Source organism: Mytilus californianus, unplaced genomic scaffold (genome assembly GCF_021869535.1).
Source record: "Mytilus californianus isolate M0D057914Y unplaced genomic scaffold, xbMytCali1.0.p SCAF_11, whole genome shotgun sequence".
Lineage (NCBI taxonomy): Eukaryota > Metazoa > Mollusca > Bivalvia > Mytilida > Mytilidae > Mytilus > Mytilus californianus.
This window is the reverse complement of record NW_026262593.1, coordinates 46,669,136-46,786,127: the sequence shown is the minus strand read 5'-3', so window position 1 is coordinate 46,786,127 and position 116,992 is coordinate 46,669,136. Positions and strand designations below refer to the sequence as shown.

General features: G+C 31.6%; 3 protein-coding genes and 2 long non-coding RNA genes across 7 annotated transcripts; 3 read left to right on the top strand and 2 right to left on the bottom strand.

Moving 5' to 3' along the window:
- The first annotated feature begins 5,513 nt into the window (after positions 1 to 5,513).
- Positions 5,514 to 19,843, top strand: LOC127720181 (sushi, von Willebrand factor type A, EGF and pentraxin domain-containing protein 1-like). Of its 2 annotated transcripts, XM_052226652.1 has the most exons (10): positions 5,514 to 5,669; positions 7,765 to 7,926; positions 8,771 to 8,938; positions 9,764 to 9,934; positions 10,843 to 11,010; positions 12,257 to 12,421; positions 13,521 to 13,685; positions 16,317 to 16,481; positions 17,099 to 17,263; positions 19,506 to 19,843. In XM_052226652.1, the coding sequence occupies exons 2-10, from the start codon at positions 7,809 to 7,811 to the stop codon at positions 19,676 to 19,678; spliced, it is 1,458 nt and encodes a 485-aa protein (XP_052082612.1). In that variant the 5' UTR covers positions 5,514 to 5,669; positions 7,765 to 7,808; the 3' UTR covers positions 19,679 to 19,843. The 2 variants fall into 2 exon arrangements, with proteins under 2 accessions (XP_052082612.1, XP_052082613.1); XM_052226653.1 differs by lacking the exon at positions 12,257 to 12,421.
- Positions 19,844 to 26,009: 6,166 nt separating this feature from the next.
- Positions 26,010 to 29,052, bottom strand: LOC127720195 (uncharacterized). The gene is made up of 3 exons (XR_007990660.1): positions 28,907 to 29,052; positions 28,444 to 28,532; positions 26,010 to 27,478 (listed from the first exon to the last, which is right to left on the bottom strand). It is a non-coding gene; the product is annotated as an uncharacterized LOC127720195 (long non-coding RNA).
- A 7,110-nt stretch (positions 29,053 to 36,162) lies between these two features.
- LOC127720182 (tumor necrosis factor receptor superfamily member 11A-like) lies at positions 36,163 to 60,342 on the top strand. Of its 2 annotated transcripts, none has more exons than XM_052226655.1 (8): positions 36,163 to 36,272; positions 51,350 to 51,623; positions 54,090 to 54,257; positions 54,445 to 54,598; positions 55,361 to 55,384; positions 56,187 to 56,236; positions 57,206 to 57,301; positions 58,285 to 60,342. In XM_052226655.1, exons 2-8 carry the CDS (start codon positions 51,566 to 51,568, stop codon positions 58,488 to 58,490), a joined length of 756 nt encoding a protein of 251 aa, XP_052082615.1. In that variant the 5' UTR covers positions 36,163 to 36,272; positions 51,350 to 51,565; the 3' UTR covers positions 58,491 to 60,342. The 2 variants fall into 2 exon arrangements, with proteins under 2 accessions (XP_052082615.1, XP_052082614.1); XM_052226654.1 differs by lacking the exon at positions 36,163 to 36,272 and adding an exon at positions 45,986 to 46,308.
- On the bottom strand, positions 48,080 to 49,658 carry LOC127720198 (uncharacterized). The gene is made up of 2 exons (XR_007990663.1): positions 49,391 to 49,658; positions 48,080 to 48,526 (listed from the first exon to the last, which is right to left on the bottom strand). It is a non-coding gene; the product is annotated as an uncharacterized LOC127720198 (long non-coding RNA).
- A 41,931-nt stretch (positions 60,343 to 102,273) lies between the features above and the next one.
- On the top strand, positions 102,274 to 115,586 carry LOC127720180 (uncharacterized). Its single transcript, XM_052226650.1, has 5 exons — positions 102,274 to 102,356; positions 105,372 to 105,569; positions 108,255 to 108,934; positions 113,602 to 113,957; positions 114,997 to 115,586. Exons 1-5 carry the CDS (start codon positions 102,345 to 102,347, stop codon positions 115,218 to 115,220), a joined length of 1,470 nt encoding a protein of 489 aa, XP_052082610.1. The 5' UTR covers positions 102,274 to 102,344; the 3' UTR covers positions 115,221 to 115,586.
- Positions 115,587 to 116,992: the final 1,406 nt, after the last annotated feature.

Genomic DNA, 116,992 nt, shown 5'->3' with positions numbered 1-116,992 from the left:
TTTTAAAGAAATCTATTTTGCAAATAAGAATTTTGACACTAAGGGCTAATGATTAAGATCTCAACTTTTAAAGAGGCAACACCTGTACATCAAAGTGAATTTCAATTATGCAATGTTATAATTCATAATTTTGACATAATGAAATACAAATTACATATTTATTCCTCACTTGAAACACTTTTAATTTAACGTATTACATGACTTCTGTTTGCAGAATGTGCAGACCCTCCAGAAATTGCTAATGCAATTTTTACATTTGAAACCACATTGAATATAACATATTTAAGCTATGAATGTGAACATGGACTAAATTTAGTTGGAAATGGTTCTATTAAATGCCAAAATGACAATATATGGAGCCAACAGAAATTCTTATGTACTTGTAAGTAACTAGATAAATATAGGAAAAAAGAATTAAAACTAACAACACAAATTTCGAAGTGACATCTAAAGGGCATTGTAGAGTATGCAACAAACAATATCCATACTGTATGTCAAGCCCTTTAATTTTTTCTTTAAGTCAATGAGGATTAAAATGGTTATTGAGGCTTATTTTACTGGGAATTTCACAGAATGAGTTCACAAAATATTGCAATAAAGAAAGTAGATTTGTTTCCGTAACCAAAGAAAAACATACATTATATTTTTGTTAATTCATGAAAAATGATGTCACAACCAAACAGCAATCGACTGAGTAAGAAATTGTTAGGTTTACAAGGTTTCTAAATTTTATTATTACCTTCGTTTCTCAGAAACACTGTTGCATGGGTTGATCTTAACTTTCGACCGTTGTCTTCAAATAACGCTTATTTACAGTGATCGATAGTTCTACAATATTGTTGTTAACAATTTCAAATAACTTTCCTATGTGAGTAAAGTAATTGCCTAAATATGATGGTTTTATTATAGAATTGACATGTGCAGAAACATCTCTGAAATGTTTTAAGACATGTGTTGCGAGTATGATTGATTACTTAGAATGCAACAGTACCACCATTATGAAAGAGTAATCAATATTATAGTTATGTGAATTTTGGGTCCTCAATGCTCTTCAAATTCGTTCTTTATTTGGCCTTTTTAACTTTTTTGATTCGAGCGTCACTGATAAGTTTTTTGTAGGCAAAACGCTCATCAGGCGTAAACAAATTAAGCCTGGTATATATGATGAATTAATGATATAACTTCATTAACAAGCCAGAAATATTTCACATCGGTTCAAAATAAAAGCGTATCGCTTTACTACTGGTTAGGGGAATTAGTCAAATATTGAAAATAGCAATTATGAAAACAAGAGAATACAATACTCGCTCCTTTAAAACCAATGATCATATTTTTCCAGCGTGTTCAGAACCTACTGATGTCATGAATGCAATGTACACAGTTGAAAAGTTAAACAGTACCTATACCGTTATTTATAAATGTAATGATGGATTTAATTTACTTGGAAATGGTGTTATAGAATGCCAGTCTGATGGCAGCTGGACAGATTTTCATTTTATTTGCACACGTTAGTATTCAATCAAATAATACATGTATTAATTTACACAATTAACACAAAACTAATATAGAACAAAATACACGTTTGAGTTACTTTGTAAAGTAAACCATTAATTCCTTAATGCTGCCTTGACGTATTAAGGACGTAGCTAAACTATCTTTTCAACGGAAATTGGAATTTATTAAAATAAAATTTGGAATTCGTTTGTCGCTTTTAAGAAGTTTTCTTCCTGGATAACTTTTAAAAAAGTATGATTTTACAATTGATTGTCAATTGAGAATGCCTCTTTTTTGTTTTTTTATCAGTTTATTGCTTGGTTTTATTTTCACATTTTTTAGTAGTCATCATGTGTAGTAGAAATATAGACTTTAGAAATAATCGATTGATTGATATAATTATGTGAATCATTTTTATTCGTAACTGCTTTATGATCTTCCAAACAAGTGAACAATTTGAGTTTGTTGCAGAAACGCTTGATGTTACTTATCACCAAGGTTAAAAGTATTTGGATTGTCAGATATGGCTGTCTATAGGACTTTCTGATACAAACAAAAGCTTTAAAATACAAATGTAAATCATTGTCATGAACAGGTACCTAACGGACTCTATTTAGAACAAGCGATGATATGCAATGCATATTGCATTTTCACAGTGGAAAGCACTGTCTTTTTCTTTCCTTGAAAGTTAATCGGGGCAAAATGTATTATATAAGAATGTGAAAATCTTTTGAAGAACTGCTATATTGCATTCGTAGTCTTATGTAGATTATTTTTTAATATATTTTTTTTTATATATTCTTAGAATGTACAGATCCACCTGAAATCCAAGATGCCACCTTTGAGGTAGTGCATGGTGATAATAACGTGGTGTATGAATGCAATGTAGGGTTACATTTAATTGGAAGAGAAAATATTGAGTGTCAGTCTGATGGAAACTGGACAGACCGTTCATTCATATGTATTGGTAAGATAAATATCAAGTATAACGCAATGAATTGTTTTTTTTAAACCAATTCAAGGTTAGAAATTTTGTAGAATCGGAATAAATCTATTTCAATATTAATTACCAGATTCATTTTAATTTGAAATTTATTTTTAATGACATTTTTAATTTTCATTTACTTTTGACTGATCCAGTGAAACTTAATCAAGTTGGTTATACTTCTTAAAATGTGTTGCTAATGTGAATTTTAAATTTTAATGCATAAGTGCAACCATTGTAAAAGAGTCATAAATATTGCTGAAAAAATCAAATAATTTCATGTACAACCAAGAAAGACATTTTTTTAACAATGAAAGCGTTGCGCTTTATTTCCTAGTTAGAGGTATTTCGTCAGGTATTGAAAATAGCAATTATAAAAACAAGAGAATATACAACTCACCCCTTAGAAATTATTGATCATATTTTTTTCAATATAGTATGTTTAGAACCAGCTGATGTCATGAATGCAATGTATACAGTTGAAAAGTTAGACAGTAACTATACCGTTATTTATAAATGTGATGATGAATTCAATTTACTTGGGAATGGTGTCATGGAATGTCAATCTGATGGCAACTGGACAGATTATAATTTTATTTGCACACGTTAGTATTTATTTCAAAACAAAACTGATACAGAAAAACACTACACATTTTATTCACTCTGTACATTGAAGCAATACATACTGAATGCAACCATGACTGATTAAGACCGTATATACGTATACACATACGGAGATGTGATATGATTTTCAATGAAAAAAACTATCCACCAAAGTTTAGATGAAGTGGATGTAATCAACTATAGTCAACAGTACGGCCGTCAACATTGAGAAAAACCAATACCATATAATCGCCTATAAAAGGCCCCCACATGAAAAGGATGAAACAATTGAGAAAACTAACGGCCTTATTTTAAAACAACACAATTTACAAATACAAATATGACAGACATGAACCAACGGCAACCACTGAACTACAGGTTTCTGACTTGGGACAGGCAAATAAAGAGTGTTGTGGGGTTAAACAAGTTTGTGATTGCTAAACCCACATCCTAGACTGTTGAAAAGGGCTTAACTCATCAGATCGATATAAAGCAGAAAAACATCTCAACAAAAACACAAACCGAACGTGGCAGGGATTTATACATCCCGAACAAGAAAGACACAAACCACAGATCTGAGAGTACTTGCAGTTACTGACAGCTAGTTCAAACCCATAAAACAACTAATAAAAATATCATATATCTCAGACTAAAATATTAATCAGTATACATCCAACATTGCTACAATACATTTTCAATTCACAGGGAAGTTTATTTGATAGAAACTTCTGAATTCTCATATGGCTTTAAATAGTTATTAGACCCTTTAGGTAGAATGTTACAAATAACTCCCGGTTAACAAATTGAATGTTTCTGTTTTTTGTTGTTATCAGTTCATTGCTTTTGTGTAATATTCAAAAATTCTTAGTAATTATCATGTGTATGAAAAAATACAGAATTTTAAAAATAAACGGTTGATTGATATATTCTACGAAAAAAGGTTAAGCAACACATCTGACTTTAAGTGAAACAGAATCGATTTATCTTTTAAATTTGCATTTTCTTAATCTTCAATCATTTGTGTATTCAGAAGTACTACAGTTTTGTTCGTCAACTTTCAGACAGCTACACTGTTCGCACACTTTGCGGTAAGGGTCAAAATTAAAGTTACAATGATCTAGTTAAAAAGTGCATACAACGCACAGATGGCATAACGGATTTCATATGAACTGAAACTTACATTTCCCTCGCTGGTAAAATGATAGAAAATGGTGATGGCTACGTCCCCCCACCCCAACCCGCCCCAAGACTTTTATCAGTTAAGTCTGCCGCATATCTTGACTTACATCTAGAAATTGACAATGGGGGTCGGATGAAAACAAAACATAACGACAAAAGAGATGACTTCAGCTTCCCAATTGTGAATTTTCCATTTCTATGTAGCAACATTCCAGCAGAGTATATATCTCCCAATTGATACGATATTCCCGGGCTTGTTTTTCCTATCATGATTTCCTTGATAGAGGATTGCTGCTCACAAGGAAGCTATTAAACCAAGAGTTACAAATGGTGAAGTTGAAGTCATCCCTTCGTAAATTTTACGGACGCCATCACGAGTTGGTTGGCCGTTATGGAATAACCGTTTCACAGATGATATCGGATATGTTCCTTATGTCGTAACTACAATACCCTTCCCTACCGAATTAGACTATTTACCGGATTTGTAATAACATAAGCAACACGACGGGTGCCACATGTGGAGCAGGATCTGCTTACCCTTCCGGAGCACCTGAGATCACCCCCAGTTTTTGGTGGGGTTCGTGTTGCTTAGTCTTTAGTTTTCTATGTTGTGTCATCTGTACTATTATTTGTCTGTTTGTCTTTTTATTTCTGGCCATGGCGTTGTCAGTTTGTTTTCGATCTATGAGTTTGACTGTCCCTCTGGTATCTTTCGTCCCTCTTTTATCATATTATTTTTTTAAATTTTTTTTTTATTATTTCAACGTCCTTTAAAACAGGAATGCTGTTAATTTCAGATTATTTTGAACATTCTCTATAAAGATATGTGGCCTCAAAGGTTGTCCTTAATTATTCGCAAAACTTTCTATGAGTAATATATGTGGAATTTATGCTATTCGTAACTGTTGTATGAACAAGTGAACGATGAGACTGGATGTTTAACGTTATTCATGATGTCACTTCATTCAAAGGTTTAAAAGTAGTTTTATTGTCAGTTATATCTATTTATTGAACTCTCTGATAAGGCTCAGAAACATCCAATTCCAAATTTCAACCATGGTCATCGACAGATACTTGACGATCTCAATTTATTACGTGCAATGTATTTTCACAACGAAAATCATTGTCCTTTTCCACGAGGCAAAATGTTTTACAAAAGAACGTGAAAATGTTTTATAAGACTGTTTTAACGCATTCGTAGTTTTGTATCGGTTCTTCATAGAAAAACACTATGTTTTATATTTAGAGTGTACTGATCTACCTATAGTTCAAAATGCCACCTCCAAGATAGTGCATGGTGATAATAATGTGGTTTATGAATGCAATGTAGAGCTAAATTTAATTGGAAATGAAAATATAGAGTGTGATCCTGACGGAAACTGGACAGACCGTTCATTCATTTGCATTGGTAGGTTTTATATAAAAGTTTACTCTGTGATTCCAGGGGAATAAGAGTCTTGAATCTCTATAGATTAATTTTAAGACTGATTACCAAATTCACATTTAACAAAGTACAAAGATTAAACTCTCATGGCTTAGACAAATTACATATTGTTTTATCTCTACTATCTCAATACAGGGTACATTACGACTAAATTCAAAAGGAAGCATTGTTGTTGTTTTTTTAAACTCAAATTGATGTCAATGCAATGCTTCTGAATTGAATTAGTACATTATTGTTTGTAGAAGTTGTATGTGAAAGTAAACGTGCCTGATACATATTCATCTATCCCACGATGTATGAAAAGGCAAACGTTTGATTTCAAATTTATTGTTCAATGAAATGTGTCTTAAAGAAATTAACAACTATAGGTCACCGTACGGCCTTCAACAATGAGCAAAACTCACACCGCATAGTCAGCTATGAAAAGCCCCCAAATGAAAATTTAAACAATTCAAACAAGAAAAAACCTGTCCTGATTTATGTCTAAAACAATGAACAAAAAACAAATATGTAGTAGAGCAATAAACGACAACAACTGAATTACAGGCTCCTGACTTGGGACAGGCATATTCACAATGTGACGGGGTTGCCCCTAATCTGGGAGAGTGATGTAACAGTACAACATAAGTACAAACTATAAAAATCAGTTGAAAATGGCTTAACTTATCAGATCGGTACAAAGCATAAATACATCTAACAAAACTCAGACAGAACGTGGCAGGGTATTTATACTTCCCCACAACAAAAAAGACACTAAGTACAGATCTGAGAGTACTCGCAGCTGCTGATAGCTAGTTTATAGGTTGGACTTTGAAAATACAGCTGTTTCACAAACCACGCCTCTTTTAGGGAGAAATTTAATATTCATAGATATTTTGTTTTGTTCGCCTTCTGGTTACCAGATATGATCTTTATGCTTCATCTCGAAGAGACATAACTTGAGATTATTACTAGTATAAATACCCAAGGATAGCGGATAAATTGAATTCTGATGAAGACCCAAAGTGAAGGGAGGGGTAGTAGACAATTTTAGTATAAGTTTAAACTCTTAGAAGTTTGAGGAATATAAATGAGGAAAACATGCCGCACAGTCCTATATTTTGACCTTTGAAAAAATAGTGCATACAAACTGTCAATTCTAGGATATAATTTTTTACGAAACCTCATAATTAAAGTGGAACAGTTTTAGCCGTAAAAGGAGTGCAACCTAAAGCCAAAACAACTAATAATACATCAAAGACTCAAATATCAATCAGTACACATCCAACATCCAATGGATTGCATTGTCTATATTTACAGAAGTGCAACCTAGAGCCAATAAAAACTAATAAAAAAAATCATACATCAAAGACTAAAATATCAATCAGTATACATCCAACATCCAATGGATTTAGGTGATTAATCATTTTAAAAGCCAAAACGACGGGGATTTAAGCATCGATGGGTCAACATACGGCCTTCAATAATGATCAAAACCCATGCCCACACATAATGAAATATGAAACAATTCAAACAAAATAACCGACGGCCTGATTTATGAAAAAACAATAAACGAGGAACAAATATAAAAGATAGCATTCGACGACAACCACCAAATTGCTGGTCCCTGACTAGGCACATAACTTCATTATATTGAATGAAACAACACAATTGTTTGCTTTTGTAATGTTTGCCTGAATTAGAACTGTTTGCTAGAACACATATTACTTTAAATACCATTTATACATTATTTCGTCTGTTAATGTACTGTTAAAAAATATTGTTTATTAGAACCAGCAATGCATTGCTACTGCCAGTCATAGATATCCTGATCCATATTGGTCAAATATTTCGGGAATCTCGGTTAGTTTTACTTTTTAACTTCGTATTTGATTTGGCCTTTCCACTGATTTGATTTGAGCGCCACTGACTGGTCTTGTATACATAAAAGGCACGTTTGAGGTACCAGATTTTAACCCTGGAGACTCTGAAGAGTTTGTATAATTAAAACATAAGGATAGAGAGAGATGTAGAATAGTGTTTATGGAACTTAAATTTATTAAATAAGGTTTATTTCCAGAATGTACAGAGCCACCCGCAGTTCAAAATGCCAGCTTTAAGGTTATGCCCGGTGAGAACATTGTAGTGTATGAATGCGATTCCGAATTGAATTTGATTGGAAATGAAAATATAGAATGCCAGTCTGATGGAAACTGGACATACCCATCGTTCATATGCATTGGTAAGATACATATCAGATATTACGCTATACAATTTAAACAATGACCAAATTCCTGGTATTGCAAACATATATTTTGGCAAACATGGCAAGCACAATGTGGTACAGTCTAAAAACTATAAGGTAATAATTATGTCTTCGTCTTTAATCTTTTTTTTGTTATTGTTTTTGGCTGCACTCTTTTCAAATAAATAAGAAAACATTGCACTTAAAACAACCTTTAAACATAATTTTACACCAAGGCTTCGTAAATCTTTCATTTTTCAACCATTGTTTCTACCGCTGCATAGGAAAAGAAGTTTTGATAAGATAAGTGTAACACTGATGTCAATATTTGTTGGAAATTATGCATACATTTATACATTGTAATACATTTTGGTGTGTGTACGATAGGCAATACAAATACTTTAATGTCAAACTCATTTTAGTGAAAATGTTTGCGAATCCTTATGAACTACAGGATAATAAGGGACTCCAAAATTAGAGGATTTTTTAAAAAGTTTTTGGAGTTTATTTTTCGTTTGTTCAAATTACATACATTTGTATTTCTTCATATGGAAAACAGATTTGTTTTTGTTTCATCTGGTAGCATCTTCAATTAAATTACACATCTGTTATTGAAATTTAAGGAAACCAGCACTGCAAAAACAATAACTACATACATATTTAAACATATTAAGTGCTTCATTTTGAAATTTAGTCGTACATCAGTACGATATTACGTTTATATCGTATTTAAATGCGCTTAGTTATAATAGTTCTATGATTTGACCGACATAGTAAACAAAGTTAGTCCTTCACACGTTTCATATAAATTTAATTCAATATATCTGTTGTTGTTTTAAAGCATGTGTTGAACCTCCTGTTGTTGAAAATGGTACCTACACATTCGAAATGTTTGACAACAATCATGTTGCCAGATATAGATGTGTTGATGGTTTCAACTTAATTGGAAACGATGTAATAGAATGTCAATTAAATGGTAGCTGGACAGATCTTAATTTAAAATGTACAGGTAAGTGATGCATGTAAAAAAATAAATTTTGGATGTCTACGTTTCAAAAATGTGTAAATCTTCTTCAAAGAAACCAGGTTTTTACTTAAAAAAATGGTCGAATCAATTCACTGTATATTTAAGATACGACAGTTATTTGATAATCTCAAAGATACATACCTGATAAATAATATCACATCTTAACAAATAGTAAATGTTAAAAAGCTATATTTTCACAAAGTCAAGATCATACAAATAAAAAATCAACAAATGTGTAAGGCTTTTAATATTGTACGCCAGAAGCGCGTTTTGTCTACAAAGGTCTCCTCAGTGACGCTCGAAAAAAAAAAACTAAGGGCCAAATAAAGTACGACGTGAAAGAGCATTTAGGTATTCTGTTCATGGGGGTAAAAATCATTTGTATTTCAAACATTTAAATATATATCGTTTATTCGATAATTATGAAACATACAAAATATAAAACTCTAAAAACACAATGTTACAATTAAAACTTTAAAGGCAAATATAGAAAATTATGTGGGTAATTCAATGGGATAATACACCAAAAAGGAGAGCTGAGTTAAAAGTATCTGCTTAAACTGAATGCATTGTGTAGTATGGTTACTTTTGACATGTGGATAATCTTGGCTTTTTGAGAATAACAAACTCATCTATTATCACGAATTTCTCAAGTTATGTGTATTGCATTATCATTGGTGATGAAAACCCTGAAAAACATTACACCGAACTATATATGAACGAAGTAATTTTAAACAAAGGTAATATATACCAAATGAACTCTATTTTTATAAACCATTTTCAAAGAATCGTTAATATCTTTTTCAGACTGTCCTGATCCACCAAATATAATGAATGCTGCTTTAAATATAAAGGATATTCGTCACGATGACGTAGATTTGACGTATATGTGTAACGATGGTTATTATTTACTTGGTTCGGAAACTATTTCATGTCAAGCAAATTTATCCTGGTCTTCACCCACGTTTGTTTGCACAGGTAGATATATCTATATGTATATACCAATAAAGTGTTATGGCATTTTGAATTATAAGATAGATTCAACTTATTTCATTTGATAGCAATGTTTAAACCTCAAAACAAAAGTATAACTTCAAATTAATTACATCAGTACAAATGTTCATTAAAAAGGAATCCGTAATGGTATCATAATTTCGTTCTTATATATAGTTTTAAAGAGAGATGAAAGATGACAATGAGACATTCAAACTCATTAGTCAAAAATAAATTGACAACGCCATGGCAATAAATGAAAAACATCAAAAGACAAACACCAGAATACAAAACACAACATAGAAAATTAGAGAATAAGCAACACAAACCAAAACAAAACCTGGGGGTGAGCTCGTGTGCTTCGGAAGGGTAAGCAGATCCTGCTCCATAATTGATCTGAGGAATATTATTTGTATTGGTGATTGTATTATTTGAATTGATAACTTTTAGAAAGAGGCAGTATATACTAAAAGGGACAATCACAAATGATAATTCAAGGAAATAAAAAAGACCGGTGAACCGAAAACCCACAAACACTGCATAGAAATTTTAAATTTACTGAGCAACACGAACCCTACCATAAACCGGATATGATCTGAGGTACTTAAGTAGGTTCAGCAGATTCAATTCCATGTGTGGAACCCGTCGTGTTGCTTGTGATAAGTACAAAATGGGCGTTAAAGACGACAATGGAAAAATATCTGATAAACGGAATAAAAGCTATATCTTTATGCAACGCAATATATTCAACTTCGAGTTCAAATACTTATACATCATAGGCTTGCAAATTATTCAGTCACACAATATCAATAAAATAAATGTTATAATGATTATATATATCGAAGCTTTTGTGTATAATCCCAAAAATATATACATATATTTCAAAATTTCAGGATGTTCCAATCCACCGAACGTATTAAATGCGACTTTAGAATTTTTGATTGATACAAACAATACAATATTCTATTATAATTGTGAAGAAGGATCACATTTAATTGGGAATAGCAGCATTATTTGCCTCTCTTCAAACAATTGGACGACACCTTTGTTCAAATGCAGTGGTATGATATTTTTTTTACTGATATGAGTAATAGTTATCGTTACTGTAATTAAGAGGAAAAACACGAAATAAAAGTCGTCAATATATAACATGTTAATAAAAAAAGGTACTGTTGTTATTTATTTTTTATATAATTGTGCAATTATACGCAATAATTTAATCAAAAACTCTTTAAGTTGGTACACACCACTAAAGGGAGATAATCAGCTGAACGTTTTAATCACGTTCTATTGTTAAGGAAATATTAAGCTTCTGAAAATTCTCAAAATTAGTGTTTGTCAAACTGCTATATATCCAATGAAGTTTTTCCGATAAAGTGTGTGGTTCAAGTTTTTTTAAATTAAATATTTGTCAAAGGGTCAAAGTTAATATTTTTGTCAAAATTTTATGAAAATTAAACGTGCCACATTAATTTTAGTCAAGGTGTTTGGTACCACCTTAAAGACTTGTATGTTTAACATTAGTCAAAATGTATACCAATTTCTAAAAATGCACACTTGAATAAATAAACATAGCGAGATTGGGCGAAGAAAGGATTTTTTGAAATGTGTTCAAAGTAAATGAGACACCGCAAATGATTCACTGCATTATTTTTTCAAAAGTATGTCGATAAAAAAATATAACAAAATTACTGAACTCTTAGGCAAATTCAATAAGGGGAAGTTGAAAACGGACAAAATCAAATGCTATTGATCAACGAAACAAGTAAAAAACAACTGCAAACGAGAAAACGATATGTATAAAATATGAACGTTATTATATTTTTTAATACATTTACTGAACGTAGCTATACTGCATTCTCATAATACTAAATTGTATCAATTGTGATGCCGAGAAAAAGGAAATCCATAACATACTAATTATTTGTATTTTTTACAGATGATACGTCGGACACATAAATTTTATAGAATGTTATAAAAAAACTTTTTGTATTCTATATTGCGTCTATTAAACAGTTTTCAAACTTAACTATTTAACTTTGGATGAAAATAAACATCTCAAAGATATACATTTGAACGACTCTCTTCCAATAATGTTAGATGCAGGTCTAAGAGTAAAATAGTCTTCAAAATAACATCCTCAATAATCAAAAAAAAAATTTATGAAGACAAGAACTTGGTTTCATTTTTCAAGAAAACGAGACAACAATATGTATTTTCTTCGTAAGTCCTACTTAAATTTGAATTGTAGAATTTTTAAGATAGGAGAGCGTATTTAATCTATAGTCATATTTCATTCGATTAAAGATTGTTCATATCCGCCATATATACAGAATACAACAATAGAAGTTGAAGTTGTTGCCGGCGATCCTGTTGTCAAATACAGTTGTTTATCTGGGCTAACACAGATTGGGATCGAATACACAGTATGTGAAAATGACACATGGACGTCACCAGCATTCGTTTGCTCTGGTATGTTGTCTGTTTGTATTAAAAAGTGGAAATACAAGGACTCAAATGTAGGCAAACAAAATTACCGACAAACCCCAAAAACACTACATATATCAAACGAAGCTGACGAGTTAATAGTTATAAAACATAGTTCTATCTGATGTATATCGATTAAAAATTATTTTGAACATCAACAATCAATTTTCCTATAGTGTCTTTTAAAATTCATCTAGTTCAATTGCAGATGACCATGTCGCCATCAGATGATAGATTTTATTCATTTCGGTATAACCTATACATGCAAAAATATTCAGTCATGCCATTTGGTTTCTTTTTATAAAGGTATTTTCGATTAAAAAAAAATAATTAAAAAAGACATATACAACGTGTTGAGCGAACTCGTGACTGATGACCAGGATTTTATTTTAACAAAAACAACAAAGTCTTTTGTAATATCTTTTAATCAAAAGCTATAATGATTTCTTTTAAAAAAAAAGAAATGTCCCATGCCTTTGCATATTAACGTATAATGTATAAACGTACCCTGGTTTTCGATTAAGTATACAATTGAAATAATAAAATTGCGTGAAAAAGGGAAATTCCAATGAAGAATGTTTTCAGAGTGAATACAGTCACATCAAATGTTTAACTTCATATTCTCTTCAAATGTATGTCGGAATAGGAATACACATTGTACGCGTAATTATATATCTTTACTTATAATACTGAATTATATCAATTTTGATGACAAGAAAAAGGAAATTTATACTCTGCGATGGAATTATGACAGTTCATACTAAATTTTCAAATATTTGTCCTAATTGTGTCAAATGAACTGTGTTTTAACAAAATTGATTAACACTGAGCACAGATGTACATCTCTATTATATATATCTCAACTACTTTCAGTACAAAATTCAGATGTGGGTCCAAGAGTAAAATTAACTTTAAAATAACTTCCCAAATTTGTTAAATCAAATTCTTGACAACTGTTGAACCGTTTGTCAATACAATTTATCAACAATGTATAATTTTGTCAACAGCCCTCATATAATAGGTGTTTTTGCATTTTCCTACATTGCATAGTGTCTAATATATATAGATATTTTATTAATTTAAGCTTGTCCATATCCACCACATACAGAGAATACAACAATAGAAGTTGAAGTTGTTGCCGGCGTTCCTGTTGTCAAATACAGTTGTTTATCTGGGTTTACACAGATTGGGATCGAATACACAATATGTGAAAATAATACATGGACCTTACCATCATTCATTTGCTCTGGTATGTTGTCAATACATATATATATATATAAAAAAGTCTAAATTGAAAACAACGTTCAAACCTATGAATGCGTTGGATAAAACCCGCAATTTTTATACGTGTGCATGCAAAACAAATTTCTTGTTAAAGGGGTCTTAATACAGCACAAACAACATTTTCCAAAAGACCAAAAAAGTGAAAAAGTATATTTTAACAAAACGCATTTGACTAACAGGTCGAACAACAAATGTTCTTAAACCCTGCTGACTGCCATTGGCGATTGCCAAATAAACGGATCACCGATGTAATAAATGGATCTTAATTATAAATTTAATACTAAACAGAAAACAATAAACTTGCGGAAAAGATGGTATACCGCATACAAAAGGTGCAAAATTAATGTTTTTGTACACCATATCCGGATTTCGATAATTAATGTCTCTTCAGTGATGTTAGGAATCGAATCGGTATTTGGAAAGCCATACAATTTACCTCAATTTAGGATAGACTCTTGAATTTTGAGGAGTCAAAATAGAATGAACGGATCATATAAACCCGAAGGCAAATATAATACAAGCCCAAACGAAAAAAATATAAACAAGTCTAAATTGAAAACAACGTTCAAACCTATGATTGTGTTGGATAAAAACTGCAATTTTTATACGTGTGCATGCAAAAGAAATTTCTTGTTAAAGGGGTCTAAATACAGCACAAACAACATTTTCCAAAAGACCAAAAAAGTGAAAAAAGTATATTTTAACAAAACGCATTTGACTAACAGGTCGAACAACAAATGTTCTTAAACAACCCTGCTGACTGCCATTGGCGATTGCCAAAAAAACGGATCACCGATGTAATAAATGGATCTTAATTATAAATTTAATACTAAACAGAAAACAATAAACTTGCGGAAAAGATGGTATACCGCAAACAAAAGGTGCAAATGTTTTGTACACCATATCCGGATTTCGACAATTAATGTCTCTTCAGTGATGTTAGGAATCGAAACGGTATTTGGAAAGCCATACAATTTACCTCAATTTAGGATAGACTCTTGAATTTTGAGGAGTCAAAATAGAATGAACGGATCATATAAACCCGAAGGCAAATATAATACAAGCCCAAACGAAAAATTATAAACAAGTCTAAATTGAAAACAACGTTCAAACCTATGATTGTGTTGGATAAAAACCGCAATTTTTATACGTGTGCATGCAAAAGAAATTTGTTGGTAAAGGGGTCTAAATACAGCACAAACAACGTTTTCCAAAAGACCAAATAAGTGACAAAGTATATTTTAACAAAACGCATTTGACTAGCAGGTCGAACAACGGATGTTCTTAAACCCTGCTGACTGCCTTTGGCGATTGCCAAATAAAATGATCACCAGCTGTAACAAAATGGATCTTAAATATTAATTTAATATCAAACAGAAAACAATAAACTTGCGGAAAAGATGGTATATATATATATATATTCAAAAGTGGAAAAAAAACAAGACTCATATACTGAATTGTAGATGTTCAGTATGCCGACATACCCGAAATATACTAAACATATCAAGCGAAGCTTAAACACTAATGATAAGTAAACACATTTTCTGTCCGAACTCTGTTTTAGCATCAAGATTCTAATTTCTTCAGCTGTCGTTTTGTTATTGCATTACATGGAAACTGAAAGATGATCATGTCGACATCAATTAAGAAATTGTTTTTAAATACTTAATCACATATTCAAAGAAATGTTCTCAGTGATGTCAGTTTGTTTGTTTTGATTAAGGTATAGATGTCGATAAAAAGATAATTAAACAACGCATTATGTAAACTCTTGACTGATGAATATGTGTTTACTTTAAACAATAGAAACGAAGTGCTTTGAAATAACTTTCAATCAAAAGAAATCATTATTATGGGGATTTAAATGTCCCATACTTTGGCATATTCACGTATAAATGTATGGTAATGTTTGATATAAAACACAATTGAATTCATTATATTTGTGAGATTAAGTAAAACAGGAATAATTAAAGTTTTCATGATAAATGCCGGCCATTGAAATAAACCTGATATTTTCGTCAACAGTATCCCGGCATAGAAATGCACATTATGAACGTATTTATATATCATTATAATTTATCAATTTAATACTAAATTTGTATTATTTTGCTGACTACTAAAGGAAACCAAAACCCTACTTACAAATTGTAACTATGGCAGATGATACTTAGATTTCAACTGTTCTTCTAAAATGTGTCGCTTGAACTCAGTTTTAAAAACAATTACTTACAGCGGGTCTAAAATAAACACCTAAAAAAATATATATTTAAACTCACCTTCAAAAATGGCAGATGCCCAGGTGTAAAATGAACTTTAACCGTACGATTGCTTATAATTGCTTACATCCACTTTATTTGAACTTCGGTGGATAGATGTCACATAGGTAATCATACCTCATCTCCTTATTTTTATATTTAAAATAACTTCCCCTACTTTGCGATTTGAAAGCAAATTCATGAATACGTTCGAACCTTTTTGTGTTCACAATGTTATAACAATGCTTTATGTTGTTAACAGTTTTTATTTAATTGGTATTTTAACATGTTTCGACATTGCCATAATATCCAATCTTTATAAATATTTCATTCAATTTAAGCTTGTACATATCCGCCATATATACAGAATACTACGATAGAAGTTGAAGTTATTGCCGGCGATTCCGTTGTCAAATACAGTTGTATCTCTGGACTAACACAGATTGGATTCCAATACACAGCATGTGATAATAACACATGGGCATTACCAACATTTATTTGCTCTGGTATGTTGTCTGAATCGTTTAAGAAAGTATAATTAGTTATAAAAGGTACCATAAACGTATAAATGTATATAATTATGTATTAGTACCCTGGTTTTTGATAAAATGCACAATTAAATTTGTTATATTAGCGAGATTGAGTAAACAAAAATAATTAATGTCTTTAGAGTATATACAGGCACTAAAAATTGTTAACCTCATATCTTCTTTTCTTTTAATACTTTATTGCACTGATCGTGATGAATAGAAAGAGAGAATAAACCCTACGAAGTGTTATGACTATCGCAGATGATACTACATTTTCACGTGTAGTTTTTAATTGTGTGACATGAATTGTGTTTTGACAATAGTAGTTTACATAGGACACAAATAAACATCTTTAATATATATATTTAAGGATTATTATTAAAGAATGTCAGATGTAGGTCTAGGAGTAAAATGAACTTTTAAAAAATTGCCCCCTATTTTCAAAGCAAATACATGAAAATGTTCGTACCGTTTGTCATTACAATATATCAAAAATGTATAATTTTGTCGACATGCATCTTTTGATTGGTATTTTGACATTTTTCTACATAGCGAGAGTATCTAATATATATCAATATTTTATTCAATTTAAGCTTGTACATATCCACCATATATACAGAATACTACAATAGAAGTTGAAGTTATTGCCGGCGATCCCGTTGTCAGATACAGTTGTATCTCTGGACTAACGCAGATTGGGTTCGAATATACAGCATGTGATAATAATAAATGGACCTTACCAACCTTCATTTGCTCAGGTATGTTGTCTGCATCGGTTAGAAAAATGAAAAAAGTAAGTCATCTATACTCAAAAGCAAAAGGACAAAATACAGACCAACGAAAAAAAACCCGCTATATATAAAGAAGCTTACAAGTTTATCATTAGTGCAACCATTTTCTATCGGAGGGTTGTCGATTAAAACAAAAATGGTTGGCACCAACCACTCTTTTTCTACATTTCATTCAGATGAAACCACAAGATGATAATGTCGACATCAATTTACTAGTTTTTTAAATACTTCTTCACATACATAAGTAAATTATTCAGTTATGTCGTTTTATCCGTTTTGATGAATGTATTATCGATTAAAAAAAATTAACAACGCGTTGTGCAAACTCTTGACTGATGAAAATAGGGTTTCTTCTTTAAAAAATGAAGTTTTGTGAGATATTTTTCATTCAAAATTATGATTAGTTCTTTTCTAAATTAAAATATTCCATTCTTTTACATATAAATGTATAACTGTAAATACTTTCTGGTTTTGATAAGATACACAATTGAATTAGTTATATTTGCGAGATTGAAATTTTTTTTTTATCTTTAGATTAAATGCAGGCACTATGAATTATAAACCTCATATTGTCTTTTGTTTTGATAAAGGTATTTTCTATTTTTTTTAAATCTATCAAAGCTCTATGCAAACTATACACTGATGAATACCATTTTTCCTTTTGAAAAAATGAAGTGTTGTGACATATCTGTCAATCAAAAGCTATGATTTGTTATTTTTTTTTAAAACATTAAAAAAGAAATGTCCCATACTTTGACATATAAACGTATAAATGTATATACGTACCTTGTTTTTCGATAGAATACACAATTAAATTAGTTATATTTGCGAGATTGAATGAAAACAATAATAATTAATGTCTTTCGAGTAAATGCAGGCCCTACAAATTATTAACATTATATTTCCTTTTCGTATAATATTTAATTGTACTTATTGTAATGACTAGAAAATGAAAACCAAAATCCTACAAAGGAGTTATAACTATGGCAGATTATACAACATTTTAAAATGGATTTCTTAATTACTTCACATGAAGTCTGTTTTGACAAACATAGACATATAAATATATATTTTAACGACTTTCCTTCAAAAATATCAGATGTTAGTGCAGGAGTAAAATGAACTTTAAAAAACTGCCCCCAATTTTCAAAGCGAATTCATGAAAACCTTTCGCACGGTTTGTCTTCACAAAGTATTAACAAATTGAATATCTAATTTTGCAAACAGTCCATATTTAATTGGTATTTGGCCATTTTCTGACATGGACATTGTATCCAATCTATATTTTTTTATGTTTTCTCTTTTTTATAAGATTAATTGTGTTTATATTTCAACGGTCGACAGGGTATATGTACTTGAATGTACATTTTACCTACCCCCGTTTTTTGCCGTTTCATTAGTCAAAACGTACCTTACAGTCACAGAGTCGCTTGATCATTTTAAATACGGCTGTTTTTTGCATAAGTCTTAAAGGGGCATTAGCTACAAGATATACAAAAATTAAAAAACATTTTTTTTCGAACATAAATGAAAGTGAAATAGTGAAAAAATAATTGACTTTTAGCAGCCAGTTTGGTTCAATTTTGTCAAAATAATCTAAAAAACATCGCTGATGAATGATTCGCTTGTAAGTGAATCCGTATTCATGTAACCTCCAATTTAACCCCTTAGCTGAAGATGGGTTACGCATGCACAAGGCGTGTTTAGCTATTAAAAGGAAAAGAATGTTCACATTGAAAGTGAAACTAGGTTTTACAATTTCGATCCACAAAAACTCATTCTTATACAAGTAAAAACGATGATTAACATATTTGTTAAACCTATGATATGAAATTAAACAGACCTTGACAAAATCCTAGTTGTACGTGTTCGCTATCTATTTATATTTATATTTATGTTAACATCGGGTTATATGACCGTCTGTAGTCTTTGGAGGTCACTTAGATGGTTAATTAGATGGCGTCTATGCTAAAATAAATACGAAATGCTAATACATATTATATAGTTCATGCATTGTAAATTTTATTTTATACTTTTTTATAATTTGGATATACGTTTTAGTATGTTATAAATCAAATATGAGAATTTGAGTCAAATCAGAGAACATGAATTTAACAGCTAATGCCCTTTTAAAAGCAAAAGAATATTCGAACTTCATTAGTTAATTATGGTTGTTTTTTTCAAACAGTTCTAATGTTTTCACTTGCAGAATGTGGATTTCCTCCTTCAAGACCTAATGCAACAGTTCTTGTAGAGAAGACGCAAAATGACATTATCGTAAATTATCGTTGTGACGATGGATTTAAAATTACTGGACTATCTACTTTGCAGTGCGAAATGGGCACTTGGATAATTGGCAATTTCACATGTGTATCCGAATGAAAAATATCACATTCGAGATATTTTAACAATTGTCAAGACTATATTGATTAGATAAACCATGATGACGACATTTCCATGTAACTAAAGGTTAAATGCATTTAGATTTAGCATGGTAGTTTAAAAGGTATCCATTAAAAAACAAAACGGATTTTGTATTTGACATCATTCGGAGTTGGGTTTTTTTGTGCATTAACAAAATCACAAAAGGAATTTATTTAAGTGTTTACAACACAACATCTGTTTTTTTTATATTACTTCAGTGATTATGTCATAAAGACAATAATATAGTAAAAGATATCGATATCAAGTTTTCATATTCGAAGAAGTACTGTCATGAATCAAAAGCGCCATTATGTTTTGTGTTTGCTTCAATTTTTTGTTATTCGTATTGTTAAAAGGATTTTAGTTACAAAGTAAAGTATATATATTAATAAAAACAGTATTAATAAATGTAGAACTAGTAAATTGAGACAACAGTAGTTTTCAATGTTCAAATCTCGTAAATCAATCAGAGAATAGTCAAGGCAACAAACAAAAGTTCAGGGAATCGTATAAAATCGCGAGACTGAGTAAACAAGTTTTAATGGACTAGAAGAAGGCAAAAAAACGCAATGTGTATATACGTCTATTGTGTTTCTTAATATATCGGAAAAAAATGTTACTTGAGTAACGATTGAATACTTGAATAACTAATTAATGTTTATTGTCAAGTATTGAATAATACATGTATATGCATGTATATTCAGTCAATAAAATTATTATGATATAAAAATATACCCTCCTTTGTACCAGTCAAACCAGAGTTTTAACTTGCTTGCTAACCAGATGACAGTCAACAGGAGTACATAGAACATGTAAACAATACCTTTACCAAAAGGGGTGGTTTAGGTACTAATATATAAATATGGTCATCATTGGTCTTCCTCTATGCAGTAGAAACCTCAGTGCTAATAAAAAAAAGAACGATAGTACTTAAGAAAAATTAAAAATTATAAGTCGAAAAAAACAGTTCACACCACGGCAAAAAACGAAAAACAACGAATTACAAATAAAGTATAGAAAAACACTACATACAAAAAAGTAAAATCACAAAAATACTGAACTCCGAGGAAAATTCAAAAAGGAAAGTCCCTAATCAAATGGCAAAATCAAAAGCTCAAACACATTGAACGAATTGATAACAACTGTCATATTCCTGACTTGGTACAGGCATTTTCTTATGTAGAATGTAAGACTGTGCAAGCGTTATAATTAATAAAGATCATCTAATAGACTATGCGGAATGCATAGATTTGTAGCCACGTATGGTAGGAATTAGAACTTTAAATCCGACATCACATATAAGGAGAGTGCCATGCTTTCTATACGTTAAAACCCTTGCTCACTTTCTACCGCTATCAAAATATTCCCGCATTTACCACTGTTACCTGAAATCTCCGCCTTTCATCTGGGTCAAACAGCATTGATGTTCCCGGTCAAAGATCTGAAGGTCAAGATTAGTCGTGTGATCTGTAAATAAACCGATTGTGTCCTTCCTATTCCCTATCGTGACATTTTGACTGAGTCTGGATGCGCATGACTAGAAATGAATGCATAGCAGGAGATATTTTTCCTGTCGACGCACCAATTCTCGGTCCGTTTTGTTTCATGCGATTTCATGCAATTCCCTTTGTCAATATATGTGTTAGTAAACAGTAATGATAATTTAACATTGGTTAATAATGTTGCAACTTATTTCTTTGTGTTAAGAATAATACAACTGTTTGCATCTTTCGTAAAAAAGTAAATTTAAGTTTGGGTTGACCTTTAATGTTTACATAAATGACGATCGATGTTTCCATTTAGAGTCGTTTGAACGACGATTGGACGTATATTCATTTCAATTGTAACGCAGAATGTATGTTCGTTGATAATTCTTTAAATAAACATCAATATTTTAATTACATTTAGTTTTTAAACTTTGTACAAATATAACGAAAAAGTTACTTGAATTCTTTTGAGATTTTGATTTTGCAATTTCTATTACAAGTTACAGTTTATGGTTTATGCGTTTGTTTAACGCATTACGTTTACCAACATTTAAATATCGACGTATCGGGGTTTTTTTTCATTATTTTGTAAAATGTTTCTTCACCCCCATTCATAGATATCCGAAGCTGCATTTGGAACAACTTTTCATTATAATTGGTTTTCAATGCACTTCCCACTGTTTAGGTTCGTTGCATAATTTGAAACACTTACGTTGTCTACCCATGGATAAAAATCGTTAACCGTTTGTAGCAGATCTTTTCGTTATATTTGGATAGCAATGTCCTACTTCGTATTTGAATTGGCATTCTAACTGTTTTGATTTGAGTGTCACTGATAAGTCTTCTGTTGTCAAAACACGCTTATGGCGTACCAAATTATTAGCTTGGCATCCCTGATGCGATTTTATAATTTGTTGGCGATTGTTCCAGATAAAAGAATCAAAATTCACAGATTGGTACATTGTATTTTGACTTATCTTCATTCATTAATGCTTCTTTTGCTTTACATTTCATCAATATTTTGTTTATCAACTCAGAATTCAATTTTGTGTAATTAAACAAAATGTTTTAAAAATATCATGATAAACTCTTAATATGCAATTAACTGTTATTTCTACGAAAACGACTATGACAACGCTCAGCAAAATAAGAAGAGACGATTTTTCATTTATTATGAAATAAGGAGATTTGGTAATACTGCCAATAAGACAGCTATTTTAAAGGATCCATATGAAGAGGATTTAAGCAACTAAAGGTCAATTTGCGGCCTTTAACAATGAGCAAAAGTCAGATATAAGGGCCCTAATATGACAAATGTTAAATAAAATCTAACAAACAAAACCAACGTCCAGATTTATGAGAAAAAGCAATAACCAAAAATCAAATATCCATGACAGCAACTAAAGACAACCAGTGAATTACAGGCACCTGACATGGGACAAGATCATAAAGAAAATGACAGGATAAGACATGTAAGCGAACTCTTAACATTGTTCCTGACCTGGGACAGTGTGTAACAGTACAACAGGAGTCCATATATTACTGGTGGAGGAAGCCACAGTTCTCGAAGAGAACCAACTACCTTCATTAGGAAAACTAGCAATCCTCGTCAATTAGGATAGGAGTCGAACGCATACATGATTTTTTATTGGTTGGTATTGGCTTTGAACAAGCTTCCAGTAACTGCGAGAACTCTCAGATCTCTAATCTGTGTCTTTTGAGCTTTTGTTAGGATTGTTCTGTGCTTTGTATCAATCTGATGAGTTAAAGCCTCTTCAACTGATTTTCATATTAGTAGTTTATTCTTCTGTTGAATTGTTTCACCATCTACCCAGGTTAGGGGGAGTTTTGGCGCTACAATCTGTGTGTGCCAGTCCCAAGTCAAGTCAGGAGCCTGTAATGCAGTGGTTATCGTTTGTTGCTGTATATCATATTTGTTTTTGCTTATTGTTTTGTACATAAATCAGGCTGTTAGTTTTCTCCTTTTTTTATTTTACATTTGTCATTTCGGGGCCTTTTATATCTTACTATGCTGAAAGGGTTTCGCTCATTGTTGAATGCCATACGGTGACCTATAGTTGTTAACTTCTTCGTCATTTGGTCTCTTGTGGAGAGTTGTTTCATTAGCAATTATACCACATCTTCGTATTTTTATAAAACCACTCGTCCGTCGTAGCGCCTAAGTACAAATCTAAAAGTTGTCACAGTTACTAATAGCTAGTTTAAAGCCCAATTTATTACAACTTATACATAAATTTTTTTTTTAAATTTTGTACATATTCATATCCTGCATGTTTTTGGAGTAAACTATTTATTTTCATTCTGTTTATGGCAAGGTTATTTATTTTAAATTTTTACCAGGCCAGGATAATTATTTTCAAAAAAATTCCTCCTGGCATTAAGTACAGGAACAAGACTTTTATTTAACATGTTAAAAGGATTCAAATGGTGCCCATATAAATGCCTACAACCTGTCGATCAACTTTACTCCCGAAAGGCCCTTTTGGTTATATCATATGTGATGTATTTATACATATTATTACCCCCTCCGTCAACTTTTGTTGTTGATTTTATATTCAAAGTAAATAAAAGGAATAGCAAATGCAGCAAAATCAATGCTTTTTATTTCGTCTTACACGTGAACATTACAATGATAATTGTACATCAATATGAAGCTGTACTCTTTTGAGTTTTCTTCGTGTTTTGTTTCATAGGTTTTTGAGTTTTCTTCGTGTTTTGTTTCATAGGTTTTTGAGTTTTCTTCGTGTTTTGTTTCATAGGTTTTTGAAATTTCTTCGTGTTTTGTTTCATAGGTTTTCTACAATTTATTTGCATAAATGTCAGCCTTTCCAAAAAAACCAGTGGCAAATGCTCTTAAACTAAATGATTAAGCGTTAATATGTTTGTTTCTATGTGGCTGTTTAACGCCAAGCTCAGCACTTTAGCTATATCATAGCGGTCAGAATCATTGGCGGAGGAACTATCGATCTCAGCAGGAAAACTGACAATCCTTGTTAATTTAAAATTTAAAAACGCGCCATGAACGAACGTTTACGGAGTTCGAATTCACCACCTCGACTATAAAGATGTAGTGAGAGATCAAGGAGGTATAGCCATCGCCCTGTGCCCTTTTACCTGAATTTTAGACGATTTGTAGCTGTAAAGTGACAATTTAAGCCCTCCGTAGATATCGAAGATGACATTATTCTGGGAAATCCTTTTGATACGATCTTTATTTATACATAGTCTAAAAGATCATTCAATTTATTATGGACATTAAAGACCAGGGGGTCTCGCCGTCATTTAAGCGGGGTAGATCTTGAAAATTATGGTCTGAAAATTGTTGATACAAATTTACAATCGTCTGGGTTAATGGTTTTCTTAAATATATCATTACAGAGGTCAAGACAAGTTCAAATAGTAGTCTGCATTATAGCTAATTGATAAATTGATTTTATTGATTTTGTATTTTAGATTTAATAGTAGCGTATATCTCAGACTGTAAAACTGCTAAATAATACGATTTTGTTATCTGAAAGAGAAACAACGAAATTGGGTTAAATACTGTGAACAGTTATACATGAAATAGTATGTATATACATATATTAGAGAATATTCGTTTTTGTAAGCAGTCATTAATGATTTGGGATAACAATTGTTGTCAAACACCATGCACATGATATGCAATAAAACAAAACAAAAGCAAAAACAAAAAAACAAAAATAACACAAAACAAAAACAAAGACAAAACAAAAACAAAAACAAAAACAAAAACAAAAACAAAAACAAACAAACAAAACAAAATGATACAGGATACCAGTTTTAATGCAGTATTGACGAATACTTGGGGCGTCTTAACTGCACTTCAGTTTAAAAAGTGTTTGTCTGGGTAACATGATTTATTTACTAGTTTTAATTGGCTGTGAACTAGCTTTCAGTAACTGCGAGTACTCTGAGATGGGTACTTGGTGTCTTTAGACTATTTGCTGGTTGTTTATTGTGATTTTTGTCGATCTGATGAGTCAAACATACCTCAACTTTGTTTTATTTTGTGTTGTTAACCCCTGTCTCCGGTTACGGGAGGGCTTAGTTCTCACAAACTTGGTGTTTGTCGCAGTCTTTTATATTTGTTTTACGTTTAAATTGATGTATACTTAAATATGGCCTTGTTTTTTTGTTTGGATTGTTTCCAGGGCCTTTTTATTGCTATTATACTGTATGGACTATGTTCAATGTTGAAGGCTGTACGGTTGCCTATAGTTGTTTACGTCCACGCCATTAAGTTTTAGTCGAATAGTTGCCTCATTGACATTCATGTCAGATCTTGTTGTTTTTATATTTTCTGATGGTAAAAGTCTAATTCAGTCATTAGTAATATAAAAAGTATTAACCATATATCAGATTACCAACATAACAGTTGGCAAGTCAAATATCTTTATCTGTTATCATACCAATTTTAATTATTTGTCTACACTGTAAATTGTCAATCTGAAACTGATTATTGATTGATTGTCAATTTAAGGTGGATCCCTACAGATATAGCAATTTTTTTTTCACCATTGAATTTTTCTTAAAATTTGCATACATATACTATGCAATGGCCTCTATAAAAATTTGAGTTAAAAATAGTATGTCACCAGACTCGTTTCCATGGTAACGGTCACCAAAGTTGGTACATCACGTGTATGCATAAATATATACCTGTTGTAGAAACTCTGGATTTTTTTCAAGCCTTTGAAAGTATTTTGAAAGGTTTGTTCTTCATTTATTACAAAATTAACATCAAAAATGTAAATAAAGCACAAATAATGGCAGTTTTATTTTTATTTATTAATTTCGGCTTAAATTTCATCAACACTGCTGCACACAAAAAACACAGATTTTGTTAAAAATTTCTATTTTTCTTAAATTTCAAACAAAAATGGTCCAATGAATATTTTTTAAAATTTGACATAAGATGGTCAAAACAATGAGCTTTGAAAAAATAAAAAGAAAAATATGGGTTACCTGACTATTTTTTGACCTAAAAACGTTTTTGTGACCCCTAACGACACAGTGATCAACAGCAGTTCTTTGTATATCTTTCAAAATTGTATGTACAAAGTGTGACACATGTTGTCATATCCTTTGTTAAACTTACACAGAATAATACAGTTTCACAAGACAATCAACTGAAAGCAATTTTTGTTTCTATGAACAATGGTTACCATGGCAACATGACAAGAAATTGGAAAATTCAAGTTTTTGCATTGTTCTGATGTGCAAGAGTAACTACCTAACAGGCAAAAAGAGATCAAATACCATGATTTCAGAGCTACAACACATTATGTAAATGTAAACAAATATTATGATAATGCAGCTTATATAATCATTACTGTGGTCTAAAACGAGCAAAACAAATTACTCAGCAGTTAGCGAAAATCACCATATATTTTTTTCTTTCAATTATCGATTGATAGATACCAGTCATGCAAGTAAATGGATTAAAAAAATGTCAAGACTTTGTCATCCTGTCCTCAATTAATGATTTAAGTTTGATGAAGCATAATAATAATACATTATATATTTTCAGTTGTCATAGTAACATAAGCAAAAAATGATGACATTATAACTTTTTCAAAGGTTTTTCAACTTTCTTTATTTTTAATGCCTCAATAATTAAGCAAAAATATAGACTGTTATATTTAAAAATATGTATATAGTTTACTCCTCTGATTCAGTCAAATACTGATTGATAGTCATATAAACATAATTAGAGTTCATTTTGTTCCCTGTCAAAATTGTCAATCCTTCGATCCATATTGAATAGTACAGGTTGCTCCCATTCAGATATATCATATTACTATTAGTGGCATAACGAAAAGAAAATACCAGTTATTTTGCTCCCTTCATTTAAAATGTCACATCTTGGCATATTACATCTCTGGAATAGGTTTGATCCACAGACAGCTGCTACCTGAGTGAATGTCATTATTTCTTAAAAAACTTCTTGTTTGAAAATCAAATTTTACACATTGATCTATATATATATATATATATATGTTATAAAGAATATGAGAAGGAATTTGCTGAATGTCACAAGCACTAAAGCATTGTCGTTTACTTCAGTTTCTATTTCATATGGGGCCGTCTTTCTATTCTTTTTATTTGAATTCTTCTCTTTTAAATTCTGTGTTTTCTGGTTATCTCTTTGCCTTTCCAATTTCTAATTCATACTTTCCCAAATTTTCAGAGTAAATTTGCCGGGGGAACGTTCTGATGCTGCATTTACCTGAAAGTTTAATTTATTTATTTGTAATGAAAAGGTGTAATATATAATATTATAGTGCAAAATCCAATCATGTATTAAAACATCAATTTAAAAAGATTATATACGTGACTAACCATGCTATCAAAGGTACTTATTAAGCTTTTAATATCATAATGTGATATATGGCCAGTTTTTGAAGTGATTGCAATAGTTAGGTCACCTGATGGGTATGCAATTTTATATTGCTTCTGCATATGATGTACATCCTTTTTAGTGTTTTTTTTTAATGTTCAATGGCAATTTGGAATGAAATATAAGTGACAATATAGGGAGCATTATAGTGTCCAATACAATTCAAATTCAAGGTATATATTTATTCGCTGTTACCTTGACCATTTACCTTCAATCAATACAGTTGAACTGTTCTTTTTGGTATATATTTACATATACAGCATGTGACCAAGTTTGTGATAAACATAAGTAATCTACATCACATAGTTAGCTTCATTGTGGCACATAGGAACCAGTGGCAGTCTTTATAATATACTTTATATTTATTAAATAATAAAATAAAGTACAAATCAATAGTGTAAAATGTAGATCACTGTGCCCTTCTTTTGCCTGGAAGCTGAGGTACTAACTGAGACTCTGAGAGTCATATATGTGTATATAGGTTTGCATGATCTGACACCTTTAAATATGGTTGCTGAGATATGAAACTGGATGTTTAACATAACCAAAGTCAGTGAAGTGGCAAATGTATGTCATCTATGTACAAGTTTACATGATCCTACAATTTATAGTTGGTGAGATATGAACTTGTGCATTTCAACTTGAGGCAAACTAAAATCTACTAAATCTATTGTCCAAAAAGAAATGTTTATGCCAGCAAAACACCATTTTCAGATTAAAAAGTATCAAATGAAACCTGAAGTTTTTTTCTCAAAAGTAACTACATGTAATTATCCTAAAATGTAAGTATTTACCATTGACAGCCATTTATATCCTTTATTTTTTTGTAAAACTGCTGCTAATAACCTGCTGTTTTTTAAAGGATGATGATCCACCATAAGACCTACAATTGATAAGAAATATAATAAAAATCGTATTGAGAGTAAATTTATATAATTATAGGATTCATAATGAGTGAGACTTTTATATTACTTGTTATCAACTTCGGTTGTTCAATAACAAAATAATAAAAATAATGATAAACGAGCCATTTTTTTTTTAAAACAAATTAACTATAAATTCACTCACAAACTGAAAAAAATCATATTCCATATAATAACATGAGCATTGCAAAGTATGGTATCCTCTCACCATAGAAGACTGTTGCTTCTTAAGATTTCACAAGGGTGTTTAGAATCTACAAGGTCCACTTTGACCTTGACATTTGGGCATTTTTTTTCTATTAATAAAGTTATAGCCTTAATTCTTTAAATTTACCTGTATTACTTTCATAGTTCCAACCAGTACCAAACATTTGCTATTTTGCAACAAAACTGGCTTCAACCTAATGAAAAAAAGTAGTACAACATATATTAATGAAAGTACATGCAGTGTTCAAATACTATAGCTAAAACATATTACATTTAAAATTAACTGGAAACTCAGGCTGTCAACAATGAAATTTGTAACAATAATGTATAAAGGCTTTCAAAACCAAATTGGGTTCATTAAATTTGTTGAAATTATCCATAAATATGGATTTCATTTTATAAATACCAATGTAACTAATTCTAGTTCAATATTTTTGTTGAAACAAATTCTGTTATGATCTATACTATATCAAAGTCTTCAAGTATACATAACACTGCTTGACCAAAAAAATATTTTGAAATATTGACCCTAAACTTGAAATTATTACCATGATCTGTTAATTCATTTTTATGACTGCTAGGGCAAATATGAATATAATTATGGTCCTTAATATCTATTTCGGTAAATTATCAAAAAAATACTTTGAAATTATTTAACTAAAGATTTAATTACCTTTCAATTATTCATTATATTAACCATGTTTAAAACTGTTTCTTCTCCTGATTTAATTTACAGGATTCTTTTGCAACTGCAAATATTTTCATTCCGGTTTCATTCTCCTTTTTCGTTATGGTGGATGAAGTCACAGAAAGTACATTCAATCCATTAAGAAAATTGTTAAAATGTGAGGCACTAATTCCTGCATGTATCATTCCTGAAAAATATGATATGAAATGTCAGTCTGCACATTGGTTAATTAGATAAACTATTTAGACTATTGAGTTCATAATTTTATTTGGAATATACAATTGTTTTTTTTTTTAATTTATATTTATATAGTATGATTGTAAATTCATATTTGCCTTTATTCTTATAGATCACAGACTCATATAAATTTCTAATAATGTGGAGTGAGGGTGGGTGTGGCTTGCATGCCCCTTCCTCATTTTCTTTTTTCCCATCATGCATTATTCTGCATTCTACACAGCATTCTATCTGTGTTTTTAAATGACTAAATCTCTAAGGTATCAGACCATTTGGTCTATGATCACATGCAAAAGATGATTAATATGAAAATTCTGATTATAAGATAAAGACAACTAATATTTCAAGTTTGTAAAACATTATTTCTGTGAATGAATCATTGTGACTGTATTTGTTTTCTTTTTCAATTCTAATTTCATTTATGATAAATTGCTACCAAATAATTATTTACAAAATAATCCTCCCCTTTTGAATGCAAAACTAAAAAGCCCCTTATGGTGTTGTCTTTCTGTTCATTGCAAAAATGATAAATAAAATAACTTCCAGGGGCGAAATTCCAGAAAAAATTACTAAGTCCAGCTTCCTAAAAAATTTGGGCAGAACTTCCTCTCAAAATTATGCTTTTTACCCTCAAACCACACAAACCCCAGACCATAATAGAGGGGAATTCAAGAAAGAAAAAAAGTGGTGCGGGGCAGGTTCATTTATACAAGACATGAAACCATACACCTTCTCCACCAAGTAAAATGTGTAAAGAGAATCTAGAGAGAAAATTTAAATCTCTTACCAAGTGCAGCTTTTGAATTGATAACAAATTCACCAGTTCCATTTCTTTTCCTCGTATCTACTCTTTTACATATGCATGATATGCAGGTTACATGCACTGCAGCTACTACAAGGTAGCATGGTATGGACAAAATGCTTCACTGCCTCCACCTCCAAGGTCGTATTTCCGTTTGCCGACAGTATCCGCAGGGGACAGTCACACATCTTCACGAACAGATTCTGCGCTAGGTGGTGAGCCAGAGCTAGCCGTCGACCTTCTTTCCAGGTTTCGTCAAACGAAAGGTCACTGTGATCGGACGCCGAAGTTCTCCAACTCACAAAAACTTGTATCATATGATCTTATAAGTTGAGAATCATTTAAGACTGTGTGAACTTTCAGGCTGAAGCTATTATATTCTTCATTTTAAACGAACGCATGAGTTTAATCTTTTTGATAAACGTTCCTCTCTTCCGTGCGATCAGCTGTAAGTTGTTTACATACGTTATCAACATACGACAACGGAACTGTACCCGTGACCCAGATATATAGGCGATATATCCTAAGATTAAAACAGGGAACCAGTTTTACATCAGTAAAACGTTGTTATCTCCCTTAGTATCGGAAGTTACCTTAAGATCTTTCATGTTTTCAAAAGCGGGCTTGGATAGTGGGGTTTTCAATCACAAAAAATGACTTAGTTCGTGCTTGGAAGTTTGTAGTTGCTTATGCTTGTGTTCTCTTATACATTTTCTTATCACAATCTGTTACAAGGTCAAAGTGTTATGAGGTACTGTAAGTAAACAGATAAACTAATTGTATGCTCATTTCTCGAAGAACCCCGCAATGTTAAGTAATCCACTAAAATGGACATGACATTGGACAAAGCGTTCTATACGATAGGACTTAACTTATAAGCGATATTGATTTTCTCCAAGATTTGTTACCTTAGTCAGATTTGCTTGGTCCTAATGTTACCAAGATTGGAAGACAAAAACAACATTCTTAATAATTATTGAACCAAAGTACAGTGAGAAGGAATAGTTTATTTGTCAGATATTAAAATTTATATATTTGTATACAAGTTACAATTTTAGTTATGCTATTATCAATTTTCACCACTTATTATCCAGTTATGCTATTATCAATTTGCATCCATTTATTGTCCATCAAATTTATGTCATTGGCTTCGGGAATCTGTTAGCTAGTAGTTACTGCGGTCAGATTCTTGTTATTACAGAATATTACAATCCGAGTTATATCGACTCTCAATTTATGGTACTGGTTGGCGGTATAACAAGTTCCAAAACATTCTTTATGAAATGAATGTTTTTTAACTTGTTAAGTGGCGGACTTTATAGGCTGCACCAGTACCGATGAACTTGATTTATCACTATATTATTATACAATTTAGAACATTATTCCATGTAATCTTCATTTCCACCTCAAACGTAGTTTCTCATGTTGATTTTTGGATATCTGTTGCCAGGGTTCATTAAGCACCCCATTATTTCAAAATTTCATTTCATTTTAGTTTTTATTTGAATTTGGAATTTTATTTATCTATTTTATTTTAATGATTTGATTTGCATTTTGAATTTTCATCTAATTTACGAGTGCGAGTGGGGCATCCGTGTACTGTGGACACATTCTTGATTTCATATGTTTTATTCAAAAATTCTTTCTTTGGGTCTGTTATTTTGTTTTTGTTATGTTATTTGTCGGGTTATTTATTTTTTTTTACTATTTTTTCTTAGTAATTTGTTTGTTTATTTTTGCTTTGTAGACATTATTCAGGATATGTATTCTTGAAGTATATATTGTGTTTGTTTTTGTTCGTTTTTTTTTGTTTTTTTTTAACATATTATACTTTATTTCATTACAGCTGTGTATAAATCTTTTAAGGATACAGCTTTCTCCTTAAAAGCTCTAAATACTATAAATAATAGGTTAAGGGTTACTTATTGATACTAATACTATAAACATATGATAATTATAAATTACAATTTAAAATTTTCCGGAAATATAACAGTGTTTTTCCGTATATTTTAATTTACTAATAAATCGTCCTATATAATACAAATACTACTGTAACAAAAACATGCAGTTGGGATTGAATTTTACAATTTGTGAGTATATAACCATGATAACTATTAGTTTTGACTTTTGATGTTTAGTGTCACTGAAACATGTGGTATTAAACAGCTAAGAAGTAAAAGGATTTGCTTTAGCGTAAAGCTTACTTCTTGTTTCATTGCTTTGTGGTGGTTTACTCTTGACAAAAATTGATACTTAAATATAGCGAACACATGTACTTCCTTTTCTTTTCTATTTGATAAGTAGTATGCTTTATTTATACTAAATATTACTATTGTTATAAAAAAATTAATTTCATAATACTTTTCATCATTTATTTTATATCCAAATATCAGGTTTTCTAAACTTATAATGTGATATCCAATTTTGAGTTTATTAAGAATTAATCTAATACTTTCCCAAAAAATTTTTAAATATTTGCAGGTGATAAAGATATGTTCATAATTCTCTTTAACATTGCATATATTACATAAAGGAGTATCTACTATTTTCCAAGTTTCTAATATTTGTTTACAGGGCAGTATCCAATGTAATAATTTCCACCTCAACATTTTCAATTTATTATCTTTTAAGTATTTAAAAATAAGCAGTATATTGTGTTTTATTTTCTATTGATATCTTCAACTTTGAATATTAAAATGGAACCCAACATTCACATATTCCGACATCCTTATGTAATTCATATCAAACGTTACTCCACCAGATTAAGGCATGAAAATACTTCATTCCTGAGGGTATTTTAATATATATATTCTGGAAAATCACTGGAACTGACTGGATAAATTTATATATTATTGCTTGCATGAATCCTATATTAATTTCGTGTTCCGGCGGCATTTTTATAGATTCTAAAATGGGTTTTAGATATAGGCCCGCCATCATCAGGGATTGTCCTATATTTCCTAATTTCTAATTTTAGTTGATGTTATCAGATCTGCTAAATTTTTGTGCCTTTTATATGCTATAATAGGTTTCTCTGTGAATATCTTATTGCAAATTACATCTTTTTGTAATATGTGCCAATGTTTGATGATATATTTTCCAAGTTTTCTTATGCATGGGTTGTATTTGGTAGATAAAACTAAAGGAATATCCTCTTTTTGTTCTTTAGAATTTTTCTCAATAGAAATTTTCTATGCCTTGTTCTTGCCTCATTTATACAGTTATCTATCTCTTTCTCCTTGTATTCCCTTTTAATCAAGTTCAATTTGAACTGTGAACGAATTTGTTCTAAATCATCTATATTATTTGTGTTTCTGATGTATCGTATAATCTCACCCTTGATAAAACCGAAAAACACATGTCTAATGTGACAACTGTTCCGATGTAGGTATAAAAATGAATTGGTGGGTTTAAAGTGTGTTTTCAAATTCAATACGTTTTCATTGAGAAATGTTCTCCCTTTAAATAAATGAACATCTAGAAATGTAGTTTCAGCATTTGAAATTTCATATGTGAATTTAAGGAACGTATGGTGGCTATTAGCAAACTCAAAAAAATCAATCAAATCTTGTTTGTTGCCATGGTATATTATAAAGCCATCATCCATGTATCTCACATAATACAATATATTATTTCTATTACGAAATTTAGAAAGAATTTCTTTTATGATATTGTACATTAAAATGTTACAACATTATGGGGAACAGCACACCCCAATAGCTGCACCAAGACATTGTTGATATAGAAGTCCATTAAATTCAAAGATATTATTGAGGAGGACAGATCTAAGGAGGTGTAGTAGATTCTCTGTGGGTGGGCGTTTAAATTTGTATTGTGATTTGTCAAAGTCATCATAGGCAATTCTCACTGCAGAGATAATATTTCATCAATTGGACAATTTGTAAGCATTTGGCTTATTTCAAAAACTGCATAGCAGACAATCAACATGTGGTTTAATTGTTTCTTATTTGTGTATAAAATCAGATGTGTCTTTTATGTATGTTTGTTGTTTTTGCACGATAGGCACAAAAAAATAATCAACATAACGGCTTATATATTCTGTATTCGTGCCGATTTGAGAGATGATTGGTCGACCAGGTGGAACTATGTTTTGAATATTAAACCCATTGCATTTTCTATCAGATATGTCAGATTGATTCAATTTATGAATTTTTGGTAGTATGTGCATATGTCCTGATCTATAATTCATTCTATTACCATTAAATAGATAATTAAAAGTTTCACTGTCAAGTATTCTCCTGTTGAACATACCTATTAGATATTCGTTCAGACTGTTTCTTAGACCCTTGAAATCAAAATGGTCAACACTTTTGTAATGATGTGAACCAAGCTGTCTTTTAGTTTGAGATAAGTAAATACTTTTATCTAGAATAACAGCATTGTTGCTTTTGTCAGCTTTCACAGATATCATTAAGATATTTTATTTTGTTTTCTAAATTTTTAACTTCTTCTCTCTTATCTTTTTGTCTAGCTTTACAATAGTTAATAGTTGCCTCCCTTGCTTGAATTTTAACCATGTCCCACATTATAGGTTTTTTATTTAGTGCTTCTTCTTTATATTGATCTATAAGTTTTAAAATAATGTTTTTATATTTACTTTCATTGAGTATACTATTGTTTAATTTTAAGTATCCTTTTCCTTGATCTTGTATTGTATGTTTTATTTTTAGTAAAATTGGTTGATGATCTGTGCAATTAATTACTTTTGGGCGAATATCTGTACTTAACACTCTATTTCTTATGTCAGAATTTATAAGAAAATAATCTATTCTACTTGCAATATTGCAATTATGTTTTCTTTTCCATGTAAATTGTTTTTTGTAGGATTTAATATTCTCCAAATATCTATTAGTTTATGTCTTTTTATCATATCTTTTAAGCTATTCACTGGTTTTCTTTTTTTATTATCTACAGTTTTACATTTTCTGTCCTTATCTGTTAGTGCTTCATTCATATCATCGCCAATTATTAAATTTCTAAGACAGTATGCTTCTATTATATTGTGTACTTTTTTTAGTAGGCATTTCTATCGCTTTCTAAATTAGGAGCATACAGATTTACTAATGTAAAAATATTGTTATCAATTTCTATGTTAAGTAGAATAATTCTGCCTTCTTTATCTTCAAAACTATTTATAAAAGAATGATTTAATTTTTCGTTAATAAAAATTAATACCCCTTTAGAATTTGAACTACCTAGGCTGTGGTGTGTTTTCCCCTCAAACTCATTTTCTATAGTATTGACTTTACTTTGTACAAAGTAAATTTCTTGTGAGAATAGTATATTGCACTTTTGTTGTTTACATCATTCATAAAGCCTTTGTCTTTTTTTTCAAGACCTTGACAGTTCAGTGAACATATATGTAGCATTTTATCCATTTTCATATATACACAAAACTGTAGAAATTTTACACAATATATTATACATTATATATACATCATTATTCACATATTTCACTAATTCCTATCTTATATTTATATCGAACATTTCATAAAGTATGCTTTATTATATCTGTTTATCTGGTTTAGCTATTGTGTTTACATTTTTTGCACAGGTTAAAATACATCTTTTTTGTAGGTTTCTCCCTGTTTCTAAAAATAGACATCTAACTGGTAAAAATGACCCTGACCGTAAAAACAGTAATCATTTTATACCGATACAAGGCCCAATACAGTCTATCATAAATATGTGTATTTGGATTAAAATATATTGAAACTGTGTCATTGTGGATATGTTGTTTCTGTTGTAAGTATAATTTTACATTCATAATATATTTTTTCTCGTACAATTAGCATCGTGTAAAGGTAAGTATAGTTAAATTCAACATGTGTATAAACCCGTTTTCTATAACCACAATAAAGAATACACGCATATTTATTTATTCGACGTTCTCTGCATTTGCTGAGTATTATTCAGGTGTTTTGTGATTTTGTAATTGAATGAATCGCTTTGTTACTTTTATCTCGTTGGTTTATAAGATATAATAGAGGATGTATATAGTTGGCGTTTATTTGTAGTAATAAAAATGATTTTGATGAATGTGGGTCAAATGCATATGTAGGTGGCGTTGCGATACACCTATTTTTTGACATTAGTCTTTCCACGTGCTTTTGACATTTCGCATAACACATACTGCATTTGTTATGAAATTTTCGTTGGTCTTGAAATTGATTTACTAGTTGTTTACTTGTAAGCGTATATACGGTATATTTAGAACACAAATGTTCGTATACCCTTAGGGATTTTGTCTCAACTATTAATTTTTCTTTTCTCTGATACAAATTAGCATATACACTTATATTAATTATTGATATGCCTGATATAAAAACAATTATCAGTATGTAAGTTAAGTATAGATTTTTACATCTTTTCATTATAATTAACATCGCTTTAATTAGATTTTTACCTATTTTTCAAAACGTACACCATTATTGAATATAGCATCACAAATTGACGTTTTTTTTTTCTGCCTAACATAACCTTGATATAATTAGGGATATATATCATATAATAAAAAATAAGCTTTATTTACAAGTTAATATTGTGTTTATTATGTTTTTTATTGAATTATGTTCCAGTCCTAGGTCTTGTTATGTATTTCTTTTTGATGTGCTGTGTTAGTTGGTGTAGAATTTTGTTTTGTATTTGGCTGCTTGTTGATCGAGAAATTGATCTATCGTACCCTTTGTACTGGTTTTGGTTTCACTTTTTCCATTACTTTTAGATTTTTCGCTTTGTCCAGTTGGGTGATTTCTATTTTTTTTAATGTAAGTTTTATTAGCAGCTTTGACATGTCTTCTACAAGGAGGTTGTTGCATGATAGACTGAGACTTAGAGCATTATTTTCATCATCTGTTTGATCTCCGTCTGACTCATCTACTTCCTTAGTTGTGTTGTTCGTTGGTTTTTGAAATTTGCTAAATACAAATTGTGTGTCGTTTTGTTCATTTTTATCTGTTTGACTATTCTCGTCCATCTGACTGAATTCTTCCTCACAATCAATTGATATGTGCCCTAATTTGCCACATTGCCTACAGCCAGTCACTTTCATATTGGTCTTGCTTGTGGCTCATCTCTAAGCATTTGTTGCATCTAATATTTGGGTTTACTACTTCTTGTCCTCTATATAGCAAAAGTGCTCTGTATTTTCCAATTTGAACATATCGGGGTAGATTCTCCTCTGGTTGATCACAACTAAAGAGTCTGTCTCCAGTTTTGCAATCTAATAAAAATCCATCCACTCTTACTCTTTCTCTGTTATAACTATGAATATTTAGACTCAAATTTTGAAGGAATCTAAAAATTTGTCCGTCATCAGCTGAGAGCGGGATGTTTTTTATTCTTATAATGCAGTAGTCATCATGTTCTCAATACTTTTTCAAAATATCTGTGATGTTAAAACACTTGTTGAAATGAATACTTATTAGCTTTTAAATCAATATGACTCTCTTATTACTTTTTTCAACTAAATTTACGATTTTGTAGGAGCACAAAGAACATTTTGATCATCCATTCAATGCCCCTTACGTCATTCTTTCTTTTTTTTCAAGTGTTTATTAGTATTGATTTTGAAATGTAAGAAGGTTACAGACGAACGACGGACGCAAAGTAATAACTTAAGCTAACATGACACCTTGTGCAAATTGAGCTAAACGACTTGTTGACACTTAAATACGGACTACTGGTGCAAAGTGACAAAGTCGTTAAAAGGAAAAACAAAACAAACCCTTCTACCATTTAATTTCAAACATAACTCATGACAAAATGTTGCATATATGATACCATATATTGGAAACTCAAACAAAGGTCAAGCATAATAGATCAAATAAACTATTTGTTTGCACAAGACAAGGAGACATGACATCTGGAATTAAACAATAAATTCAATCTTTTGCATTAACATTTACTGTCTTACATTAACCCCGACAGCTGCATTTATCGTGGTCTTGGCCATCACTTAGAGAAAGCAATTGTACTGCTTTTCTGACGTCAACATCAGTGTTCTCTTGTATGTCCAATATTGTCAAATCCTTTGTTTGAATCTTTTCGATTTGATTTCGACTCATTAAACAAATCATGATTGTTCCTATTTTGTATCAATTTTCTGCAATAACACCTCCTTCTACAGTCTATCGGACCTCGGTCGACTCTTTGCACTGGTATTATAACGTTGTCTCCAATTTCTTACTCTTTTCTGACATCTCATCGGCCTGTGTTTGTTGGTCTGTCAGGGTTCTTTTAAAGTCTGTAGAAGTGATTGGACGAACCACTAATTTGGTGGTTTCAAAGCGACTTTTTTTAAAATACACTGTTCACACATCTGATTGAAAAACCTGATAATTACTCTGATGATATTGGAATATTTGTTAAATAAAAAGGACTCACATATTAAAAGTGTATACCTTTAGTCTTAAAAATAAATTATTTGCTTAAAAGAAAAAGATTTGTTGTGAACATCAAATATGCCAAGGTAAAATAATGATTTGTACAAGTTATTATCCTTTTCTCAATAACAATTGTACAAGTAATTACTTGTATGATGGCATCGTACAAGTAATTAATTATACAAAATGGTTGTACAAGTAATAACCTGTACAAAATAATAACATGTACACGACATGTGTTATCTTCAATGTTAACCTATATTGCAAACCTATATATATATATAATGCTTTTCAATACCTTGTGTGCCTATTTTGCTGTTTGATCTTGATGAAATAATTGTTGTCAATACACAGCTTTCTAAATTTGCGTGGGAAAACGACCAACAATAATACATATGATACACAGAAGAAGAACAGGTTATATAGTTTATTGAAGAATTATGGGTCACACCTAATTCCATATATGTTTTTGAAATTTATGAATTTCCTGTGAAGTTGTATTTTACATCATTCTATTGACTAAATGGTTAATGATCTCTCATTATCTACATTTTGTCATGTCGGGGTCTTTTAAATTATTCTGAACTTTATAGTGGGTTTTGTTATGCATTGTTGAAGGTTGTATGCATGGGGACCTTTAGTTCCTTTCATCCAAGTGACTTTAAGTCATTTAGTCTCTGCATATACATTTATCCTGTTTTAATATTGTCTCTGGAAGATAGTCTCATTGGAAATCATACCACACACTTTATTTTTATATAGTGGACCCATGATCAATTAAATTATAATTCATTACATACAGTAAGGTACAAAAATGTATATGGGTCGATGACATTTTGGCATATTACCCATGTACTTTCTATTTTACATGGGACTATGTGAAGAATAAACATCATTCCCTAAATGATTTAGTAACAGCAAAAATGGACATGAAGTCTGCAAATATTAAGAAAAAAAAAGAATTACTAGTATACCATTACACCAACCTTTATGAGGGTATGGATGAGGTTTAGAGAATAGAGGATATTGAATGGGCAAAATTAGGAATAGAGAAAAATTTGCCAAAAAAAATAAAAAATTAAGAATAATGGGGTGCTAAAGTATAAAGAATAAGTGCAAAATTTAAAGAATTGGGTAAAATATACTGATTACAGAAAAGAACAGTGTTCAGAATATAGTTATCAAGTAGCCATTATTTTTTGAAGATAAAGAATAATGAGCGAAAAAAAATAAAGAATACAGAAATGAAGGTCCGTGCATCGATTCCCTCTTGCATTACACTCTAAGTAAAAAAAAAAGGAAAGATAAGAAATAGAATTTATTTTTTCTGTGTACTTTGTTATTGTAGCCTTAAAACTGGCAAATCCTATCAAATCGACTCACAGAAATTCGCAGATGTTTTTTCTCTTGCAAACCTTTACTTGAAAAAGACTGCAACTTTTAAGATTGAAAAAACCCACAACCAGTTGTGATTTTATGATATATTTTTTTAACAAGACAACTCCTATATTTCAATGGTGTATGTTGGTTCATTGCTCTCATATTTGTTTTTCCTAAATTGTGTTTAATAGATTTATAGGCCATTAGTTTTCTCATTTACAAAATGTACACAATGTAGGTTGTTTTACATTTTTCAGGAATTTTATAGTTGAGTATACATTTGATATGGGTTTCTCATTGTTGAAGGCCAAACAGTGACCTATTACTGCTTATATTTTTGTCATTTGAACTATTGTGATTAGTTCTATTATAGTCTCATTGGTAATCATACCACATCTCCTTATTTTCATTCAAGTTTATTAGAACATATATCATGGCATTGGTTTTCTCTTTTGAATATTCAGAATTAATCATGCTTGGCCTTTTATTCTCACTATACCCAATGGGTTCTGCTCATTGTTACTTAAAGTACAGTGTCCTATATAGTTGTTAACATCCTCGTCTTTTGGTCTCGGGTGAATAAATGCATCTTTATCTAGAAAATAATCTAGTTCGTATCTGTTTGAGAATTAATTTAAAAATAAATTTGCTCCTAAAAAATATTTTTATACCAATAATACAGGTACAAAATATATAATATATTTACTGAATATGAATTAATGACCATGAAATTTGAAATAAGAATATGTAATAATCAGGGAGTCAACATTGTATTTGTAATAATCAGAAATTAAAATGTACATACTATAGGTAATAAGCAGATGTCAACAAAACAGTTAATTGCCTGCAGGGGTGAATTTCTAACTGTCATGGGTATTGCAGATGACTTCAATGATTTTCAAAAATGTATAACTGCCTCCTTGTTTTTAACATGTTCAAGTGATTTTTTTGGGATATTCAAAACGATTTAAAACGGAAGAAATATGAAGCAACATGATGTACTTTTATTCTGGTATTTTATAAAAAGAATATAGTTTTATAAAGATTTTAAGGGTATTTATTTATACATTTAAACATTGGTAATAATTGCAAAGCATTAATTATTACAACTGTAATGAGTTAGATCAAACACAAATGTAAAAAGAAACTCAGGGTTTACTGCTGAATTTTACAAGGAGATGATAGCTATTTTAGTTGGCGGACTTGAGGCAAAGTTTTTTCTATAACCAGAGGCAGATTTAGGAAGGGGCAGAGTGCGTGTACCCCCTTTACGGAGCTACATTTATGGTTGATAGCAACTTTTTACCTGTTCCTGATATATATTACCTAGTTTGGGAGGCCTTAAGCCCCCTCTCTTTTTCGAAATCTGGATACGCATCTGATTACATGTATGAGAACTGAGATATGACACAGTTTGGTAAGAAGTCTAAGATAAGGACTATGACAATAAATTTACTATTTATTTATGTATATATATCAGGACATTTCATTTATTCTAGCACTTGACAAAGTCTAAAGCAGAAGAACAAGGAATGTTCTTTAAGTAATTTATTTACTATATAACATTAGACAAAAGGTCAATTTTAAGATGTAAAAAATTGTAAATTAAAATGGAAATCACCTGCTGGAAGATGGTCTTGATGTAGTTTACAGAAATGAGAATGGGCAAAATGTACAGAATAAAGTGCAAAAAAAATTAATAAGTGAAAAATGGGGTGCTGAAATATAAAAAAAAATAGAATAAAGTGAAATGATCTAAAAAATTAAAGAATACAGAAAAAAAGGACCGTTATCCAGACCCTTCCAGATTAATCAATAAAAAAAGGGATGGTGTAAGCCTCAATTAGAGAGTAACCTTAGAGTAATAGTAGACACTTCAAAAATCATGAATTTAGAAAGAAAGGCACGATCTTTTAAGGCAACTTTAAAAAGTAGGAGAGGTTGATTACAGGGAGGGTCTCGTCCAAATTTTAAGAAACTCATACACAATATATGCTGAGAACAAACACAGACAGAAATCAAATTTGGGTAGTGAGTCATTTATCGTTCAAGAGCTATGCCCCTTTTTGACTTGGAAAATTGCAAAGCTTTAAGAGCAGGGGCATCCATGTCCTCAGAAACATTCTTCTTTTATTTGGGTTAATATGTGCATTGCGAAACACTTACTTCTCCACGGTAGTGCTTAAACAAAATAAAGCTAAAAATTTATGTGTTGTTCTTGTTGCTACATGTATTAAGCAAATTATAAATGCAAGTTTCCTCAATACATTTGTGTACACAATAAACTAAGTTACAAGTTAGAAAATGAATCGGGTACATATGATAAAGATGCACTTTTGACGCAGAGGAAATATAGATGTCAATTACTTGGTAGTTGCCAGTGCATATATATGAGAGTGGGTGAATTCATAATTTTGTGTAATTTGTGTTTGGAAAAATGAAAAATGTCTACAGCATTCTACAGTACTATGAAATGATGTTGGGATTTATCTGGACAAGAAGCAAATTGTGCATTGAATAAATTGCAAACATGTAATTTGTTAGAAAGATCACACAAGTTGTAGGCTGTGAATAACTTGGATAATCATGATAATCATGAAAATTATTCATTTGAAATAATTACATGTATAGCAATTTAGAATAATAAGAATTCAAAGTATCAGTGAATATTTGTAGTGCATAATATCTGAATTTGATTAGTGCCTTGGATAAATATTATGGAATTCATAGATTCAGTGAATATTAGTTATATCTGAGTGCATCATCACATCTGAATTATATATATATATACACTTCGTGTATTGTGTTAGATGACCTTGTTTCATTCCTACGAGAAGGTAACACCTTCTGAAACGAAAGCTGATTTTTTATTAGCTATAGTTAGAGGGAGGGATAAGGCGTCCGCGCAATAAACATTCAGATACATGTAACTATATTTTAGTCTTTTAGTTTTAGTGAAGTAATTTAAGATAATGAGATGTGGTATAATTGCCAGTGAGACAACTATCACCCAAGACCAAATGAAGTAGATGTTACATGTAGCAACTAAAGGTAACTATACAGCATTCAGGGATGAGCAAAACCATTACTGCATAGCTAGCTATAAAAGGCCAGACATACCAAAACGTAAAACAATGCAAAACAGAAACCCAACAACCTGGTTTATGTACAAAACAAACGAATAGCAAATAGGATATACATGTATATTACAACAACCATTTAAAAGTTGCCTGCTTGTTTTAAGTATGAGTGATTGTTGGTTAGATTCTTATTCTAAACGTAAAAATTGGTATTTGCTGCTCCTTACTATACATGCTATACGTGGGAAATCTCATAGCATTTAGAAAAAGAGTTGAATGTCCCTCAGCAGACTGATGTATGTAGTATACTTAAAATCTGGTTAAAAGCTAATGGCCTACTACAAAGCAGGTTTTATACATATTAACATGTTGTCCTTAATATACATAGTGTTTGCCGTTTGATGTATAGCCACCTTTGTTCATTGAACCAGAAAGTTGATCTTGTAATTTGCTTATATTTATTTGCAAATTATGTTCAACAACATGGTTAAATTTGCAACAACTGGAAATTTGTATTCTAATAAAAATAATGAATTACTGAGAAAGAATTTTACATTCTTGCAAGATTTATTCTACTTCACTATTTTAAAATTGTTTACCAAAGTTTTGTTATACATTTTCTAATTGACTCATCAGTTGAAATCTACTCATCTGCATTTAACTGTTAAATTACAAACCTGGAATATTCACACCAAGATGGGTTTTCACACGGAAAACGCTTAGTTCTTTTATATACAATTTCTTTGATTTCAGTTGAAGCGTCGATCAACAATTTCGATAGATTTAAGAGAAATTTAAACCCGCCCACCCGTACCCTAAATATAATAGTGTGTTATATGACGATCTACTAGTTTAGGGTTATTTTTTTAGAATTTCTACCTTGATCATTCTTAGAATTGTTTATTGAATTGAAATATTGTTTTGTGTGATACCATATCATCAGCATAATAAAAAAAATTGTATGATACATGTAATTTCATGATTTCGAAAGTAATTTTGGAGTAATCATATAACCACATCGTAAATACCAATTCTTTACATCTTGTTCTGTCATGTCTATGTAACCAATTAGAAAACTTATAATTCGAATTAACATTATCTCTGTGCGGTAAATTTAGGCATTTAAGAGTTGTTCAGTTTAAAATGGCCGTTTCAGTAGTGAAAACAGTTTCTAGTGTATACATAGTCTAAAAGATCATCCAATTTTCTGGACATTGAAAGATCGGGGGTCTCACCGCCATTTAAGCGGTCTCAGGTCGGTAGTCATTATATATTTTGAATATCAAACTGACACTTTGAGCCCTCCGTAAACATAGAAGACAAGAAATTTACCCAAATTCCTTTTTGGTGTCATTTGAATCTTTATATAAACAAACTTTCTGCATAATATTATGAAGATTGTGAGATCAGGGAGGTCTAGCCATTGCTTTGTGTTCTTTCTAATCTTTGATAAAAATCTATATTTCATAAAGACAAATGTGCGATTTACATGAAGGTTTATATTTGAGGACAACGAGAATTTACGACAGCATGAAGGGGTCATAAAGCGATTTCCTACATATCTGTTTATTCCTAGTAACTATGACTGTCATGCTTTTTTAATGTTATAGAATATTTAGAATGTTTAATTATTTTCAACTAAGAAATTTGAATATCGAACCGAATGCTATCAGCCGGTTGGAGATTGAGAGTGCATTTCTTTCTAACACAAACGATGCAAACGGCTAAGAGCGCACATGTTTTGATCATTTGTTTCTAACATACGTTTGCAAAGTTTAAATAAACTTTGACAAACTATGCACTTGCTAAAAATGCGTCTACAGTTTGTCGTTCATCGTTTGTTTGTGCAAACGCTACATTTGTTTCTAACTTAGATTTATTAGGTATGTTGGTTGAAGGAACCGCATTTAATTATGACCAAAATAAGTCTGTTTAGTATTTACCAACAACATTTGCATGCATTATTGAAAGTTCAAACAGGGTTAGTAAACACTTATTAAACGATGTATTTGTTTCTACTTTTTTAGCGTTCAGCAAACGATAACAAATGCCACACAACGTTTACAAAATTTAGGTTAGAAAGAAATGCACCCTTAATATCGAATAACGAATAACGAACCGGTCGCTAACTTCACACCCATTAAAATATTTGGTTACTATCCTTAAAAAAAGTAAATAAAGGACCCTATGATTATTTTATCAATCAAACGAAAATTTATGTATCAGGAACATATACATTTTTAACATAAAAATGCATGCATTAGTAATTGGAGATTTAATGATTTAAGACACATTTAAGAAAATTTTGTCACCGATTTAATGTGCTTTCTACACAAAAGTGCATTTATGTTATTTTGAAAGAATTTATTCAGTATTATTTTAGAGAATAGAATAGATAGAAGCATTATTTTTCTATTTTCGGATATAGTTCAACGAGCCAAACGTTCATTCAAACTTTTACAACATTTGAACACCGGTATACTACTGTTGCCTTTATTTACAAAACATAGCCTTTTTTAATACCGTACCTTGACTTTAAAATATATATATTTCAATTGTTAGCATATCAAGTTTAAAATCGTTTGATTTAATGTTGAATACATTTAAATACCTAGTGATATCATTTTCATTGTTTGCTTTAAATTGCTAATGGCAGTACTCCAGCAATATCATATTATTTATAGTGCCGATGGAATTTCATGTTGCTTTCTCTTTCGATTACAATCTGGTCTTGTGTAGGAAGATATGAGCATAATATTTTTACAACTACTTCAAGATCATAAATTCTCGCCTGGAAATAATGTATTTGGAAGACTAGTTTTTCTTTCTCTGGTAGCCTACACTTTCTGCTACATTCATTCTTCCCCTTCGTATGAACGGGGCGGAAAAGTTTGCTATTACTGTTCGCCAGGATTCTACTGGAGCAGTGATTGTTGGGTAAGTCGAATAATACTTATCTTATAATTTTGAGTCGAGATGAAAAGAAATTGAAGAATATGCTTTGATTAGATATATAAAAATTACTTCTATCCTCTTGTGGATGGCGCTTCGGTCAGTTTTGATAGATAGATATAATAAAAGTGTTACCTTTCTTTGTCTAAGTTTAATTTAAATAAGTATTTAATCATTGAAATTAAAACAAAACAAAAAACATCAACAAACATCAACAAACGTACGTTGAGTGTAATTAAATATGAAAAGAATTACCTGTACAATAAATGAAAGTGTAATGTGAATTGATAATATATTATATTGAAATCCTTGAAAAATGTAAATTTGTTTTAAATATTAATGGTAAACGCATGTCTGTCCTCAAGCCAGGGGTTTTCGTGTATCAAATCCTAAGTTTTAATTCTATTGAATGAATCAGAAATTTGATTTATCAACGAATGTCTGTACACATTTATCCAAGTAACACAACTACTATAAATAGAAATGTAGCTATATGAACACGTGATCAAATTAGAATAGATTTCATTGAAATTTCAATTATATTATTTAAATCTGTTTTGGCTGTTGTAGACTATTTTTAAAATGCGAAAAGATGTATGACTAACATCAAATATATCAATATGTCCTTGAATAATTGTACAAAATTAGTACAGATTTAAAGTAAAAATTAATTAAACTAAATATAATGATATGTATTGTTACGGACCTAACTTTCTCAGTTGAATGTGTAGTACACTATCAAGCTGAATTACAATTTCCGTTTAAAACATAAATGAATAAATCGGAAGTGTGCATTATCAACAAGTCTCTATGAAGAATCTATAATGTACCTAAGTTACTAAATAGTACTAGGAATGTAAATATATGAACAGGTAACGTTTGTAATAAAAATAGATTACGGAGTTTAGGTGGCAGAAACCAGTTATTTTACAATAAATCTTTAGAATTTCATGGATTTATGATTTTATTTTCTTGAAAATTCATTCAAGCTTATATACAAATAAAATGTATGGATTCAAGTAACTAAGATGTGTGCGTGCTTATGTGAATATATAGAAAACCTTTAAATTTGGGGGGCTGTCCAGCATGGATATTTTAAAATTTATAAATGCATTGCAAATAAGGCAAAAAATGTGATGCTCTGATACCAATCTAATCCTTACCTGCAGAATCCTGCTAAAAGCCGACAAGAATTTTAGGCAAAATTCAAGAGATAAATGATATTCAGTGAATTAGAGCCTTGTCCGAACCTATCCTTACCATCAAAATCTCAAGATATTTTTGTTTACATAAAACTGAAGTTTTTCCCCACTTTGATTGGATGCCGTCAAGTGAGGAGACCACAATTTTGACTTCTGATTGGACCCATTTGTGAAGGAAATCCCCAACCTGTGTATGCAACTACTTACTTGTGTAGTACAATAGCCTAGAATTTACATTCATTTATTTTTTCAGTCCACATGATGCAATTATATACCTCAATGCTTAACTATAACCAAATTTCTGCGTGGGACACATGTTCTGGTACACCAAAACTGGTACCTGCCACCTTTAACCACTTATTAAAAAGAATATATTTCCATTTTTTTAGTCTGATTGAGTTCTGTAGTCATTTACCATTAAAAGTACATGCAGTGCATATGGTTACGGCACCAAAAAAAAACATTAATAGGCTTTGTAAGACCAAATTTATTAAAGCAATATTTGTGTCTTTTGCCGTCAAACTGCTTTGAATGCAAAAAAAATAGAAAAAAAGGATTGTGTTCATATTTAATAAATTTTATTGTGTGAGTTTTCTGGTACAGTGTATGAATTATCCAACAGTTCTCAAAAATACTTTAGTTTATTGTTTCATGCATGATATAAAACCACTTACAACTGATCTCAGGAAGTATTTTTCCATTGTTTGAGGTATTAAATAGTCTCAATTCTTGTCACTATCACTGTTCTGTTGACTGCAGTGCTGAAAAAGGCTTAGTTTTGAATAAACTAATATTTTTGGTACATATATTTCACTTAGTAGATCCATGCTGCACTAAACTAAGTGTACATTTATTCGCAATCAGTCTCATATCTCTTCTCCACATGAGCTAGCTGTGTAGGCCGCATGTTGAAATTTTAGAATTGCCACACTATTGCTGATGAGAGAGACCAGTTTACTTATTTCTGTAGCCTGTCCTACAGTATCAACTATGTAGTAGACCTATAAAAAAAGAAGAATTCATATATTCATAGTTAAAAAGTAAATAAATAAGAAAATGTCCATATCATGTGAAATAAATCATTATAACAGGTAATATACAGTATAATCAGCTTTTTCTAGTGCTATGCTGAGGCTTATTTTACTTTTTTCTCTCTTTGTAATTGCTGTTTCTATATATTTTATGATATAAAATCATTGTTTGGTGAATATAATCATTTTAAAACTAATCAATTGAGTGTCATTGTTTGTATTGGTATACAGAGTTATCTATACGAATTACACTGAACTAGTATATATATTTGTTTAGGGGCCAGCTGAAGGACGCCTCCGGGTGCGGGAATTTCTCGCTGCATTGAAGACCTGTTGGTGGCCTTCTGCTGTTGTCTGTTCTGTGGTCGGGTTGTTGTCTCTTTGACACATTCCCCATTTCCATTCTCAATTTTATTATCTGTCTTGATATTTGATAATTCTTAAAATCCATGTAAAAACTATTTTCTTCCAAACAGACCTATACATTGACTGTGAATAAAAGAAATGTAACACCACACACCTGTAGAACCCTTAAAAAGGCACATTTTGTGATATGTTAAAATCATGTTTAGGCTTAAGGTGGCAGAAACCAGTTATTTTACAATAAATCTTTAGAATTTCATGGATTTATGATTTTATTTTCTTGAAAATTCATTCAAGCTTATATACAAATAAAATGTATGGATTCAAGTAACTAAGATGTGTGCGTGCTTATGTGAATATATAGAAAACCTTTAAATTTGGGGGGCTGTCCAGCATGGATATTTTAAAATTTATAAATGCATTGCAAATAAGGCAAAAAATGTGATGCTCTGATACCAATCTAATCCTTACCTGCAGAATCCTGCTAAAAGCCGACAAGAATTTTAGGCAAAATTCAAGAGATAAATGATATTCAGTGAATTAGAGCCTTGTCCGAACCTATCCTTACCATCAAAATCTCAAGATATTTTTGTTTACATAAAACTGAAGTTTTTCCCCACTTTGATTGGATGCCGTCAAGTGAGGAGACCACAATTTTGACTTCTGATTGGACCCATTTGTGAAGGAAATCCCCAACCTGTGTATGCAACTACTTACTTGTGTAGTACAATAGCCTAGAATTTACATTCATTTATTTTTTCAGTCCACATGATGCAATTATATACCTTAATGCTTAACTATAACCAAATTTCTGCGTGGGACACATGTTCTGGTACACCAAAACTGGTACCTGCCACCTTAGTGTGACGTCCATTTTCTCTGAACTAGTATACATTTACTAAAGCCGGACTCTAGATTCGGGATTTTCTCGCCCTGTTGAGTCAGGATGTGACGGTTGTTTTCTATTCGTTCCATTTGTTTATAAAGTCTAACGTTTGATTTTGTCAGTTTTTATGAGCTTCTCCCTTTTTTAATTACTGTGGATTCATTATTATTCGTTGGATACCAATTTTCGTGGGTTTCTTGGAAACAGGTGAACAACGAATTCAAATGTTGAACGAATTACAATTTTTCAATAGGCTTTGTATGCAGAGATTGGCAAAACCACGAAATCAAATATCCACGAAAATGCAAGTTTTACTCAATCCACGAAAATTGATACCCACGAAAATGAATGAATCCACAGTATACTTGGAGTTCGATATTTTGGTTATACTTTTTTCGATTGATTTTGGAAAGTTTGATGGTGAATTACAGAAACTGAAAACGATTAGACTCCCCTGACCAGTGCTCGATATGGACCAGTGCTCGATAACCCGCTACAGAATTTTTTTTTATGGGAATAAAACACTTTTGAATTAAAATATTGGTTGTATGTATACCTTAAAAGGGGCTTTACAGGAAATGTACATTTCGCATGCTCTTAACTTAACGTGAAATTAATAGCAGACAATAAATCGACAGTGGTGAATCGAAGTTGAAAAGATCGCTCTTGCCAGTCTTGAAATCAAGTTTAAAAAAAACTTTAAAGTAAATATTTAGTAGTTAGAAATAACATGGATCATTTATAAAAACATTCAGAATTCAAATGGTGTGATACAGTAATATTCAATCCAGGGCATTTGTACCATCATTTTTTTGTCCCCCCTAGAGCCCCTTCAGATTTTAACTTGACCGCCGCCATTTTATGTAAACAATATATTTTGGGTAAACTTGCTTGTCATTTCATGTAAATTCCGGTTTGTGTGTTACATATGTCACTGATGAGCCGTGGTACTGCAATGTTTGTGTACAGTCTGAGGAATAATGAACTATGAACATTTTTTACGGAAAAAAGTAGTTTTCCAAACATTACACATCTTGATGAATTTAAGAATCTCTGAAGTTCTGTGAATAAATTACAATTTCAGTAAAATTTAAATGCCAATTATCAGTTTAATGTTCATTTTATCAATTAGACATCATAGTTCTTATTTTATTTTTATTCTGAGGTTTTTATAACATTATCGAGATTTGGTCAAGTTGTATTCGAATTTGGCATACTTTAAGCATTTGCAACAAACATGCCCCAAGATGAAGTCATAATAGAAATTAAACAACCAATCATGTCCTTTTGTTTCAAATAAGGTCAACTTTGATAAAACCAAAGGTCAGGAATTAGTTTGCAAGATTATGTCGGTAAACAGTAAAAAGCAGTGTTAAATTATCGAGCACTGGTCAGGAGAGTCTACATTATATTCAAATGAAACATTATTTTCATTCTGTATTTATTTATTGAAAGCAAATAGATTTGAATGATTTATATACGCCATAGGTCTGATTAATCTCAAACTTGATATACATCTATAACTTTTCATCTTCATTATTTAGACTAGTCGCACTCAAGCTCAGTGTCAGCCATGTCCTAATGGAACCTTCCAGACAACTTCAAATATTGCACACTATTGTGAAAGGTGTAAAAATTGTGAAGAAGTAGTAAGAAACTATCTCTTCGCTGCAGTAATTACACAATGCACCTCATATTCAAATACCATATGTGGATGCACAGTGGGTTATCATTTCGTCAAAGATCATGGTGGAAATGGAATGGGATTCTGTCAACTCAACAAATTGTGTCGTGTTGGATATGGACTCGTAGAAAATGGTATACTTTATTATTCATGTTATTATGTGGATAAAAGTTGCAAATACATTAATTAAAAATAATTATTCATCAAGTGTACGAATTTAAAGAAATTAAGTATTAAGTCAAGTAATTATTGATATATATATATATATAAATATATACACATCTAAATTCTACACTATATATATATATATATATATATATATATATATATATATATAGTGTAGAGCGCTGGACACAGTGCAGGCGATGTTGTCTCGATATCTCAATAGCATGAGTTCGAATCCCGGCGAGGGAAAAACAAAAATTTGCTTCCGCAAATTTGCAGATTTAACATTGTTTTGCTGATTTTTAGAATAATTATGAATATAATATGTGTTTTCAGTCGTGTATCACCTTCACTGGTGATCCAATGGATGGATCTGTCGTAGAGTTGTTACTTGTTTAGACGTACTTATATATATATGTATAAAGGCTCTTTTAATGTCTTACCTCCTCATTTACATACAAAACTTATATCAAATCGAAATCATGGCAAAACAAAATCACTGGCTACCGTCTAGGACTGACTGCAACTGACCTATTACATGGTATTTAAACCTTGTAGCGGATAATCTCTATTAAAATGTTTTAGATATCAGGTCAACGAAAAATTATATTATATATACAGTTTACTAATACTTGAATACGTTTAAATGCACCCTATAGGATACTGGTAAAGTATAGTCTTTTTATCATTTAGCTTTGAAATTAGGGTGGCTAATATAAAGGGGCATTAGCTGTCAAATTCGTGACCACCGATTTGACTTAAATTCTCATATCTGATTCATAACATACTGAAACAAAATCCAAATTACAAAAAGTCAAAAAGAAACAATTAACAATGCATGACTCGTTATAATGTAATAGCATTTCGTGTGTATTTTAGACTAAATGCCATCTAACTAACCACCGAAATTACCTCCGAAGACTGCCGATAGTCATTCGACCTAATATAAACATAAATATCAATATAAATAGCCTGAGAAGCACGTGGAGTTGTGTAAATACTATTTTTCCATGTCTTTTTGATTTCATGTCATAGATTAGAAAAATATAAATTATCGTTTTACCTGGATATGAATGATTTCTTGAGGGCCGAATCGATCAAAGAAATGTTTTTATTATGGTGGCTCCCTTGTTTCACTTTTCAATGTTGACATTCTTTTCTATTTAATAACTAAAAACGTTTAGGGCATGCGTAACACATCTTCAGTTAAAGTTCAAGTTATGGCTATCTGAATACGGGTTGAAAATGAGGTTGAAATATTCACTTTCAAGTCATTGATACATTTGAGATGTTTTCTATCTTAATCTTACCAAATTGGGTTAAGCTGACTGTTAAAAGCGAAATATCATTTCATAATTCTGCTTTTATAAATGGTCGAAACAAAACAAAATCGTTTTGTAATCTTTTGTCTAAATGACAGCTAATGCCCCTTTAATGCTTTAAAAAAAATATATATATAGCATATTAGCGACAGTAGAATATAAAACAAAAAGTCACGAAATGTTCATGCGAAAATATGATTTTAAATCAAGAAAAAACAATCTATAATAAATTTCCTAAAATGAGGGCTGCTTATCTACAAACGGCTATGTAGTGTCATAGGTTGCAAAAGTTTCATTTGAAATAGACGGTAATTCATTTTGAAATAAACTATTATCAAATTGGTTTCTTCAAAGTTTTTTTTTTATGATGTTGCCTTATATAAATCCCGTTATCATTTTGCATTATAAGATAGGAGGTGTGAGGCATTTTCACCATATTAGAGTATATCTTGCAGATGATGTATATATTTTTCATTCATAAAAGTCTATGTGGTTTTTTTTACATTTATAAATAAGTTGACAAATATATGCCAATAAGTAACATGTTGGTACACAGTATATCAGTCATACAATATGCTGGTTTTCAGAGGTGTGCCGGGTTTATATTTAGATTATTGGTAGTTCATTCATTGGCAGTGTAGACATATATACACCAGTAATTGAAAACGGCATAGATTAAAAACATCATTATATATTAATACCGACATCAACAAAACATCGGTTCCTACAGAAACTAAAACAAAATAGTGTTTATTCGGAGTCTTACAGTGATCATAATGATGCTAACGAATTAAGTATATTCATTATCAGGAGTCTTACAGTGGTACTAACGAATTAAGATTAGAAATAGATTAACACAGATGTCTATGTAGATGCTACACAACTAACATAAATTAAACCAATAATATTTTCCATCCATAATTACAGCAACATTTACATGTAGCAAGGTATATGTTTTGTTGATTTGGTTTTACTATTCTTTATGACATGCGGGAAGACTTGAGTACTGAGATAACATGGTTTTTTTTATTATATTCATTGATTTACTTTTTCTTAATTGCCATTTTGTATGATTTTACATGAAACTTTAATATATATGATGTATCCTTTAAGGTTCTCACTTTAAAGATACAATATGTAGAAAATGTCTCGAGGGATTTACCTATAGCTCTTCAGAGTCGACAAAACCCTGTTTGGAATGTACAAGGAACTGCCATAATGGTACCCATATCCAGTATCCATGCAACATTACACATGATATGGCATGTGAGGATAATAGTGGTTAGTTTGATTAAGCTTACTATGGTCTGTAACTTTATCTAATCTGTTTTTGTGTCTTTTTTCTTTTCGTTTTAGTTGCACACTCACAAAATTTTCACATAATCTTTTAATATCAAATGACTAATTTCAATGAGTTTGGATTAATGAATAGATAGACACGTATATATAATAAGTTGAAAATTTTCAGAATCAGAGGGACCTATCAAGGAAAATATTAAGACGACAGGAAGCACTGCAATAGCTATTGGTACAGTATGTGGAGTATTTCTGTTTATGGTTATAATTATAACTATAGTAACGGTCAGGAGAAGGTGTTTCAGACCGAACTCCAATATCAGAACGTATGTACTCTTAGTAATTAATTAGGAATAGCTGTTAAGATATAATGTATCTTCATTTTTTTAATCGAATGTGAATCATAATATCTCATTTCAAACAACAACAAAAAAACGGATTTGCAATTACCTCTTCAAACGACTTTGCAAAGATTTTTGTTGTAAAAAGATACATTTTATTAACTATTGGACGTTTGCGTGGTGAGCAATCCTCCGGTCAGTCTGCATTGTAAATCAGATATAAAAACATTCGTATACCAGTGTGTTTGCAATGCGTTCTTGGATGTAAATAAACATATTTTTTTCATAAGTAACGAAAATGTAAAGGAGGGATATAGAAGATATCTTTATTAAAGCTTACAATTTGAGGAAATGTGTTCGTTGTCTATCATTTTGGCGTTATAGACTTATTGATAAACATAAAAACTATACTGTTGATGTTAAATCATTGCATTTGGTATTTGGGAGGGGGGAGAGTTGGGATCAATTCGTTAATTAATAGTTTGAAGCAATAAATATCAAAATATTTAGTGTTTTTTGCAAATGGCTCGGACTTTTAAATTCGATAATTTAACTATCCCGATTGGATAAATCCGATAATCCTCTGGTACCAATGTAGGAATCCATATAAATCTTTGATATATGTTCACAGAATGTCTAATATAATCAATTCATCGTTTAAGTAGAATAAAAGAAATGTAAAAGTTTAGAAGCTTCGATTTGCCTTTAGAGCAAATACACTTTAAAATATATTCTTGTCTTTCACAGTGATAACAGATCTGTTGTATTTAGGTAAGTTTTGTCATTCATTTGTAAGTTTGAAATCAACTTCAAGTATGTGTAGCTTATGTTATATGATTGTGTGAAATCTATAAACGTGCATTATAGGACTATGAAAGTTATGTTTGCCAGCGTTAAAAGCAGATGGAACAGCGAGGCTCGCAGAGTACAAAGGACTATTATATATATTTTAATATTATACTGATGTTGTTGTTATTCAAAATTAGTCCTCATTTATTTAGGTTTTCTTCTCAGTTTGAGAGGCGGGGAATTCAAAAGATTATTGCGAGGAAATCCGTTATTAAATTATCCATTGTGCATTAAGGATGTTCGCTATTCTTGTATTTGACTTTTTGTCAGATATTCTCTAGCTTTTTTTTCATGTAGTGCTAATATAAGTTAACCCGTAATTTTCTTTTCATTCTTTTTTTAAATACAGTTTAGAAAGCATCTTTGGAAAATCGTATATAATCCTTGTTATTTCTAACAGTTTTTAAAAGAAAGAAGGTGTTAATGTTAAATGCAAGATAAATCTAGAGAGAGTCATTTCTCGCCAAATTTCCAATTGTCTCAAAAACAAGGACACGGGCCTGTTTTTTTTTTTTATATATACTTTCAATTTATAACAGTCTTTTAAAAAGCTTGTTATTTTGAAACAGAGGAGTGAACATCCTTAACCAAACCATAGAGGAAATTTCTTAAATGAAAAAAAGATATATATATACATAAATGATTTTTTTAGGGGATATGCAACAATATGATGACATCTTCTTTCGTTTTGTTCGTTTTCAAACTATCCTGAATTATCTTTCAGGGCAAGTTTTATTCCGTTGTTGGATGATTTGAAGAATGAAAGTCAACAGGGTAATTTAAAGATTTATATTCAGAAAATAGTTTAACCTTATAACAAAGAAAATTCTCTGTAGCAAATTTGAAAGCTTTGTAAAAAATCAAAATTTAGGGCAATTTTTAGAAATATACATAACTGCAGTGTTCATAAAATATCAAAATCATTCAAAACACTTAGGTTTTTCGAACCTCAAACATAGATTTTCATGGCAAGATTTGGTTCGGGATTTTTATTTTTCAAATGCTCTTAATATTCTAATGATTTGTTCTTCCAACTGCTGTAATTCGAGCGAAACTAGTTCGTCTATTGTAGACGGGCGTCGGCATCCTTAATTATAAGCCTTGTATCGTCGATGAGTTGTTTAGACAATGTTCATAAGCGGTAAAAAAAAGTACAATATTAACAATAGAAAAAGTTCTCTGATTGTTTTGAATACATTTTATTTTGTTCTTGTCAAACACTCATTAAATGTGCTATCATGAAAATTTCACGATACATTTTATTTCAAGAAAAACATCAGTTTTAACCCACAGAAAATCCCGTTTGTAAAATGAACAACAATTGCAAAATTTTAACGATCATTTGTATGGTAATTGTAAAAAAAAATTTTTTTAGAATAAAACCACCTATTTTTGTGGTCAGACAGGCATTGATAGGATGTCCTTATTCATGAATTAGAATATATATTTATTCATTAGTTATCTACATAAGGGCGTTAGTTCGATGGAATACACATGTTATATAATTTACAATATAATATGATGATTAAAATAATTTAGGAGGGAATTTATTAGGAATTTTACTTTTTTTTAAGGATAAACATGTTTAATGCAGGATTTATTCTCCAAATGCACACACATGTAATGCGCCAATTTAGTTACATTTAATGACACTAAGGTGTTAATATCCTAATGATAAACATGTTTTCTATTTCCAAAAATCTACATGTTTAGCGTTGTTTATATTAAGTTATTTATATTTAGATGACGACAGAATAAACTGGGAGAAATTCTTCAATAGGTTTTGTTCCGAAATTGATGTTCTTCCTGACTGGGAACATTTCATTAGGACATTATTTAGTAAGTAAATACTAAAAGAAATCCTATTTAAAAAATAAATAAACAAAGAACAATACAAAAATTAAGTTATTACACTGATATCTTAATTAGGAAAACAAACCTGTGTATTAAATTTGTAAGAGCTAACGATGAGGCGGGTGTTACCTGCGAAAGTTCGTATTAGCACATGTAACGTGATACAAATTTGCGGGAAATCGTATGCTTTACAACATGGCATTATCCTTCAACAGCTAGAATGTGCAAGTGTAATTGCTGTAAAAAAAAATATCGATAGACTATTTCACGTAGTATTAATTATGTAGTCCTTTTAAGAGAACTTTGTCTTCTATTTTATCTTTCCATGTATCATTAAATACAAACAAAAAGAAACGTATAAGTTGAAATGCTCTACTAGTAATAACTTATGTTAAAAGATGCTTTTAAAATAAATTACCTTTTACCAATACATGTTAAGAATGTACATCAGCATTGGTTTAACCGATGAATTGATAACTCAAAATGAGGGTTTTGACCGTTGCCGTTGTGTAACCATGTTTCATCTATATATGTTTATAAAACTATACACTTTGTTTAGAACTTATTGCACAATAAAATCACTTGGAAGGTAATGTATATCGAAATAGAATTCTGGATTATGATCGCATGAATGAGAAATTGGATTTTAAATTATAATCTCAGGAATCTAAAATTGCATTCTTAATTATGCTCGCATGTATTAGATATCATATTATGAATTATGATCGCATAAATTAGAAATTGAATTCTGAATTATGAGCGCATGAATCAAAATTTGCATTTGCATTCTGATTATGATCGCATGAATCAGAAATTGCTTTCTCAAATATTATCGTCGCAATACTGGTATGCAACATTTAAGTGAAGTCTCAATAAATGATTGGCAAGTTTGTGGGTCTTTGATAAGTCGCAATTATATAGGCACTTAATAATTACTTTCATTATAATTATGTTAATATATTCAACAGCTCTTTCAGGCCAGGCAGAACAAGGACAGCAAGCTGTCAATGAAGCCAAAGTCACACACGACCAGGAACGATATCGTTCTCGCTTATATTATGCACTTATTAAATGGAAAAACTATAACTACGTCGATAATGATTCAGAAATGTTTCAGGTTCTTTGTCAAGCTGTTAATAAGCATAAGAAAGGCTCAGTAAAAATCTGCGCTTGATTGTTACTGTTGTATTTTTGAATGAACAAAACTTTTTAAAAAAACCTTAATTACATACAAATGCTTCAAAAGTTTTTGTTTTAGTTTGTTTAACCCGTGTATTTAATTAAAGGACATCTTAACCCCTAAATAGGCTTCTTTTAACACTGTAAATTAAGGTAGGCAAGTGCATTTCGTTGGTACTTCACAATTATACATTTAAAGAAATAAATGAATATAATCATACATTAACTTAAGCGTATTTAAAAGTAACATTTATTTACGATATGGAAATTTGTAATTGTCAGTTGTTTTGGATTTCATATTTTCGTCCTTGAACTTCAATACAACTAACTATGTTTTTTAAATTTGTTGATATCTATGCATGACCGTTCTAAAATAACATACCATGAATAGTATAAACTTCCTAATAAAATTTTAATGATATCGTACAGTATTGCATGGTATAGAGTACTTCCTTTTTAATAATAATTTCGCAACCGGACATTTACCCTGTACATAAATTATGGGTAGTTTTGTAAGGTAAAATATTATTGTTTTTGACTCAATGGGGTAAAATTGAATTGTGTATGGTGTATGGTGCAACTGAGAACTGTGTATTTCGCACTTGTGCAAGTGGTCAACTTACATGGATCATGGTAGAATACCATATGTGATAAATAAATATTGTGTCATTCACAAATGCAACTGTCTTTTTTAACGCGATAGAAAAACATCCTCGTCGATTTTTTAATTGTATAAATTGAGTTTCTTTAGTTACATCCCGTCAAATAAACATTTTACGATTGTTTCATTAACCTCGTCTGCTATCTAGCATCAGTTCACAAAACAAATTCAGATAAGCAGACGTTTGATTTGTATAACAAAATTATAACAAAGTGAAGACCATTTATAATTCCCAGGGAAAACATTTATCTTAGTACCATCTCTGTTTTTCACTATCATCAAATACAACATTAGTGACAAGTTTCGTCAATTTCTATATCATGTGGTTTATTTAATGATTGATATAATTTACGCTACCTTTTTTCCGATGTCTGTTTTATTGATATATTTGTTAATTTCTTCATCAGTATTTTGTATGAAAATGAAAGACAATGACGAAAAAAGATGTGATATTTGTTTTTTGCTATGAATTACTTAAATGTTTATAGTTTCATTTAAATTTCGACTCGCATCTATAGAAAAATCTGTAAAACGTTATTCCCATTTATAGATACATATGTTTGTAGTTATTTTCTAGTATAATTTATTTTTGTATAAACTGTCCATAGTTCATAAGAATCAACCAGTATTACAAGTGATTAGAATGATGTATAAAGATACGAAAACATTCTATCAGAAAAATCTACGATATTAAATACTTTCACAATAAACATGGCAATTACAATTATTATATGGTTTGCCAAAAGACTAATCTGATGGTTTCAGCCATTATGTATTACCGTCGAATATTATTCATCTGTAAATAAAGAATACAGTGTGTGTCAAGTACACGTATTCTATTATCAATAAAACTCAGAATGCAATCAAAAGTTGGTATTCATATCTATTTATCACCCTCAGGATTGTCGCAAATATTATATATTGTTTGATTCATCGTGGCTTAGCAAATATTCACTCAAGTGTTTACATGCATGAAGCAAGGCATAACATTTAACGTAATTGGTGTTTTAAAACTCATCCAAAATACCAAAATGTGTTGCATTGTTTTCCTATCAGTATCTATCAAAATGTTAATATGCAATTTTCTTTTAACATTCAATTCATGTACGATACAACCTTGAACAGGGTTCGTGATTAATTTCATGTGTTGTGGTTGTTGAGATTTAATAAAATAATATAATTTGAAGTATCGTTTTGTTTTATAAAAATAAGGAGATGTGGTATGATTGCCACTGAGACAACTATCCACCAAAGTTCAATTGAAGTGTATTAACGCAAATATAGGCAATCGTATGGCCTTCAACAATTAGAAAAACCCATAAAGTAAAGCCGGCTATAAAATAAAACCCGACATGACCAGTATGAAACAATTCAATTGAGGAAACGAACGGCCTACTTTATAACAAAACAATTTACGAAAAACAAATATGACAGACATGAACCAACGACATCCACTGCCAACTAAAGCCTTCTTTCTTGGAACAGGTACATCAAAATGTGACGGAGTCAAACATGCTCGGAGTTGCCAACCATTTCCTTACCTGGGACAGTGGTGGAACGTCACAACAGAAAACAAACTATGCAAACAATAAACGAATAATTAATATGAGAAACAGCAAAAAACGACAACCACTCAATCACAGGCTCCTTACTTGGGACATGCACATAGAGAATGTAGCTGGGATAAACATACATGTTTGAAGGTGCAAACCATCCCCTAAACTGGGACAGTGGTGTAATAGTACAACATAAGAACAAACTATACATATCAGTTGAAAAGGGCTTAACTCATAAGATCGATACAGAGCAGAAAAAAATATAACAAAAGCGCAGACCGGTCGTTCTTAAAGACACAAAGAACAGATATGAGAGTACTTGCAGTTACTGACATCTAGTTCAACCCCAACAACAACTAATAAAAATTCATGTATCTAGGACTATATCAATCAGTACACATCCAATGTCAGATAGATTTTAATGTAAAGACGTCTTTAACAGTCAGAGAAAAACATGACCTTGTGCAATGCCAAACTCGACAGTTTGTAGAAACCGTTTTTATTATGTTTGTATATAACAATAATATTTAGTATGGTTTTAATTTTAAAAATAATTTTAGAATAAGTTTATTTAAAGGATTGATAAGTATACCCGTACCGTATCTAAATTTCCGGGCTTGGTAAACAGTAAAATCAGGATGTGCTATTCCGTTTGAAATATTATTATTCAGAAAGCTAAATGATTTTGACAGACATATTTCTTATTTCTGATTTGTTCCACCTTTTGAAAATACAGCAGATTTTTCTCAGATTTTGACGAAAATTTACAGTTAACTACATATACGATCCGATCGCGATGCTTGACTACTATTAGTTATTCCTTCACGATATTTTTTTCTCGATATACCGAATGACACCCGTGAAATTCTTGAATGTCTCGTATGAAGCGATTATTTAAATCTTTTACATTGTTAATATTGTGGTTGTACACTTTCCAGCTTAATTTTGGAATAAAATAGTGATGTTCAAATCATTATCACAAAAGAGAAAATCGTTACTTTTTTTATCTATTTATTTTTGAGGGAGCGGAATATAAACAGTTTTTTCGTAAAGAAAAAGATTTCAAGCTACATTTTATAAAATCAATATCAATTTTCGGATTAATTACTTGCGTATTTTCCCCGCCATCTCTGAAATAAAGATTGATGTTTTTGAAAGTTAAATCAGAAAATTAGGACGTCAAAATACATGTCGTTAGAAATATCAGAAACGTTAATCCTTCAAAATTGTATCGATAAAATATTTATTTGGCTGGACTTCGCCTTTTCAATATTTTAAGGTACCGTTTAATTGAAATACTATAGATTGTTTTGAAAATAACAATTTAATACAGTCAAAGGCAACATATGAAACATAAATATTTCCATAAACTATAGTGTATTGCGAACATGTCTAACTGTATTCATCTTAAATATTATATGCATGACTATGTGAAAGATAGTTGTTAGTGTTGATCACGAATAAAGCACATGAAAGAATTGATTATGAGGCATATATGCATTTGTACGACTTGCGACTTGCAACTTTTGTCCCGTTATTTTTTTTTAAATCCCGGGAACCTCGATATCTGATTAAGCATAACTTTTCCCAATCGAATCAAATACAATATTATATTATATCATTGATATACAACCACAAAAACATAATTCTATTTTCATTTCACCTATTTTTTTTTTATCTTTATATCGTTTGAATTATCATACATATATGTATATTTTATTCGTATTATTAATATAATAACCGTAGTGTTATAACTATAGTAAATAATATACATGGTTTTAAATGTAGAAAGACAAAAAAAAAAGGCATTTAAATAGACGGTATATACAACTTATAATTGTCCAAAGACCCTTTAGATGGTCATAAAACATTTCAATCATTAAGACAGCTTTAATTTCCATTGTAAGACGTGTGCTACGATGGTCCTATGAAAGTCTTAAAATCTGTCATAAGATATTTCTTGAGACATGTCTGATAATACCAGGCCCAAGTATATTCAAACAGATTAGTGAGCTCAGTAAATCTCAGTGCGTGTTAGTCTATACACTGCATACATATTTACACCGTTGAAATATGACAATAACTTCAATACTTTATTGCTATATTTTACCATTTAACTATCAATATGTTTTATGTATTGATATTACGTTAAGCTATATTGAGGCAAAGCAGAACGTTCACATTTAGCACAATTGAAAATATGTGAAATATTGCCTTTGACGATAGAAACTGGGCGTTATATCGGTGAATTAACGTCCAACAGAAAGACTCTGTAGATTTTTTGAGAAGATTTTTGTAAAAGATTACAAAAATTTACGAAAAATTGTTAAATAAATTGACTATAAAGGGCAATAACTCCTTAAGGGGTCAATTGACAATTTCGGTCATTTGACTTATTTGTAGATCTTACTTTGCTGAACATTATTGCTGTTTACAGTTTATCTCTATCTATAATAATATTCAAGATAATAAACAAAAACTGCAAAATTTCCTTAAAATTACCAACTCATGGACAGCAACCCAACAACGGGTTGTCTGATTCGTCTGCAAATTTCAGTGCAGATAGATCTTAACCTGAAAAATATTTTTACCCATGTCAGATTTGCTCTAAATGCTTTGTTTCAGAGATATAAGCCAAAAACTGCATTTTACCCCTATGTCCTATTTTTAGCCATGTCGGCCATGTTGGTTGGCAAGCGGGGTCATCGAACACATTTTTGAAAGTAGATACCCTTATGATGATTGTGGCCAAGTTTGGTTAAATTTGTCTCAGTAGTTTCAGAGGAGCAGATTTTTGTAAAAGATTACAAAAATTTACGAAAAATTGTAAAAAATTGACTATAAAGGGCAATAACTCCTTAAGGGGTCAATTGACAATTTTGGTCATGTTGACTTATTTGTAGATCTTACTTTGCTGAACATTATTGCTGTTTACAGTTTATCTCTATCTATAATAATATTCAAGATAATAACCAAAAACTGCAAAATTTCCTTAAAATTACCAACTCATGGACAGCAACCCAACAACGGGTTGTCTGATTCGTCTGCAAATTTCAGTGCAGATAGATCTTAACCTGATAAATATTTTTACCCATGTCAGATTTGCTCTAAATGCTTTAGTTTCAGAGATATAAGCCAAAAACTGCATTTTACCCCTATGTCCTATTTTTAGCCATGTCGGCCATGTTGGTTGGCAAGCGGGGTCATCGAACACATTTTTGAAAGTAGATACCCTTATGATGATTGTGGCCAAGTTTGGTTAAATTTGTTTCAGTAGTTTCAGAGGAGAAGATTTTTGTAAAAGATTACAAAAATTTACGAAAAATTGTAAAAAATTGACTATAAAGGGCAATAACTCCTTAAGGGGTCAATTGACAATTTTGGTCATGTTGACTTATTTGTAGATCTTACTTTGCTGAACATTATTGCTGTTTACAGTTTATCTCTATCTATAATAATATTCAAGATAATAACCAAAAACTGCAAAATTTCCTTAAAATTACCAACTCATGGACAGCAACCCAACAACGGGTTGTCTGATTCGTCTGCAAATTTCAGTGCAGATAGATCTTAACCTGATAAATATTTTTACCCATGTCAGATTTGCTCTAAATGCTTTAGTTTCAGAGATATAAGCCAAAAACTGCATTTTACCCCTATGTCCTATTTTTAGCCATGTCGGCCATGTTGGTTGGCAAGCGGGGTCATCGAACACATTTTTGAAAGTAGATACCCTTATGATGATTGTGGCCAAGTTTGGTTAAATTTGTTTCAGTAGTTTCAGAGGAGAAGATTTTTGTAAAAGATTACAAAAATTTACGAAAAATTGTAAAAAATTGACTATAAAGGGCAATAACTCCTTAAGGGGTCAATTGACAATTTTGGTCATGTTGACTTATTTGTAGATCTTACTTTGCTGAACATTATTGCTGTTTACAGTTTATCTATATCTATAATAATATTCAAGATAATAACCAAAAACTGCAAAATTTCCTTAAAATTACAAATTCAGGGGCAGCAACCCAACAACGGGTAGTCTGATTCGTCTGCAAATTTTAGGGTAGATAGATCTTAACCTGATGAACATTTTGATTACGTCAGATTTGCTCTAAATGCTTTAATTTTAGAGATATAAGCCAGAAACTGCATTTTACCCCTATGTTCTATTTTTAGCCATGTCGGCCATGTTGGTTGGCAAGCGGGGTCATCGAACACATTTTTGAAAGTAGATACCCTTATGATGATTGTGGCCAAGTTTGGTTAAATTTGTTTCAGTAGTTTCAGAGGAGAAGATTTTTGTAAAAGATTACAAAAATTTACGAAAAATTGTAAAAAATTGACTATAAAGGGCAATAACTCCTTAAGGGGTCAATTGACAATTTTGGTCATGTTGACTTATTTGTAGATCTTACTTTGCTGAACATTATTGCTGTTTACAGTTTATCTATATCTATAATAATATTCAAGATAATAACCAAAAACTGCAAAATTTCCTTAAAATTACAAATTCAGGGGCAGCAACCCAACAACGGGTAGTCTGATTCGTCTGAAAATTTCAGGGCAGATAGATCTTAACCTGATGAACATTTTAGGTACGTCAGATTTGCTCTAAATGCTTTAGTTTCAGAGATATAAGCCAAAAACTGCATTTTACCCCCTATGTTCTATTTTTAGCCATGTCGGCCATGTTGGTTGGCAAGCGGGGTCATCGAACACATTTTTGAAAGTAGATACCCTTATGATGATTGTGGCCAAGTTTGGTTAAATTTGTCTCAGTAGTTTCAGAGAAGATTTTTCTAAAAGATTACAAAAATTTACGAAAAATTGTTAAATAAATTGACTATACAGGGCAATAACTCCTTATGGGGTCAATTGACAATTTTGGTCATTTAACTTATTTGTAGATCTTACTTTGCTAAACATTATTGCTGTTTACAGTTTATCTCTATCTATAATAATATTCAAGATAATAAACAAAAACTGTAAAATTTCCTTAAAATTACAAATTCAGGGGCAGCAACCCAACAACGGGTTGTCTGATTCGTCTGCAAATTTTAGGGCAGATAGATCTTACCTGATAAACATTTAAATTACGTCAGATTTGCTCTAAATGCTTTAGTTTCAGAGATATAAGCCAAAAACTGCATTTTACCCCCTATGTTCTATTTTTAGCCATGTCGGCCATGTTGGTTGGCAGGCGGGGTCATCGAACACATTTTTAAAGGAGATACCCTTATGATGATTGTGGCCAAGTTTGGTTAAATTTGTCTCAGTAGTTTCAGAGGAGAAGATTTTTCTAAAAGATTACAAAAATTTACGAAAAATTGTTAAAAATTGACTTTAAAGGGCAATAACTCCTTAAGGGGTCAATTAACAATTTTGGTCATTTGACTTATTTGTAGATCTTACTTTGCTGTACATTATTGCTGTTTACAGTTTATCTATATCTATAATAATATTCAAGATAATAACCAAAAACTGCAAAATTTCCTGAAAATTACAAATTCAGGGGCAGCAACCCAACAACGGGTTGTCTGATTCGTCTGAAAATTTCAGGGCAGATAGATCTTAACCTGATGAACATTTTAGGTACGTCAGATTTGCTCTAAATGCTTTAGTTTCAGAGATATAAGCCAAAAACTGCATTTTACCCCCTATGTTCTATTTTTAGCCATGTCGGCCATGTTGGTTGGCAGGCGGGGTCATCGAACACATTTTTAAAGGAGATACCCTTATGATGATTGTGGCCAAGTTTGGTTAAATTTGTCTCAGTAGTTTCAGAGGAGAAGATTTTTCTAAAAGATTACAAAAATTTACGAAAAATTGTTAAAAATTGACTTTAAAGGGCAATAACTCCTTAAGGGGTCAATTAACAATTTTGGTCATTTGACTTATTTGTAGATCTTACTTTGCTGTACATTATTGCTGTTTACAGTTTATCTATATCTATAATAATATTCAAGATAATAACCAAAAACTGCAAAATTTCCTGAAAATTACAAATTCAGGGGCAGCAACCCAACAACGGGTTGTCTGATTCGTCTGAAAATTTCAGGGCAGATAGATCTTAACCTGATGAACATTTTAGGTACGTCAGATTTGCTCTAAATGCTTTAGTTTCAGAGATATAAGCCAAAAACTGCATTTTACCCCCTATGTTCTATTTTTAGCCATGTCGGCCATGTTGGTTGGCAGGCGGGGTCATCGAACATATTTTTAAAGGAGATACCCTTATAATGATTGTGGCCAAGTTTGGTTAAATTTGTCTCAGTAGTTTCAGAGGAGAAGATTTTTCTAAAAGATTACAAAAATTTACGAAAAATTGTTAAACATTGACTTTAAAGGGCAATAACTCCTTAAGGGGTCAATTAACAATTTTGGTCATGTTGACTTATTTGTAGATCTTACTTTGCTGTACATTATTGCTGTTTACAGTTTATCTATATCTATAATAATATTCAAGATAATAACCAAAAACTGCAAAATTTCCTTAAAATTACAAATTCAGGGGCAGCAACCCAACAACGGGTTGTCTGATTCGTCTGAAAATTTCAGGGCAGATAGATCTTAACCTGATGAACATTTTAGGTACGTCAGATTTGCTCTAAATGCTTTAGTTTCAGAGATATAAGCCAAAAACTGCATTTTACCCCCTATGTTCTACTTTTAGCCATGTCGGCCATGTTGGTTGGCAGGCGGGGTCATCGGACACATTTTTTAAACTAGATACCCTTATGATGATTGTGGCCAAGTTTGGTTAAATTTGTCTCAGTAGTTTCAGAGGAGAAGTTTTTGTAAAAGTTAACGGACGACGACGACGACGGACGACGACGGACGACGGACGCCTAGTGATGAGCCAGATGAGCTAAAAATGAATATGAAACTATTCCAAATTGATTGTAGCTCCCAGAATTGAAAAAAAGGATGTGGTACTAACTTATTTTTTGTTAGATTTCTTGAGAAATATATTGTTATGCTAGGATTTCTATCACAATTGTTATGTACTAGGTATAATTACACCTTATGTAAGAATCCTGGGTTTTGATTGGTTGATAGCCTGTGTATTTTTCACCAATTTACTTTTATCAAATGAAAATCGTTCATTTTTAACAGCGCCGGGGTATATGCAAAAAGGATATGCCTTTTTTACCCTCTCTGCCGTGGTATTTGCCAAAAAATACTCTATCCGACTGGACGCTTGTAATGTCACGATCATCAATGCGTTTTGTACGTTAACATTCGGTGTAATTAAACAAATATAGCATGTTCTTGAGGGGTATTTGCGAAAAATACCAGTCTTGAAAATGAATTTCCCTCGCCTTACGGCTCGTGAAATTTAACATTCTCTCGACTGGTATTTTTCGCAAATACCCCTCCTTAACATGATGTATCTGTTCAAAATATACTATTTTGAATTGATTGTCGGCGTCGAATATGGGGTATAATTACACCTTATGTAAGAATCCTGGGTTTTGATTGGTTGATAGTCAGTGTATTTTTCACCAATATACTTTTATCAAATGAATATCGTTCATCTTTAAACAGCGCCGGGGTATATGCAAAAAGGATATGCCTTTTTTACCCTCTCTGCCGTGGTATTTGCCAAAAAATACTCTATCCGACTGGACGCTTGTAATGTCACGATCATCAATGCGTTTTATGTCACGATCATCAATGCGTGTTGTACGTTAACATTCGGTGTAATTAAACAGATATAGCATGTTCTTGAGGGGTATTTGCGAAAAATACCATTCTTGAGAATGAATTTCCCTCGCCTTACGGCTCGCGAAATTTAACATTCTCTCGACTGGTATTTTTCGCATATACCCCTGCTTAACATGATATATATGTTCAAAAGCTTATTTTTTGCTTAAAAAATCTAAATAAATTTTGAAAATTATATCAACAATATTCGATACAAAGGTATAATATGTTTTCCAAACTGATCCCAAATATCAAAATTGTAAAAAACTGAGTGCTTGTTAATACATTCACGAAATGACCACAACAATACATTGTTGTGCTTAATTTCTGGTATCAAAATTAGAGAAAACGGATATTCTGCGAGGATTTTGGAAATAAATATTCTAGCCTGGCAAATACTGAAAAAAATAACCTTGAAACTACCAACAGATGAAGTTAATATAACGTCAGAAAAAAAATGCTCCTGCCTTTTACATTTTGCCATTCGGGCCCTTTTGTAGCTTACTATACGGTATGGGTTTTAGACATTGTTGAAGGCCGTACGATGACCTATAGTTGCTTATATCGACATTATTTAGTGTCTGGTAGATTGTTGTCTCATTGTAAATCATACCTCCACTCTTTATTTTTATAACAATCAAGTAAGGCGTAAGTTACAATAATTTGCCAGAGTACAGTAAGTATTAGATACAATACAAAGGTAACAAAGAAACAGGCCGGTAACAAGCGTTGCCGGATAGTTTTTCTGCACGAGTAGTCAGGTCAAGGTCCGAGGCGATAGCCGAGGACCTTGACCTTACTACAAGTGCAGAAAAACTATACGGCAGTTTGTTTCCGGCCTGTTTTTTGTTACCTTTGTTTTGTATCTGACTTGTACGACGTTTCAAGAAAGAAGTAGTACATTTTGCATTTAGAAGAGGTAGCAAAATTAAACAGATTAGAAACTTAAATGACCATATACAAGTTAATGTAAGTTACAGTTTAAACAAACTTTTTTTTCACTTTCCTTCAGCCGAGAGTTTTTTTTCTCAAGAAATTCAAAAATCTAATAATTTTATAAAAAAGAACCATATCAAGTAAAAGATGAATGTCGTACACATTTGAGACTTTTTTAAATGCAACTTCGCAAGTAAGTAATGTAGGAAAAAGATTTAAGAGGTAAGCAAGCTAACATTTGATTTTTATTTGGGGAAAAACGGAAAGGGGGGGAGGGGGGTTAAACATTTAAAATAACAGGCTTGATCCTTTTTTGTTGAAAAAATGCAGGATGTGCCATTCCATTCCCCATTCCCCCTTAAAAAAATAATAAAAATCGTCCGTTTGCTCCCAAATATATGAATTCAATATATATGATTTCAATAACAGTATAAATGTATAAAAAGAACGAAGTTCTTATTTCATTAGTGAATGAAATGTTATGAAAAAATAGATTTTGGCTTGTTATTAGATATATATAGGCATATATTTTGTTTTTTTTTAAATTTTCATGCTTGTAGGTCTCTAATAGTATTGATCAGGATTAAACACGTGTCACAATTATGATCCAATCGCAGCTTACCGTCCAAAATTGGTGACATAAGTTGAAAGATTTTCTTCAAGATTTGCTGCCTATTTGGACGTGTATTACACGGACACTTATTATTTATAGGATCAATCGTGCATTGGTGAGTTGATAGGGATTTTATCTTTTGATTAGATTTGATTTTTTTATATATATTTGCTGTCTTTTATATTGAAATATAAACGTCGGTACCAGCATTTCTTTACTTTCAGCATTGTCCAGAATACTATTCATGTCCATATATTGAAAAAATACATTTACGGACCGACCATTTAGCTTCAAAAGGGGTATGTTTTTTTTTTTCTGAGTAAGAAAATTATTTACCTTTTCAACGCTATCACCAAATATTTTTTTCGAAATTAGCACTTTAATATACTGTACTCGGAAAATCAGGAATCAGAACATTATTTTGTCATCTGCTTGACCACACTATATTTTTTCTCATAAAATTGGGGATCAGAATATTTTTTTTGTGGAAAAAACCATAACCCCCCTTTTGAAGTTAAATGATCAATTCCGTAGAGTACTGATATGAATAGTAATATACTGGAATTATTTGAAAAAAATACAGTTATTTGATGCCAACGTAAATATTTTAATAAAAAAGACAGGAAATATGTCGGTGAAACAAAAAGTTCAAATCTAATCGAAATTTAAAGTGCCCATGAACTCACTGATCATGCACGAGTGATTCTATTCATAAAAAGTGTCCGTGTAACAACTAAAAAGTGTCCGTGTATCATCTATAAAGTGTCCGTGTAACACCCGTTAATGTACTGTTTTTCTATAGCTCTGCTGGGGGCAAAGTCGTACAACATATTTTATTGGACTGATTCCTGGTGACCCATAAGATGGTATGCTAAACCCCGATTTGAAGCGTGAACTTGCAGAGATTTTTCGGAATTGATAAAAATAACATACAACATATTATCGTCCTTAATATTCGTGTAATATTGGCTGATGGACCTACGTCATCAATTATTATCATCTTAAATTTTCAACCTTTTAAAAGTTAATAGTATAGATCATGCGGCCTAATAGTTAAGATAACATATAACATATTATCGTCTTGAATATTCGTGTAATATTTGCTGACGAACCTTCGTCATCAATTATTATCATCTCAAACTTCCAACCTTTTGAAGGTTAATGATATACATCATGCGGCATAATCGTTATGATTATTAGAGTCTTATTCATTCGTCGACTTTATCTATGATTCTAATATTATTGGTCTGAGAACGTTTCGGGCGAACCAGTTTTCTTATCAGTATAATAACCTCCCTTGTTTATGCGATATAGTAATAAAATATATGTATTTTTACCATCTTCCTAGTATATTTCATTGTAAAATATAAGTTTTTACTTCATTTAATACTTAAATTTTACAATTATATTTCTTATTATAGATATAAACAAGAACATTTGGAAGCCTTTGTTTCGTTATTCACCTTGTTTTAATCTATAACTCAGGCGGTCTATTTTGTCTATATTACCTTTTCGCAAGTGTTGATTTTGCGTGAATATAAACGAACTATGTTGACCATGTTGACCATGTTGACATATTTCAAATTGGATGACTTTAAATCAAATTGGATGACTTTAAATCAAAAATGAAAATGTTCAATTTTGGAATGACAAATACTCAGAACTTAATATAGAAATTGAATCCAAATGTCATTAATCGTTTTTGTTTTGTGATATCAAAAACGAAAAACGAAAACACTTCCGTTTTTCGTTTTTTGTTTGAGAAATCAAAAATGAAAAACGAAAACACTTTTGTCTTTTCGTTTTGGTTTTTGAGTAATCAAAAATAAAAAACGAAAACACTTTCGATTTTTTGTTTTTCGTTTTTGATTTCTCAAAACGAAAAACGAATGGACGCAAATATACACGGACCCTCAATGAACTCAAATAGGTAACGAAGTTGAAAAAATCTCATCTGAATGTACGCTACGAATTAATACAGAAGCCGGTTAGGACCACATCGAAAACAAAATATGTCGTAATAACGACATATATCTTAGTCGTAATAAGAAAATCCCATATCGTAATAACGACATCCTATATCCTAATAACGACATAAGTATGTCGTAATAACGATATAGCTATGTCATAATAACGACATAAATTTGTCGTAATAACGACATTCTTAGTCGTAATACGACAAATATACATCTAGGTAAATTCTTATAAGAGTTATTGCCCTTAAAGGACTATGAATACCTTTTTTGGCACTTTTCACTTTTATCTCAAGAACTACAAAAAGAGAGTACTGTAAACAACAGAAATCATCAGCAGTATAAGAATTATCAAATTGGCGAAGATAGCTGAATAGATAAACATTTGTAGGACTAAAATGCTTCTTAGTAACAATGGTTGATCAATTTCAGCCTACTTTGCAATTATCTCAATATCTATATTTAAAAGACAGAAACTGTTAACAGTTAAAAATGACCAGCAAGATATTAATAATAAAAAAGGGATAATAGGAATTGTCCAAAATAATATACTGTACAACACATCACACCAACCACCAACACCCGAAACCTTTCGAAAAAAACAGACATAAACAATTAACCAAACATCGTCCAGATAGAAAATGCCATGCTCGCAATTTGATTTCTCGTGTGAGCAATTGAAATTGGATCAGAACAGTAATTTGGCATATAATTTTTCAAGTTCACATCAAAATGTACATTTGTACAAAGTTTCAAGTTGATGTCACTTAAACTTCATCATATACTACCTTGAACAAAAACTTTAACATTATACGGGACGAATGAACAGACAAACGGAAGAACAGATGGATAGACACACAGACCAGAAAACATAAAGCAGGTAAAAAAAAAAGAAGTAAGTTGAGTAATGCAAAAAGTCAAATTGACTCCTGATTTGAATTATTGTCTGAGATTGACCTCAAAATGCTCAACTTTTTAAAACCGGGTCCTTTTCTTACTTATTGTTTAAAGATGGCTGCCACTGTTGCCTTTGATTTTAATGTTGCATATATTATGAGGGCTTCTAGTTTCCGCAAAATGAAGTTATTCAACTTTCATCCTTTGTATATAACACTATATTTGGGGTGTAAACATTCATTAAACCACCCATCAGGTCCGAGAACAGAGTTATTTCGTAGTGCATTTCTTTTAGACAATAAATACAAATTTAAAAAATCGCACCTGCTCTATCTCAAACAGATTTTTACAGTGTTGTGTACTACTTTTTGGACAAATTATGTTAAAATTATAGTAAAGTTTACCAGCTCTAACTCAAAATATGGACAATTTTATGTTAAGGGGGGCTGTAATTCAGTTTGACAGCTTAAGACATACTAATTTTTTACCTTTTCCAACTGGACCAAATCACTACTTTACCTAAAAATCCATGACACAAATGTTTTCCTTTCTAATTATTTTATGCATAAAAGAAAAGGAAATAAATTTGGAAGGTGTATGAAAAAAAATTGCAAGTTATACACTTTCCACATTAGGGACTATAATCAAGGGACGATAAATGTGTCCCCGGACCATCTGTTTAACTTTCGGAACTTTACAAACGTTTATAAAGTTGACAAAACTAGGATTCTGAATTATCCACATGACATTGTTGTATCAGAATAATGGTTCCAAACTTTGAAGCTGAATTATTTAGCTTATGTGGCCAAAAGCCATTTTAATTTTGTCCATCGTCTGCCAATATTTTAAATGTAATTTTTTTCTCTACAGAATGATATCAAAGCTTAGTAGAAATGGTCGCTTATACCCCACACTAAAATTGTGGGGGGTATATAGGAATCATCCTGTCTGTCCGTCCGTTCGTTCGTCTGTCTATCCGAACAAACTTTTAATCCTTTGATTTACTACATACTTTGTACAATAACTGATCGAGATACCCAAACGTATCCCTGTGAAGGAATTTTGAATCTGTTTAGTTTATTGAGAATTATACCCCTTTCACTTAGGAATTTTGGCCCTTTTCAGAACCAAGTCATCGAAACTCTTACTATATGGTTTATAGTATATACATGAAACTTTTTACATTGTTAGATTCTCATATGTAGATGTGTATGAGGGTAGGATGTTCCGGTCCATAGAGTTTTTTTTTAAGTTATGCCCCTTTCAACTTAGGAATTTTGGCAGAAATGACTTTGTCATCGCAACTCCTCCTTCATGATATATCGTGTATATATGAAACTTTGTACATTGTTAAATCCAAACAGCTGTTGTGCATGTGGATACATGTGTAGGAGGTTCTTGTCTATTGAATTTTTCCTTAGTTATGCCCCTTTCATCTTAGAGATTTCGACAGAACTGACCTTGTCATCGCAACTCCTCCTTCATGGTATATTGTATAAACATGTAACATTGTACATTGTTAGATCCTAATATGTAAATGTGCATGTAGATAGGTTGTTCCTGTCCATTTAGTTTTTTTAGTTATGCCTCTTTCAACTTAGAGATTTGGCAGAACTGACCTTATCATTACAATTCTTCCTACACTGTTTATCATATCTACATGAAACTTAATACATTGTATCTGTATATGTATATGTGCCTGTGGGTACTTTTTTCAAATCCATTGAATTTTGTGTAGGGTAATGTCCCATTGAACATAAGAAAATGGTCCTGTCCAGTTCCTACCTGTCATTGCAACTCCTCAAAGTTGGTTCATTATATTTATATGAAACTTAGAATATATTGTTTGATCCTGCTTTGCAACTATATATGTATGTAATATGTTCATGCATAAGTGAAAACATCAAATAAAACACTAGCAAAAAGTCAAATTTATATAATCAACTTCTTAGATTCCCTGTATTTCTTTCAAAAACATATTCCATCATCAATTCATGATGTGGGACATTCACAGATAATAACTCAAATTAGGAGTCAATTTGACCTATTTGCATTACTCGACTTACTTTTATTTTTTTGACCCGACTACGAAAGGAGAGGGGCTTTATGTTATTTTTTTGCCTATGTGTTTGTCCGTCTGTTCGTTCGTTCGTCCTGTATAAGGTTAAAGTTTTTGCTCAACGTAGTATATGATGAAGTTTAGGTGATATCAACTTGAAACTTTGTACACACGTGCATTTTAATGTGAACTTTTAAAAATGTTATATGCCAAATTACAGATTTGACCCAATTTCATAATAATTGTTTTTTCAATGTGGCCCTAACCGGCTTCCGTAGTACGATTACTGACTAGCACTTGAATTTACCATTATTTCGTTTAAGAGATACGATGAAATAAAAGAGATTGTGAGGTTTTAGTAGACTATATTCATGATTTGAGTAATGTTGTTATTCAAAAAATAAGATAGTGCGGAAAATGAGGTTATATTTAATTTACTGTTAATAAATTTGGTCAGCTGAGAGGCCCAATAAAGGGTAAATAATAGAATAAAACGTAGAAATGACAAAAGAAAATAATATAAAAAAACATGAGAAAATTCTATAACAGGCATACAAAATATTGCATACATTAAACCAATTATTTTTTAGATTGTTGATCAATAATTTATTGAATTAACAATCATAATGGTATTTCAGTCGGTAACATTAAAAATTTGCGAGGAATTTCAAATAGTTCTATTACAAGAATTGCACCTTCCGTGCCACATTCACTCTAAATAGAAATCCTTGCCGATTTACATACAATACTTTCAAAAGTGTAAAAATTCTATTTGATTATTTAATATCTGTAGAAAAAATTGTATGAGGCAAATTAAATGAATTCAATGCGAAAACTGAAGGGAAATTAAATTTAATTTTCGTATTTGTAAAAATGTGCTTCAAGAAGGTCTAGGTCATCGCTCGTGACGTGAGTGTACATTAAATTAATTAGCTCTGGTCTGGCAGATGACAAAAAAATAGAATTTTTGCTCTTAATTACATTCATAGAAGTCCTGAAAAGGACACGAAACATATTTTTCATTGATATCTATGAAGTTACCGTATTTTCACGGCTTTAAATATCTATGACTTTCGTAGACACTGCCTCTTTAAATAATCTAAAAGATAAGTGTCTTTAATTTTTGGGCTTTCTAACAATATACACATTTTACCATCAAACTAGACCATCACTATAGACGCAAACATACTTTTTTTGTTGTTTTTGGTTTTTGTTGGTTTTTTTTAGGGGGGGAGGGGGGAGTATCGATTACGCAGATTTACACTCTGACTATTTGTCAATAAATATCCAATATGCTGGTGTTACAAATTATATCCAATGTGCTGGTGTTACAAATTATATCCAATGTGCTGGTGTTACAAATTATATCCAATGTGCTGGTGTTACAAATGGTTTGTTCTGAATTAATTCTTATGTATTCTATATGTATTTTCATGTTTGATTCCAAATAACTAGGATCGATTGTATTATTTTTTTCCGAAATTGCTTGACATGAATTTATCTTATATGTGGTATTGAATGTTTCTCGCTAAACATCCAGTGGAAATGTTTAATGCATATTCAGGACGACAACAAATTAACAATTAATACAATCGGTACAATGTAGGTTCTGCAAGGTAGGTCAACCAGGATGATGGCGGGAAATTGAATTGCCACTTGAAATTGCGGATATGTCAAACAGGAGCTTCTTAGGAAGACTGAAAAGAAGCTAGCATTATTTGTGTATTATTATTATATTGTTTATTGATACGATATTTTAGAGCTTGTGTTTCCGAGCATTATGTCCTTAATAGATGGTTGCTGCTTACAAGGAAGCTATTTACCCAAGGGTTCCAAGTGGTAAAGTTGAAGTCATCCCTTCTAACATTTTACGGACGCCATCACAAATTGGTTGACAGGTATAGAATATCTGTTTCACAGATGACGACGGATATGTTCCAACTCTCGTTACCACATTCCCGTCCTCTTTTCCTCGATAGTGACTTCAACGAATGAGACGTACCACCAGATTTGTACTTACACAAACAACACGACGGGTGCCACATGTGGCGCAGGATCTGCTTACCCTTCTGCAGCACTTGAGATCACCCCCAGTTGTTTTATGGGGTTCGAGATACCCTGTTTTTAGTTTTAATAATTTTTGTGCTGTGTTTTGTAAATTGTTCTTTGTCTTTTCGTCGCTTTTCTTATTTTGCCATGATGTTTGTCTTTGACTTATGAGTTTGAAAATCCGTTTGGTACCTTCACCCTCTCTTTTATAGGGGAAGAAATTTTGCTTGCAACAGGCCACCTACGTACCCATAAAAGAGCTGTTGCAAGAGTTCTTTAACGTGCAGAGAGCGAAGTACTCGCCATACACGAAGCATCGGATTAAACGTTACCACTCCGACCAGACGTGACTGCGTATTTAGACATCCCGCAAAGCCAGAACGACGCCTAACTAAAACAATGGTTTTTATTGCCGAATGGGAGAAGTCCAGGAATTACCAATTTTTTTTACCCAAGTCAACCCCGTGGTTCAATTATCTTTTATACCTAACCTTACTGAATTTTACATTTATGTGAGTTACGTCTTCATTTCATGAAAATTTATGTATAATAGTAGAGACCTGTATGACCTTCTAAACGTATGAACTATTTCAATTTGTAAAATGGTATCAATGATTAAATATCGATAGATACAATCTCAAGTCGAAGTAATCAATAAAACTTATTGTAATGACACTATCAATCTATTTTGTTTGCTACTGGACAACTATGTTTGAGAAATGTCCTCAAGACTCGATCATTACTTCGGATACCACGAGATGCTAGATTTATACATATTAATTCATAATGTATTAAAGATATATAAAACCACATCATTGATAAGACTGAAGCTGGCAGCCACTTTTAGCAGCCAATCAAGATAGCAGCCACTTTTTTCCAGCAGCCAATTTTCATGATATGTCTAAAATCAAAGTTCCGAACCAGACCTAGCTCATTTCAAAGGTGTTGACCGAGGCTATTCGCCATTTAAATATTTTTCTGGGATCCGGGCCCGTCTGACCACCACAGGGGTTCAAAGTTGTCCCTTAACGTACTTTTCATATTAACCACACATGCTTTCCGTACTCCTCGGCAACTCCCTACGTCAAAGTTCCGAACCAGATCTAGCTCATTTCAAAGGTGTTAACCGAGGCTATTCGCCACTTAAATATTTTTCTGGGATCCGGGCCCGTCTGGCCACCACATTTTTAGTTATATGTCAATTATTTGTATTGGCACATTTGACCAGGAAAATTTCAGTGTTAAATCAATGAATTGGTAATGCTGCATGCAGTACAAAATAGTCCACGTAGGATTTTTATAGAAAATACTTGTTCACATTAAAAAAGAGATAACTGTTACATGTATATCGAAATGTTTTCATTTCATATATACAGAAATAGATATCAAAAATGGTTTCAACTGAAATACTGGATATTTGGGGATGCCGAGTGTATGGAAAGCATGTAACTATGTAATTTTTCTATCGTGCATTGCATCTTTTTTATTCAGTCCAAATTGGTTGGAATTATATATATATATAACACGATTCCTCAAAACTTACTTAAATCTATTATTAACAATGGTAGTTGTACTTTGCTTATTATTTTTTTAATTTTCTATTCCTACATTGCTTCTGTACCTCCTTATCATAAGGAATCAGAAACGAGAAAAAGAACGGAAAAAGCTATTTTAAATTGTACAATTTTTTATTAAACGAACAGTGTCCTCCAAAAAAAAAGTGGCTGCTATCATCATTGGTAGTAAAAACGGACTGTCATCTTTTGATAATCACGGCAAGCCGTGAAAATGTCGAATTCCGCAGTCAAATGATATAAAACTAAGATTTTGAGATTTTTGGAACGTTTGAGTCTTATACAGTTTTTTGGTTTATAGACATATCATAAAAATTGGCTGCTGGAAAAAAAGTGGCTGCTATCTTGATTGGCTGCTAAAAGTGGCTGCCAGCTTGAGTCTGGTAATGATTTATTCACTTTTTCTTCTGTTGAAAAATGCTGCAATTTCAAGATTTGATGATATTAAGGGCCATTGATAACTCACTTTTTTAATTCATTTTGTAAAAGAAAATTCCGCCATCTTAGATTGTACATTTCCTAAAAAGATCGGTCCAGATTTGTACTGTAATTATCAAATTTTATTTAAAAAAATGCAATTTCTTTGTCGAAAATCACCAGGGTCAAAAGAAAAAGACGAATAGGTTCTTAGTCATATTTATATAGCAAGAAAATGAGTACGATGACCTTATTTTTTTATTTTTATTTTCTGAGCGTACTTTAAGTAGCTAGCCCTTCAGAAATATAATGATTTGAATGATACATTTCTCTATAGTTATCTGAACCTCCAAGGGTGACTGAGCAGAGGAATAGAAATATGGTCACTTAGGTCTTCTTCCGACCGGCAGTAAAACCCTTGATATAGTGGACCGTCCGTTTGGCTGTGCGGGATGTGCAAGTTCGCGGCCACGTCCGGTCAGAATGGGGACGATAAAATCCGATGCCTCGTGTAAAGAGAATGCCACGCTCCTTGCACATTAAGAACCCTTGCAACAACTCTGAAGGGACCGTATGTGGCCTGTTGCAAGGCAAAATTTCTGTCCCTATCTAATATACCCTCATTTTCCAGTGGCAGTCCAAATTTCCCTGGCCTTCATCCCGGACGGCCTCTTCTACAGGACCTACCTATATAATTGTATTTATTGTTAATTTATTCTCGTCCTGAACAAGCATGAAATATTTGCCACTGGACGTTAAGCAACCATCAATCATATAGTTATCAGAAACACGCATCGTGTGCACATACATCGGTATTATTCGTTTTTTAAGGTACTGGAATGAGTTAAATAATACATTTGACTGTTGAACTCCATTTCACAAATAACGTAATTGTACAAAACCTTAGCGTGTATACGTAACTCCCTCAGAGAAACATAACGATAAACGGTATTGGATATTTCGTTTGGTTTTACTGCTATCAACGTTTATAGTTTTTTAGCTTATACAATTTGGTTTTGAGTGTACCCCTCGAAGATTATTCCAGACGCACGTATCGTGCGCATCTAATAAATCAAAGATGCATCAAGACATCTGATGCATTGATTTTTTTTCACTAAAATTGGCAATTTCCAGATTATGGTTTTACAAATTTGGAACCAACATTCCTTTAAAACCGTTTTCTGACTTGATGATGCTGTTATATATGAAAAATAAAAGTGATTCACATTCTGTATGTTAAAATGTTATTTTGACCTTCTCGATATACGAAAATCTTGACAAGTTTGTTTTCTAATTAATTCTTGTTGTCTTTTATGAACGATATTCCAGGGCTTGCACTTTCTATCATAATTTCGTTGACAAATGGGTTGCTGCTTACAAACAATTTACAAAGAAACCATTGAATCAAGGATTTCTAATGGTAAAGTTGAAATCATCCCTTTTAAAGTTTCACGGACGCCATCATGGTTTGGGTAACCGTTCATATGTACAAGTTTAATCTTTCTTAAAAAGTACGTAGTGTTTCGCAGTATTATAAACTACGTCAGTTGTTGTTTTTTTTTTTTATGGAAAAAGAGATAATTTTATGTTTGTTTCATAATTATAAACTAGCCTTATTGGTATCTTCTAGCCCACTTTTTTTTATGGATCTGTGTTAATTTTCTTGAGATTTTCTATTTTATCTGTATAGTTAAAGATCTCAAAACAATATCATCACTAAAAATGTAGACCGGTTATATAAACTATACTAGTGTTTCGCAGTATCATAAACTACAGTCATTTCAAGAAAAGAATATTTTCTTTGTACATTTTGAAATCTTAATTTTATAACATTACTCCCCTTCTTTGGAAAGCAATATATTTCTGGTTCACTGTAAGGAGAACCATGATGAAAAGTAAATGTTTAATGTTAATTCTTAATAATATTTGCTTTGTAAAAACAACTGGAGGTCTCATCAACTAACCAACTTGGTAACAAAGCCAAACATATTTGTAAATTGAACGTAATCATCATTTTTTTCCATCTTGCTCCAATTCGTCTTTGGAAGACAGTTGTGGAATCCTATGAATTCAACGCTGTTGCATCGTACTTAACATGATATATACGAAACAGAGTGGTTGCACTGGTTATACAATGTATTAAATAGCTAGCAACAATGTAAAACGTTAATGGAAATGAGACTATGAGACAACTATCTATAATAACCGAACGACAACAACGAAAAAGAAAAGAGGAGAAAAAAGAAACCTTTCATTTAAAACAAATAATAAATAGACTATGAGACATTCATTTCAGATATTCAACTGTGAATAAACAGTTGTATGGTAAGTGCACGTGTTCAGTGTACAAGTCTATAGTAACATTTAAATAACGAGTACATCTAACATAAAATGGATTCCATTCACCCAGAGCAATGTGATTACATATTGTAGTAAATGTAAATGACATCTCTGTAACGCTTGTAACCATGGACATGCGTGTAAAGACGGTGCTGGGTTAATTGCAGACGCTGAAAAAAAAGACTCGTATAAAGTAAACAGCAGAAAAGAGCCATGTATTATTAAATATGTTTGTGATGAGCATAAGAGCGAGTACAATAGATTCTGTGGAACTTGTGGAGTTGGCCTTTGTCAAGGTTGCTGTTCTCTTATGAACATGCTGAACACGACATAGAATCCGTTCAACTGTCTGGACTAAATGTGCCGCCATAGTTAAGAGTTTATTGACTCACTTAACCATGATATTGAAACCGCCGTAAAGCTTGTCACCGATTTACAAGATATTATATCTGAAACAGAAAATAAGAAACAAATACAAGATGTGAAAGATTTGATTAAGAAACTTGAAACAACACTAATTGATGGTTTCCAGGAAAACAGAGGAAAGAAAAGAAAATTGTCACTGAATATATCTCAGATTTGGAAAACTGCATCAAGGCATGGAACAAGTATCGATACAAGCTAGGTGCAGTCGCTAATGAGATGAATTCAGTTCCATTTTTACTGGGGTTCAGTGATTATGTTCATGATCATGAAAATGTGAATTTTCCTGAAACTATTGAGACAAACTTGCTTCCTCATGATAGGATATTACATTATGAAGAATTTGTGGAAGAAGATGTCGCGCCTTTACTAGAATTTCTCAGCTCTGTGTAAGTATCTTTGGGTTAAAAATCTGTGAACTGAAATTACCGTTAATTCATAAAATGTAAGGATCTTTAGGTATACCAGGTCAAATAACAATTTATTTCAATCAAATTGACCAAGTTTAAAGCTGAAGAATAAAAAGGTTAATGTTCCTTGGTATACATACACAATGTAAACAAAATACTACTTATATTTGATTAACGATTTCATTGGCCGATAACGACTGCATGGACTAGTACAATAAAAAAAACCCAGAAAGGGTGAAATATGAATGTATTGTTTTAAAATTAAAACAAAAAATAACATGACTTTAACAGTATTATTAATTTCGTTAAGTTGTCCTATGAAACGACAACAATTGCATGAAACTAAATTAAATCTAAAAACTGAGTTTAGTATCAAATTATGTCTACACTTTATAACCAAAGGCAATACTTTTGAAAAAAGGATATAAAAAAAAACATTAAAAAATAATTAGCTGTATTATAAGCAGCTCAAATGCATGTCACATTCTCGATACTTTATAAAAGTCCTTTAAATGAATATGTACAGGGCTGAAAGTATTAAAACAAATGTACTTCTTCCTCTTACTGAAATACAACACGTGTTATGTTCTCACATCATTAAACATGTTAAATACATAAATTTTGGCCAAGTACCAACTTGTACCAAGTCAGGAATATGGCAGTTGTTATCAAATAGTCCGTTTCTATGTATGTTGGCGTTTGTTTTTGTTGCTGTTCAGTGTTTCTGTTGTTCCGTTGTTTTCCTCTTATAGCTGATGTGTTTCCCTCGGTTTTAGTTTGTAACCCAGATTTGTTTTCGCTTAATTGATGTATGACTATTGAACAGCGGTATACTACTGTTGCCTTTATTTGGCCTAACCAATAACATTTTTATTAGAAAGATAAAAAATAACTTATTATAACTTCTTCGTTCTACACACCTTGCCTTAAAACTGCACTAATGAGCGAACATGTTCTTGAAGCATGTGTTTAATCCTTTATTATAGATTAATTTTGTACAGTTTAATTATCCTCTTCTATGCTATTCCTTTTTTTTTAAATCTTCTTTGTCTTATCCTTTATTACAAAATTGTAATTACTAAGGGTATCTCTCTCTTTCTCTCTCTCTCCTTTTTTTTTTATAGACTTACCTCCTTTCTTTATACATGTTATATGCATTTAACATGAACAATTGGGGATGTTTGGGAATGTCCAAAGGTAGGCAGCTTAAATCAACATTTGTTAACATTCAGATTTTTCTTTTAGTACTGGAGTATATGCCGTGTCAGGTGTTGCTAGTGAACCATCACCAGGGTAAGAAATTAAATTTAAATGCAAGCTGTTGGTAGGTTTATTAGTCTGTGTTTTTTCCGTTTCTGAAATCCTCCCAATATTTAAGCACTATTGTTTTTCATTTTGCTGAAGACAGATAAAATTTTCCTATTTTCATATATGCATAATATGGTTTATTCATGTATTATATTCTGTGAATTTTATAAATATTTCGAAATAGGAGATAAACTTCAGTATGATAATCTCAATCCAGGAAAAAGTTGATTTAAAATGAAGCCATTTTTTTGTCACAGCAGGGTTTTCCTGATCAGGCATTTGGAAATTTCCCTACAATCTTCTTTTTTTTTTTAAATAATTTTTGATTTGTTATTTTGATAGCCAAAGAATCAGTGCATGTTTGTTGTGGATTGAACCGGAATTCGATTCTACATCAATTACATGTAGCAGAAAAAGCTCTGTATAATTATTTGAAACAATAAATATATTGTTTTTTTATTGTTTATTTAGTGCATGATTTGTACTATTATATGTGTTATAATGCCATATATTTTTCCTTAACTAGAAAAGTTAGTTAGTGCTTCCGTGAATGTTTCAACATCCGGGACGACTAGAATCCATAAGCTGTTTACCAAACATCCACAACGGGAAGAACCACGTACCAGTAAGAAGTATGTCAGAAGATTACAAGACGAGATTGAAGAAAAGGAAAGAGAAATTCAGCAAGTATTTGAGCTATAAAACTTGACTTAGTGGACAATGGAAACTCTTAAACGAGTTTCTTCTCTCACAAACTATCATCATTCTTTATGAAGTGTGTTCTTCTATATGTTGTTTTGATGCTGTTTGTAACAATATTTTCAAAATAATTATATATACCCCCCCCCCCCCCCCCCCCCCCAAAAAAAAAAATATATACACAAGTCCATAAAGCGTGATAAATAATTCTTAAATAAAACAAATATTTTATTAATTTTGTGCGTCTAAAGCTCTTTTTCTGTATTTACCTTCATAAATTAGTACAGAAGAAATTACAGTAAAACTATTAAGGAACATGCCATCTAATGTCTAGTAGTTTTTTCAAGCCCTCATTTAATTTCAATTTTAAGGCATATCTTTGATATCATGACGATTGCTCTGTTCATGTTTTAATTATCATTAATTAGTTTTGTTATATTACAGACAACTTCAGTATAATTTGACGGAGATGTTACAAACAATGGACGTTTTGCATGTTTATTCCCAAAGTACACGGAGATCTAACAGTGCTGTTGCTGAACAGAAGATATTTGCCAAGACCGACACATTTCATCAAACTATTGGTGATATGGCTAATGTAATCAAATCCCTCAAACAAAAAATGTATCACTAGTATTAAAATATTATTTCTATACATTATTTTAAGGTCAAGTTACAAATGATTTGTGATATCAAAGTTTTTATACGATTTGGCATACAACTTCCGCATGATAAGTTGAATTGAAAATCGAACATTTTCTGAAATATTGTTGAATAAATATTTTTTTTCGTTGTCTTTAATCATATTTTCTACTAAGTCGGATACTTTACTGTTGTTGAGTGGTTTTATCGCCACAAAATCGATAGAAATATCAATGTCGGAAATACCAATAAACTACATGACGGGTGGGACAATCATGTTTAGACACACAGCATTACAATAAAACTCCCTTTTAGTAAAACAAAAAGTTTGCTTTAAAATTATAAAATGTGTCTTTTTTTTCCTCGATCAATATATATATATATTTAGTTGGTATATTTAGCATTAATGGTATAGTAGAACAGAAGAGTTTGATGTTCCAGTTTGTACAGGCGATGAAAGAAAAAGAAAGTATTCGACAAAGGTACAACATGTAACAGTAACTAGCGTAACTTTAGGCTTTAAACTACAATATATCTTATGTGAAATAATGAATCACTATAAGAATGGACTTTAACCCTTGCGATACTCTGCTTACAAAACTGAAAGTACGTGGTTGTTTTTAGTTAGCAATAAAAACCCTGATCTAGCATGTTGAATATATTGTTTATACATTTCATAAACATTTCATATCTTCCCATGAAATAAAAACTATTTATAACACTTAACTTAAAGGTCGTAGTTTAGTTTTCTACTTGCTGCAATATTCAGAAGTAGCGTTATCAGCATCTAGCTATGGAATTTGCTCAAACAGGTGCTAGGGTACGTCTTTTAAGATATTGCAGTGATGTGAAGCGTGAGCTTTTGCTCCATGTTGAAGACGAAGAACAACGATTAAAAGTTCGTTTCTTCTGGTTTGGGTTTTGTCAAATTTATGTATTAAAAACTCATCAAAGATACCAGGCTTATGATTTTGTACATAAGACGTGCGTTTCGTCCACATAAGACTCATCAGTGGCGCTCGAATTTAAACAGTAGGAAGGTCAAATAAAATACGAAATTGTAGAGCTTTAAAAACCGAAATTTCCGAAAAGTTGTGCCAAATACCGCTTAGGCCATTTATAGCTAGGGCAATTTATGTCATTGATTGATAAACCTTTTATCATCATTACAAAAAACAGACAATTAGGAGTCCATATTCTGGTGCTAATTACTAATATGTGAATAAGTTCGAATCAGAGAGTTATTTGCTGATTGAATATTGTAACTTTACGTTGATGAAAGAGGATGCCTATGAAGGGGTTTTAATCCAGTCATCTTTATCAAAAGCTGTGTTCAAAAAATAAAGAAAGAAACCACGAAGAAACTCATAAAAGTATTTGTCCCTGTCTACGATAGCAGCTTGCACTATAGTTGACATTACAGCATTTTTTATTTCCGCACATTGCGCAATGAACAAGGAAATGGTTAAGAAAACTTTTTTTTTTATTAAATACTACATAAAAAAGGACAAAATGAATCAATAAACATACCACACAGTATTTTGTAACAGACCACATAAACCACAAATACCTGACACTGCAAAGATATAGGCATTTAAACACGGACAAACAACAACGAACAATATGTGGTCCAGATACAAGATTGTGGTGGGGTTTAACCAGTTCTGAATATATATACATGATATATACATACAAAGCAAGTTTATTTAATTTTACGGGTTAACAGGGCTTCTACACACATAAATTGGACCCTTATTATTAATTCTGATCTATATCTAAAAAGTCAAATTGCAGACATTGCTTACTAAAAATCTTCCAGTATAAAATAAGAAGATGTGGTATGATTGCCATTAACACCACTATCCATCATAGACCAAATGACGTTGAAGTTAGCAAATAAAGACAACTATCCAGCAGAGACCAAATGACGTATGTGTTGGTATCTAACATCGTTACATAAAAGGCATAGTTGCATGTTGCTGTAAAATACAAAATACAAAATCAAAACAAAAAGGATTAAAAAACAGCAGTGTGCTACTTTTAATATCCCAAATTGAATGTTTACTAGATTCATTGAGATGGCTGGGCCAACGTTAAGCTCTGTTGGCAGTACTCGTTCGCGTGATGTAGAATATGATGAACAAGTAATGTCAAAACAGATTATAGAAATGTTTGGTAAAATATACGAAGAAGAATGGAGGCAAACATTGGATCAGTTGTCAATAACGGGGAGATGGCAGGCACATATTGTTATAAAACACTTTTTTTTAGTTCACCAGGTATTCTATGAAGTTTTTGTCTTAAATTACTGGTGATATACTAGTATATATAGCAAAAGCTTAGTTAAAGTTAAGAAATAACATAATTGTTCCTTTGCACGAGGATTTATATCTTTGAGTATATTGTAATTTCTTAAGTATAATATAGTAAGTAGGTTACTTTTGAATAGATAACTGCCATTATAAAACACAAAGTACTCTGCAAATGTCGATTCAGCTTAAGACTTCAAAATCTGCTCTTGCCATTGCAAATTTCGCATTAAAGCTATATTAACCATTTACTTCATGTCATGGAATGTTGTGTTACTCAACGAAGGTGGATAGAATACACAGAACTTTACAGTTTCCTTAACTAATTAAACTGACGACTATGAATATATAGTTACAGTGTAAAACCTATCAGGCAAAATGATGATGATGGATGGCTGTTTAACGTGCAGCGGCAAATTAAATGCATATTCAGGACGAGAATATGTTATTGCGATATTAATATTAACCATGCTTTGTACTAGACCGACACGCTGAGTGCTAGTTCACAAGGTAACAGTCCGCAGGAAGACATGTCACCCTACCTGGACACATTTTTTAGACTCCGAGCCGACCAGTCATTGCTCTTACTCCTTAATGCCGCGTGCTTAACGGAGAAGCAGCAAATACCAATATAAAAGTCTTTGGTTTGACCTGGCTGGGGTTTGAACCCATGACCCCCTGCACTCGAGGCGAACTCGCTACCATGAGACCATGTTTATCAGGCAAAAGAATAAATGTTCGTAATGTTACAAGTAATTGGACAGACAGTGAGTTTTTATGTAGTTTTTATTTATTTATTTATTTATTTACAAGTATTATCGTTTTGAACAGATATATCATGTTAAGGAGGGGTATTTGCGAAAAATACCAGTCGAGGAATGTTAAATTTGAGAGCCGTAAGGCGAGGGAATTCATTCTCAAGTTGGTTTTATAATTTATTGCCTTTAAGGGATATTATTTGATCCCTTGGAGGTTGAAGGGTGCTGTTTGGTGGAAAATTTATGGTCTTATTGAGATAAAGATAAGCATATTTTTCCTCAGGTAAAAAGATGGTAAAAAATAGGTCCATTCTTATACACAACTATGCTCGACTGTTCTGCATTTTGTTTCCTTAAACATGTTAAATAAAGTAGTGCTGATATTTTTATTTTCATTTATTTCTTTTTTGTTGAAGGTTTATGAAATTCAACAATATTAAGGTGATCTCCAATTTATATTATTGTGTATCAGATAGTTTTCCTTAAATAACCAGGCCCAATCTGAATGGTTCATCAAAGAATGCGTCAACAACTGATTTTTACTCTAATGGGCCATCATTTTTTTATGTTTATATTTAGAAAGGAAAATACTAAAGATATGCAAGTTTGTCGATATTGTCAGGGATTATTAGTATAATGATTTATTTGTTAAAAAGAGAGTTAATGAAGAACAGATTCTGTATTTTTCAACATTAAATTTTTACTTGTCCAGGGTAATTTGAGCAGCTGTTAATGGCTAACCATGATAGTGTCATTTATTCAATATTTAATTATAATGTTCAAGATTTGGAGACGCTACATTTTTTTTGGTATTTGTATGGATTTCCAAAATGACTGCATTGTAAAAAAAACTCAGCAGAAACCAGGCTTATAATTATGTCACCAGACGTGCGTTTCGTTTACCAATTACTCATCAGTGACACCCAAATCAAAAAAGTAAAAAGACCAAAGAAAGTACAAAGCATTGAGGACCCGAAATTCGGAAAGGTTTTGCCAAATACAGCTAAGGTAAACTACTATTCCACTCTAGTGACAATGTTTCTTTTCGGATAGGCACCAGAACTTAAAATTAGTAGAGGAACACCCTAGGTGCACAATTTGGATTTTAATGTGAGATATGGTTTTTGAGAAGCTGTATGTAGATATTTCTTGTATGGCTTTAATATGTTCCACTGTGGTAGTCATATCTTATTTTAGGGTGGCATTAAAAATCGCAAATACTCATATAGGATCACCCCACTCGGGCCTGTTACATAGTGTTTAAATATGTGAGACAACTTCTGATAAGAAGCTTTGTTTATGTATTTCTCATAGTTCTATGTTAAACTGTGTTCAGTGGTGGTGGCCATCTTGAATTTGGATTGGCAACATAAACTCAAAGTTGGTTTAAGGCTATCTATGGATCATTTCTACAATATTTCAAATAAATATGCAAAGAAATTCCTAAGAAGATCTTTGCAATTTCAAGTAATCAGAATACATTTTTGACCCTTGCAACCATTATAGATTTCAGATCCACACCAAAAAAATATAATTTGGTGAAGTACCTTCAAATATGAAAATTCCTGCCAGTTTCGGATGTATTTGGCAGAAGATTTGAATATGAAAAGTGTTTAGACGTCGCGATCTATCAAAAGTAATGGCAATATCTCACATGACCCTTAAGGGCTAGGTGAGCTAATACATTTTTGGTGCAGAAACTATACTTTTACTGTGTAGAAAAATATGAAGATGTGGTATGAATGCCAATGAGACAACTCTCTACCAGAGACCACATGACGTACAATTTAACAACTATAGGTCACCGTACAATGAGCAAAACCCATACCGCATAGTAAGCTATAAAAGGCCCCTAAATGAAAAATGTAAAACAATTCAAACGAGAAAACTAACGGCCTGAATTATGTACAAAACAATAAACGAAAACAGATATGATATACAGCAACAAACGACAACCTGACTTGGGACAGGCACATACAGAATGTGGCGGGGTTAAACATGTTTGCTGGCGCCAAACCCTCCCCCTAACCTGGGACAGTGGTGTAACAGTACAACATAAGAACAAACTATAAAAATCAGTTGAAAAGGGCTTAACTCAACAGATCGATACAAAGCAAAAAAAAAACCCTAACAAAAAGAAAATAGACACAAAGTATAGACAGCTCTCTCACAAGCAAAAAACCCTAACTGTAAAATATAAGGGCAAACACTACAGGCACGGGACATATTCTACTGCATCCACACAGCACGCGCAACAAACCTTGCTTTCAATTGATATGTCTGGAAATGTTTTCTGCCTAGACTCCCAAGGCCTGGTTGAAATTATATAAATGAATTTTTTTCAAATATAATATTAATTTTAATAAAATGTTAAATTCAATTTATTTGTTCAGGACTATAGATTTCTAGGAGAAAAAAGAAAATATGAAACAGACAAATTTAATATCATGACTATAGTATTTGACTGAATTTGAAATGCCAAAAAATATTGCATAATCAATTTTGTTTAAAAATTTTTGTTTTGTGGAGAAAATATAAATAATGAACCTTGAAGGAAAGTGTAGACGAAAATAGGAGCATGCATTTTTCATGTTTTTTACATCATGAAATAAAAATAGAGCAGTGCTGTTATTACCACAAATTTAGATTAAATAAACAAATAAATTAAACAATGTAATTTAATTTTAGAAGTCAGTTAGGCCTTGAGAGTTTCGTCCCTTTACATAATTATGATGTATAAATGAACATGATGAATGAACATTTGTACTTGAGACTCTTCAGTAGGCAGTACAGATGGTTAAAAATGTGTGTCAAAAACACCTGGCATCATACATGTAAAGCAATAGGCATTTGTTGTGTATTTAATTATGCTTTCGTTTATTTTTTAATAATTTTAGGTACAAATGGAAATAAAATGCTTTCATCCCCCTGAACAGTTAATGTTATGCTTCAATAGTACCATGTGCTGACAGTTGTTAAAAAGATTTATGTATAGATTATGCAAAATGTTTTAACCATCTTACCTTACAGTTCATATCATGTACATGTAGATAAGGGTGGTCTATTTTCAAATATTAAGTCCATACAGAATGTATATGCATAACAATAAACTGAGCTCAATGCAAAGAACTTTAAATCTACACTTAGACAGAGAGCTCAATCCAGTGACATACTTTGTAAAACTGGCCATAATCATGATACAATGTAACTTGAATTATCACTGTTTGTTACCAAACTGCATGGAGATCCTGAAAAAATTATGCAAATTACTTCTATAAGTTGTAAAATACAAAGGAAGAAAGGAAGCTGTATTAAAAATATTCAGTACAAAGCTAGTAATGGCGGTACAAAATGGTAAATATTGATTGATTATTGTTGTTTTAACGCCACTTTAAAGCGCACTTTGGCTATTTCATGGCGGCCAGTTTTTATTGGTGGAGGAAACCGGAATGCCCGGAGAAAACCACCGACCTTCGATAGGAAAACTGACAATCCTAGTCAATTAAGATTGAAGTGCACCCGCACGAGCAGGGTTCGAACTCACAACCTCAGTGTTGACTGGCTGGTGATTACATGTAATAACTACTTAGACCACATGGCCACCGAGGCCCCTTAAAATGGTAAATACACAAGATGACAAACAATTCTACTATTAAAATATCAAAGTTCCCGTAATTCAAGGTTATAAATAAATATATTCAATTTTAATTTAGATTTCTTTAGTTTTGCCGAACAGACAAAGCCATGATGTTATGCTGATATCCCCTTCGCAAGGAGTGTCAAAATTTTACAAATGTATTCTACATACATGTATTACATTAAATTACTTATTACGAGGTCAAATAATTTAAGCTTACTTACTTAATCATCATTTTCTAGTTTTCTACATTTGCTTGCTGATAATTCTAATTTAATATCCTGAAACATGTGAAATAAATGATGAAATTTCATAAATTGTTGTTATCAGCATCACATTCACTTTCCTTTGTAAAACATTTTAACGGATGTGCTTTATCAAATATATATGCAAGTCGGCAAGTGACTATATGCACATATCGTTGGACAAATGAACTACTATCCTAATTAGTGTTTTTAAAACTTCTGGAAAATATTAACGGAAATGAGTGATGAGTAGTGAAAAATAAATGAAAACGGAACGACTCTGATTCTAAAAACGGATGTTAGATATACTGTATATTTGGGTTGATATAAATATATACGATGTTATATTTTTGTCAACGGGAATATTAGAAAAGAACCCAGAGAGAACCAAGAAGTTGGGTTCCTATAAACAAACAACCCGGATGTTGAACCAGTTACCATGGTTTCGAACCAAAGAACCCGGATAGAACAAAGGTTCAGAAGCAAAAGACCCGGATGGAACCAAGGTTTTGAACCAGCGTGCCCGGATAGAACTCATTGTATTCGGAAATCTCATGACTTTTTATACCTTCAACGTATTTTCCAAATCATTTATTTATTTAGTATATTTATTTCAAATCTTAATTCCATACAGAATGTATATGCATAACAATATAAAACTGAGCTCAATGCAAAGAACTTTAAATCAACACTTAGACAGAGAGCTCAATCCAGTGATATACTTTGTAATGATGGCCATAATCATGATACAATGTAACTTGAATTATCCCTGTTTGTTACCAAACTTCATGGAGATCCTGAAAAAATTATGCAAAATTACTTCTATTAGATGTAGAATACAAAAAGGAAGAAAGCAAGCTGTATTAAAAATATTCAGTACAAAGCTAGTAATGGCGGTACAAAATAGTCAATATTTATTGATTATTGGTGTTTAAACGCCACTTTAACGTGCACTTTGGCTATTTCGTGGCGGCCAGTTTTTATTGGTGGAGGAAACCGGAGTGCCCGGAGAAATCCACCGACCTTCGATAGGAAAACTGACAATCCTAGTCAATTAAGATTGAAGTGCACCCTCAGGACTGGCTAGTGATTACAGTAATAACTACTTAGACCACACGGCCACCGAGGCCCCATAAAATGGTAAATACACAAGATGACAAACAATTCTACTATTAAAATATTTAAGTTTTCTGTAAATCAAGGTAATATTCAATTTTAATTTAGATTTCTTTAGTTTTGGTGAACAGACAAAGCCATGATGTTGTGCTCCTATCCCCTTCGCAAGGAGTATCAAAATTTTACCAATTTATTCTACATAGAACATTTAATAAATAACGTGTTACGAGGTCAAATAATTTAAGCTTACCTACTTGTTCATCATTTTCTAGTTTTCGACATTTGCTTGCTGGTAATTCCAATTCAATATCCTGAAACATGTGAACTAAATAATCAAATATATATGCAAGTCGGCAAGTGGCTATATGCACATATTGTTGGCAAAATGAACGACATGTCCTAATTAGTGTTTTGAAGACTTCTGGAAAATATTAGCGGAAATGAGTGATGAGTAGTGAAAAATAAATGAAAACGGAACGACTCTGATTCTAAAAACGGATGTTAGATATACTATATATTTGGATTGATATAAATATATACGATGTTATATTTTTGTCCAGTTTCCGATGTTAAATAATTAAAATGAGAAGGTATTTACCTTTCAGCTTCATTTTCCGGCTATGTTGAAATGTATAAATGATATAAAACAAGATAAGCGTCTTTGACCTACTTTATTTCTTTATTCGGATACTTGCGGATATCTTTTCAAAGTTCAACGGGAATACTAGAAAAGGACCCGGATAGAACCAAGAAGTTGGGTTCCTATAACCAAACAACCCGGATGTTGAACCAGTTACCATGGTTTCGAACCAAAGAACTCGGATAGAACCAAGGTTCAGAACCAAAAGACCCGGATGGAACCAAGGTTTTGAACCAGAGTGCCCGGATAGAACCTAATTGTATTCGGAAATCTCATGACTTTTTATACCTTCAACGTATTTTCCAAATCATTTATTTATTTAGTATATTTATATATAATATATAATTTTATTTTACTTTCTTGTGTATACGGTTAGACCTCTTAACAATGTGTGTGTCGATGTGAATATCATGTACAGTATCTGTACAAAAACATATATGTGAGTGTTATTTTTAGAACTGCTTTAAGACCTGTCAAAAAATATCGGATAATCAAACAAAAGATCTAATGTCTGCTTTGTTTGTTGTTGCAGAAGACTCCGAGGTAAGTATTCGAGTGCTGGTTTATTCTGGCTATTCCTACGTTTTAAATTTTATAGGTAAAATAGTAAAATTTTATGTTGGAGTTCCCAGAATTTTTATGTAAACAATGGGATTATGTAGGATTATGTTGTAACAACACTAAACTAATGCACCAAGGTAAATCCAGGTAAATCTTGTGGAAAATAAAGAAAAAGAATAGTTTATATTACAATATTTTATTTAATAATTTCATAATTTTGTGTAAATAATATTCAAAAGCAAAATATGAATTTATAGGCACAATGTTATTCACAAGCAATTGAAATTAAATATTTAGGTGAAAACATTAATATATATACAAGTAAATAATGTTAATTGAAATATAAATATATTAACATTGTAGTAATTACTCTTTGAAACAAAGCACTAAATTTTGAGTTACACTACATGTTCATTGAAAAAAAGCACCGAAAAGTACAATAAATTGACATTAAAACAGAGCACTAACACAGTAATACATTGCACTAAATTGAACACACAAGAGAATATAAAGTCTTAATCAATGTGCAGGAGATGAGAAGCAGCATCTCCATACTGGACTGGTGTAAGTTCATCATTCTGTAACCTTGTTTTCAGTGTTTGAAGTCTGTCATCTATTTCCCTGTATTTTCTCTTTCTTGGAACACGTTTCCCACCTACTCTGTATTGGATAAGTGTGAGAGCATGGAAGGCTTCTTCTTGTCTCAACAACTTGATCATGCTGGAGATGTTTGGGTGAGGTGTTTACAATGCCAACCTTCTAAATTATTTGTTGTTCTAGGAACTTCTGTTGCGTAGTGATTCCATAGGCTTTGGTTGTTTTCTACCCAGTAGCTTGTTACATAGTCTGTGAAGTTAAGAGTTGGTGTATCAGTTTCTGCAGCATCGATGTCCTCCAGTGTATAAACCAAACATCTTCGACTGTATTGGGTGGTAAAAGTGGCAGAACTGCAGCTCTCCGAACAAGTTGGTGAATGTCGCCTTTTTCACTGTATGCAGTCTGCAAACCACGCTTCTGTGCATTTCGCCAGATCAAGGATTTGTATAGTGAGACTATACAATCCTTGGCCAGATACACTGAGTGTAGTGAAAACAGCACCCTTTAATGTTGATTCCTGAGAAGATTGAAGTGACTGCGTTTCTGATGGATATTTCGTAAATGCTTTTACTACCTTTTCTTTTAAATGATTTTATTTTCGATAAATTCTATATTAGAATCACTTAATTATAACACTTAAGCTTGATACATGTTTTCAAACGAAAAACAAAATTTTTTACATAAATTTCATATAAATAATTATTTTTATTTAATTTCCACGGGTAAATTTACCTGTGACCTAATTAGACACTAATGACTAAAACAACATATTTTGCAATAACAACATCTATTGTTCATCTCATAATCTCCCATGTAGGAATAGCCAGAATAGTAAAATACAAAATGTAGGAATAGCCTGAAGACACCCTAGTGCTATCGCAATAACTTTACTATCTCTTCACGGCGAAATCTCAAGATATCAATTTCGGTTCACTTTCGTTGTTTGGATGCTGTCGTGGTGACGTATGCACCACATTTTTTTTTTTACTTCGATACTTTCATGGTATTTATTCCATTAGAAGTGCTGCTAATTATTCTACATGAAATACACAACTGAACTATTACTTATGCATGTTGGAATTCCCTTAATAGGAAAACAAAAATTAGAAAACAATTTCAATCTTCATTTCTTGTAATACGGTATGCACCTCATGATGCAGGATAACCTGTTTTGCAATAATGCATTAGGTAAAATCAGAGTTATCTCAGATGATGTATATATTTATCATTGATCTTATAATTTGTCACATCGACGAGTTGATATAAGGTACGCTTGTTTTTTTTTTTTTTTATCTGTTTGTTGACATCTTCGTGATACTTTTACAATTGCTATACGCACTAATTATTTAACCATCTGTTTTCTGATGAGTTATTAAACATTTGAAGCAATATACTCTGTCGAGGTTACGTATGAGTCTAGTAAAGTCTTGAATTCCTGCAAATTTTATAATTCGATTCCCAACCATAAAAATGTTCTTAACACAATTAATCTGGTTGGAAGTTAAAAATGTAAGCGCACTTGCGATGAAAACAAACCACCACATTACCTCTGCGTGTAAATTGTATCTGAGGATGTTGTTGATTTTATATTTTATTGCATTTTCAGCGGCATAAAGCTGAAATGAAACAAGTCAGGGAATTCAGAAAGTCCACGTCAACTATATGCGCTGTCAATTTGCAAACGGTATGAGAGTTGTTCAAAAACAATTATATTTTCAATAATTTTTACATATGATTTGTTTATGTGCTGTCAGTCTACCGAACATTAATCAATTTTCCCTGTAATTTTACGTCTATACCATTCTTCAAAGCACTCTGGAAAATCCCGTAGCATGGCTTTTGGATAAAAAAAATTGGCCTGACTATGTCGCAGTAGTAAACAACATCTTGATGTTTGAAACGACCGATACGTTGTATTATGATAACTTTGACCTTATGCTGTCATCATAAGTTATACGAGTTTGGAAAAGCTAAGTTTTGAATCAGAACATAAAACAACCAAATCAATACGATACGCAGAGTATGAGCATGGAAGTATTATATTGACGTCAATATAATACTTCCATGGTATGAGGTAGCTTTTCAGTGAATATATATTGTAAAATTGATCAATCGTTCGACACAATATGAACCTCCTTGGCTCGTTCCATGCGCTCACTTGCCAACAGAGCATCATATTATGACTCGCAGCTGATACTGAACGATTCATAACTTGATGTATATAAAAAAATCTATAATTCATACATTCAACTTTAAAGTAAGATACTTCCAGTATAATCCATACATTCAACTTTAAAGTAAGATACTTCCAGTTTATCTCCGAATTCATGCAATTAACACATACAAAACGTGGAATGGTCAATATCAAAGAAACTATTTTCAACAATATGTATACACTTTTCAAATCCATTCTTAAAATTTCTGCAATATTCTTTTAGGTAAGTAAGTATAAAGTACAGGCTTTAATCTATTTTCAATTTTAGATGTTAGTTCATAAACCAGAGTTTCAAGCAAATCTTCTAAAATGGAACCAGAAGGACTATGATCTCCTTTCCGAGATTTTAAGCACTCCATACTTTAGCTGGTGTGTTTATTTGTCGTGGCTAATGGTAGTGTAGAACCCGCCCATGTTTGTGGACGAAGGACCAGTTAGGAGATCATATGTGATGTGTACAAGGATCCATCATCGATTACTGTGTATGTCTGCTTTATACACGGAGAAAGGTGGACCATCAAGCATGAAGGGAGTTGTTCAAGTTTACTGACTGAAAAGAAAACAGATGCAACTTAAATAACAAATCCATGTTGTGTAATCTTTTTTTCAATATGCTTAGTGTTTGTAAGTTGGGTGCATATGTATATGTATATGTATATGTTAATACCCAATGATATTCGATAAGACGTCACATTCGGAATATGAACATTTTCAGCCAATTGGGTTTTGTCCAGTCTTTGTTTTCCTTATATATTTAGAAAACTTAACCCATTTATACCTTATATGTATCTTTAAATTTATAAGACAAAAATAATAGTTGTTTCCAAACTGAATACTTGATAATTGAAATTAATAATTTTGGGCATATGTGAACAAAGATGTTAGAATATAAGCATATTTATGGAGCAGAGCAACCTTTCACAGTGAGTAAACTATAACAGGTACAGTTACAGACATCCTAAAAAATGTCAGCTTAGATCCATACTTTTGATGATAAATGTAACTGCAGCTTCACAACCAAACGCTATAAGCAGATGTGTACTTGAAATTTGTAATTGTGCTTTGTCTTTTTCTATGGTTTTCTTACTGAATTTTGGTTTAAAAAAATCAGACTGTGTGTGGGTGTGAAAATAACCAATTTTAACTTGGGGTAATGTAAGCGATGTGAAAGAAACTCGATTGAAGAACTGACTTACCAAGTTAACCTAGGAGTATACGAGTGTTATTTGATGATGTAACGTACCTATTTATATAAACTCTCTTTTATAATTGGAAAACTATATAGATACGTAATTATAAACAATAAAAGATTGTTAAAAAAAATTACAAAATGGTACAAATAACGTGTTCAAACGTACTCTACAGATGAAAGGGTTAATACCAAAAAAGTTTATCTTAAAGCTTTTCTAGCAGCTCCGTACTTCGGTACTTGCATGAACATACGGGTATTGTTTTATTGAAATTTGCTGTTATAAATTTTAGGAAATGTTACTAATGACTAGTTACCGTAATCTTAACACATAATATTGATACATGTATTTTTGCCAATAAACACATCACAAAAAAAATTTTTAGGAAATCATTTGTAAATTAGTATTAAATATTTCTGCCTCATGTATAACACTTGGATTGCTTCTCCGATTTTGACTTAACTTTCGGTTTTTCAATGTTTGTATTGGGGTTCGGATTGCTAAATACTTTGGCTTCGATCACTGAAGAAACATTAATTGTCGAATAAGAATGTGGTGCAGTAAAAGTGGTACCATTTTATGTTGTTACTTTTGCATAGAATGCTCATGAAAACTTTTGCATATTTGATACATTTACTACATTTTTTATAATAAGTTGTTTACATCCTTGTCCTTTTTTTTGTTGATATCGCAATTTTGATATTTTTGTCGATTTGAATTTTAAATTTGTCAAAGTTTGGGTGAAAAGTAAAATAACAAAAATACCGAACTCCAAGGACAATTCAAAACGGAAAGTCCCTTATCAAATGGCGAAATCAAAATCAAAAGTTCAAACACATCAAACGAATGGAAAACAACTGTCATATTCCTGACTTGGTACAGGCATTTCCTTATGTAGAAAATGGTGGATTAAACCTCGTTTTATAGCAAGTTAAACCTCTCTGAAGAATAAAAAGTGGTATTCAAATTCCAAATGTAAAATCAAGTTTATCAGGCTATGAAGTATCTTTTTTAGTAGAACCTCTCCGATTATTCAGCAAAAGGCCTATACCAAGCAACTTGTTCCCCTTCGAAAGTTTTATTACGAGTGGGTTGACCGTTATGGACTATTTGTGTCACAGATGACCACGGATATGTTCCAATTGTCGTAACCACAATCCCGTCCTCTTTTCCTCAATTTTGACATCACCGAATGAGACTTATCACCGGACTTATTTTTGCATGAGCATCACGACGGGTGCCATATGTTGAACAGGAACTGCTTACCCTTCCGGAGCCCCTGAATTCACCTCGGGTTTTGGTGGGGTTTGTGTTGCTCAGTATTTAGTTTGTGTCTATGTAGTGTTTTGTGGACTTTTTGTCGTATTTCGTTTTTTTGCCATAGCGTTGTCACTTTTTCTTCGACTTATGAGTTTTGAATGTCCCCTTGGTATCTTCTGCCTCTTTTTTTGTTCATCCGTCCGTCCGTTCGTGTGTGTGTGCGTGCGTTCGAACGTCCATTATTACACATTGTTTCTGCTATCTAATTTAAAAACCCCTAGGAGTTTGGTAATGAAACTTTGCATGATTATTCAGCATTACTAAAAGGTGTATTGAGTGTATAGAACGTACCGTGAAAGTTAGTCCAACTTAGTCACTCCTGTACATATGTACAAACATCGTTTCCGCTCTCTATCTTTAGAGCTCCTTGAATTGGGTTATGAAACATGGCATGATAATTTATCACTTCTAGAAGGTATGTCGCGTACAATGAAAGTCATGGTCAAAAGTAAGTTTAACCTTTCTAAAAAGGTACGGAGTGCATAGCAGTATCAAAATTACGTCAGTTGTTGTGTTTGGTGAAATTTTTGAGGGGGGGAAATTGGGTACACACGTCCGGCTGGGATTTAAAAACTACCCCAAATCATATATCGATTTATTCGAAAATCCCTACCCATTCATATATTTCATAAGAAAATCATCACCAGTTTATATATTTCCAAGCTATCAGAAATACAACTGACATCTTAATTAGATGTTAACGACATGAATCATTCATAAATTATGATTATAATTAGATAAAAGATAAGTACATAGTTTTTACAGACAACTTAACAGAAGATGAATACTTATTACCCATTGACATATATATTTCTACCCATTGTTATATTATCTCCGTGAAATTGCACCCCATTGATATATTTGACATTTTTAAAAACGTTACCCATACCAGTGGCTCGTCTGCGTATACCTTTATATAAGAAGAGAACCCCCCTCCCCCCTTTGCGCTTATCCAACAATGTGTCTCAACTGCGATTCTATAGCAATATAATTCGTCGATCGGGTCTCGAATACCTCCGTGTATAATTTCTTCTACGCCCCGTCAGGCATTTTCAATTCAATAATCCATTTAAGCCAATAGAATTTTAGCAACGTCATCTGGAAATCAATCAGAACTAACTTTTGTTACGTAATAATTGCAAGATGGCGTGTATATCGTATGAAACTAATAGCTTCGCATCTTGATCTTGATGCAAAGCAATTAGTTGTGCATCAGTAAAATCTCCAACTGCCGTGGGAATCATGTGATCATATGGATTTTCTTCTGAATAACGCCATAACATGAATGTTTACAACTATATATAGTTCTAGGCAGCTAGTCTGCTATTATGAACATCAATCTTTGTGCATTGCATATGTGTAATGTGTCCAAAGAACGATTGAGAAAGTTACAGCGTTCTCTCAAATTAACAACTTGTCTTTGCTCGATGCTCTATATTGGCAAAGTGGCCATACTTTAATCGGGAGACATATCAAAGAAAATCTAAAAACCGTCGCAAGCTCACACATTTTGTGTATACCATTTAGAGGTATAAATGAGGTTTAGTCTAGTTGCGAATATTTACAACTGTTACAATGTCTGTTCCATGATGCAATACTATTTTATTAATGATGCATGAACGTTAGTTAGGGTTAAGAAACAGTTAATGTGCTATGTCATAGATTTTTGTAGGATTTTGCATAAAACCTCCTCAAAGATGTTCCACTCAGATATGTTGCACTTTTTGTAGCCACAACCCGTCCCCTTTTCCTCGATTGTGACATCAGTGAATGTTTAGTTGTAATGAGTCAGTGGGTGCCACTAGTGGAACAGGAACTGCCTACCCTTCCGGAGCAACTGGTTAACCCTTAGTTTAGTTTAAAGGGATACGTTCAGCCTTTGCTTTTGTGTTCAGTGTTGTATTTTGTGCTATTTCGTTTTTTAATGTCTGTTTTGTCTCTACCGGTTAAATCTTGTTTGTCCTTTTTCCTTTAAAATCCTGTTTTTACATTCGGTCATGTACCGATAGTTTCTGAATTTTGTAATGTCTAAGGGTTAACAAGAGACATTTATCAATCCGCACTGTAAGATAAATTGTCACTTTATATGACTCATCAATGTATTTTAACAAGAGTAACACTGTGATAGTCACTAGTGGAGCTGGAGCTGGTGACCCTTCCGGAGCATCCGTGTTCATCCCCGGTTTTTTTTGGTGTTGGGATTCACTTAATCTTCAGTTTTCTTAGTAGTTTTTTGTGGACTGTCGTTTGCCTTTGGCCGTGGGGTTATCTGTTTTTTTTAAAAAGGTAAACAGTTATTTAGAATGCACATAAAATCTTCGGAAAACTTTCTTAAAATCGTCTTTAACAACTCATTTCTTATATATTTTTTTTAATCGATATGTTGATGCCAAATAAAATGTCAAATAATCATAGGCTTGCCCACTTCGTTTATTTTGTTTTTGTTGTTGTTTGAATTTTATTGGGGACGGAGGGATGAGCTGGTAATCCCATCAGTTTAGTCTTTGGACGTTCTACGCTGCTGATTCTGTAATAAATAGGTTAATACATCAAAAACAAGTCAGTGACCCTCTTCTTATTTTCTATCAATCAAACTTAAATTAAAGTAGCAACGACTTATCGATTCTTAAGAAAAATTTGTGGATTGGTTTAATCGATTTGATGATTTCAAGAACTTTTATCAACGATTTTACGTGAATTCTTTACGAATTTACACCTATTATAAAAGTAGATTTTCAATCAGAAAAAAATAAAAGAGATAAAATTAATGCTTTGTTTTTTTCCGACTTTAAGTTCAAGTTTAACATGCTGAAGTTGTAGGCAAAATCTCATAAAACTCTATGACATAAATTGACCATAAACCACATCGGAAATTCCATTCAACAAACATTATACTTCTAATGGAAAAATCCACGTCTTGAACAAACAAAATACGTTGTACACTAACAAGCTTAAACGCAGTGAACAGTATACTTGAGAAGTTATGTGCACAGAGGGATAATGCTTTCAAAGGTAATTATGAGTTATGCAAAATCGTTTTCTATTTTATTTTTTTATTTTAATTATTATTATTATAATCATTTCATTTTAATTTATAAACAAAAACTTGTTCAATTAATAACATTTACACAATGTACTTGTTCATGTTCTGAATTTTCATTTAATTCCATTTTAGTAATTTATTTTTAGCCTTTTAAAATTCACATCAATGATAAAATTACATTGATAGCAACCTCGAATTTTTAAATTTCCTTTTATTTAAAAGAAATAAATACAAATAAATTGAAAATCCCACTTCAAACCCCCAGTACATGTAGGTACAACAGTTTCTTGTGTACCTGTGCATATTTGAACAAAAATAGAAATATTCAAATATTACTTATATGATTCATAAATGATATAAATTAAAACCACATATTCTAGAGAACACAAGGATATGAACGTCCATTTTTAATACTTTATGACAAAGAAGTTATTTTACATAAAAAACGGCAGATCATGCAATATTTCAATTCATCTAAAGGAACACTATGAGGAATAAAGACAGAATTTTGAACAAAAATGGAAGTATCTAAACCGAAACATATCTTAATGTGAATAGTACCAAATGAAAGATAAAGAATGGAAATAAACGGTGATATGAACGTCCAAACAGTCAAATTTAGCAAAATCAGTTTTATTGAAGTATAAAACCGGCTTTCCAGTAACTTTCTCTTGTAATAAGTTCCGGTAACTAATTGCAAAATTGGCACATGCGCAAATGGTTTGGCCACAATTCTTGATAATCTAAATTGCATTAGACTGATGTCAATAAGTGGGTGACCTTTATTTTTTTTTGTAAAACATTCATTTATATATGCCACCATTTTAATATGTTTACGTTGGCTCCTTTTTTCTACTTAAGCTCTATTAACGTTTAACATGTTTGACCGTTCATGATTTGCAAGGAGTTTTACTCTTAAGATTTTTTCTTCCATCTCCCTTTTTTCATACCAAACATTTCCGTTGTACAATAAGATAAAAAATAATATTTGCATTCCTTTTTCAAAAACTGCTTAATTGCATGTTAAAAGAAAGAAATGGTCGTCATGACAGTAGTCGAAAACTTGTTATTCATAAAGCGTATCAGTTAGAAGCCAGTAACCTTAGAAAATTTTCAGGCGACGGATCGTCAACGGAGAAAGGCCGACCGCAGCGGATATTTCACGATTTAAGTATAAGGAAGTGTCGTGTATAACATGTGGTTTATAGCAAAACACTTTTCTTCTGATTAAGTATTATACAATCCCTTAAGGTGGTACCTAACACTACAGGGAGATAACTCAAGTAAAAGGGAGTAAAACCAGCTAAACGTTTTAATTACGTTGTGTTGTTAAGGGAATATTAAGCTTCTCAATGATCAAAGTTAGTGTTTGTCAAACTGCTATATAACCAGTCTAATTTTTCTGATAAATTGGTTGGTTCAAATGTTTTGAAATTTTTATATTTTTGTCAAAGGATCAAAGTAAATACTTTGTCAAAATTTTATGAAAATTAAACGAGCCAAATTAATTTTAGTGAAGGTGTTGGGTACCACCTTAACTTCATATATTGAATCTCAAATTTAAATTTCGGATTTCGAACGACATTCTTCTTTTTCGAATGTCTGAATGACATACAAATAGCTGTAATGAAAACTTGTATGATATTTGTTACGGGATTTTTGATGGAAACGCTGTTATTCATTGGGACATTTAGCGAATGTAATGAACATTTTATCCTATCAGTAGTGTCTGTATTATTTCAATAAGCATTTCTCTCTTATTAAGGTAAGGAAATTTAAAAAAAAACATAGCATTAAGACATTGGTCTTACATACTTGGAACTTTTAATATCTATGTTGTAACAATCCAGCAGCAACATCTGCATATAGAGTATATATCTCCCAGTCATAACGATATTCCAGAGCTTGCGTTTCTTATCATTATCTCCTTGATATAGTGTTACTACTTACAAGGAGGCCATTGCACCAAGTGTTTTATAATAAAGTTAAAGCCCACTTTTCGAAATTTTACGAACGCCATCGTGATTTGGTTAACCGTTAATAAATATCTTATAGCGGTTTTTTTCCAGGCTGAAAAGGTTAGCGGTTAAGGACAGTACACGAAAATTTGTTATTGTTCTTCATTTGAAGGATACTAATTCATAAATAACTACTTTGGCGGATGCTGAACTAGATGCATGTACAGAGTATCTGTACGTAATAAAATGGTTGGTCAGGAAACACTGCAACGTACTATCCATCTGTTACGATATTTTTTTTTCCGCTTGCAAATTTTGTTTATCTTTAAGTTAATATGAACAACTGATACTTTCAGCTTGTAAAAGTCAAGTGAAATAACTCAGTTACATGTATAAGATTGCACGGTGTCCTTTATCATTGAAGAGGTATAATACCCTTTGCCATTTAAATTGTAAAAACTTACAATTTACCGTTGATTTGGGGACTGGTGGTTACCTGCTCGTCTTGTTTACTTGTGGTCGTAGTATTGTCTGTCTTTCTGCCACTTTTAGTTCTGTTATCGCCCCATGGTATCTCCCCTTTTTCGTAGACCGTAGCCACCTCTCCACAACACATATTTGACAGGATAATATTAGCATGGGTATACATTTTGCACAGCAGTGATATAAATGGTAAGAAATATATGCAAGAGGTGAAAAATGAATGATGCTGAAGACTAACCATATATTATAAATACAAAACGTTGCGAACAGGGAAACTAATACTAGTCTTACTACTAACTATAGTATCATTTCGTGTTTGTTCCATTTTTTTAAACATGGTACATGTAGAGCTATTACAATTAAAGCAATAAAATATATGTAAAAAAACCCTAAAATACATTAAAAATACGCACGAAAAATGAAAAATATTCAAAAATATGTGTGTTTATATTTGGTGCGGGCATGTTACATAAAAGATGTATATTTTCACAGTATAAAATATTTTTTTAATTAACTGTCGAATTAATAAATCATCACTTTCAGGTTTTACAGATATGTTGTTTAGTTTCATTTTCGATCTGGAATGTCGGCAGTGTGTGCATGGGGACTCTTTCTTGTGTAACACAAGAAGGCAAGCATGGGTATTGTATGGGAGGACAATGCTTAACAGAAGTCCAATCTGCGCCAAGATCTGACCTAGAGATTCGGATAGTGGCTAAATACCCAGAGATAAATATGAAGGTATAGAAACGATAATAGTGATATCACTACAATTAATTTTAAAATTCATATTTTTTTCCAGCTAAAGGAAAGGCGTTGTTTATTTCAGGTGGAGCACTGATTCTTAAAATTGAAATTAATCAGCTTTTATGGTTCAGTCACATACCAAACCAACTATGTAAGAAGGGGAATCGATACCTTCACCCAGAAGACATAACAGGGACGACAAAACTTAAAAGCAACGATGCAGATGGATAGACACAGAAAAAAAAACACGTTTACCAACGAAAATCAAACCTTTAAAAACTAAAACTTTATATATATAGATATATATTTTTCCTATTTTGGTCTTATGGAAAATGTTGTTTGTGCTGTATTTAGACCCCTCTAACAAGAAATTTGTTTTGCATGCACCCGTATAAAAATTGCGGTTGTTTTCAATTTAGACTTATTTATATATATATATATATATATACAAGTCTAAATTGAAAACAACGTTCAAACCTATGATTGCGTTGGATAAAAACCGCAATTTTTATACGTGTGCATGCAAAACAAATTTCTTGCTAGAGGGGTCTAAATACAGCACAAACAACATTTTCCAAAAGACCAAAAAAGTGAAAAAGTATATTTTAACAAAACGCATTTGACTAACAGGTCGAACAACAAATGTTCTTAAACCCTGCTGACTGCCATTGGCGATTGCCAAATAAACGGATCACCGATGTAATAAATGGATATATATATAAATTTTGCATATAGATTTTTGAAAAATTTAATATGAGCAACAGATCTAGGCCTACTTGGAAAGATATTTGACTTACATTACTATTTTCGTGACAAAATGTTGCAAAATACACGTTTGAGTACGACTGTTTCTCATATTTAAATATCCATGGGGGATAAAAAAAAAAACCTGATGATTTCTTTTATATTTGTTTCCTTCAATGCAAGAACTTTGAGGCAGAAACACATATCTTAAAACAACATGAAGATATGTTATCAATAAATTTAGTTGATAGGTATACATGTTCATTGTACGATGTAACTTTTAGATTCATGTGGCAAAAAAAAATTAACCAAACATATTACCTCTTTTGTAAGACTTTAAATTATGTAGTGTTTTGTGAATTTGTTTGTCTTTTCGTTGTCTTTCGTTTGTTTCCCAATTTTGTCAATATAACGGAACTGTAAACAACTGTCATACAAGTGGGAGGTTTAGCTAGCTATAAAACCAGGTTTAACTCACAATTTTCTTCGGAAAATGCCTGTATAGTTAGGAATATGACAGTTGTTTTCCATTCGTTCCATTGGTTGATATAGTCTAACGTTTGATTTTGTCAGGTTTTATGGACTTCCCCGTTTTTGAATATACCTTGGAGTTCGGTATTTTTGCTCATACTTTTTTCCCAAGGCGTTGTCAGTTTCTCTCAAAATACTTATGAGTTTTGAATGTCCTCTTGGTATCTTCCGCCTCTTTTTTAGTATCCCCCGATAAAGCCATTTATATTGATTGCCACGAATATTAATTATTCCTATGGCAGGAGAATAGTTCTACTTTTCGATATTTTGCATGTACCTGAGGAATGCCTGAAAACAGATTAAAAACACGATTATGTGAACATGTGGTTTTGATAGAATGAAACAGAAAAATCAGGAGAAGGAGTCAGAAGAAACTGAAAACAATGTTTTGTAAAATGATATAACCCTGTATTGCATGTAATGTGTCTGCGTAATTATAATTTCGTCTTGAGATTTTACTCAATGCCAAACAATATTCAGGCGTACAAGCGGTACTGTTATCGTGTAAAAGCCCAAAACGCTTGGTTATGTTTACTTTATAGAACAAATAAATCGGCTTGTTTCTTCGTAGTTCAAAATGCTTCTATCAGTATTTCAAAGCATTTATTGTGCAGGCTTTGACTTTTTCATTTCTGCTTGAAAGTCTGCCATTGTAAGTTCAAAAGCTTCATTTAAAGGCTAAATATGAGTAAAAGGAGACATGGGGCATGCGTCAATGAGAAAACAACTTGTTTATCAAATGAAAATTTTAATTATTTATATATTCCATTTTTTCTATCACGGATCTATTGGTCGCTTAAGGCTTTTCATTTGATTTACATCATTCTTGTACTAAATTATAAATACCATATTTAGAAACATCGAATACAAATGCCCTTGAATAGTACATTCTAGTAGGTTTTGTATTTATCATTCTCACATATGAGATAAAGAGGCAGTTAGATAGTATATTTTCGGGTAAAAAATCCCTTGTTTTTAATCTCTGTTTATTGTTATAAAAACCGCGTTTTGAACGTCCCAGTTATGGAAACACTTTTAATACTTAATTGGTTCTTCGCACAAAGTTTAGTATTCCTTACCATGCTTACAGAATCGCACGTTTGCAAAAAACTGTTTATAAATTCTCATTTTGCAACATACTATCCAAATTAGCTGTAGCTCACGAGAACTGTAATAAGTGACGATTGTGATACAGTTACAACAATATGAACTGCAGTGATGATTTGTCCATTTTCAAAACAGATATCTTCTCATAATTTTGCTGTTAAATTATAGGCTATGGTTTGATGCTTTGATTTTACTCTTTCGCACATCTTACAATGTAAGTATAAAGATATGAAATTTCAAAGATATATTTGATGAACCTTATCTATAAAATGTATTCATATACATTTTTTAATTCAGGAAATTGAAAACAAAGTTTTATACATAAGAGGAAGTGGCTTATGTTTAAACTGGACGACAGGAAAGAAAATGAGAAAAACTTTGACTGATACATGGGAAATAAACTTAAAATTCACATCATCAGATGACGGCTTCCGATGCAAAGACTGTTCAAATGATATAACCATAACAAAGAAACTTGAATATCGAATTTTGATTGCAGACAGAACTAATATGATTGGTGGCAATTTCATAGTTGATTTACCCGTATCAATGTCTTCTTCATATTTCGACGAAAAGCCTTTGTTTGAGGTATTTCCGTGGTTCTACTCAAAAGCGGGACGAACATCCAATTTCACTATTAATTCTTCAGAAATCGGGAAGGAACGCCAAATTTATCTGTATTTGCCACCAAGTTTTAACGAAAACACCTTTAAGAAGTATCCTAATTTGCTTGTGTTTGATTTATATCCCGGTAGTTATTCTGAGTTACTTACCTCTTTTGTTGATAAAATATTAGCTGAATCTGGAACAACTAAAGAGTTTATTATCATTGGGTACGGAGATTATCAACCAGAACATGAACGCGTTGATTTACTAACACCTACTCCAGGAACCGTCATGACATGTATAAACGGAAACTTTACCAATTCATGTGACAACTGTTTGCCAAGTAATTTGACTGATGATGAACATCGAAGGTATTTATTCCATAGTGTCTTGTTCAATGAAAAATAGGTAATCCAAGGAAATACGATCAGTCGCCTGACTTGATATAGGCACATAATCTGGTAAGATTCAACGATTTTTCTGGTACCTTAACTTCTGCACACATATTGATAACCAAACGAGGTAAAGTTAAACGCACACTAAGAAAACCAGCACTACAAAGCAGTTGACCACTAAATAGCATTTAGAAATAAGTAAGCACATCATAAATTAGATTTAAAATGCGCTTAGCAATGTTAGCATATATACATTATCAAACAATGTAATCGTTCTCCGTTTATTGACTTCGATTAAAATTCATTGTATTTAAAGGCTACTATTATGTTATTTTAATGTAAATTGTGAACACTTTCAAATCTTTAAAAAAGAAAATTTGTCATATTGGAGTACTATGTTCGACATAACAATCGGCTTAAGAATATTACATGCTGGTTCGATTTGATTACCAAATATAGTAAAAGTATTCCTGGGTAAAGGTTATCTGTAATAATGTTCTTTTTAAGGTCTTTCCTTTTCCAAACTTAACCGATGTCGGTTGGCCACTAAAACTCAAAAACCGTCAGTCGTAGACACCTAGGATATTCACCAATGATCATCAATTCATGTGACCTTGAAAATGCCTCAAGGTCAAATGTTAACGTTGACCTTGAACTTTGACCTTACACCTTATTACGGGATATCTCAGAAACCATTATACTTACAGAAGTCTTCAATAGTGAAAAATGTTTAGGTCATTAAGGCGCAACTTTGTTACATTTGACCGAATAGATTTGACCTTTCCGTAGGGGCATAACCCCCATTAACGGTTTCTGAAAAGACAAAATTAGCTTTAACTCTGAAACCAAAGGTCCTAGACCCATAGGGTCTTTTGCAATGGCATTGGGGACCAATGACCTTGAAAAAGGTCATAGGGTCAAAGGTCAAAGTCATGTCTTAGATAGCGAATTTTGTGTTTTTGACACTATTCTAAGGGTGTTATGTGTGTTTTAAAGCTTTTCAATGCGTTCTATGTCTATTTAAACATATATTTTACATTATGAAAAGGAAAGACCTATCAATTGTTCACGAACAATTGACATTTTAATTTTTTTTTTTTTTTTTTTTACACATATAAACGTTTTATTCCTAAATATTTCATGTATACAATTACCTAAGTCGTCCAGGTAACAGGCTAAGGGTGCCTGTTTGCAAAAATGAGCCATCTATCCAGGGGTAGTAGAAGGTCTAAAATGTAGTCCACTTTTTACCTTGGATTGACAATTATTTTCAAAAATATAACCACATGATGTTAGAAGCATCTAACTCTATACATGAACTTCAACAATGTAAGTAGATAATAATGCTCTGATACTTAAAACTTCATTTAAAGTTAAAGTTATATTTTTTGTCTATATTTTCATTATCACTGACTTCAATTTTGTCTTATCGATGACATCAATGCCTTTTAATTGAAGAACAAATTTTAGATTAATTTTCAGGTTATATTTCCAGATATTATAAATAGCTTGTGGTGCCATAGGCGTTTTGTTGTATTTTATTGAATTCCTAATTTTCCATAGAGTCCATTTAGAATATATAATAATTGTGTATAGAAAATTTTCATATTTGAATATTCCTGTGTTTATTCCTAACAGCATGTCCTTTTCAACAATAGGATTATTTATTCCTATGTTTGATTGGATAAGTAGCTCTTGAAGCTTGTTTAAAATTAACTTTGATGTACTACTACTAAAAATAAGTGTTGCAGAGTTTCTATGTTGTTGTCATTTTGACAAATATAGCATTTTCCATTTGATAGTTTCATTTGTGCAGTCTACCTGCTGTATATAAAATATTGTGCATGGATCTCCATTGAAATTCTTTTACTTTCAATGCTCATTTGTATTAATCCCGACCACAAATTTTCCCAATGTAAATTGTTTCCAAATATTTCATCCCATTTAATTTGACATTTTGGAGATACGTCTTTATTTAATAACGTACGAATATATTTAAGTTTTAACTTTGATAATTTAATAATTTGGTGGTTTTAAGTTCATAATTTCAAGGTCATTTGATAACTTTAATTTCTTTTCATTATGCAAATTCTGGTTTCCGCAAGATTTCAAAATTTGCACGAAATCTTTAGGAATTGCCTGTTTAATTCTAAAAAATTCGGAAGTACAATTTCTCTGATCAATAAGCTTCCTATAAATTTCATTGCAGCTAATAAAATCATTAACTTCTGAATTCCAAATGTCCTTGATAGTTTTGATATTGCTTTTTAAAAATGAAGGGTATAACAATCGTTTATTTTTGAACAAAATAGGAGAGTTCCCAAATATTTTCGTTTTTAAAACATCTCTTTTATTGAATGGTGTATCAATATTTTGTATGAGACGACCGGATCATGTATTTATAATTTTCTGATAAAAATGTGGTAATGGGTTCATATCTAAACCATTCAAATTTGAACATTTACATACAAAAAAGGTATCATTATATTTTTCATCAAATTTTCGTAGCCAATATTTATCAATCGCATTCCAGCTTTCCAATGGTTCCAGCGATATAAAAGCTTTATTTGTTTACTTTTAATGAACATATCTATGCCCATCCCTTCTTTTATTTCATGCAAGCAGCAGAAATTTCTGTTTACCTGATTAACTTTTCCGTCCCATTTAAAATTTAAAATTATATTATTTTGCTCTTTAGTATATTTATCCGGAATTCCTCGTATTTCAATCTCGTAAGAACAGAGAGAAAGTATCATATTTTTAACTATAAGTGTTTTACCTGTAAATGAAAGCTTCCTACTTTTCCATACGTGTACACAATTTTTAACTTTATCAATTATTTTTCTCCATATATCATCGTCATCTATTTCATAACCATGGTACACACCTAATGTTTTAACATTACTTGTGATCCATTTGATTTTATCAAATTTAGGTCTGTTTCTTTCAGAAGCCCCTAAAAGTAAGCCTTTTGTTTTGTCATGATTTATTCTAGAGCCCGAAGCTTTTTCATATAAAGACAAAATCTCGAATGAATTTTCTATAGATTGTTCGTTCTTATCAAATACCTGGGTGTCAACTGCAAGTATACATAATTTAGTTTCTATAAACTCCCCCTTCTCCTGGTAATTTTAAACCTCTATTTCAATATTACGCCTAATCGCACATGCTATGGGTTCAGCCTGTATGATATAGGTGTCCGTTGTTATTCTGCGGTTTACATGTTGTAATGTACTATTATATTATGTATTTCTCTGTTCTGAGTGTTCTTGCGTTTGTTTGTACTGTATTCCTGTCACGTAGTGTTGTCATTTTAGCGGTATTTTTAACATTGCCATATAAGCGGGAGGTTTGGCTAGCCATAAAACCAGGTTCAACCCACCATTTATTTCTTAAAATGTCCTGTACCAAGTCAGGAATATGGCAGTTGTTATCTAATAGTCCGTTTCTATGTATGTTGGCGTTTGTTTTTGCTGCTGTTCATTATTTCTGTTGTTCCGTTGTTTTCCTCTTATAGTTGATGTGTTTCCCTCGGTTTTAGTTTGTAACCCAGATTTGTTTTCGCTTAATCGATTTATGACTATTGAACAGCGGTATACTACTGTTGCCTTTATACAAAAGAGGCGCTATTGGACATCCTTGCCTAGCTGAGCGAGTAATCGAAAAGTATCTTGATACAAATCCATTGGTTTAAATACACGAAGCATAAAATAATAGCATTTTGATCCTCGCTCTATATTTCCCCCTAAATTCAAAATTCTCCAGTACAAAATCAATCCATTCCCATGCAACCCTATCAAATGCTTTTTGTTGATCCAGAGATAAAATAATTCCTTCTTCATCTTCATTGTCAATATATTCTATAATGTCCTGAATCATTCGGTTAGCCTCGCTTATATTTCTTCTTTTAACAAACCCTTTCTGATCTGTATGAATAATTTGGGTAATACTATTTTTAGCCTTTCAGATAAAATCTTTGCAATAATTATATAACCACAATTTAGCAAAGAAAGTGGTCTCCGATTTTTTATATTTTCCCTTTCTCTTCCTTTATGTAATAAGGTTAAGACCCCCTTATGTTGAGAATTACTCAATAAAGTATCATTAAAGATTTCTTGTAGTAAAGTAAAGAAATCGTCTTTTATTACGTCCCAGTATAAAACATAAAATTATGAAATTATACCATCTTCGCCAGATGATTTGTTCTGTCTTCTGTTTAAGTAATTTAAGTACTTTTTCTACTTTGCAAATATTTATATCTATCTCTATCTAACATTTCTTTGTCTTCTATGCTTACCTTATTTATTATGTCCCCCCCTCCCCGATGTTTTGTCCCAGAGTTCCGTGGCAAAAAGTTTAGTATAACATTTTACTTGTTCATTCAAGATGGAATCAATGTCACATTTATACTCACCGTTTTCTGTTTTACACGTTGCAATAATTTTTCTTTTCCGAATTGAAAAGTATTTAGTCGACTTTTCACCGTCTTCAGCCCATTTCGTCCGTGATCTAATTTTTGCAGATTCAGTCGTATTTGTATAATATTCCTAAATTTTATTTTCTATTGCAAACTTTTTGTCATATGATGTATTTGATTCATCCGATTGAAGTGTTAATGTAATAATGTTCTTATTAATGTACAGGCTGATGAAAGAAAAATGCGGAAAACGTGAAAACATCGAAGGATCTGGTGACCGTTTACTTAACTTCCTCATAAACAGGGTTCGCCCTAAAGTACGAGAACTTACGAATGACCGTATCTTGATAGATCAACCCAATACAGGAGTGATGGGGTATTCTCTTGGTGGCTTAATGTCATGTTATGCTGCATGGACACGATCATCAATTTTTGGATTAGCCGCTTGCCAAAGCCCGTCATTATGGTGGCCGCTAAATAATACAACTTTAACAGATGGCGATTTTCATTTCATAAATCACACACTCAGAAACCAATCTCTTCAACAAAGCAGATTCCCACAGAAGATATTATTAGATGCAGGTAACTGAAACTACCAGAAAATTTTTTTTTCTATCAAATTTAAAGCATTAACAAACATTAAAGGCCACGTTTGATGGATACATATACTTCTTGATTAACTATCACCCAGATGCCCCAAACAAAGGTATGAACATTCAAGTTAATTAAATATATAAGAAGCTACATAATAACATTTGGGAATCCTAACATATGAACTAAACTTAAAATAAATTTATACTTAAATACACAATATAAAATAAAGAGATGTGGTATGATTGCAAGTGAAACAACTATCAACCAGAGACCGAATGACGTAGATGTTAGCACCTATATTTCACCATACGGTCAACAATAAATGAATGAAATCAATGATCTTTATTCTCATAAACCATATACATAGTTACAGAGAAGATAATAAGACAATGATAACAAATATATATTGAATATAGCATGTGTGAAATACAAATGACTAATATATAATATATAGTTAATATTGGACAAAAGACATATATTTATATATATATACAGTTGTTTTTTAACCAAGAGGATAGACTTTCAAAGTAAATACATTTAATAAATCTACAGAGTTTCTCCAGTTCAACACAATTTCGTGTTGAATGTACTTGATTGAATTTAATACCATTTACATTATGATTACAATATTGTGGTAAGTATTTGTTTCTTTCATCTTTAAAAAAAAATATACATGATATAATGGTATTCGTCACCGATGTCAGCTGAGTCGCAAAGGTGACACAATCTATCAGCTCTTTGTAAATGGTGCCACCTTCCCGTCTCAATTGGCAAACTATTATTCCCACATCTAAATTTACATATGGTGACTAATACATTAAATGGAATTAATGTAAAAAATGTTCAAAAACAACACATGAAACATTACACTTTACAAAACTAGTTATATGCGTCAAATAGAAAAGACTACTAGTATGCATTAAGATATAGCCAACGGAATAGTTAAATTTTCAGGACATACATGTAAACAAAAATATAAATTTTATAAAAAGCTTCAGCCTCAAAAATAATAAAATGTCTATTTTAGGGAGTGAAGAAAACAAACTTACACAGTCCACTGTTGAAGCTGCAATTAAGATATCAAAGATCCCTGGTTTTACCACGAATCATAATGTTTGGATTAACATATACCCGGGGTCATCTCATAATTATTTGGAATGGTTCAAACGATTCTGGACAGCACTTCAGACGTTATTACCATCCGACGGGACTCCCCAAATGCCTCGAAGTCATACAGAAACCATGGAATGAGTTGCTAATAAGGCTTTGAGTTATTTGAAAACTACTTTTACAGTAATAATTTTTGTTCAGTTTGCAAGGTTTTTATTTTTTGATGGGATTTAGTTTAGCTTAAAGAAAAATGTTATGTCATGACTCCGAGTTCGATAACAATATATTTGTTTAGCCAATAAATTTACTGTAGAAAGCCATGCCACACACGAATCATTTTAATGCTGATGTTATAGAAATATTAAGTAAATTAAAAATTTAAGGACATATCTGTAGCTACTAGAAATATTTTGAAATATCATGTTTACGAAATGTTTACGAAATAGGAAATACAACTATGAATACACACGTAATACAAAACAATAAATATAACATTCACTAGTTTTAATCAATTATAATATTGTTATTCTTTTACCACGTTATTGTGTATTTCTATCATACCCTTAGATCGGAAAGCAAACATATAATTAAACAAAACGATATTTCTGACAAAAACATTTGATTTCATTACTGTCATTTGACAGTACAAACTAAGGAAATATTCATTAAAATATTAAGTTTTAACTGAGGCTAAATATATCATTAATAATGTTATATTATGTCATCAGGCATGTACATAAATAAATTAGTATCTAAAATCTAAACTGTAATGAAGACAAAAAATATTTGCACGGTATCTTTAAACAAGGATTTTAAGTTGTTTCTGCTATGACATCTTATTGCTCTCATTTTCATGATTTGATAAATTGATATGCTTTGAAACTTATTTCAATAGTTCTAGTTTCTTAAAAAGTTGGAAACTGTACACCTCTTCAGGAATAAAATGCATAAGGTTTGGAAGGCTTATCTATAATGACTAACTGCTCATGGTAGAAGTGGTATAGATAAATTAAAAGTCCACTGAACTTCCTTGTTACTCTGTAGGATGTAACTTATAAGAAGGTTTCGTTTGTTGTTCTTGAGAGTAAGTAACACACAAGCTTCATTAGGACCTCTTATATACTGAAAATTCTTTTGGTATCATAACACATCTCAAATTTAAGGATTTCCTGAAGTTACTTAAATCAATCCAAATACTCTACAGGAACAAATTGGTTTTGAAGAATATCTTGGTTTCAAACGTTTTATGAATACCTGAACATACTCTCAAATGAACAATTTATATAAAAGGATATGTTGGGTAAAAGTCAATAGGACAGTAAAAAAAAAAAAGGAACAACTAGAGGTTAATATACCTTAATGGTGACCATGCTTCAAAGTCACATGTCAAGCTCTTACTTGTCCTCAATTTAGATAGGTAATTCGAAAATTCACATTAAAGTGTCCAATGTGACTTGTACAGACTGTAACACTAACACTGTCCTTATATCCCATATTTAACGGGACTTACGTTTACAAATAAATTAGGTATGTTAATCACAGACATCTGCAATAATGAGTATAAGACCAACACTGAAGGGGCAAAATATTGAAGGCATCCAGGAAACAAAATATGAAGGTATGAAAGATAAAATAAATGCATCCAGATTATACAGCAAATTGATTGATTGATAATATTCAGTTATATTGCGATTGGTCTTTTCAATTTGCATGTATGTTTCTACGCAGAAACTGGAAATTGCAATAGGATTAGGACTTTGTATACTAGGCAAAGGAAAAACGATGAAAACTCCGAATAATAAATAAAATAAAATAGTCAACCCTTAAAAGGTAAAGCCAACGGTAGCTGTATACATTTTTTAATTTACAACTAAAACCCAACAGTGATTTTGATTGACTTGTGCTAGAATCTA

Coding starts and splice junctions, on each gene's coding strand:
- LOC127720181 (XM_052226652.1), top strand. CDS start 7,809: ATGCCCGGTGAGAACATTGTAGTGTATGAATGCGATTCCGAATTGAAT. Junction 9,935..10,842: donor ACCCACGTTTGTTTGCACAG/GTAGATATATCT, acceptor TCAAAATTTCAG/GATGTTCCAATCCACCGAAC. Junction 16,482..17,098: donor ACCAACATTTATTTGCTCTG/GTATGTTGTCTG, acceptor ATTCAATTTAAG/CTTGTACATATCCACCATAT.
- LOC127720182 (XM_052226654.1), top strand. CDS start 46,117: ATGAGCATAATATTTTTACAACTACTTCAAGATCATAAATTCTCGCCT. Junction 46,309..51,349: donor ACTGGAGCAGTGATTGTTGG/GTAAGTCGAATA, acceptor TTCATTATTTAG/ACTAGTCGCACTCAAGCTCA. Junction 57,302..58,284: donor TTTCATTAGGACATTATTTA/GTAAGTAAATAC, acceptor TATATTCAACAG/CTCTTTCAGGCCAGGCAGAA.
- LOC127720180 (XM_052226650.1), top strand. Junction 108,935..113,601: donor ACTGATGATGAACATCGAAG/GTATTTATTCCA, acceptor ATTAATGTACAG/GCTGATGAAAGAAAAATGCG. Junction 113,958..114,996: donor GAAGATATTATTAGATGCAG/GTAACTGAAACT, acceptor TGTCTATTTTAG/GGAGTGAAGAAAACAAACTT.